The 144,179-nt window shown below is 45.8% G+C and overlaps 1 protein-coding gene across 3 annotated transcripts; it reads right to left on the bottom strand.

Annotated features, from left to right (window-relative positions):
• Nucleotides 1-57,789: 57,789 nt before the first annotated feature.
• Nucleotides 57,790-117,506, bottom strand: GATA6 (GATA binding protein 6). Of its 3 annotated transcripts, none has more exons than XM_086965636.1 (7): nucleotides 117,382-117,506; nucleotides 114,187-115,098; nucleotides 97,204-97,370; nucleotides 88,804-88,929; nucleotides 85,595-85,682; nucleotides 85,398-85,501; nucleotides 57,790-59,638 (listed from the first exon to the last, which is right to left on the bottom strand). In XM_086965636.1, the coding sequence occupies exons 2-7, from the start codon at nucleotides 115,049-115,051 to the stop codon at nucleotides 59,468-59,470; spliced, it is 1,521 nt and encodes a 506-aa protein (XP_086821762.1). In that variant the 5' UTR covers nucleotides 115,052-115,098; nucleotides 117,382-117,506; the 3' UTR covers nucleotides 57,790-59,467. The 3 variants fall into 3 exon arrangements, with proteins under 3 accessions (XP_086821762.1, XP_086821761.1, XP_086821763.1); XM_086965635.1 differs by having other exon boundaries at nucleotides 117,288-117,505; XM_086965637.1 differs by having other exon boundaries at nucleotides 116,217-117,475.
• Nucleotides 117,507-144,179: the final 26,673 nt, after the last annotated feature.

The following is a 144,179-nucleotide window of genomic DNA, read 5'->3' as shown; positions in this document are numbered from 1 at the left end:
CGTTGGCGTGATCCTGGCCAGGGCGGTGCTCCACAGTGAAGTCCATCCCCTGCAGGGAGATGGACCATCGCAAGAGCTTGGGATTTTCCCCCCGCATCTGCATTAGCCATTGCAGGGGGCGATGATCTGTTTGCACCCGAAAGTGGGTACCGAAGAGGTAGGGCCGGAGCTTCTTAAGGGCCCATACGACTGCAAAGGCCTCCCGCTCGATGGTGCTCCAGCGCTGTTCTCGGGCCAGTAGGCGTCTGCTGATGAAGGCTACTGGTTGGTCGACTCCCTCGGGTTCAGCTGGGAGAGGACGGCCCCAATGCTGTGGTCGGAGGCATCAGTCTGGACAATGAATTCCCGGCTGTAGTCGGGAGCCTGGAGCACGGGGGCGGTGCACATGGCAGCCTTCAGCTTCTCGAAGGCCGCTTGACAGTCGGGAGTCCAGTCGATTCTTTTCGGCTGGTTCTTAGATGTAAGTGCCGTGAATGGCCCCACAATGCTGCCATAGTCCTTCACAAACCGTCGGTAGTACCCGGTGAGCCCCAGGAAGGCCCGGACCTCGGTTTGCGTTACGGGGGGCTGCCAGGACTGGATAGCAGCGATCTTGAGTTGGAGGGGGGCCACCAGACCGCTCCCCACTTGGTGTCCGAGGTAGGTCACGGACCCCTGGCCAATTTGGCATTTGCTGGCCTTGATTGTGAGGCCGGCCTGTTGGAGGGCCTGCAGGACCTCTCGGAGGTGGCGGAGGTGGTCTGACCAGTGGCGGCTGTATACCGCGATATCGTCCAGGTAGGCGGCGCTGAATTCTTCGAGGCCCGCCAATACCTGGTTCACCAGGCGTTGAAAGGTTGCTGGAGCGTTTTTCATGCCGAATGGCATCACTTTGAAATGGTAGTGGCCATCCGGGGTGGAGAAAGCGGATCGTTCTTGGGCCCTGGGGGTGAGGCCGATCTGCCAGTAGCCCGCTGTCAGGTCGAAGATGCTGAGGTAGCGGGCAGCCCCCATGCGGTCGATCAGTTCATCGGCTCGGGGAATGGGGTGAGCGTCAGTTCGGGTGACAGCGTTCAGACCCCTATAGTCAACGCAGAATCGGAGCTCAGGGGTGGTGCCGGGGGCAGCAGCTTTGGGGACCAGCACGACTGGGCTGGCCCAGGGGCTGTCCGAGGGTTCGATGACTCCGAGTGTGAGCATTTTTGATACTTCTTCTTGGATGCAGGCACGTACCCGATCTGGCACGCGGTACGCCCGATGTCTGATGGGGGGACTGTCCCCAGTGTCCACATCGTGCAAGCACCAGGGGGTGACCCCTGGGGTGAGGGAAAATAGGGCTGCGAATTGCAGCAGGAGGGCCCGACAGTCTTGGCGCTGCTCCGAGGTTAGTGCATCTGACAGCCGGACCCCGTCTACTGAACCATCTTTTTCCCCGGTCCTCAGTAGGTCAGGGAGGGGCTCGGAGTCTTCTTCCGCCCCACTGTCTGTAGCCATCAGTAGGCTGAGCTCTGAGCGCACAAAGTGGGGTTTGAGTCTGTTGGCGTGGAGGACCCGGAGGGGGTTCCGGGGAGATTCCATGTGGATGAGATAGGTGACGGGGCTCTTGCGCTCGATCACCTTGAAGGGCCCCGTCCACTTATCCTGCAAGGCACAAGGTTCGGTGGGGGACATCACCCATACTTGCTGGCCAGGTACGAACTCTATGGAGGAGGCGTTCTGATCGTACCATTTCTTCATGTCCTCCTGACTGGCTTCAAGATTGGCTTTGGCGATTTCTCGGAATCGTCTGGTCTGATTGCGGAGGGTCAGGAGGTACTTGTAGATGTCTGGAGGGGTTTTCAGGGGGGCCATCTCCCAACCTTCCTTCACTAGGCTGAGGGGCCCTCGAACCGGGTGTCCGTACAAGAGTTCGAAGGGGCTGAAGCCGAGGGACTTCTGAGGGACTTCTCGGTAGGCGAAGAGGAGGCACGGGAGTAGCACATCCCACTGGCGGCGGAGGGGCTCTTCCAACCCCATAATCATTCCCTTGAGTGTGCGGTTGAACCGCTCAACCAGTCCGTTTCCTTGCGGGTGATAGGGGGTTGTGAATCGGTAGGTGACCCCGCACTGCTGCCAGAGGGATTTCATGTATTTTGAAATAAAGTTCGTGCCTCGGTCGCTGACGACTTCCCGGGGGAAGCCCACCCGGGAGAAGATCCCCATTAAGGCTTGGCCGACCACCGGGGCGGTCACAGTTCGAAGGGGGATGGCCTCGGGATAGCGGGTGGCATGGTCCACCAGTACCAGGATGAATCGATGCCCTTGCGCTGTCCGGGGGTCCAGGGGCCCCACAATGTCTATTCCCACCTTTTCGAACGGGGTGGTAACCACCGGGAAGGGTTGCAGGGGTGCCTTGAGTTTGCGGCCGCTCTTCCCACTGGCTTGACAAGTGGGGCAGGACCGGCAGTGATTGAGGACATCATTTCTCATTTTGGGCCAGTAAAAGTGGGTCACTAGGCGTTGATAGGTTTTGTCCTGACCCAAGTGTCCGGCCAGGGGGACGTCGTGGGCCAAGTTCAACAGGAAGTCTCTAAAACGGAGGGGCACCACCATAACTCGGCTGGCCCCCAGCTCGGCGATTCTTTGTTCGCTATACAATAGACCATTGTCCCAATAGATCCAGTGGACCCCGGAGGTATATCCCGTGCTCTGGGCGAGTGCTTGCTGTCGTAGTCCCTCGAGGGAGGGACATGTCTCTTGCTCCTGACGGAATTGTTCTGGAGTGGGTCCCCCTTCTTGTCGCCACTGAGCCAGGTCTGGGAGGTCCTGGGGCTGAGCGAGTTTCTCTTGTGTTGGTTCCGGGGGGTCGGCGTCCCCCCCTGGAGCGATCGGGGGAGGAGGTGCTGGCCATTCTGGTTCTTCTGGTCGGGGGATGGCGCGGGCCGCCATGGACCGGGTGGTTACGCACGCCCAGTCCGGGAGGCCCAACATCCCCAGGTGCTCTTTTCTTTCCACGGCGGCCCACGGGGAACTCTCGAGATCGTTCCCCAGGAGACAGTCCACGGGGGCATCATCGCGGACCGTCACTTTCAGCATGCCGGATACTCCTCCCCACTCGAAGGGGACGCAGGCCATCCGACACATGCTTTCCGAATTGTCGGCTGAACGGACGGGGCAGAGAATGTTCGGTATTATTTGATCTGGGGTCACCAGGTGACAGCGGACGGCCGTCACACTGGCCCCCGTGTCACGTAGGGCTTCAGCCTTGCGCCCATTTATGTTCACCCACTGACTGTATTTTCTGGTGTTGGCGGGTAGGGGAGCCCGCGGGATCATGTCTCTTCCCCCTAGGCACGCCAGGACCATGGCGGCCGGTTCCCACTCTTGTTGCTCTTGTTCGTATTCCTCCTGTTCTTCGGAGACTTGCTCTTCTCCTAGGGCGGCGGCAGCTACTTGGCGGGGCCTTGGAGTCTGGTTCTGTGGGCAGTTCGGGTCATTGGCGTAGTGACCGACTCGCTGGCACCGATGACACGTGACGTTGGCTCTGAACCCCGGGCACATCGGGGGGTTGCCCCGACCGGCCGGGGGCGGGGTGCTGGTAGCGGGAGCGGCCGGGACGGTGTCTTTCCCCCGGCCCTGGCCTCCTCCTCCTCCTCGGGGACGGTGATGGCCTTGGTTGTTCCTGTTCTGCTCGTTCGGGCCACCCCGGCCCACTCGGGTGCTTTCCCATCGGTCAGCCTCGGCGGCGAGCTGTCGTGGATCAGTCAATTTACTGTCGAGGAGGTGCTGCCTGAGCTCGACGAAGCAGTTGTTGGAGAGGTGCTCCCACACAACGAGGTTAAAAAGCTGCTCGTAGGTTGTTACGTTGCTCCCCTTGATCCATCCCTCAAGGGCTCGGCTGAAATAGTTCACATATTCCACCCAAGTTGTACCCGGGATTCGGGTGCAGTCGCGGAACCTCTGGCGGTACATCTCGGGTGTCAGCCCATATCGAGTGAGGAGGGCGGCCTTCATGTGATCATAGGACGTCATTTGATGATCCGGGAGCTGTAACAAGGCATCACGGCCCTCATTGACGAACCTCCCCCATAGGCCGGCTACCCAGTCACTTCGATCGATCTGGTGAGAGGACATGGCGATCTCATAGGCCTTGAACCACTGCTGTATGTCGTCGTTCCGGTAGTATTCTCGGACGACATCTTTGGGGATGTGGATCTTTGGTTCTGTAGCTCCTGGGGTGCGTGGTTGCTCGGGCACCCCCAGGTCTTTGCCTTGCTTACGTAGTTCTATTTCTGCTAGTTTGCGCTCGTGTTCGTATGCCAGTCTTTTTTCTTCGAGCTCTCTTTGTCTTTGTTTTTCTTCCCGCTCTTCTCGGAGCCGTAAGTGTTCTAGGTTCAATTTTTGTTCCGCTAGTTTTAGTTCTCCATCCATTTTGAGCCGTGCCAACTCTAATTCATGCAGTCTGTTTTTTTCTCGCTCTTGGATCTCTTCCCGGGAGAGACCCGTTCTCCTTTCTTCGGAAGGAGTGGTGCTAGTCTCTGGTGTTTCGATGCGTTGGTCCCGGGGACCAGCAGTATTTGCTTCTGCCCACGATTCCAGGGCGTGTTTAAAGTCATCTTTTGTGCTCAGACCGGTGGTAGCAATGCCCAGTTCCATACAAAATTGTTTTAATTCTCGATGGTTGTACTCCTCCAGCTTGTCCATTTGGAATTTCTCCGTAGACCCGCTCTCTTGGGTCGACATTGTGGTTTAGTCGTGGGGTGAGTTGCTTTCTGTACGATTACGCGTTGGTTCGGATCGCGCCGCTGGCCACCAATGTTAGACGGGACCTGGAGGGTCAGCCGAGGACAAGGGGAGAGGTCTCCGGGGAGAGCCGTCTCCAGCGATCGTACAGACAAGTAACTTCCCCCCCACAGATGGACACCACACAAGGATAAGATTTAACGTTCTTTATAAGCAATCGTAAGGTACGGTAGAATGGTACAAGGAGGTCTGGACTCAGGGGTCCCCTCGATATTAGTCTCTTGGATGGGAAAGGGGGTAGCGGGACAGTCTTATTACCAATGTGGTAGATGCGATGAGATGATGGATAGCTCACAATCCTCGAGCTCGGCGTTCTTAGGAGGACGGGCCGCGGCAGCGCCAGCAGGTCCCGGGTAGATCGAGGTGGTAACGGTCCGCGGCAGCGCCAGCAGGTCCCGACGAAGATGGTAGTTACAACGGGCCGCGGCAGCGCCAGCAGGTCCCGACGAGGATGAAGGTTGCAGAGGGCCGCGGCAGCGCCAGCGGCAGGACGATAGTTCACAAGGCAGGGCTGCGGCAGCACCAGCAGTCCGTCAAGGATGAGTTCTTCACGGTGTCTCTCGACTCCAAGATACAACTGCCTTCCTGCTCTGGAGCTGCCTCAGTTATAGGTCTGGCGCCCTTTGATGTCCGGACCCTCGCACTTGGAGGTCGGGAGGTCCGGGATGAGGGAGTCCAGACACCCAGCAGGGGGGTGGAGCCAGCGCCCGGGGAGGCTGGGGGCGATCGGCACCTGGCGGGGGAGAGCCATCGACACTTCTTCTCTCCCATTGACCTGCCGAGTGGGCCGTTCACCTCCTGGGTGGATGGTGGTGCCGGGATGTCGGGGCCTGGCCAGGCCCAGGGTTGGGGTCGAGCTGAGGCCATGCGGCCTCGTGGTGCAGTATCCAAGATGGCGGCCGGGCTGGGCAATGGTGCTGATGGTGGCCCGGGCCCGGGACACCGAGATGTCCGGGGGTAGGCGTCCCATAGGGGACGGAGTGTGGGTTGCTTCTGGGGGTAGCATCTGAGGCGCCGGGTCCTGGCTCTGTCATGCGGGGGGGAGCGAGCCCTTCATGTGGCCTGTCCAACACTTACACACACATTTGTGAAGGAGTAAGACATAATGCCAATCTGTCACGTTTAACATGTATGAAAAAGTATTTTTGATGCTGAATACAATTTGGACATGCTTTGATTCTGAAATGTAGCCATAAATTCTGAGGTCACTAGTCATTTTGGATCACATGCTCACTCTGGTTTGTGTACAATCCCAACTTACCAATGTGACATTTGGTACATCCACTGTATCATAAGTGCCTAGTATGCTATGTCACATACAATACGGCTACCATTACATAATCCACAACACTGAAGGAACATCAAACCTGACACAATAAAGTGATTTTTATTGATTGATTTAGACCTTGTCTGAGATCAACAATATTGTATATGTACAAAATCAGTACGGTATTTAAATAGATTGGTTCATGTTCATAACTTCTGTAAAACAATGTTAAAAAAAGATTTTAAAAAATGTATACAAGTTATCACAAACAAATTCATTTGGAAAAGTGATTTAATCAAATCTGTTAAATCATTGGTACTGAATAAATTATATCTAAAACATATTGGCTTTATAACCAACTTTATACCAAGACTTGATTTGGCCAAACGTATAATACGTGCACAATATCTTGTCAGCCTCCTCAACAGATTTGCAAGCTTCCAACTTATCACTTGTGTTATTTCGGTGTTTATTATAGGCTTTTAATCGTAGGATCCTTAAACAAAGCATTATTACCCATCTTCTAACACTATGGTCTAGTGTGAATCTCAAGTATTTTTGGTCGATCTTATATTCGAGATCAGCTGTAAAGGACCTGGAGAGCTAATTGGGAACAAAGTGCAATATTGAGGTCGAAACTCGGTCTCTGAGTCAATTTTTTCAAGAAAAACATCAGAAGTACAGATGACCAAGACTGCAAGAGGGCAATAGAGCATTGAAAGTGTTCTAAAGCTATCATAAGGTTTTGGTTAAAAATGTAGTGTGTTGCACTGACCTGAAAATGATCATGCTTTAGTAAAGGTCTCAAGGAATCTTCTGCCACAGGCAGTAGACTGTATGCCCATCTCATTACATTTGCCGGAACCCTTGTATAGGCACTTACTACCGTAAGCTCAAGATGTAAGGTTTGTACCGGTATAGCTAAGCTAGTTGTGGATATCTTGTGCAAAAGCTTCACTTCATTTGAATTTAAGATGGACCACTTTCTTTACAGAAATGTACTCTAGTGCATAAGACAAAGTAGGGGGGATCTTAATGTGGAAACTTTCAAAGAGAAGATAAAAATGTCCAGAAGAAGAATAGAATCTCTTTAAAGTGCTTATATGGGAGACAGCCTTTAGCTCCATGTGCTGGTAGTGAGAAGTGGTTTGTAATAACTGTGAAAAAACTCTCCCCAGATAAATACATGTCTTCACTATCACAACTGGTTTCCAGCCTAATTTCTATTCAAAGTGCCTGTATTGTTTTCTACCCCTAAACGGTAGCACTTCTGTTTTAGAGATGTGAACTTAAAAAAAAATTATCTCAGTATAGCTATGAAGAGCATCCATATCGCGCTGTTGACCGATAAGTGTCATGTCAAAAATGACCACGTTGTCTGCATATATAAGAATGTTGATATTACAGGATTCTATTTTTGGAGGATAGTTGTTTAATTTTTGAAAAACAGACAGGTAGATCGATAAGAAATAAGGAGAACAAAAGAGGAGCAGAAAGACATCCATGCTTAAGGCCGTTCAGGAAGGGAATCTTCTGAGTCAGACCCTTATTCCCTCCCATCTTGACTCTATACCAATTTGATCAGTGGAGAGCTACTATTGGCCTTAAGAGAGCTACCGGAACTCCCATTTTCATTAGTTTCCTATGATACGTTAGGCCTATTGTCCCTATTGAAAGCTGTTGAAAAGTTAACAAACACACTATATAGCACTTGTGATTTACTAGACACATATTTAGTAATTAATGTTTGCAGAAGTGCGACTTTGTCTGTCTCTGAATGCTTTGACCGGAAACCTGCTTGAACCATGGGAATCAGACTCATGGAGAATTCCCAGTCTTTTAAGTGGTCTAGGACGCTGGTGGTAAAGATCTTCCCTGTTGCGTCAAGGAGAGCAATTAGAAGATAATTGGTCGGAGAGTATCAGGAGCCTTTTTTGAGGAGTAGAACAACAATGATTCCAGACCATGAATGTGGAATGTGGCCGGTTTCACAGCAGTAAGAACAAGCATTTACAATGCAACGGTTTCGCCTTTGGAAAAGTTAGAGCTATTGGCATTGTAAATGACAAAATTTGTATTTATGTGTTGGTTTTGAAAACAGATAAATACATGGCATTGTCATTTACATTGCCAATAGCTTAATCTCTCGCAAATGTGAGACCGATTGTACCCTACGGACGAGCTCAGCAGACAGCAATTAATACCACACACACACACACCCAGTGCCAAACACACACACCCAGAGCCACACACACACACACACCCAGAGCCAGCCACACACCCAGAGCCAGCCACACACACACACCCAGAGCCACACACACACACACACCCAGAGCCACACACACACACACACACCCAGAGCCACACACACACACACACCCAGAGCCACACACACACATACACCCAGAGCCACACACACACACACACACCTAGACCCACACACACACACACACACACACACCTAGAGCCACACACACACCCACTCTCCCCGTGCCTAACAAAACAAGCCCCCACCGCTTCGGGGCACTCTACACTCTCTCTCTTGTATCAACCAGTGGTGCACTTTGGCCATAGAGCCTACTGTTCAGTGAACCAAATAACTACCTTCTGTGGGCACAGGCCCAGTAACACATTGTCCACTGAGGCAAACACGTCTCTAACCCCTGTATGGTGGTGGTGGTGGCACGTTCGTCACTGTCCTGTACCGATGACCATTCCTCACCCCATGAGACAGTGCCCACTGTCCTGGTTCGTCAGTGCCCGCTGCCCCTGTGTTGGAAGGCGGTGACCCCAGGGGTCAAGAGGTCTCTCCTAACCGCCTGGAACCTCCTCTCCCACAACTACTGCCGAGTCTTATCGAGGGGGAGTCCTCGCCGGGGAGGACTGATCGTACACACTGTCGACACACCACACTTATGAACGGACACCACACCGTGATTCTTTATCAGAAAAGACTTTATCAAGATATAAAGTAGGGAGCATTACACAGCGATCGAGAAATCGTGAAAGTCTCGTAACGAGGGCTCGGGGAAGCGGGACAGTCTTAGGAGGCCAGCTGGTACACCACGCACCCAGCGCACAGTTCTCAATCCTCGAACTGGGGAGTACTGGGGCTGGCGATGGGACTTGCCGTCCTACTCACTTCTGTTCAAGTTGATCGTGCGGGTAGCGTCGATGGTCCAGCCGGACCAGAGAGTTTGTCAAGCCGCTACGAGGTCAGCAGGGCTTGGTCAGGAGTACTCCGTCGAACTTGTAAGCAGGTGGAGTCGCGCAGCGTCAGCGGGGCTCCGGTAGTTCAGGTCTTGTGCTTCAAGAGGGGGCCGCGACAGCGTCAGCAGGGCTCCGGTGGTTCAGGTCTTGTAGATTCGAGAATGAGCCGCGACGACGTCAGCAGGGCTCAGTGGGTCAGAGTCTGTTCTCCTCAAGGTCAGCCGCGATCAGATCAGCAGGGATTTCTTGTCCAAGATACAACTGCCGACTGGAGGGAAGGCAGCCTGTCTTATAGTCCTGGAGCTCTTTGATGTCCGGACCCTCATAGGCAGGAGGCCGGAGGTCCGAGGGCTAGGCGCCTGATTGTCTGGGCGGTTGGTTCTTTGATGCTTTGGACCAGGCGTCCAGGGAATCCCAGACGCCCATCAGGACCTGGAGCCAGCTCACTAGGAGGCCCAAGGTGCGATCGAAACCAGCCCTCAGGGATAGTTCCGAGGTGTGAGGGGAACCAGTTCCTCGGGAGGGGGCCGGAGGTGTGATGGAAGTCTTGGTTTCGGGTACTTGGTGAGTCGTTCACCCCCCGGGTGGAGCTGGGCGCGCCGGACGCCCAGGCTTAGCTGTAGCCAGGAGAGGCCAGGAGCTGCCGAAAGGAAAGATGGCGCTCCCTAGCACTCCCTAGTCACTCTGCACTCCCTAGTCACTCTGCACTCCTTAGCACTCCCTAGCACTCCCTAGTCACTCTGCACTCCCTGGCACTCCCTAGCACTCCCTAGTCACTCTGCACTCCCTAGCACACTGCACTCCCTAACACTCCCTAGTCACTCTGCATTCCCTAGCACTCCCTAGCTCTCCCTAGCACTCTGCAGTCACTCTGCACTCCCTAGCACTCCCTAGTCACTCAGCACTCCCTAGTCACTCTGCACTCCCTAGCACTCCCTAGTCACTCTGCACTCCCTAGCAGTCACTTTGCACTCCCTAGCACTCCCTAGTCACTCTGCACTCCCTAGCACTCTGCACTCCCTAATCACTCTGCACTACCTAGCACTCCCTAGCACTCTGCAGTCACTCTGCACTCCCTAGCACTCTGCAGTCACTCTGCACTCCCTAGTACTCTGCAGTCACTCTGCACTCCCTAGCACTCTGCACTCCCTAGCACTCCCTAGTCACTCCTTAGTCACTCTGCACTCCCTAGCACTCCCTAGTCACTCCCTAGTCACTCTGCACTCCCTAGCCCTCCCTAGCACTCTGCAGTCACTCGGCACTCCCTAGCACTACCTAGCACTCCCTATCACTCTGCAGTCACTCTGCACTCCCTAGCACTCCCTAGTCACTCTGCAGTCACTCTGCAGTCACTCTGCACTCCCTAGCACTCCCTTGTCACTCTGCACTCCCTAGCACTCCCTAGCACTCTGCAGTCACTCTGCACTCCCTAACACTACCTAGCACACCCTAGCACTCTGCAGTCACTCTGCACTTCCTAGCACTCTGCAGTCACTCTGCACTCCCTAGCACTCCCTAGCACTCTGCAGTCACTCTGCAGTCCCTAGCACTCCCTAGTCACTCTGCAGTCCCTAGCACTCCCTAGTCACTCTGCAGTCACTTTGCACTCCCTAGCACTCCCTAGTCACTCTGCACTCCCTATTCACTCTGCACTCCCTAGCACTCTGCACTCCCTAGCACTCTGCACTCCCTAGCACTCTGCACTCCCTAGCACTCTGCACTCCCGAGCACTCTGCACTCCATACCACTCCATAGCACTCCCTAGTCACTCTGCACTCACTAGCACTCCCTAGTCACTCTGCACTACCTAGTCACTCTGCACTCCCTAGCACTCCCTAGCACTCTGCACTCCCTTGCACTCTGCACTCTGCAATCCCTAGCACTCCCTAGCACTCTGCACTCCCTAGCACTCGCTAGTCACTCTGCACTCCCTCACACCTCTAGTCACTCTGCACTCCCTAGCACTCCCTAGTCACTCTGCACTCCCTAGCACTCCCTAGTCACTCTGCACTCCCTAGCACTCCCTAGCACTCTGCAGTCACTCTGCACTCCCTAGCACTCCCTAGTACTCCCTAGCAGTCACTCTGCAGTCACTCTGCAGTCCCTAGCACTCCCTAGCACTCTGCACTCCCTAGCACTCCCTAGCACTCCCTAGCACTCTGCACTCCCTAGCACTCCCTAGCACTCTGCAGTCACTCTCCACTCCTAGCACTCCCCAGTCACTCTGCACTCCCTAGCACTCCCTGCACCCCCTCCCTCTGCACTCTCTACTCTGCACACTCACTCTGCACACTCACTCTGCACTCCCTATCACTCCCTAGTCACTCTGCACTCCCTAGCACTCCCTAGTCACTTTGCACTCCCTAGCACTCCCTAGTCACTCTGCACTCCCTAGCACTCTGCACTCCCTAGCACTCCCTAGTCACGCTGCACTCCCTAACACTCCCTAGCTCTCCCTAGCACTCTGCAGTCACTCTGTACTCCCTAGCACTCCCTAGTCACTCTGCACTCCCTAGTCACTCTGCACTCCTTAGCACTCCCTAGTCACTCTGCACTCCCTGGCACTCCCTAGTCACTCTGCACTCCCTAGCACACTGCACTCCCTAACACTCCCTAGTCACTCTGCATTCCCTAGCACTCCCTAGCTCTCCCTAGCACTCTGCAGTCACTCTGCACTCCCTAGCACTCCCTAGTCACTCTGCACTCCCTAGTCACTCTGCACTCCCTAGCACTCCCTAGTCACTCTGCACTCCCTATCAGTCACTCTGCACTCCCTAGCACTCCCTAGTCACTCTGCAGTCCCTAGCACTCTGCACTCCCTAATCACTCCCTAGTCACTCTGCACTCCCTAGTCACTCTGCACTCCCTAGCACTCCCTAGCACTCTGCACTCCCTTGCACTCTGCACTCTGCAATCCCTAGCACTCCCTAGTACTCTGCACTCCCTAGCACTCGCTAGTAACTCTGCACTCCCTCACACCTCTAGTCACTCTGCACTCCCTAGCACTCCCTAGTCACTCTGCACTCCCTAGCACTCCCTAGTCACTCTGCACTCCCTAGCACTCCCTAGCACTCTGCAGTCACTCTGCACTCCCTAGCACTCCCTAGTACTCCCTAGCAGTCACTCTGCTTTCACTCTGCAGTCCCTAGCACTCCCTAGCACTCTGCACTCCCTAGCACTCCCTAGCACTCCCTAGCACTCTGCACTCCCTAGCACTCCCTAGCACTCTGCAGTCACTCTCCACTCCTAGCACTCCCCAGTCACTCTGCACTCCCTAGCACTCCCTGCACCCCCTCCCTCTGCACTCTCTACTCTGCAAACTCACTCTGCACACTCACTCTGCACTCCCTATCACTCCCTAGTCACTCTGCACTCCCTAGCACTCCCTAGTCACTTTGCACTCCCTAGCACTCCCTAGTCACTCTGCACTCCCTAGCACTCTGCACTCCCTGGCACTCCCTAGTCACTCTGCACTCCCTAACACTCCCTAGCTCTCCCTAGCACTCTGCAGTCACTCTGCACTCCCTAGCACTCCCTAGTCACTCTGCACTCCCTAGTCACTCTGCACTCCTTAGCACTCCCTAGCACTCCCTAGTCACTCTGCACTCCCTGGCACTCCCTAGCACTCCCTAGTCACTCTGCACTCCCTAGCACACTGCACTCCCTAACACACCCTAGTCACTCTGCATTCCCTAGCACTCCCTAGCTCTCCCTAGCACTCTGCAGTCACTCTGCACTCCCTAGCACTCCCTAGTCACTCTGCACTCCCTAGTCACTCTGCACTCCCTAGCACTCCTTAGTCACTCTGCACTCCCTATCAGTCACTCTGCACTCCCTAGCACTCCCTAGTCACTCTGCAGTCCCTAGCACTCTGCACTCCCTAATCACTCTGCACTACCTAGCACTCCCTAGCACTCTGCAGTCACTCTGCACTCGCTAGCACTCTGCAGTCACTCTGCACTCCCTAGCACTCTGCAGTCACTCTGCACTCCCTAGCACTCCCTAGTCACTCCCTAGTCACTCTGCACTCCCTAGCACTCCCTAGTCACTCCCTAGTCACTCTGCACTCCCTAGCCCTCCCTAGCACTCTGCAGTCACTCGGCACTCCCTAGCACTACCTAGCACTCCCTAGCACTCTGCAGTCACTCTGCACTCCCTAGAACTCCCTGGCACTCCCTAGCACTCCCTAGTCACTCTGCAGTCACTCTACAGTCACTCTGCACTCCCTAGCACTCCCTAGTCACTCTGCACTCCCTAGCACTCTGAACTCCCTAGCACTCTGCACTCCCTAGCATTCCCTAGCACTCTGCAGTCACTCTGCACTCCCTAACACTACCTAGCACTCCCTAGCACTCTGCAGTCACTCTGCACTCCCTAGCACTCTGCAGTCACTCTGCACTCCCTAGCACTCTGCAGTCACTCTGCAGTCCCTAGCACTCCCTAGTCACTCTGCAGTCCCTAGCACTCCCTAGTCACTCTGCAGTCACTTTGCACTCCCTAGCACTCCCTAGTCACTCTGCACTCCCTATTCACTCTGCACTCCCTAGCAATCTGCACTCCCTAGCAATCTGTACTCCCTAGCACTCTGCACTCCCTAGCACTACACACTCCCGAGCACTCTGCACTCCATACCACTCCATACCACTCCCTAGTCACTCTGCACTCCCTAGCACTCCCTAGTCACTCTGCACTCCCGAGTCACTCTGCACTCCCTAGCACTCCCTAGCACTCTGCACTCCCTTGCACTCTGCAATCCCTAGCACTCCCTAGCACTCGCTAGTCACTCTGCACTCCCTAGCACCCCCTAGTCACTCTGCACTCCCTAGTCACTCTGCACTCCCTAGCACTCCCTAGTCACTCTGCACTCCCTAGCACTCTCTAGCACTCTGCAGTCACTCTGCACTCCCTAGCACTCCCTAGTACTCCCTAGAAGTCACTCTGCAGTCACTCTGCAGTCCCTAGCACTCCCTAGCACTCTGCACTCCCTAGCACTCCCTAGCACTCTGCAGTCACTCTGCACTCCCTAGCACTCTGCAGTCACTCTGCACTCCCTAGCACTCTGCAGTCACTCTGCACTCCCTAGCACTCTGCAGTCACTCTGCACTCCCTAGCACTCCCTAGCACTCTGCAGTCATTCTGCACTCCCTAGCACTCCCTAGCACTCTGCAGTCACTCTGCACTCCCTAGCACTTCCTAGCAGACACTCTGCAGTCACTCTGCAGTCCCTAGCCCTCCCTAGCACTCTGCACTCCCTAGCACTCTGCAGTCCCTAGCACTCCCTAGCACTCCCTAGTCACTCTCCACTCCCTAGCACTCCCTAGTCACTCTGCACTCCCTAGCACTCCCTAGTCACTCTGCACTCCCTATCACCCCCTAGTCACTCTGCACTCCCTAGCACTCTGCAGTCACTCTGCACTCCCTAGTCACTCTGCACTCCCTAGCACTCTGCAGTCACTCTGCACTACCTGGCACTCCCTAGCACTCTGCAGTCACTCAGCACTCCCTATCACTCCCTGTCACTCTGCAGTCACTCTGCAGTCCCTATCACTCCCTAGTCACTCTGCACTCCCTAGCATTCCCTAGTCACTCTGCACTCCCTAGCACTCCCTAGTCACTCTGCACTCCCTAGCACTCTGCACTCCCTAGCACTCCATAGTCACTCTGCACTGCCTAGTCACTCTGCACTCCCTAGCACTCCCTAACACTCTGCAGTCACTCTGCACTCCCTAGCACTCTGCAGTCACTCTGCAGTCCCTAGCACTCCCTAGCACTCTGCAGTCACTCTGCACTCCCTAGCACTCCCTAGCACTCTACAGTCACTCTGCACTCCCTATCACTCCCTAGTCACTCTGCACTCCCTAGCAGTCCCTAGTCACTTTGCACTCCCTAGCACTCCCTAGTCACTCTGCACTCCATAGCACTCTGCACTCCCTAGCACTCCCTAGTCACTCTGCACTCCCTAACACTCCCTAGCTCTCCCTAGAACTCTGCAGTCACTCTGCACTCCCTAGCACTCTGAACTCCCTAGCACTCTGCACTCCCTAGCATTCCCTAGCACTCTGCAGTCACTCTGCACTCCCTAACACTACCTAGCACTCCCTAGCACTCTGCAGTCACTCTGCACTCCCTAGCACTCTGCAGTCACTCTGCACTCCCTAGCACTCTGCAGTCACTCTGCAGTCCCTAGCACTCCCTAGTCACTCTGCAGTCCCTAGCACTCCCTAGTCACTCTGCAGTCACTTTGCACTCCCTAGCACTCCCTAGTCACTCTGCACTCCCTATTCACTCTGCACTCCCTAGCAATCTGCACTCCCTAGCAATCTGTACTCCCTAGCACTCTGCACTCCCTAGCACTACACACTCCCGAGCACTCTGCACTCCATACCACTCCATACCACTCCCTAGTCACTCTGCACTCCCTAGCACTCCCTAGTCACTCTGCACTCCCGAGTCACTCTGCACTCCCTAGCACTCCGTAGCACTCTGCACTCCCTTGCACTCTGCAATCCCTAGCACTCCCTAGCACTCGCTAGTCACTCTGCACTCCCTAGCACCCCCTAGTCACTCTGCACTCCCTAGTCACTCTGCACTCCCTAGCACTCCCTAGTCACTCTGCACTCCCTAGCACTCTCTAGCACTCCGCAGTCACTCTGCACTCCCTAGCACTCCCTAGTACTCCCTAGAAGTCACTCTGCAGTCACTCTGCAGTCCCTAGCACTCCCTAGCACTCTGCACTCCCTAGCACTCCCTAGCACTCTGCAGTCACTCTGCACTCCCTAGCACTCTGCAGTCACTCTGCACTCCCTAGCACTCTGCAGTCACTCTGCACTCCCTAGCACTCTGCAGTCACTCTGCACTCCCTAGCACTCCCTAGCACTCTGCAGTCATTCTGCACTCCCTAGCACTCCCTAGCACTCTGCAGTCACTCTGCACTCCCTAGCACTTCCTAGCAGACACTCTGCAGTCACTCTGCAGTCCCTAGCCCTCCCTAGCACTCTGCACTCCCTAGCACTCTGCAGTCCCTAGCACTCCCTAGCACTCCCTAGTCACTCTCCACTCCCTAGCACTCCCTAGTCACTCTGCACTCCCTAGCACTCCCTAGTCACTCTGCACTCCCTATCACCCCTAGTCACTCTGCACTCCCTAGCACTCTGCAGTCACTCTGCACTCCCTAGTCACTCTGCACTCCCTAGCACTCTGCAGTCACTCTGCACTACCTGGCACTCCCTAGCACTCTGCAGTCACTCAGCACTCCCTATCACTCCCTGTCACTCTGCAGTCACTCTGCAGTCCCTATCACTCCCTAGTCACTCTGCACTCCCTAGCATTCCCTAGTCACTCTGCACTCCCTAGCACTCCCTAGTCACTCTGCACTCCCTAGCACTCTGCACTCCCTAGCACTCCATAGTCACTCTGCACTGCCTAGTCACTCTGCACTCCCTAGCACTCCCTAACACTCTGCAGTCACTCTGCACTCCCTAGCACTCTGCAGTCACTCTGCAGTCCCTAGCACTCCCTAGCACTCTGCAGTCACTCTGCACTCCCTAGCACTCCCTAGCACTCTACAGTCACTCTGCAGTCACTCTGCACTCCCTATCACTCCCTAGTCACTCTGCACTCCCTAGCACTCCCTAGTCACTTTGCACTCCCTAGCACTCCCTGGTCACTCTGCACTCCATAGCACTCTGCACTCCCTAGCACTCCCTAGTCACTCTGCACTCCCTAACACTCCCTAGCTCTCCCTAGAACTCTGCAGTCACTCTGCACTCCCTAGCACTCCCCAGTCACTCTGCACTCTGCACTCCCTAGTCACTCTGCACTCCTTAGCACTCCCTAGCACTCCCATGTCACTCTGCACTCCCTGGCACTCCCTAGCACTCCCTATTAACTCTGCACTCCCTAGCACACTGCACTCCCTAACACTCCCTAGTCACTCTGCATTCCCTAGCACTCCCTAGCTCTCCCTAGCACTCTGCAGTCACTCTGCACTCCCTAGCACTCCCTAGTCACTCAGCACTCCCTAGTCACTCTGCACTCCCTAGCACTCCCTAGTCACTCTGCACTCCCTAGCAGTCACTCTGCACTCCCTAGCACTCCCTAGTCACTCTGCACTCCCTAGCACTCTGCACTCCCTAATCACTCTGCACTACCTAGCACTCCCTAGCACTCTGCAGTCACTCTGCACTCCCTAGCACTCTGCAGTCACTCTGCACTCCCTAGTACTCTGCAGTCACTCTGTACTCCCTAGCACTCTGCACTCCCTAGCACTCCCTAGTCACTCCCTAGTCACTCTGCACTCCCTAGCACTCCCTAGTCACTCCCTAGTCACTCTGCACTCCCTAGCCCTCCCTAGCACTCTGCAGTCTCTCGGCACTCCCTAGCACTACCTAGCACTCCCTATCACTCTGCAGTCACTCTGCACTCCCTAGCACTCCCTAGTCACTCTGCAGTCACTCTGCACTCCCTAGCACTCCCTTGTCACTCTGCACTCCCTAGCACTCTGCAGTCACTCTGCACTCCCTAACACTACCTAGCACACCCTAGCACTCTGCAGTCACTCTGCACTTCCTAGCACTCTGCAGTCACTCTGCACTCCCTAGCACTCCCTAGCACTCTGCAGTCACTCTGCAGTCCCTAGCACTCCCTAGTCACTCTGCAGTCACTTTGCACTCCCTAGCACTCCCTAGTCACTCTGCACTCCCTATTCACTCTGCACTCCCTAGCACTCTGCACTCCCTAGCACTCTGCACTCCCTGGCACTCTGCACTCCCTAGCACTCTGCACTCCATACCACTCCATAGCACTCCCTAGTCACTCTGCACTCCATAGCACTCCCTAGTCACTCTGCACTCCCTAGTCACTCTGCACTCCCTAGCACTCCCTAGCACTCTGCACTCCCTTGCACTCTGAACTCTGCAATCCCTAGCACTCCCTAGTACTCTGCACTCCCTAGCACTCGCTAGTCACTCTGCACTCCCTCACACCTCTAGTCACTCTGCACTCCCTAGCACTCCCTAGTCACTCTGCACTCCCTAGCACTCCCTAGTCACTCTGCACTCCCTAGCACTCCCTAGCACTCTGCAGTCACTCTGCACTCCCTAGCACTCCCTAGTACTCCCTAGCAGTCACTCTGCAGTCACTCTGCAGTCCCTAGCACTCCCTAGCACTCTGCACTCCCTAGCACTCCCTAGCACTCCCTAGCACTCTGCACTCCCTAGCACTCCCTAGCACTCTGCAGTCACTCTCCACTCCTAGCACTCCCCAGTCACTCTGCACTCCCTAGCACCCCCAAGTCACTGACATGGAAGTATGCAGAGTTTGAGGGGTTGTGCAAATAAATCAAAGGGAGCTGCTTTGTTTAATTTCTCCTGGTAAATCATTCGAAGGCTGCACACCCCGGAGCCAATGTTCCTACCTGTCTGACAAGGAATGCATGTCACACTCGCATTCCTCGTAACCAACACAGTTAAACTTGGAGAGGCCCCTGACCCAGCCCCCGTAGCCGCCAGCCTCCGTTTCCACAGGAAGAAGCCAGGTTCTACACCTGCCTAGATTTTTGTTGCTCTTTCTGTCCTCCCTGACTTCTTTCTTTACATGTCCAAATCATTTCAGCCTTATAGTCCAAAAATCTCCGTATCATCCTCACATACTCCTTGAAATTGTTTTTGGAACGCGTGAGACAGGGAGAGCCCATCGATGAGGAGGGAGTTGTGAGAAAGTTGATTCTGGGGAACTCCGATTGTTCAAAATCTGATGTGCTAGGCTTTCTGGTCCTGGACAGCGGGAGGGGGGGCGGGAACGGGCTCACGGACAGTGGGAGGGGGGGCGGGAACGGGATTCTAGACACACAAAGACGTAAAAATATACCGTAGAACAGCAACAAAACACGCAAAAACGTAAAACAAACAGGGAGACGACATGAAACGGGCTACACGTACAAAGGCAAAACAAAATTATAAACAAAATGCTGCTTACCTGATCGGAAATAAAAACAACTTCCTGGCAACTTAAATCTTGCAGACCACTCTGGATAAAGGCACTTCGAAAATGACCAAAACAACAGGGGGGGGGAAAAAACACCCACCCACCGCCGCAATGACGTGCTAAAAGGGGCAGGATGATAAAAAATCGGTGGAACGCCCACGAACCGCCTCAGTAAATGACAGACAGATCTCTCTTTCAATGGCTAGCCTCCATTTATGGAGCTAGCCAATGGAAGAGAGAGGCGGAACTAAGGCCACACTGTTCTAACATAAGATTTCGCCTGCGCGAAACGCTGCTTGCGCAGCTGTTTGCCAGGAGAAACCTAAAAAGAGGGGTTAAAAACTTTCTCCAGGCCTCGGTATTACCCTGACTCGAAATTACCCTGAAGAATATTAACCGGTATCTTGTCTGAGCCCATTGCTGCCAAAGCTCTTGCCTTCCTTATGTATGGTTCGATTTCCTTTTCAGATGGAGCCATTATTTGTTGGTCAGATTCTTTCAACGGCCCGGAGAGAAGAGATTCCTTATCACTGATATTGACCGGGTTTATTCAATAAAGTTCAGAAAAGTAAGTTCTCCATTCATTCTACAAAATTGGTGAGGCATTGGGATATTTTACCCCAAGGGAGCTTACTATTTTTTAGTAAGACTACCTCCTGCAGGGCAACCCAATTTGTATCCATTATTTCTCTGGGTTTTCTGTAGAGCCGAAATGTCTTTCCTCCTGGTGGAAGAGAAGTCGATGTATTGTAGTTGGATTCGGTTATTCAGCTTACTTGAGAGGCTGCCCACTAGATTTTCCTTCTTTCTTAAAGTAGAGGGTATGCGCTTAACTGCCTTCTACTGTAGAGTTTGGATTACTGAAGTAAGGGTACATTTGAAAATTAATACTGAGTTACTTCCAATATTAATTTGATTTAACTGCCAAGACGTTAATGCTATATTCATATTACTTATGCTATCAGTATTCCACATGATTCGGCCCTGCTTTTGTGCTATTAGTACGTCTCCTCTCCCATAGAGACCATGAAGATATGGCTTGTAGGTTTAGTTTTTTTTTTTTGTTTGTTTTTTTTAAGTTCAAAGGCCTTTATTTAGCACTTCAACAATAACACAGCAATGAGCCTACAACCCTGGGGCCGGCTGCATTGAACATGGTTTCAATTTATCACTTCAGGATTAACACAGCCCTTCAGCCGACAACCCTGGGGTCCGGCGGCGTGGCAAAAGGATATGTCTGTAGGTCGGTCAACACATGCATAGGAGAATCAGTTATCATATAATAGCAATTATGTGGTAAACCTACATACAATCCCCAATACCCTCCGTCTCGCCCTGGTGAGACGATATAACTTCAGGCTAGTATCTTCTAGGGCCTTAGAAACCAGTCAATTATATGAACAAGAACCCCCCCTTCCCAGTACACACACATAGTGCAAGTAGTTGTCGACACAATATCTAAGACTCATTCGGAAATTCGCTTGTATACAGTCATCTGTGCCCCCTCCAGCTGACAGGTATTAATCATCACATTGCAGTCATTGCACATGTACTGGCAGCCCCCCCAGGAACCACTAAGCCCTGCGGGGTATGTACTCATGAAGCGCGTACTCCGCTCACCCTTCGCATCAAGCATACTCCCAGTCCCTCGACAGCCCATGGGGCCACATTGGTCGTGTGCTTTGTCAGTTCCTCTCCGGCGTCATGTTACTCCGTTTTGTCGGAAGCGTCCACTTGAGGCCCATCAGCTCTATCCGCTGTGTCAGAGTCCCCCTCCTGCGCTGCCCCATTTAAATATGAGTGATATAGTCCCCAGAAGTTTTTGGGGTGACTTGTAGGGGGTAGGAGTTCGCTATAGTGTTCAGTTTGAGTGCTGCAGTAAAGCATGTCTTGCGACCACCGAGCTATGGTGGGAAGGGGCCCTCTCATCCAGCAGAGCGCCACCACCCTTCTCGCAATCAGCATCCCCATGTCTGCAAGCCTCAAGATAGCAACCGGGAGTGCCCTAATGTGTCCAATGAGTGCGAGCCCAGGGTCAGGAGTCAGCTCAACTTCCAAAATTTTGCTCATTTCAGTGAAAATCTTGTCCCAATAGGCCTGTATCCCGGGGCAACTCCACACCAGATGGAGAAAGTAAGCCATTGGTTCACGACACCTCTCGCATGCCGCTGTCTGTCGAAGGCCATATCTATGAAGCCTCTCTGGGGTATAATATACCCTTTGAAGAAATTTAAAATGTATCAGTCTATGCTTCCCGTTTAAGGAGATCCTCCTCGTGTTGACGCAGCAATAGCGCCACATGTCATCGTCTATTGTGGTCTGCAAGTCTCTTTGCCATGCCACTCTGGCCTTCATAAGCTGGTGCTCCCCATGGGACATTGCAAGTCTGTACAGATTGGTCAACAGTTTGCGGGGTGTCTCCGTTTTTATTACATAAGTGAGTTCCGGAACTTCCGGTGGTTCTGCTAGGTCCGTTCCCAGTAATTCTAAAAACGCACTGCGGACTCTATGAAACTGGAAGCGGAGCAGCAAGGAGAGGTCGCTCCTATCGCCAGCAACCTGATTCCAGGTTTTAACCACGCCTTCCTTGAAAAATCTCCCCTCTGTAGGATGCCGAGCTGCTGCAGCGCTCGGATCACTCCCTTCTCCTCAATGGGGGGAAGCCACAATGTCCAGTCCACCGGCATGGCCGGCGAATATAGCAATGCTCCACCCTGCCTATGCAGCAGTGAGTGCCACGCATGGTTAGTGGCCGTGAAAGAGTCCAGGATACCAGTCCTGCGATCCATTGGCAGGAACACCGTGGCTGGAAGCAAGAGTGGCTCCACGAACAGCTGTTCCATACGCACGTATGGGATGTGTCTGTCCCCGTGCACCCATGTGTGTAGGTGTGATGCCTGCGCCACTCTATAGTAAAGTTCTAGGTCCGGGGCTCCTAGGCCCCCCATATTGTATGGCAGCGTAAGCAGTGTCCACCTAACTCTGGGCTGCTTGCCAGCCCAAGCCAGACTGACTATAAGCTGGGTGAGCCGTTGAAAGAAGGCCTTAGACAGCACAATCGGGATGGCATTAAATAAGAATAAGAGTCATGGCAATACCACCATTTTCATTATGGCAATGCGTCCCATGAGGGAAAGCGGGATCCTGCTCCAGATTGCAACGTCATCCTCCAACTTACTGATCGCAACTCCGTAGTTTTCACTAAGCAGGAGTTCTGGGTCAGTGTGGAGACGAACTCCTAGATATCTAATTGGGTCCTCGGTCCATTGGAGCGGATACTCCATGTCAAACTTCTGAGTGACTGGAGTAAGGGGGAAGTCAAGCAATTTCGTCCAGTGGACTCTCAGGCCCGAGAGGGCACAGAAATGTACGATCTCCCTGAGCATCGGTGACAGATTATTTTCAGGGTCATGAACATATAACAAAGTGTCATCTGCGTACATTGATACAACTATCTTATATGTTGGGAAACGTATGCCCTCATTACCATGGTATTCCCTCAGTGCGCAGGCTAATGGCTCCGCTACTAAGGCGTACAGCAGCGGGCAGAGTGGGCAACCCTGCCGAGTGCCTCTGCCAATAGAAAAAGGGTTCCGTAACCAGATTGCTGATTCGCACCCTGGCAGAAGGCTTGTTATTAAGAGCTCCTACCATTTGAAGAAAAGGAGCGCCCAGTCCTATCCTCTGCAGCACCTGACGTAGGAACTGCCACTCCACCGAGTCAAAAGCCTTTTCCATGTCTAGGAGCACTGCAATGGCTCTCGTGTCCTCTTTGACATGTTGCATGGTGCCCAGTACAGTACGAATATTATAGGTTAAGTTCCTACTGGGTATAAAACCTGCTTGCTCGGGCACCACCAGTTTGGGAGCCAAGAGTGCCAGACGTGTCGCTAGTACCTTTGCGTGAAGCTTAGTGTCAACGTTTAACAGAGAGAGCGGCCTGTATGAGCTGCACTCATCATGTGCCTTTCCAGGCTTAAGTATAGTGACTATCAGTGCTTCCCTCATGGACTGTGGCATGCTCCCCTTCAGGCAGATGCCATCAAACAATGCGGATAAATGAGGGATCAATTGCTCTTGGAAGGCTTTGTAAAATTCCACCGTGAGGCCATCTACTCCCGGAGCACTTCCCGCCCGCATAGATGCTAGTGCCTATATTATTTCTTCCTTTGATTGGGAGCATGAGGAATTCCCTGTGTGTGTTGGTAAGCATGGGCAGCTCTATGAGCTCCAAGTATTCCGAAATCTCATCGGAGAGGTCTCCGCTCTTAGAGGAGTACAAGTCTGAGTAAAAACATCTGAACGTGTTCGCAATGTCCGTTTTGTCCGTGGTAGTCTTGCCACCCGTAGTCTTTAACTCCGTAACTAGCGGTTTCCATATCTTGCCCTTCAATATTCTCGCGAGGACCGAGCTAGGCCTCTCTCCCTCACCATAGGTTCGAGCTATAGCGTATTTACCCATATGTTTTACCTCCCTGTCTGCCTCCTCATGAAAGTCTGCAAGAAGGGACTTTATCTCCTCCGTGACTGCGGTGTCTGGTTGCCTCAACTGTCGTTCCTCAAGACTCGAAAGTTGGCGCTCTAATGCAGACAGTCTCTGTCTGATGGACTTAAGAACACTAGAGTGTTTGGACATGGCTATGCCTCGTATGTAGACCTTAAAGGCCTACCACACCGTTTGAAAGTCTTCCACCGAACCCACATTGATCTCAAAGAAGACATCTATCGCTTCAGCCAGCTCTCCCCTGAATACAGGATCAAGGAGCAAATATGGGGGAAAGCGCCATGTGAACGGGGGAATCGCCTTTGTAGGGGCTTCCAAAACCAACAAGAGAGGTGAGTGGTCTGATAGAGTGTGCGGTAAAATCTTACAGTCTCTGGTGCGACTCATCATGGAGAAGGTTGCCAGCCAGTAATCGATTCTGGTGTGTATATCATAATAGGCGGAATAGTGGGTGTATCCCAACGGGGCCTTATGCATGCACTTCCACACGTCCTCTAAGTCTAAACTGGTGAGAAAGGTGTTCAGCGTCTGGACCGCGGCCGAAGGCTTGCGCGGGGGGGCCAGCAGATCTGTCTAATTCCGGATTGAGTATTAAATTGAAGTCGTCCCCCCCCCCCAGCACCTGCGTAGTGTTATAGTTGCTCACTATGTTCGCCAGTGTCTGGTAAAAGTCAGGGAAATCGTAATTTGGACCATACACATTGACTACTACAAAGTCCATCCCTAGACCCTTACAATTTGCAATCACGAATCGTCCCTCGGGTCTGCTCTCAGGGGAGTCAGAGTAAGCCTCGATTTGGGGTTCACCCAAGTTAGCACTCCTCTGTCATGGGTCGTGAAGCCAGCAGCTGTGATATTACCATCTAACCCCTTACTGTGTAGCATTCTGCTAGTGAGTCTCCTGGAGGAGCGCTATATCCACTTGCTGCTGCTGGAGGTAGCTAAGTACTTTCCTCAGCTTACGGAAGTCGTTTAGTCCTCTTACTTTCCATGTGAGTGCGTGAATCATGACAGGAGAGCCATGGTTCCCAGATCTAGGTGCACTCGCCATTGTACGTAAGGTTGTGTTGTATAGGAGCCTTGAGTCTGCATGAGCCTAGCATGACCTGTGTATGAAATTGACATGGGAACATTTTCCCCCCAACTAGTGACTCAAATCAACAAACATATCCACCCACCGTAGACCCCCCCAAACTGGGCCCTGCAGAATGCATTGCCACCCCTCCCTCCCTTGTCCCGGACCCCAAACTGGAAGGCCTCCGCGGAGACCGACAGCTGTACGTCCCCGCAGCAACAACAAAACTGTTCCCTCCCCCACCCACAGCAGACCTCCCCCAACCTGGCCTTGCAATACCCTTTCCCAACCCGCCACCCTCTCTGTCCCTCCCCAAACTCAGTGTACTCTAGAGAGTCAAACGGGAACATTACGTCCGGGGGCCGGGATAGCCATGCCACCATCAAACAATGCCAGAGCGCAATTTACTGGAGCCTCACCGCTCACTGCCCGTTGTGGTTTATAGCATGCATCATCAAAGCTGTTGGTGTTAGACAACTATAAAGCCTTTATATCACTACTATTGACAGTGTGTAAATCAAGACATTCCTATTGCATAAGAATTAACATAAACACTCTGCAGCGTCGCACTATTACCTAGTTCCCCTGAGTTTAGCTTTGGGCCGGCGGAAGCAGAATTCGCCTTGGTCAGACATACACGCACAACCCTTAAGAACATGGCCAAGATTGTCAATACTGTCTCTCCTGTGCACATGTGGTATCACGCCCCACCAGGATACCTATATCTTAACTGTCCATCTAAGTGAGACTTTCTGCACAACGCAGCACTAGCACCTTACCGGCTCGCGAAGAATGCATCAGGAATGCAGTCATTCCTGCTCGTCCAGTTGGCTGCTCCCCCCTGCTTCATCCGTTGGTCCATTTGTATTTCTGAGGGGATCCCTCGATCAGCTCTTCAGTGCTTGTTGTAAGGTTCGAGGGTCTGTGAACAGGTGAGATTGTCCCTGCCGATTAACCCTCAATTTTGCCGGGTATAGCATCGCATAGTCCAGGCCCAGATCCTTGAGTTGCCTTTTGAAAGGGGCGAAGTGCTTGCGAGCCTCCTGCACCCTAGCAGTAAAATCGGGGTACAGGGAGATTTCGATCCCTCATACTGCAATGACTTTTTGTCTCTTGCTTGGCGAAGTGCTGCGTCTCTGTCCCTGTAGTTGAGGAGTTTGGCTATGATCGGGCGCGGGGGGTTGCCTGGACGCAGGCGCGGCCCCAGAGAATGATGGGCCCTGTCTACCACGAAAAGAAAGTCTCTTCACCCAGCAGGGTGGTCAGTAATTTCTCTATGAATCTCTCCATGTTGCCCGTCTGGGTCGTCTCCGGAAGGCCTGTGATCCTCAGGTTGCAGCGACGGGACCGCGCCTCCAAGTCTTCGGTCTTGTCTTGTAGGAGTTGCATTAGTTTTTCGATTTTTTGTGGTCTGTGTCGAGTTCAGTTTGAGCCTCCTCCACCTCCGTCAACCTCCTCTCTGACATGTCGAGTCTTTTTGCGTGTTTATCGATCCGTTCCCCATTCTATCCTTCCTATTCATAAGAGCATCTATTTTTGAGCCTAGGGTCGTCATGCTGTTCTGAAGCCCTTTTCCATAGCCAGCAGCATGTTTTTTATGTCTGCGCCTTCCGCTGCATCATCTTCTTCTTGTATTGTGCGCTTATCTGGGTTCGCGACCTCCTGTGACTTCGAGCGTCGTTGCTCGTAGGAGAGTTTGGTCTGGGTCTTATCTCCCTACCATACTGTGGTGAGTTGGTGGAAGTTCTAGACACTACAACGCGCAGCGCGCCATGTACTCTTGTCAGCCGCGCAACGTGCGATTGACCTGGTAGCTCCAAGCGACGGCCTGGTAGAATCCAAACGCCAGCACAGACTTGTTTGATGTATCCAATAGACACTGGGATGGCTCGATCCACCGCAGCACTCTTAGTGGCGATATTGAGCTTGTCAGCCAGACGCCCTGTGGTGCCCAATGTCGATTGCTCCCCCTTAATGTAGCTTGGGGTTCACCCTTGGTGGGGGGGGATTAGCGCTACAACAGCGCACGCGATTGCGTGTGTCTTGCGGCGGAACCCACCTCCAGGGGTGCAGCCGGGGATATAGTGGTTCTGTCAGGCTGTAGCCTGACTATTCGCTGTCTGCTTTGTTGTCGTGGGTCACTGTAATGGCGCCTATCCCCGGTCACTCCCAATCTAGTGAGCGCTGCTGAACTCTAGCGCGGGCTCCTCCGTGGATTTTGATGTGCTGTCCTGCTGGGAGCGTTACCTCCCTACCTCCCAGTGGCCAGTGGCAGTTAAGTGACCCTCCAAAGCCGAAAGTCAATTTATTGCACTGGCGATTCACACCCGGGTCTGGCTCTCAACACACGGCACCACCTCCTTTGTTCCATGCTCCTCGTAGTTGCACCACTCCACAGTGCCTGCTCTCGCTCCCAGTCGACCGGACCTTCCCGGCACCCCCCCCACCGCTGGGCTGTCTCGCAACGTCTATAATGGTCGCCGCCTCGATGGAAGAGCGGTCCCCCGCAGCAGTAGTGGCGCAAGGGCAAAGCAGTATCCCGGTCTGACGAGGGCAGTGGCGGGTGGGGAAGCAGTGCGTATCAGTCGCGTAGGCTGTCTCAAGCTGCAAGTTCGTACCTGCTCCGAACTGTGAGTTCCGAGCCGCTCCTACCCAGGTCGGACGCCGCGCTGTGGCCGCACGTACAATGACGTCGCATGGGCCGGGTCTTCACGCAAGGGCGCTGCTTTCAGGCCTACCGCTTCTCTGCTGTGCAACACCGCGTTCGCCAGGAAATCAGTGCCGGTATGCCACCCGGATAAGTCCGTTGCACTCCGCAGCTCCTCTTCTAAGCAGGTAACTTGGTTGTCAGCTTTATGGGGTATGCTGATGCAGGATTTTGAAGGATAATCTGAACCACCGGACGGAGCTCCGGGCTTAGTCAGCCATCTTTGTTGCCAGCAAGCTCCGCCCCCCTTGTAGGTTTAGTTCTAGTTTGAGGTAAACTATTGTATGATCGTTTCTTTGTACAAATTGAGTTTTGAGATACCGGTATTTCTGGAATAGATCTTGACTTCTGATCACATAGTCTAATATTGAGGAACCAGAAGCTCCTTTTCTTGTGAATGTTGCCGGAACATCTCCTTCTGTTTTCCCATTGAAGATCACTCCGTTCACTACGTTTTGTAGTTCTTATAACATCTTCCCGTTTTTGTCGGCCTTAATGGAGCCGGGGAAGACCAGAGCCAGTATGAATCAGGTTTCCTCAAGTTCTTTGTTCCGGAAGCCTTTTGTTAGGGCGTTGGAAATGTTTGCATTGAAATCACCCAATAGTATTGCTTGCGAATTGACGTTTGCCTCTAGGGCAGATTCTGTCTGTTAGAATATTAATACCAGCAATGGATTAAATTCATGCCCTTGTGGAACTTAAATGTTAAAGAGAATCAATGATTCGACTGAATAAGATCTTTCTTTCAGGAACTTTATCTTGATGCACTGTAAATTCTTGCTAGGTAAGTGGATTATTTCGAAGTCTCGCCTAATCTGTTCCAATAATAAAATATTGATCAAAAAGGTAGGGAGAGAGAGGCTAAGGCTAGGTTCGGCCTCTTGAATCGTAAAGTATAGCACTATAACCCATAATCAATGGATTGTGAGAACCTAGCCTGTGGAAAAGTAATAGCAGATTTTCCCAAATTGGGTATGCCTTCTTTGGAAAAGTAAATTCATTTCTTTAGTCCCCTCACTCACCAGAGATTGCCCTTAGGTGACATGCTTCATCATTGGGGCCATCCCAAGCATCTACTGGGGCCATTGATTATGGGTTATAGTGCTATACCAATATTAAAATAGACATTCAACCATTTGCATTGTTTCATCTTCCCTCATGGCAGGGATGTTGAAAACAAAAGAGTTTTTGGTTGTTTTTGTCTAAAGGCCAGGTCTCTTGGACACAGACAATTGCGGGAGAATTGCGGGAGAATTTTATCGCAGACATGATAGCTTTGATGGATCCAATCCAGTGATGTCTCAAGAGCTAATTGCATACCTTTTACTTAAAAGGGAATTTTAATCCTCTTTCTTGTTTGTTGCTATTTCATTTGCTTGAGAGCCAAGATCCGGTGTTATCCATTTGTGATTTGTCAGTTTTTGATAAACCTTGGTTCCATACCTGACTAGCTCCATCTTCTATGCAGATTGTTAATTTATCCTTTGAAACATATTTGAATACACTGCTAGAGCCCTCCGTTGGATGAAGTTTTTGTGTTGCCCTGTCTTTTCCCGTGTATAGTCTGGGTGGAACTGCAGAGCTATTATATCCAAGGCCTACTACGTCAAATCCGTTTTTGTGCAGTGTTTCACTTTCCTGCAACATGATTGATGGTATCACGCTTGACCAGAATTCCACTTGAGCCGTAGTTACATTTAACTTATTGGGAAATGATACAAGCTTTAGTTCCGAAGTGACTTGAGAGAGTGGAAATTATGCAAGAGATTTATAATCCTTTGATGGTTTAAAGGTTGGTTTCCTGTAGGAAAGAGATCGGTTATCTTGAAGATGCAAAATTATTTTTTTAGCAGAACTGTTTCTGTGGTTGGAGTACAGAAGTTAGTTTCTGCATGTGGTTCTGTTGGGAAACTATGGTCTAGAGAAGGCATTAGTCTTTCAAAGTTTGTTGCTAGAAGATTTAATTGCGCTAGCACTCCTTTCTTGCCAATGATGGTCTTATGCCTGGAACTTGTAGAATCTGTGGATTAAAAGAATTTTAGTCTACTGTCCACATAGCTTCCTCCAATACTTCTGTTTGCGTAAGTTCATGGTGTGTGAGGTTTAGGTGTTTAAGTCTGTGTCTGAGTCTTTTCCACTTATAGGATCCTTAAATAGCTTACAAAGCGAATAGATTATATTGTCTTTCTCATTTTTCTTTTTAATTTCCTCCATAGATATTCCAATGGGTTTTGTTGCCCTTGTTATGTTCTGGTTCTGGGCTTGTGTCTTTCCCTCAGTTTGTGTTATTTCTTGATCGAGGTTCTATCTTTTTTGTACCTCAGTTCTAAATTTAATCTATCTAGTGGTTAGCTTATTATATTATATTGATCTACCAAATACTGTAATGCAGTGGTTTGTGTTTCCAGTAGAAGGACAGAGTTGTTTGTGTTTTTTCTAGCAAGGATTGATTATAAAACCCTCTGCACAGATATTAATTATTCTGAGACAATTGCTTACTTATTGATAGAATTAGAGCATAAAAGTAACGGAAAGTCCAAAGAATGCCACAGATTTTCTTCCAGATCAGATGGATTGCTGGGTGTACTGTTAAACCGTTCAAGTGTCTCTTTTGGTAAATTGGCCTCCGCTGGGTGAGGGAACTAGCTCAAGTTTATGTCAGGCAATGAATGTATAGTCCATAATAGGAGCAGTTTGAGAAGATTGTTGTTACTGGTATATTTTTAAGGAGGGATCTGACAAGTTGTTTCCTATTCTTGCATCAAATTGTGGTGTATTTGAAGCTTGTGAAGCAGCATCTGTTTCTCCTATGTAATTCTTTTTAGTTACAAGTTGTTTAGATTTTTCTTTTGTCATTTTGTCATTTTTCCCTGACGACGAGTAAGGGGAAGAATTCGGATATAGTTTGCATGCCTTGAAGAGTACCTATATGCGCAGATCTCTATTTGCTCTACCGCAGAGATTAACCATGCCCAGTCTCTTCATGAAGAGAGTGTGATTTACTTGACTTTTGATTAGCCATGGAGCCCATTCAGGCTTCAGGTCCTATGATATTCCCTTATGGGAAGTGTCTGAAAACTGTGAGTAAGGCGATCAGACGAGTGCTACCCTTTCCTAAAGTTCTTGTATCTGTCCTCTTTGAACGTCCCTCCTAGCGTAGAATGAACAGAGAGGATAATAACTGCCGTAGGGGTATTTTGACTTGTTGATGCACATAAATTTATTTTCCCTCAAGAGGTGGTCTCTATCGAAGGGGACTCAAAAACGAACACAAGCCGCATCGATCTAATGCCGGCCGCCTCCCTGTAGCATTCAGTGCCGCAGCCTAGAGATCGATTTCAGGCTCTCTTACCCTGCTCCTTCTCTCTGAGCCCCAATAGACCAGTTTGGACGCCTTCCCGGGTCCTGATGCTTTCCCCGGTCCCGGCTCCTCCCTCCACTGCACTGAGACTCAACCCAATATCTCTGGCTCTGCCCCAGTTTTTTCTCACGAGGCTGCAGAGTCCTGCTTCCTTCTGTTTTATTACCATGACTGCCCCCGATGGCCTGCAAAGCTGCCCTTCCTCCACAGTAACACCTTGGACCGAAGAGGGCCTAGCTTGTTGGTCTGTACAATTTTTCATAATATTGTTTGGATTATTGTTAGCTTAATAATATGAACTTGAGTTACTTTTTTTGGCACCTTTTCAAATCTTCCATCTAGGAGGCTCAGCGTAACCCAACTGAGCATGGTTGTGGGCACCACTGAGGAATTCAACATCAGGGGAAGTCTGCTTCAATAAGGCCCATGCAAGAACATGGCAGCCATTCAAGCAGGTTTTTGGACTCCTAAAGGCAAGATGTAATTGTCTGGACAAAACTGGTGGAGCCCTCCTCTACTCACCCTGTGACAAAACATCCCTTACATCGCAGAGGATGGAGATCATGAAGAGCCACCGGGTGAGGATCCTGAAATGCTAGATGACGATAAAAGTGGTGCAGAGGAAAGAGTTGACATGTCAAGATGTCATTGACAACTTCTTCTCATGAGTGAAAGTATATCTTTACATGTCAAACTTTCACCTTTACACAAACGTTTGATGTGAGGATCAGAGAATTATATGGTGACAATTTGTTAGGAAAGGAAAGTTTACGGAAAATCAGGCCAAAGGTGTTAGTTGATCAAAGTATAAACACAATGACTACTGTGTTCAGTTAAATTGTTTATCTCTGATTGTTTTATGAAACTGTGTCCTCCTAAAGTTGACTTTGTAATGTGTCTATTATGTTATATTTGATTGGGAACTTTTTGAATTGATTTGTTTTCGGTTCTTTCACCATGTCTTCTTCATATGGACATTTCAGAGTTGTGACATTTGCAGGCATATGGTGCTGTTTTAAAGTACAAAGGGAGCATGGGTTGATCCTGGGTAAGACAGACATAGACTTAGGGTGTACAAATCTTGTACAAAGGCACCTTGCACTGTGATTGAATAGAAGATTTGAAGATTACATTGAACTTGTCCTCCGTGGTGTGTTGGCACTATGTATGCCATCATTAGCATAAACCACATGTGGTAGTGGAATCTAATCATGCTAGTCTCCAATCACAGTGTCAAAATCCTCATTGTTTGTAAAGTGTATGTAAATGTTGATGCGTCTCACCACTGTAGGACATACTTCATGTGGCACACAACTGAAACTTGGCTGTGACATCCCAACAGAACCTGGAACAGTGGATTGGAATGATCCTGTGTCTAGAACATGTAGTACTGCCATATTTTTGTCTATTGGTGGTATTGATGTGGGATTCGTTATGTGAGCCAGAAAATCTGGCTCCAGCTGATGACATGAGTCAATGATAATTTGCCTATTCAACTTGATTGTTTTGAATATCTCCTCTTCTTCCATAACTGCAAGACCTTGAACTGGAAATTTGAAAACTGGCTTTGAGAATTCGTGACATGTATGGATAGTTAAGGTAATGAAAAAATGTTGACAAACAATTATTGGTCAAATGGCATATGGCATAAACATTATAGTAGATGATTTACAGAGATATCTTTTTGGGGAGTCATGGTTGGAAACGTGAGAAAAACATTACCTACTTGCAAATAATCTATGCTTGCACATTCAGTTGATTTTTGTCATTGAAAAGTTATGATGGAAGAAAACAAATTCATTGATAGAATTGAGATATACAACACCAGTCTATGAATTTTTGAGTTGAGAATTATTGAACTGAACATGAAGAAATTAGACAGGGTGCAAATGAAAAAGCAAACCAAAAAGGGAAGAAGTCAGTCAGACCAATACATGTTTAATCTCTTGGAGAAGGTGGTTTGAATTTATAAATTTACCACCGAAATGTGTCGACGCATCTGTAGCTTCACACAGGGTTGTATCCAAGGAACTTGTTCTTGTCCAATAGAGGATGTGATTTATGGACATTTATGAAATAATTGAACAAATTCCATGTGGAGCAACCATTCCAGGATGTCATTAATAATGTGCACTGTATTTTGATGTCTCTCCCTTTTGTTTTCATTTTTTATTGTGCAATATATTGTGGTTTTATTCATTGTGTAGTGGTTATGTCCACGTTTTTTAAATCACTGCTTTGACCAAATAATCTTTTTAATAAAACGTATTCATCTTTTTTATATACATGTTTTCTTTGGAGTATTGTATGTCACAATTGACTAGCAGGGTCCTGGATTGGTGTACAAATTGGTGATTGGTGATCAGCTTGGAGATTGTATGAGTCCGGACCGGAAGTTCTGTTGAATGTTAAGGATTAGAGACCCCTTTAGGTATTTTTGAAAATATAATTGTCCCCAGTAGAACCTTGATTTTTTGGCTTACCTGTGGTACCCCTTCTCTTGGGTGTGGGGTCGCTCCCTTTTTCTTTTAAACAACTTGAGAAAAACATTACCTACTTGCAAATAATCTTTGCTTGCACATTCAGTTGATTTTAGTTATTGAAAAGTTATGATGGAAGAAAACAAATGCATTGATAGAATTGAGATATACAACACCAGTCTACGAATTTTTGAGTTGAGAATTATTGAACTGAACAGGAAGAAATTACACAGGGCGCAAATGAAAAAGAAAACCAAAAAGTGAAGAAGTCAGTCATGGTGAATAAAACCATAGTCGGGGAGCCAAATTTGTTTGAAGTCCAATGTACAAAATGACTTGCATCAGAAAGGCAAATTTTTCCAGAAATAGTCCACAGAGTGAATGATAGGCACACATTGGAGGAAATTCTTGCTGGTGGTGGCAGAGATCTTACAATCCTTGCCTCCTGATAATATGTGTGAATGTCTCCTCCTGGTGAGGAGGGAGAAATCCACAGTTGCAGGGTCTGGGGTGGCTACGGGTGGTTCTTCCTGTGGCAGGGACCCCTTCCTGTGACTGTGGCTGTATAGATGTAGATTGGCCAGATGTTGTAGGACCACAGAAATGTTTTGATGGTGCTGAGAAATCCCTGCTCATATGGATATAAATGTCCTGCAGCACCCCAGTCACGGAGTCTATTTAAGAGCTGTGAGCGTCCATCTGATAATTGATCTTACTCTGCAACTGCTTCATCTCCCAGAGCGTGGTGAATACCTGACCCATCATGCCTTGGGACTGATGATAGGCTCCCAAGACTATGTTGATGGTGGCCTGGGTGGGAGTGATCCCTCCTCTGACCCCTACCCGCACTACCCTGTGTCATTGGCCCAGTGTACCCCATCCAACTGTGTCCTGGGTGAGCTGGTGGTACTGTGGTCTCAACAATGCTCAGTACTGGGGGGCACATCATCAGTATTACAGTAAAAGGAACACAGGAAGTGCAGGCTTCAGTTAGTGGAGGTATTACAGCTGAGGTGGTAGGTATCGGTGTGGGCCCAGTGAGACTCACTAGAGTTTTTGTACGAAAAAGCAGCAGCGGACCTTAAAATGCCGCACCTAAACTCCAGTGCCAATAGATTTATGTTCAAATCAGTTCGATATTGTGCTGCCAACCCCGACACCAGCTGCTGTTTGGCGTCGCTGTGCTCTCCAGATCAGTTAAACAGTTTAGATACTCAAGGGGGCGCACCAAAGTAAGAGTCCAAATAAAGTAAGTAGAGAAATGTTCTTTATTTATCTTTGTTCAGCAACAAAAGGCATATCAATAAAATAAGTAGTGAGATCAGCCAACGCGTTTCACTCCCTACCAAGGAGTTTCTTCAGGGCGCTGCGAGTATATCCGGTAAGTTGTCTTTTGTACGGTCCCTCTGTAGTCACACTGGTATTCTTCGGGTCATTTCTTTATGTCAGCCTATTTCTTTAAAAGTCTTTGGAGTATCTCTCTTCCCTTATCTTTTCTTTGTATCGTGGACTTTGTAGGTCTTGTCCGAAATCGTTCTTGTATTTCAAGAACTACCCGTCCCTGGTTGTATTTGTTACAGGTGGGTACAATGCTGTGGTTATCGTTGTCAGTTTCGGCGTCTCGGCATGGCTGGAACAAATACAACCAGGGACGGGTAGTTCTTGAAATACAAGAACGATTTCGGACAAGACCTACAAAGTCCACGATACAAAGAAAAGATAAGGGAAGAGAGATACTCCAAAGACTTTTAAAGAAATAGGCTGACATAAAGAAATGACCCGAAGAATACCAGTGTGACTACAGAGGGACCGTACAAAAGACAACTTACCGGATATACTCGCAGCGCCCTGAAGAAACTCCTTGGTAGGGAGTGAAACGCGTTGGCTGATCTCACTACTTATTTTATTGATATGCCTTTTGTTGCTGAACAAAGATAAATAAAGAACATTTCTCTACTTACTTTATTTGGACTCTTACTTTGGTGCGCCCCCTTGAGTATCTAAACAGACTCACTAGAGTTGTTAGCCCAGGATACTCATCGTCATCCCGATTACCAAGAGTGCTGTCCTCACTGAAGGCTTGAACCTGGGCTGCAGAGGAGGTCTCTTCAGTGGCAGATTCCTGGTCACATGTTCTGGCAGTTGGACCTATTGAGAAAATTTTAATTAATAAAAGTGTGTAGTTTACATCCAGATCTTTTGAGACAAACAATGTAGATACCTAGAAGAAAAATGGTAGAGGTTATTATTATTATAGCTTTCAGTGGTATTGAACATATTACCCTAACTTATTGCAATTCCAAACAGTACAACTTCAAATGAGCAGGTAATTTGATGTCCTGAATTGTTTATGAAGTGATAAGGAAGCATAGCTCACATCTCACAACCATTCAACCTAAGATAGTGGAGAGGTGAAATGTGTAATTGACAATTCCAAGGCCTAACTGACTTTAAAACAGACATTTACATATTTTGAATGGATGTTTGACATTAGTCATCATGTGAACAGTGCAGAGTCAATTATTGCAAGTATCACTTATATTCGACATAATCATTTTCATACCTTACAATTTTTGGGTCTACACAATTTGGTTTGTGAAACTTGTAACATCAATTCAATTGGTTAGGAAGAGCAGGACAACATTCAAAAAACAATACCAACCATTTTGAGAAAGCATTGAATAGGGATTGATCTCTACAGGACACTTTTTCATATGTAGAAATATGTTAGACGAGAGAGAATGAGCAATATAGCATAGCAATATTCTAGTGACAAAACATAAACAGGGCATCTTGGTAGTTGTAGTCATTTCAAAGACAACTTTCCAACACTTGTGAAATGGTTAGTGGAGCATACCTGCGAAAATGATGCAGTTGAAATGGGACAGACACAATATGACTAAGCATGGGCGAATTTTGCGAATCTCGCGTTCGCTAATTTTGCGGATTTGCGAACTCGCAATCCGCAAAATCCACGAATTCTCGCGAATTTGCGTATTTTTTTTTTTGTGTTCGCGCGGGTTTCTGCCAGGTCGCGAGGGTTTTTGTACAATTTGGCAAACGCGAACTTACCTGTCGGGTCGCAAGTTTTGCGAACTTGTTGTTTCTACGTGTCCAGTCTGTTTGGGACACTCTTCTTCATCACTGCCACCCTCTGTCACCACATGCCACCCTCTGGCTCACCCATGCCACCCTCTGTTTCATCACAGCACCCTCTGGTTGTCCAGTGTACATTATTGTGGCAAAGCAAAGCACACCTTCCCTGCCTCAAGTGACCTGAATTAATTTGGGGCTGATTAATGTGTCACAGAATATTTTTTTAGCTGGCACCTGCTTCCTTAGTGCTTCCTGATTAGTGATCTTTTGCACCTGCTAAGTGCTTTCATTGTTGCAAAATTAGTTACAACACCTGCCCTGCCCCAACTGACAATAATGAATTAGGGGCTGATTAATGTGTCACTGGATTTGAACTTCCAGCCTGGCTCCTGCTTGTCTCCCTTAGCTGTAATTCAGGACCTTTGTGGCATATGTGTAACTATTCTGAGGGTCAGAGCAGGGTCACATAATAGTTGCAAGTAGGCAACTGAATTCTGGAGGGGCCCCTCAGGAAGCACTACAGGAAATGGCTACTAATGATGAGCTTGAACTTTTGAACCTGGTAAGTAGTTTCAGTTTTGCTAAGATCGTATTTCTGCAATTTAGCGCTTATTCGCGGGGCGCGAAGTTGAACTGGGAAGCCGCGAACTCACGCGAACAGTGCGAGCAAGCCATAAAATCCGCTGCTCGCGGATTTTGCGGGAAATTCGCGAATCTCGCGGATTGCGAATTTACCGAAAATCCGCGAGCGGAACGGATTTTCCGCCCATACTTAAATATGACACACATATGGGAAATGGGTTATTTGGTGTTGTAACATTACAGGCACCATAACATCATGTGACATGTAATGGAGATTGACACCTATAATTGTAGATAAGTTCACACAAACAATCCAAATTATCAGATCTCTTTTAAACCTATTGTATATTGATGTGCTTTTAAGATTTGTATGCTAAAATTGAATAAAGATACTTATCTATCTACTGCTAGTATGAGTATGAGGTTTCTATGTTATTAAAATATGTGCAGAACACATTGGCTGAGTTGAGAACAAACAGGACATTAATGTTTGGTGAGACTTTGTAAAGTGAAAAAATCACAGTTGATGGAAAGAATGCAGAACAATGTCTTACATTCACCCCAGTACAAAGATCTGGGCCTAAATCCATCGTTTTTTTGCACTCCACACCACCCTAGGTCAGACACTGGCTATATGCAAATCAGCCTTGACCCTGTGCCTCATGGGAACAGTCCAGCCCGAACTACCAAGCCTTGTCTTTGCTAGACCGGAATCAAGCATCCAAGGACTGGTTTCTGGCTATCAGCCTTCTTCAGCCTGGATAGCTTGACTCCAGTGATGTGGAGAGCCTGGGACTCACGTCTGTGCATACCCAGCCCACTCGGGTTGAAAATTGCAAAAAACACAGTTGATGGACATAATGCAGAACAATGTCTTACATTCACCCCAGTACAAAGATATGGGCCTAAGCCCATCGTTTTTTTGCACTCCACCCCACTCTAGGTCAGACACTGGATATATGCAAATCATGGGAACAGTCCAGCCCGAACTACCAAGCCAGGTCCTCCCTGGACCTTTGCTTGCTGTCTGGCCGTATATCCACAAAGTAGTGCTTGGTAAGGTTATGAGGGGTGGACCAAGTAGCTGCTTTACAGATGTTAGCTAGTGGTATATTACCCAAGAAAGCCATAGATACCCCTTTTTAGGTCAAACCTGGGCAGCGCATGCGCTGCTGCGAGGCATGCAGTAGTGGAGAATAGTTTTAAAGCCCCGCCCACTCTCCACCCATATTTTTAATTGGCTTGTGTCATTGTCCTTTGTAAATGCTGGCTTCCAAGTCGTTATATGGCTTGTTAGTCCCTCCTTGGTACCGCCTTGTCTGCTTTTGTTAACTCCCATAACAACTGGACCTTTTACTGGTGTTGTTACATGGTCTGCTATATAAGTTGGTGAGCAATATTTTCTTTAATGCTCTTCCCCTATTCCAACCACGACATCGCAGCACCCGCCCGCTTTTATTTTAATAGTAATATTTTTATTCATATTACAGCACGGTCCGCTTTTACTTTAGCGGCTGCGCTTAGTTAATAATTTAATATACGCTGTGGTCCGCTTTCACTTAAGCAGTGGCTCTTATTTAATTATCAGCGCAGCCACTTTCACTTTAGCGGCGGCACTACACTACAGAAGTTTTTGAAATTCATTATTTTGTCTATCACTTTGGGTGAAAGCACCATACCTGCTTTCATTTTAATTATGGCTGCACCCCTTTGTTTAGATGCTGCTCACTGTAACCTGAATATGCGAGCAGTATCTACAAAAAGGGGTGTGGCCAACATTAAAGTGCTCTTGCATTTGCAAGAGTTTGAGCTCTTGTTTTAATTTTGCTCTGAGTGTCTCCTTGCAGTAATCTTTCCTTTTACACTACTGCACAGGGCCTCATAGGCATTTTAAGAAGAATAAATAGTGGGTGGCATTTTTTTTTTACTGGATGCGGTCTCTTCGCCTTCTAATCCATTCTAGATTCTGCTTTAAGATGTTACAACGTTGGGAAGTCATGCTTTGGTTATCCAAACCTGCTGAGTCCTCACTCTGTGTCATCAGGATAGCCTTTCCAGTCTGGGTATTTAGTAATTTAACAATATTATGTTTGTATATAGAGCTGGCGGCCCTCTTCTTGTCTCGCAGCACAGTAAATAATGACTGGTTAAAAAAAAAATGTAAATCACAGGACTCGACCTGCGGCCCGGCAGGGCGTGATACGATCACGAAGAGTGTGCCTTAGAAATTTGTGAAAGGCCATTTATAGCTCTTCATTTTAATCCACACCAGGGTGCTTGTGCAATCATTGTTATTTTCGAGGTGGGTGAAGGGGGATATTGGATAGAAAAAGGCTTGTTCCTGTGCCTCTCTGCATGAGGAAGGAGAGCACCATGTGCGATTCTTGGCGGATTCCTTTGTCTGCCTAAGGCGTTGCGGAAAAAAACCAACAGATGTAGTGTTTAGAACTCCCCGAGGATACATGTCACAACACTCGATCACCCTCTAAATCACACCCATCTTCTGTAATTTTTCTTTTTTAATGCATTTTTATAAAGCGCAGACTTTACCCAAAGGTGTCAGAACACTGTACAATAGAACCAGTTACGTTACATGAGAGAAATGTTACAAAAATGGAAACAAACAAAGATAGCAGGTCACAGAATCAAAACAACGCAGGCAAAAGGAACACAATATTAAGCACAGAATGTACAAACATAAATATATATGAGAGATTTACAATGACTAAAGAACTTCCTGCCGGGGTCTGAGAAGGAAGGAATTAGTTCTGAAAGTGTCTTTGGAATAGAAGAGATTTGAGGTCCGCTTTGTACATCTCGATGGAGGTGATGGCACGGAGCAAAGGAGGTAGCGAGTTCCAGATTCTCACCGCATTACTTGAGAACGATTGAGCCACCAATTGTTCCCTTTTGAAGGAGGGGGCTCAACGAGGAACTTTTCCGCATTCTGAGAAGGTCTTGAGCCTCCAGACAATTTCAGTTTATTCGCCAGATAGCGAGGGGAGGAAGACTGCAAAGCTTTGTGGGGGATGCACGCCATTTTTTTTTTAAATAGCTCTAGCCTCGATGGGAAGCCATCGGAGAGAAGACAAGATAGGAATGATGTGGTCACTTTGTTTGGATCCTGAAATGAAGCGAGCTGCTGAATGGAGGATGGATTTGAGGGGGGAGAGGTGAGATTTGGAAAGGCCAGTCAGAAGAGAATTACAATAATCTAGTCTAGAGAGAACTAGCGATTGGACCAAGGTTTTTAGGTCATTCTCCGGGAAAAACCGACAAATCTCTCATAAAAGGCACAGCTGATAACATGCCCTCTTGGCAATTCAGTGGATGTGTGAGATTAGGTTGAGTCTTTTGTCAAGTGTGAGAACCTAGGGATTTAGCGCAGTCAACAATGACGGGTTTACTGTTGAGTAAATTCAACTGATCCATCTAGGATTGAACAGGAGGCGGGGGGAGAGAGCTAGATATGAGGAGGAATTCCATTTTGGAGGGATTGAGAATGAGTTGGTGAACTAACATCCAGTTGTGAATAGAGTGGAGAGTAGAGTTAAGTAGTGAGAGATCATGAGAGGAAGACACCTTGAGGTAGATTTGGGTGTCATCCGCATAGAGATGGTAGAGGATTCCAGATTTGCTTATGAGGTTCCCTAGTGGTTCCAGATAGAGATTAAACAGAGTGGGAGCAAGGATAGAACCTTGAGGGACGCCTTAACCAACCACCAGTGGAGACGAGAGACTGTTCGCAATCTTGATCATTTGGGATCTGTCCAAGCGGAATGAGGCAAACCATTTGAGTACTGTGCCTTCCACGCCCATTCTCTGTTGAAGAGTGTTAAGGAGGGTATTGTGATTAACAGTGTCAAAGGCTGCAGAGAGGTCAAGAAGAATCAGAAGACACGATTCCCCCGAATCGAGTATATGCAGCGCGTCATCGATCACTCGCAGCAGGGCTGCTTCAGTGCTGTACTTTTGAATAAAGCCAGAATGGAGCATGTCAAGGAGATTATTGTCCGTAATGTGTTGGGAAAGTTGTTTTGCAACATATTTTTCTGTGATCTTTGAAAGAAAAGGGAGATTGGTGATGGGGCGGAAGTTATTGAGGTCGTTCGCATCTGCAGAGGGTTTTTTTAGAAGGGGGGTAACCTGTCCTGTTTTGAGGACAACTGGGAGGGATCCTTGACTGAGGAAGAGATTAACTAGCCTGGTTCAATAGGAGAGAGTGTTGGTATAGAAATCAATGGCGATGACACTGGGTATGGGGTCAGAAGAATGGTTGGATGGTTTGGTTTTGAGGATGCATTTGAGGAGATCATCTTCCGAGATGGCGGCAAAGTTCTGCCAAGTGACTAAGGATTTTCGCTCCTCAATGGGGGTGGGGTGGGTGACCTATTCCACCAGTGATTTTACCTTTTGATCAAAGAATATAGCGAACTCAGTTGGTTTCTTCGCAGCATCCTCAGGTTTGATGGTTTGGGGAGAACAATTTAGGTTTTTGATGAGGTCGAAAACTTTTTAGGTCGGTTTTATAGCTGAATCGAGGAGGGATCTGAAATGTGATGTTTTTTCATGGAAGATATGCTTGTGGTATTTGGATCTTGCTGGACGTAAAAGAGAGAGGTTGGAGGTGTATGGAGATTGTCTCCAATGTTTCTCCAAGATTCTAAGGTTTTTCCTTTCGTCACAGAGAGCTTTATTGAACCAAGGAGCTGAAGGGGTGGGTCTTTTCCTTTTGCTTTGGAGTGGAGCAACCTTGTCGATTTCGACTGCAAGGATTGAGAGGCAATGGGGAGTGAGATCGTTGACATCCGTATTGGGCTCTAGACTAGGAAGTGAACGGATAGCAGAATCACATAGAGTCCCAAGTTTCATTTTTTTTGTGCTCACCCCACCCCTGACACGCCAGGCACTGTACAGCATCAACGGTCTGATGATAGTCTGAAATTTATATTTCTGAAGCGAATGTGCCTTTTGTCCAAAATTGCACCTCTCAGTTCTCAGTTTGTATGTTTTTTTCCAGCTTTGTATTTGTGTTTATTTTGGGATCGCTACCTCATGAAAAAAAAATTTCAAAAGACGTGCAGTACAAAATGGAATTTGAAATAATTTTCAGAGGTGTATGTTGACTGGAATTGAAATTTTCTCTTTTTTTTCGGCATTCATGTATGTGGATAAAACATTTCAAAGTGGGCAGGCATCAGTTCAGAGGTCGGCATCTTTGTTTGTAGCCAAATCCTTCCGCCCACTCCTCCTTTCAGGCTTTATGAGGTATGGGACATGTCCAGATTCTGCATACTTAATAATTAGTCACCACTGCAGCATGTTCTGTTGTGTGCCAATCAGCCTTCAGCATATCTTGTTGCACTTCATGTATTTATTTCTCAAGAGCCCTTTTTTCATGGCACATTGCACCCTCAGTACTAGGGATATTTTAAAGAAGGATGTGACCAAACGGCCAGAGCTGCTGAGTTTGGAATTGAGGAGCCAGGTTTGAGGCTCTGCGTCAGCTCAACATCCTGTAATTCTGGGCATATCACTTAATCTCCCCATGCCTACCAAAAACAAGCATTTGCAATGCAATAGGTCTCGCATTTTAGAAACTTTGATAGGTATTGAAAATGACAATGCCTTTTTTATTATTCCAGGTTTTTTAAACACATAAATAAAAGGCATTGTCATTTACAATGCCAATAGCTCAAAATCTCGCAATTGCGAGACCTATTGCATTGCAAATGCATGTTTCTGAGTGGAATGAGATCTGAGGGAGACGGGCAGGTTTCTTTGAGCTTTAGCGTAACAAATCTGTATGCACTTGACTACCCAACGTGCAACACCTGCCTTGGAAATGGCACGCCCCTTGTGTAGCTTGGAGTGCGATACAAATAGCTGTTACGTCTTACAAAAGGGTTTAGTCCTGTCCATATAATTCATGCATGCTCTCTTGCCATCTAAAGTGTGCAGAGCGTGGTCCAGCTATAGTTTCTGGGCACGAAAAAAAACTGGGAGCTCTATTGTCTGATTAAGAAGCTGACTGAAGACTACTTTATGGAGGATTTTTGGATTGGGGCTGAGCCTCGCCCTATCATGATGAGCTTGGAAGAAAGACTCTTCCAAGGTAAAGTTTATATCGCCCTGACTCGCCTTAGAGAAGTGAAGTCTACAAGGAAAGCCACCTTCCAAGAAAGAAATTGCAAGAGTGTAGTGGTTCAAAAGGAGGGAACATGAGTCTTGTGAGAACTATATTAAGATTCTACGCAGGACCAAGAGGTGTCCAGGGTGGGATAATTCCATCTGAGGCCTTCCATGAACGCCTTAATGACTGGTTATCTGAACAATGAAGTATGTTCTGTAAGTAGGCAGCAACAGCAGCCAGACGTGACCAAATAGAAGTGTAGATGAGGCCTGCACTTTGCAGGTGAAAGAGGTAACAATGTCCTGCTCAGATGCTGTGAGAGGATTGGCATTTATAGGAAGACATTAGTGTACAAACAGTTTCCATTTGGGTGCGTAGCAGGCTCTGGTAGTGGACCTGCCAGCCTCTTTAAGAATAGACATACATTCTCCAGTAGCTTACCAAACTCTAAGACCTCAGGCACCCAGTTGCAAGGTTGAGCTGCTTAGAGTTGGGGTGCCTGAGAATGTTGCGGTGTTACATGAGATGGTCCGGTCAGTTGGGGAGCTTCTTAGTGGTCACTAGAAAGTTCGAACAAGGTGGTGTGCCATGGTTGACATGCCCCGGTCGGTGTCACTAAGATGACAGTGAGTGATGTCTGTCTTAGCCTCAGGACCGCAAGGGGCAGGAAAGGAAGAGAACTGGAAAAGCGCAGGCAAATATCCCTCACCAGTTCACCCATAGTGCATTTCCCATGGACTGTGGGTGTGGAAGCCTGGTGATGAGCCTGGGTATTTTGTATTTTCGGCGGTAGGGTACAGGTCTATTTGTGGAAGCCCGCAACACTGGAAGTATGGGAGTAAGACTTGTGGGGGGGGGACTTCCCATTCAGGGAATTGTTGCTGTGTCCAGCTGAACAAGTCTGCCAGATCGTTGTCCACCCCTGGAATGTGTTGGATGAGCAGATGTACTCTGTGATGTATCACCTACCTCCAGATGCTCTGGGCTACAGTCAGAAACGGTAGTGTGTGCGTACCTTCTTGTTTTTGTAAACACAGTTGTGTTGTCTGTTCAGACTAAGACTGTTTTGTTTTGTCCTGTATGAGAGGATGGAAAGGCCAAGAGCAAATTGAATAGCCAGAAACTCCAGGCTATTGATGTGGAGGGATTGATAGGCAGATGTGCACTTCCTCTGAATAGAATGGTGACTGAGGTGTTACCCATCACCCCCAGCCAGTAAGTGAAGCAACTGTGGTGATGGTCTCTTGCGGGATCAGGTCTAGGAAGTGCCAGCCTTGCAATAGGTTGTTTGTGTTGCACCACTGTACAAAGCAATGTGTGTGGCCCCAAACCAACACTAGATTCTATAGATGACCCTTAGCTTGAGACCATTGTGCCTCTTTACATGCTCGTAACAGCAGCATGTGCAGTCTGGCATGAGGAACTATGGCTAAGCAAGATGGCGTCATTCCTAGCAATCGCATAACAGTTCTGTTACATGATGATCTGGTGGAAAAACAGGTATCAGTTTTTGAAAAGCTTGCACTTTTTTTGGACTGGGGTAAGATTTTTCCATCTGTGAGTCTAGGATGGCCCAGAGAAAAGGTTGTATTGAAGGGGCTTGCAATGGGGTTGATTAAGATTGATTGTAACGCCTAGACTATGCAAGGTCTGAATGGTGGTCTGGGTGCAGGCTAGGCACATTTGCTGCATGGCGCTCTGTATCAGCCAGTCGCCCAGGTAAGGGAACGCTTGGATGCAGCTCCCCCTAACATGAGCTACCACCGCAGCCAGACATTTGGAAAATACATTTTGGCCTGTGGATAGCTCAAATGGAAGTACCTTGAACTGGTGATGTGGCACACCATAAACTGTAGGTATCTTTGATGCACTGGGAGGAAGGGTATTTGAAAGTAGGCATCCTTCAGATCTAGGGTGGTCATGAAGTCGCCTTGCTGCAGGAGTTGCATGACATTTTGTATAGTCACCCCTTGGAAGTGTTTCGACATAATGTATTTGTTGAGAGGTCTGATATTGAGGATGGGTCTGAGGGAGCCGTCCTTATTAGGGATAAAGAAATACAGGCAATACACCTTCTTTCTCGGTACTGTGGCAGAATCAATTCTATGGCTCCCTTGACAAGGAGGGTCTGTATTTCCTCCTGGAGTACTGGGGACAGTTTGTGTTGGCCGTGGGAGGGTGGAGGGTGAATGGTGGTGTAGTGGTGTACGCATAAATTCCAGACAGTGGACCTCCTTTATGATGTCTAGGACCCACCCGTCGGAGGTGAGTTCTGTCCAAAGGTAGTCATCCCTTCAGCCTTCATCTGACAGGTGCTGTGTGATCGGGGAAAGGAGAAGAGAGTCAGTGTTTTGGAGGGGTAGACCCTTTGGGGGCTGTATCCTTTCCTCCGCCTTTGATCCCCCTGTAGCCACCCCTATAGTAGTCTCATGAAGCTGACTGCTGTGCTAACCCAGTAACGGTGGAAGATATTTCCGAGGGGGAGGGTCAGCATCATGGTATTGGGAGCGGTGAAAGGAGCCACAAGGAACAGATGTCTGTAGGGCACCCATAGGTTTTGAAGTGTTAATATCTTGCTTTCTACCATGTTGTCGACCTGAGGGACAAAGAGCTGACCACCAAAGGGTACATGTAAAAGGAGTTGTTGTACCTCTGGAGCAAAGCCAGATGAGCAGCCAGCAAAAGGATGCTGGTGCTTAACGCACAAGTAGCTGTGGCATCCAGTGCACATCAGATGTTGGTGTTAGAGAGAATCTTTCCCTTCACCACTAACTCCTGTCCCTTTTTGTGATACTGTTCTGGGAGATGCTGGACAAGTTCTGCCATCTGATCTCAATGGGCATGGTCATACTGGGAGAGTAGACCTAGAGAGTTAGCGATACGCCAATGAGACGCAGACTGCGCTATAATCCTTTTACCCTAGGCATCGATTTTCTTACTCTTCCAGTCTGGAGGGGGGTGTCCCTTGTGGGTTAGCTTGCTTTTGAGAGTTATGAACCACCAGGGATGGGAGAAGCCTTGAACTTGTTGTCGATCCTTGGTGTAACAACCCTCACTTTAACTGTCTCTTTAAAGATTTGAGTGGGGAGTCTAGGGACTCCCTTCAACATAGGGAGGTACTGTAGAGAGCACTGGCTGGAAGAGAGGGTTTCCATTTGAAAATCCTCCTACTTGTGTTGCATATTAATTTTACCCTAAGAAAGGTAGCTGCCCTGTGCAGGACCTCATGGTATCAGATGCCGTCGTCTGAAAGTGAAGGCTTTGAGGGATACAGGTCAGGGTTTGGGTTTGTGTCCGCTGGAGGCTCTGTCATTGTTGTCCCGAAGGTCTGGACCCTGTGGGTGATATGTAAGCTCATAAGGGTGTTGGAATGAAAATGTTTTCGTTATTCCTGCCATTGCATTATTCCTTGTAAGTTAGCATACGCAGCACAAGTTTATGTTTGTCCGCCATTTTGCACCATGATCAAAACTAATCCCTGCTTTCTCATTAAACGGCCTGTGCTGAATTTCATTTTTTCCAAGGTTGGATTAGGCTTTGCTAATGAATACACTGTTCTTATTAGCGCATACCTTTCCCACTAAATAGAGGCCTACTCCCACCAGTCTAGTGGCGGGCACGGACAGAGTGACCCTGGGTAGGAGATAGTGTGCCCAGCCTCAGAATTGAAACCTATCCTTCTGTACTTCTTTGTTTAGCTGCATCTGCTTGAAAGATTCAATTATGGGCGTGCCTTAATTGGTTTTGAATTACACATAATGTAGCTCCATGTTTGCTGACGGCAGTCTCTCTCTGCAGCACTCCTAGAGACTGGGTAGCCAGGGCTCCACTTAGGTGTATCTAAATAAACATATATTGGTTTGTATTCTCTACTGTCTGACCGACTCTTCATTTGGTATGGAAGGCTGAGAGGTGGTCGCGAGTGACCCTAAACGGGCCTTTTCCTTCAAGGGTCATGGGGTAGCTGTGGAAAATTCCCACCAACCGACTGTAAGGATCCCTGTGGTGAGTGTTGAAGAGAACCCGCAGTCAGCAAAAGGGGAGAAGAGGATGTGAGGAAGGGGGACGAGGTAGTGGCGGAGGACAAGCAGGAGGCAATGTATAAGCAGCCCTGTCATGTCTCTTAGCCTTCTTGGAAGTGAGCTCAACAGGAGGATTGAAGGCTTCCTCAAAAGTCCCCTTTCTCTTGTGAGAAACTGTGTCTTTTGGTTCATGTGGAAAAGGTTTCACCAAGATCAGACCAGCGCAGGGCTGGAGATGGATCCATTGCTGCTTGTTGTTGAGGTGTTCTTGCAGCTGCTGAAGGATTGGTTGTTCAAAATTCGCGGATGTGGCAGTGGACACAGCTGCAATTAGCAGTCTGGATGAAACCGAGAAGTTCAAATGTCCTGATGTCAAAGTCGATTTCGACTCTGATGGCTTTGGGTTGGGGTGTCTCGACTCGCTTTTGGGGGGTTGTGTTGACTCTGAATGCTTCGGGTCCACCTGTTTCGATTCCAATGTTGGCCAACCCAGCATCTTCGGATCTGGTGCCGCACCGGCAGTCAACATCAATACTCAAGGTTTCAAGGAGGATTTTAGCGCTAAATGTGCTAAAAGCATCTAGTCCCGCTGGGTATAGCGGTGTCAACTATGGCTGGAAGGCAGTGGCGCACTAGAGACCTCAGAGGTAGCCTAGGAGTTCGAGCCTGGTGGCTCTCTTTGGTGAGTAGGGGTGGTAACAGTACTCACTGTGGTCTTCGGGGGATGCTGGAGCAGCACAGGCTCTTCTGCTTCGACGTCTACAGTCTCCAGCTTGAAAGCCCACTTAATATCAGGGCCGTTTCTACCATTAGGCAGGACTAGGCGGCAAAAAGGGAAGGGCGGCAAAAACACGAGTTTGGGAATCCCCAGAACATTCAGAGAGTGGGTTTAATCTACAGTTCAAGAAGAAAACGCGCAATCTTTTCACTATTACTTTGTTAATTAACCGAGCTACCCTGGCAACAGAATACTGTCACAGATTAAACATGACCCCGTCACCTATGTGTTCCAGCAGGCATTAACGTTTCCCTCTTTCAGCATTCGCTAATTGCTCTCCAGCCGGCAGATTGCACATCTTTTTTACTTGATACAGTCAGCGTGGGTTTGCTTATAAATGTAGAGTCAGGACTGCATGTTGAAATAAGAAGGACCAGATCGAAAATAAACAACAGCGAGTATATTAAATGCACACGCCTGTGAAAGCATTTCGGAGTTGGGCATAATTCTGCGTACAAATTTGCTTTTAAAAGTTATTGCATTTGATAAATTCGTAAGTGTATGATAAAAGTGAACACAAATCGCTTAAATACCAAACTGGGTCAATTATTCTCTTTCGTCAAGTAAAAGAGAAAAAACATGTCTTTGAAACCTTTCCCTTATAATCTCATTATGGTAGACTGGAAGGCGTGCGTGGAAGTAACAATAGGTATTCCGAATCGTTGTACCTTGGTGGACGTTTAGGCCTCGAGGTGCAAGACTAAAAGTAACGTGTTTTCTGTACTATCTTCATAAAGACAATTTCCTCGGGTAACAATTTTTCCGTCTCCTCAGGTACTAATAATGCCTTTAAAAATATAGACATCCAACAAAGCAAATCTGCTTACAGCAGAAACGTTACCCAGTTTTCAGGGCTATATTTATTTCATCATAGCCAAGACATCATTAAAGAAAAAGTTTATGAACGAAATGTTTGAATTATTCTCACCAGTTGATCAAATAGCCCACAATGCTTATACAGATTGAGGCCGGACATATTCAAAACATACAAAGTCCTGTTCTAATAGGAGCAGTCCAGTCTGAACCAATAGGTCAGATCCCACCTATATGACAACACAAGTAACCCTGAACTGGTGTCGTCCTTCAAGGGCCTCCTTCCTCAGTGAGAAGCAGCTTAAGTCATACTGCAACCAGAGCACGAGTTCTAGTTCTGGGAATAACCATAATATTCAGAACATCTCACATGGAAAAACAAAAAAGGCCCTGTGGGATCTTTCTATTAAATTCATCCACTGGTAACTACATCGTGCATCATCCAAATTCATACCTTTTTTCACCCACTAAGCCACTCCAGCCATTTACAATTCAGTATTGGGTGAGAGGGGTCAGAAAATTAATGAGGATAGGCAATGCAAAGTCTGGTTGAGAGTCAGAGCAGAAGCTGAGCCATCCATCAGCCTGTCCAATTTTCAGTGTTTATTTTGTTGTGAATTTCAGTGGTATTTAATGTTTGATGTGTCTTTCTTCTAGTCTGGATGACGGGGAAGAGAGTGATGGTAGTAAATGAAAAGGGCGGCATTCTTCAATTCTCGCCTAGGGCGGCAAAAGACCTAGAAACGGCCCTGCTTAATATCAACAGCTGGAGCATTGCAACTGTTCAACATCAGACTCCTCTCTCTCTCTCAACAAGTTCAGAGCATCGTCCACCTCTCTTCTGTGCGCGCAGAAGGCCAAAGCAATGCGGCAAGCTCTTCGATTTTGAAGGGTGTTTTTTATTAAGGAATGCAAGACACGCAAAACAGGAGTCCTCACTGTGTTTGGGAGACAAACACAAATCGCAGATTTCTTGGAGGTCTGTCCTCCGGTACTTGGCATGGCAAGTAGGGCAGAAATGAAATGGAGTCCTTTCTATCAGAGACATTTTTAACCTCTGTGATGGTATTCCAGAAGGTCACCTAATGGAATGGCGTTGAAGATTACGAGACGGTGGAGACCAATGAGAAAGCGTGATTCTTTTCGCAACTGGCGAGGAATGTATCTGAAGGTCCGGCAGGAGGACCAAACGGCATCGAACCGCAGCTCACATTAACATGTCTGATCCTGACAGCGGAGAAAAAACAATCTAACAATGGAGTCAATGCCCATGAGCATTACCACTAATGAAATAGGTGGAGATACTATGTCCTCTGACTCAAAAAGACTTTCTTTGAAGAAAAACAAGCTGTGCACATCCAAGTCCAACACTAGTTGGCAGAATTATGCACAGCATGTGTATCTACAGCCACACATGCCACAAACATGAAATTCTGGAAATGCTAGAGCAGATATCTTCTGGTGTTTACCCTTAAAGTTTGCCTCACAGTGGTTGATTACCAAAGCAAAGTAGGATCTTTATCAATGTCCCTGGTTTAGCATGGATCTGAATGGTGGTAGAGATAGCTTCCCAGGCAATGACAATCCTGCTGCCGGAGGAAGGAGACCAGACAGAGACGTGAGGAGGGAGACACTGGATTAAATAAGGAGATACAGATTAGTCTTCCTGAACACTCCTATACGGTGGATGGCAGTGTAAAAATACAACTGGACTGTCCAACGACATGTTCTCAACACCCCATGGCCACATCTTAGGTTTCTGTCATCTGATCCAGCCACCCTACACAAACCATATTGCCTCATGAAGCTCATGCTCAGGATGCTGCTTAGAGTGAGTTATCCGCAATCTGGAAATACCTTAAATGTATTTCAAAAATTTTCCCCAGGATGTAATTGTAGGTTTGTCCACAGCAGACAAAAACCCAAATGCCAGCAACCAAACCCGCCAGAAAACAATTATTGCTACAATTTCTATCAGGGATTGAGTTACGGTCTTTAATTTATTTGTTTCATTTGTATTGTTCTTTTATTAGTGCTGGACGGCTTGCATTTGTCAGAATACATGCCTGACTGCAATAGAGTGTTCAAAAGACAAAAATCATAAAATGAAGAGCACTTTCCTGTTCACTAATACGTGCAACTGAGGATGGAACATGATGGTATTTTTTCACCGAATTTGAGGTCTATTGACTAATTCTCTCATTAAGCCCTGGTTACAAGTTGTAGTGGGGGATACATTCCAATTGCCACATAAGGATAATGTTATTTACCCAGCAAGCATCTGTTCTTGGCATGTAGAGCTGTAGATTCACATGCTTTGCATACGCCTGCCATCTATGTTTGCAAGTTGTTTTTCTTCGAAGAAGTCTTTCCAGTCACGAAGTAAGGTCAATTCTCCCTTTCGGAGATAGTGCGCATGGGCATTCACTTCACTGTTAGATTTTTATCCCACAGAGGGTGAGAATGGAGTTAGTAAAGATAGAATAGAGATGTCCATGTGTATGTATGTAAAGTAAGAACACTGCAACAGGTATAGGTGGCCGGGGATGTATGACATTACAACGCATACTTTTACCACGCATACCATTACAACGCGGTATTTACAACGCATACCATTACAATGCATAGCGCTTTGGGGTGCTGGATATTGAATAGTTTAATTTACTATTCCAACTCCAGTCCCCGTGGACACTAGGGAAGGTGTTGGATAGTAAATTAAACGTATTCCCTATCCTAGAGCGCCCCCCAGCGCAATGCGTTGTAATGGTTTGCGTTGTAATGACTGCGCTGTAATGGTAGTGCGTGGTAAAAGATTCGTTGTAAAGGTTGTATACCACCCAGGGAGGCAGGTGGGCTCATGTGAATCTATCGCTCTACATGTCAAGAACAGATGCTTACTGGGTAAGTAACATTATCTATTCGAGGCATGTGAGCTATAGATCACATGCTTTGCATACACTATATAGCAGTTTCCTTCCAAAGCGGTGGTTAACCTGTAGCTGTTGCAGTTGTTAGAAAAAGTGTTTGAAGTACTGCCTGGCCTACATGAGCTTTTTGCCTCGCTAACCCATCTACAAAATAGTGTTTGGTGAATGTGTACGATGTAGACCATGTTGCTGCCTTACAGATGTCAGCTAGGGGAATATTCCCTAAGAAGGCCATAGTATCCCCTATTTTGCAGGTGGAATGCACACTAGGGGGTATTGTCAAGGTTCTTTTTGCTTTCACATAACATGGTTGGATACATTTCAATATCCATCTTGCAATGCCTGATTTAGAAATCGGATTGCCTTTGTGTGGTGGTGAAAAAGCAACAAGTTGTTTTGTCTTACGGAAATCTTTTGTTCTTTCCACATAATATAGTGGAGCTCTTCTAACATCTAGTGTGTGTAGGGATCATTCTGCTACAGAATCAGGTTGAAGAAAGAACACAGGTAACTCAACTGATTGATGTGAAAAGCAGAAACCACTTTAGGAAGAAATTTAGGATTGGTTCGAAGAACCACTTTGTCTTTGTGAAACTGAAAGAAAGGCTCTTGTATAGTTAGTGCCTGGAGCTCACAACTCTCCTTAAGGAATTGTTTGCAATAAGAAAAGCAACCTTCCATGAGAGAAATTGTAGTTGACACTTGTGCATTGGTTCAAAAGGTGGACCCAATAGCCTTGTAAGGACTATGTTCAAGTTCTATTCTGGTACAGGTGGAACTCTTGGTGGTATTACTCTTTTTAGTCTTTACATGAAGGCTTTAATCGCTAGTACTCTGAATAGAGATAAGTGTTGTCTGTTTTGTAAGTATGCAGCTACTGCTGCTAAATGCAATCAAATGAATGTGTAAACTAATCTAGATTGCTGTAAGTGTTAAAGATAACAGATGTTTTGCACTGAAGCATCAAGGAGGTTGATATTGTTATTATTAGAGTATATGACAAATCGTCTCCACTTTGCTGCATAACATGCCCTAGTAGTAGGTTTCCTAGCGTCCTTTAGGATATTCATGCAGTCTGGTAATATTTGTAAATAGCCAAACTCTATGACTTCAGGAACTTTCTCAGTTTAGGAGCAGTAAAGTTAGGAGTCCTAACTTTACTACTCCTAAACTGAAAAAAATCCTAACTTTAAGACTTTCGGTATTCACAGAAGGCATTTAGGAGTCCTAAAGTTAGGAGTCCTAACTTCACTACTCCTAAACTGAGAAAAATCCTAACTTTAAGACTTTCGGTATTCACAGAAGGCATTTAGGAGTCCTAAAGTTAGGAGTCCTAACTTTACTACTCCTAAATAGAGAAAAATCCTAACTTTAAGACTTTCGGTATTCACAGATGGCATTTAGGAGTCCTAAAGTAGGAGTCCTAACTTTACTACTCCTAAACAGAGAAAAACCCTAACTTTAAGACTTTCGGTATTCACAGAAGGCATTTAGGAGTCCTAAAGTTAGGACTCCTAACTTCTGTGAATACCAAAATGAGTAAGTGCCTTCTGTGAATACCAAAATGGTAGTAAGTTTAGGATTTTGTCTTAAGTTAGTTCTGTGAATCGGGCCCCTGAGTGAGGGGACTGGAGTTGAGATGCAGCTTTTGGTGTGGATCTTCTGAAAGTTCTAGCAGGGTGGTGAATCAAGGTTGAGGTGTCCATGTGGGAGCTGGGAGAATGAGATTGAGGGATGATTGTCTGAGCTTCCGAACTACCAGCGGAATGATTGGAGGAGGCGGAAAAGCGCAGGCAAATATCCCTGACCAGTTCATCCATAGGGCATTGGCTTTGGAGAGCAGGTGTGGGAACCTGAAGGTGAAGCTTGAGCTTTTTGCGTTTTGAGCTGTGGCGAACAGGTCTATTAGAGGAAATCCCCAGTCCTGAAAGTAGGGAAGAAGAATCTGGGGACGAAGTTCCCACTCGTGGATTTGCGGTCTCTGTCTGCTGAGAAGGTCTGAAATTGATTGTTTACTCCTGGAAGATGTTCTGCTAGGAGATACATTTTGTGATGAATGGCCCAATTCCAAATGGCTTGTGCTAGGCGTGACAGTTGGAGAGAGTGTGTTGCCCCTGTTTTGTATATAGTACATTGCTGTCATGTTGTCTGTGTAGACTAGGACAGTTTTGCCTATTAGGTGAGTCTGAAAGGCTTTGAGCTCTAGAAACACTGCTAATAGCTCTAGGTAATTTATATAGAGGATTTTGTATTTTAGATTCCATAATCCTTGAATTGTGTGACTTTGTAGGTGAGCGCCCCAACCAGTGAGCGATGCATCTGCTGTTAGCACTGTCGGTGGAACAAGGTCAAGAAAAGGCCGCCCATTGGACACATTTTGTGGGTTCCACCACTGCAGAGCGATGGGTGTGGCCATCTGCCAACACTAGATCGGTCAACTGACCCTGCAACTGGTTCCGCTGACTTGCTAAGCATTCTTGAAAGGTGTGCCTGTGAAGTCTTGCGTGGGAAACAATTGTAATGCAAGACGCCATCATCCCTAGCAGTTGCATAAATACTTTTGATGGTAATGATTGGTCAGGCTGAAATTGAGTGAGAAGAGACTGAATACTGTGAATCCTGTCTGTATTGGGAGAGGCTAGAGCTTTCTGAGCGTCTATCGTGGTTCCCAGATAAGTTTGTGTGTTGGAAGGCTGTAGATGAGACTTCAACACATTTACTTTAAACCCTAGTTGGTGAAGTAAGTGAATAGTGGTTTGAGTGTGTTGACACATTTGGTAAGTGCTGGCTTTGATGAGCCAGTCGTCCAGGTATGGGAAGACATGGATGTGTTGTCTTCTCAGATGTGTTGCGACTACTGCCAGGCATTTGGTAAATACCCTGGGAGCAGTGGTGACTCCAAATGGTAATACTTTGAATTGGTAATGATGACCAGTTATCATGAATCTTAAGTATATGCGATGAGCGGGATGAATTGGAATATGTAAATATGTGTCTTTTAAGTCTAGAGTAGACATAAAATCGCCCTGCTAAAAAAGTAGGAACACTTGTTGAAGTGTCACCATTAGGAAATGCTCTGAAAGTATGTAGAGGTTTAGTTGTCGTAGGCCTAGAAAAGGTCTCAAGGATCTGTCCTTTTTGGGGATGAGAAAGTACAGGGAGTATACGTCTGTTTCTTGCTGTTGTAATGGCACAGGTTCTATGGCTCCTTTGGACAGAGAGATTGAACCTCTTGCTGAAATAGATGTAAATATTTTGGTGACATTTTGTGAAAAAGTGGTGGAATGTTTGGAGGATTGTTGGTAAGCTCCAGGGAATAACCATGTTGGATAACACCTAACACTCATTTGTCAGTGGTGACAGATTGCCAAATGGAGAGGAATTGTAGAAGACGTCCCCCGACAGGTGTTAAATGATTGGGGGGGAAGTGTAGGCAAGTCACTGCTTGTTGGGGGGAGGGGGATTATGTGGTGTAGAACCCCTGCCTCGACCTTTGTTGTTGCCTCTGTATCCTCCTCTAAAGAGGAAGATTGATTGTTACCTTTGTAGGAGGTGGCAGTATTGTCTAAGGATATGGTTAACTACCCTCCACGGTAGAAGGGGTGACAAAATGAGCCCCAATTAGAGGCAAACTGTAGAGTTCCCATAGACTTGGCTACTTCTGTGTCTTTTTTCATTTTTTCTAATGACTTATCTACTTCGGGCCCGAAGAGATGTTCCATGTCAAAAGGAGTATTTAAAATAGACTGTTGTACTTAGGGTTTGAAACCAGAATTCCTCAACCATGCATGTCTTCTTAATAACACACTAGTGTTGATCTCTCTGGCTGCGGTGTCTGCGGCATCTAAAGCACATCTAATTGAGGAATTGGATATGAGTTTCCCTTCCTGGACTAAATCCTGGACTTTAGCTTTTTGCTCATCCGGGAGGTGTTGTAGCAATTGCTCCATCTCGTCCCAGTGGGCCTAATCATATCTGGCTAGCAGGGCATGGGTGTTGGCAATGCGCCAATGATTTGCTGCCTGGGCGGCTACTCGTTTACGGAGGAGTCTAGTGGTAACTGTCATATAATCAAGACTGGATCTGAGGAAGCAGGCTTGTATTTTTTATCAATTCTGGGGGTGAGAATGCGAACACACACTGGCTCTTTAACGATATCATTGCCATGTCTCATTATACCTTTAAGCATAGGTAGAGTGTGGCTAGCCCTTTGTATGCTACTAAGCGTTTCAAATAGGAAATCTTCCTCTAGAGATTCCTTGTATAACTGTACCCCATAATATTCTGCAGCTCTAGATAGTAATTCTAGATATCCTTCATTGTCGTCAGGAGGGGAAGGCTTTGCAGGGTAAAGATCTGGGTAGTTGTCTGTAGGTGAATCCGTATTATAATCCTTCCAGGGGTCTATTGGTAAAATATTGCCCCCCATCTCCATAATCACCATCATCATAAGATGGTGGTGGTTGAGAGTTAGTTGGTGTAATCAGTAAGTGGTGCAAAGGTGGAGACGTTGGTGTAGGGGGACATGGTGGTGGAGTTCGAAGGGAGGGGCTATTACCTACATTCTTCCTCTTCAAAGGAATATGGTAACGGGTGTCCTCTGACTCAGGTTTGCGTTTCTGGGGTGATTTAGTAAGAACATGTCCTGTATGTGGATTTATATAAAGTTCCTTTTGTTTTGGGTCCGATTTGGCTGTTGTGGCGTCGAAAATCGGATCCTGCAGCTTCGGAGGAATAGTTTTAGGTTTAGGCACTGAGGATTTGGGTGCCGGAATAGAATGACTTTTCGGTGTGGAAGGTTTCAACGCCGAAGAAGGTGTGATTTTTGGTGTCAATGATTTCGGCTCCGAAGCGGTTTTCAGCTTCGAGCCTGAAGGTTTGGGCTCGGTGGAAGTGTTTAGCCACCTCAATCCTGAGCCGGAAGGTGGAACGTCAGAAACATCTTGATGGTGCTGACCGTGGTCTAAAGGCAGGGGTGGGACTGAAGCCTTTTGTTTTGGCTGAGTTGGAGTTTGGGTCAAGGGGCGTTTGGTAATCACAGGATTTGACCTTGTGACAAGTATTCTTCCATCTCGGAGTCCAATTCTGGAATGGAGACAAGTTCTTCTTGTTCTTCCTCGGCCAAATTCTTGCTCAGATTGTTCGCTGAAGATGTCCGGTGTGTACTTGACGTTTTGACTCTGCATTTCACAATGTCGAGCCTGACGATTATGGAGCGTTTTCTTTAATTGGAACGATCTGCACGCGTCGCAGTCCTGTTCGTTGTGCTCCAGAGACAAGCACAAGTTGCACGCTTCGTGCGAGTCAGTGCGCAGATACTTGGCGTGGCACAGAGGGCAGAATTTGATTGGAGTCCGTTCCATCGACTGCGAAGTGGACAGACGCGGTTAGGCTGGACAGCCTTTACGAGGATCTTCGATCGAAAGAGGTTTTCCTTGATGGATACGATACGTGGAGAAGTGGGATTTGTGTTCGAACCAATAGTGAGTGGATTGCGCACTCAGGGGAACCCAAATAAATGGTTTCGAAGTGGAGCGCATCAATACACGTCCAAACCTCATGGCGGAAAAAAATATTCTAACAATGGAGTTGATGCCCATGCGCACTATCACCGAAAGGAGGAGTCACCTTACCTCATGACTCGTAAGACTTGTTCGAAGAAAAACAACTTGCAAACATAGATGGAAAGAGTATGCAAAGCATGTAATCGACAGCTAAATTTCGGCAGGTCAAACCTTTCAAAATATACCAGCATAAATCATGCAGTAATTTCTAATTCATGCAGAATTTGGTTCAAAAACATTAAATTCCACATGTAATCCCACATTTTCGATAGGAAAGCTAAAATAAAGGAGGTATTTACAGCTCCTGGTAAATACTGCATCTAGCATTATCAGTATTAACCAGGTACAGCAAATACATCACCCTTTCACAGCCCACTCTGTATGCACCGCTCATATGCTCTATAATTCATCAGCAAAATACGATGCACACAATTTGATTTCTAATTTTGAAATGTATCTTTGCTATATGTGGTATTAATGTATGTTTTTTACTGAATGAAGAAGCAATAAAGAAAAGCCGCAGTGTACAGAAAAAAAACAAAAAATGTTTTATTTTTAAAACTCTGCTGAAATAGGTTTTTGCATGACATCCCATTTAAAAAAATGCATACCAACCTAATGATGGGTCAGTTTATTACATCACACTGTACATATCGCAACCCAAACAACCGGTATTGATGCATCAATATCTTATGGAGTATTTACATACTTATCAGTTAGGTAGTAAAGCTTCAATCCAGCCTTTTTATCTTTCTGGCACAAAGTTATTCAACAACACAAAAGAGGAGATTTGATGTGTATTTCTTTGTACAAAACCTCATGTGAAAAATGGGTATTGACAATTTTCCTGAGAGACAATTTGTTCTTACGATAAAAACTAACAATTGGAAACACCAAAGTGGGATTTTTTTTTTGCCAGACACAATATTGAGGGGGCGCCCCATAGCTTCTTTTTTTAAATTATTATAGTACCATTAAGTTAAACTGTTTACATTCATTACAAAAAAAGTGGTTAAATCTTATGCATATGATCTAACACTGATTGCTGCAACGCAAATTGCACTTGGAACACAAATTTTATGGAAGAAAAGTATTTGTTTGTTACCCTGTTTAAAATATTCTGACCGATGACCACTCAGTCATGAATGAGCGGACGTTGGAAAGCGCAGTTCCCATCCACTTGAGCCGGAAGTTCGTTTTTAGAATAAGAGTCAACCTCAGGGCACACCAGTGAAAAGGGGAGTACCAGATGCGAGAGCTTCGACGCAAGGCTCCATTCTTGAGTACACCACAGCTAGTGCAGCGCTGGCTATGGTTGGAAAGACAAAATGCCCACTTGCTCCTGAGACGTAGTTCATGCCAACCCAAAACCAGATTCATAGTCAGTTCTTTGAAATTCCTCACAAGAGTTGCTTTTGCTTGTCGCACAATGACAACTCCTCTCCACAACCAAAAGGTGGCTCTCAACAGGTGGCCACTGAAAACCCCAAAGAAGTGGGGAGTTCAGCTGCCTATGTCCATCTTTTCTGTTAGAAAGTTCCTAGAGGTCTCGGTGCTCCTGGAAGGACTCTGTTTCAGTTGGCTCTAAAAGGTGGAATTTACTGTTTTCTACTGGAGGCAGGGACAAGGACAGGATCAGAGGAAAGATGTCTGTTGAGCGTGCAAGACAGGCAGCCTGCTGAGGGTGGTGTGATGCGGAAACCAACAGTAGATAGTATATAGGACAGCCACTGTTGATGCACGAGTGTCAAGACAGGGCACACATCAAATGAAAGAATGTTGTGGAAGGGAGTGCAGCCATTGGTAGAACTTGTGAAGTGGGAAGAGGAAAAGCTGCACCATATTCTACCTGTGAAGTCAGGTAGAGCCTTGGAGGAGCCATCTAGTTGTCACTGTGCAGAAGATTTTGACAAAACAAAAACCTCAAAAATAATAGAGGATCAAGAAAGTCAATAGGAGGGCAGACGACATCTTTGAAGTCCTTAAGAGATCCAGGAAAATGAGAAGCTCTTTCAGAGTCAGTTGGTGCTACCTGGCCAAAGCACCCTTGCCTCTATATCTTGCATAGATGAGAAGATATGCACTATATTCTCTCAGAACATCCACTCTGCCTCTTGCTTGCTTGCTAAATTGAGACGAAACACTCAAGTGAGCACCTGAAGGTGACAGCAATGTGCATGAATCCAAGCTTGACTCTTAACCATCAAGCAAGAGCCAGCGCACACCAGGGGTCCTGCCTCACAGATGCTGTAACTTCAGCTGTAGAAGCTAAACTGACTCCTCCGTACAGACCGTCAGGTACTTCATACTTGAGTGCATGGTTTTCAGGAGTTGTCGTGCTCTGAGGGTGTGTGGACATCACAGTTGAAGTCACCTACAAGAAAAAGGGAAATACAGTCATTTACAGTAGTAAAACCATTCTATACAATTTATGATCAGTACAGTTTAATGTATATGTACAAATCAACATGAAATTTTAAATACATCTCTAAGGCAGCGGTTGAAAGGCTGATCTGTGGGTTTCCAAATGGTTTACTGTCATGGGCACTTTACACACAGAGGTTTTAGAGCCTCTAGCCTGAGAATGCAATAATGTTAGCATTGGTGGATGCAAACCCAATAACGACTGAAGGCATGTGGCCACTTGCCAACTGTGTGCCAGTTTGTGGCCATTGCAGCAATGACACCATCACTGAAACACGGTGCCACCGATGAAAAGATTAGACTTGTTTCCAAAAATATTAAGGCTAAAAACAAAGAGGATTCATGATTTTGTTTTTCAATTAATTTGAGAAATTTAGCTTTATGTGACATCTGTTTTTCCCCCTTAGCATAGAGAGGGTGGTTTTCCTCCCTACGCCCAAGAGTAGACAAGGGTGGAGTGACTATCTGACTTTTGTTTCCTTTTGAAGCCTATCGGTCTTGCCCTCCCTCGCCCTCCTTGGGGGCTGGATGAAGAGATGGAACAATCCAGAATAGAAACTGACTGTAGTTAGAGTGGTTAATCACTAATTAGGCACTACCCACTATTTTTGATTGTCAATAAGTATGTTTTTTTAAATTAAATTTGAGATTAAGACATTGAGTCATAATTAAATTAATTGGCGTAATTTGATATTAACTATGCTTTTGTAGGGACCATTGTTCCTATAAATAGCATGTATCATTGGTCCCTTTTGTACTCTTGGCTTTCCCTTGTTTCTTGTAAAATAGAATACAGATCGGCATTTGTGTATGATAAGCTCGGTGGCCTTTCATAATGGGCTTAGCAGAGGTGGTTCTCGAAGGACTAGGGGCCTGAGTACAAGTTTGGATGTCTTGCAGTGGGCTGCCATGTCAGCACTGCGCGACCACTACCTGTGATCAGATCGCCATTCAGATTTCGACTGGAATCCACGTTGAGTGGCCTTGCTGAAGAGGTCCAATAGCAGTGCGTATCTAAGGCACATAGGTTATGCCTTAGACATGCACCGCCATGAGACTGCTGAAGCCCACTCCTACTCTGACAGAAATGCACAATGTTGTGCATTTCTTTCCCTGCAGGATCAGGGGGTGCAAAAATAAAGGGGGACAACAGGTGCCCCCCTCTATGCACAGAGAGGACAGGTGCCCTGTTAGGACCCCCTGAGTTTCCTCACCGCCACCATGTTCATGGCGTGCTCACTGCCTGCTTAGAAAAGGAGGGTAGTTAGGAAACTCGTAATATGCTTGGCGGAGCAGTAGCGGCACCGCCAGCATATTGCAGCCTCAGTCTGCTGTGCAGGAGCTGCAGGATCAAGGCTCCCTATTGGAAACCGTATTAAATTCAAGACACTATGCATAGTCTACAAATCACTGCACCAACAAGCACCTCTGTTTCTGAGAGATCAGTTAACACCATATTGCCCCTCAAGACCACTCCGCTCCTCCACTCTTAACGAACTGGTGGTGCCACGTACAAAGTCTGTCTCTTGAGGAGATCGCCGCTTTCTGGTTGCGGCCCCAAAACTATGGAATACACTCCCCCAGTCCAATAGAACCAGCCCCTCTCTCATGTCATTTCGAAAAAAACTGAAAATGTGGTTGTTTAATCAGTAATTTGCCAGAAGCTCAGTAATTTGCCAGAAGCTCAGTAGTGGAGAAGTTTGCAGAAGTAACAGCGCCGAGACGCCCACGGGCAATTGTTCGCGCTTTATTAAATGTCATTAATAAATAATAAATAAATAAATAAATAAGGATCCCGGCAGTTGCAGCAGTCCACTGGCGGTCCAAGTACCATACTCGTAATACTGCAGGTGGACCGCCACAGCGACTACAGCAGTCCGATGGACCACCACAGTCGTAATTAGGCTCTAGGACAAGACCTGCTCCTAGAACCTAATCCATGGCTGCTTAATTGCTTGATGGTTGAAGGATGAGAAGTTGCATCTCCCTGCTGGTATTCAACCCTGTGATCTAAATGGACCATTCAAACATTTCAACAGCCAGCCCATGAACCTCACAAACATAAAGATCACACATAAAGTACCGACAGTCCGCAGGAAAGTAAAGTGTATTCGCTAGCATTAGGATAAAACACATGCCTTTGCTAAACAGACGTGTGTGCCGTTAATTTTCAGCAGTTCAATACTTCAATAAGCACGAGCAATTACTTTAAAAACAAACATTGGCAAAGCCAATAAGCCTCATCTTTAAAACCTCCACCAACAACTTTAGTTCATGCTGTATAGCTTCAGCAGAAATGACAATGCTGTACAGCATGAACAAAAGAAAAAAAAATGCCAATGATGAGGCTGCCTTATTTTATAAGGGCATGCATGGGTCATGACACATACATGTGATGAATAAATAAATATTTTTTATTTACCGTTTCAAGATACACCTGTAAATAAAATAATATGAAAATGAGCTAGTATCAAAGCCCTTTTATTTATGAAGGGAAAGGTGGCATTTCTTAAAAAATAGACAAGCAACATGTCAGGTGGGGGAAGGTAAAAGAAGGACAAGAGGGAGGGAACATCAAGAAGGTCAGGTAAGATGCACACGAAGGAGGGGGTGAGGGGAGAAGCACACAGACGAGAGCAACAGAGAGTGATAGGGAGGCAAGAAGCACATGGGCAAAAAGAGCATCCTTGAGCATGAGGGAGAAGCAGATGACGAAAGAGCAACACACAACACAGAGTAGAGTAGCTCAAAAGGGAGGCTGCTGCAAAACACACACTCTCATGGAGTACATAAGTAAAAATAATAAAAAAGTAGTACCCTATAAGCAGTGGAAGACCCAAACAACTATGATATGCTCCGGGGGAAGGGCAAACACAAGATCTACAATGTAAGCCAAGAAGCAAGCAATGAGAGTGACAGTAAAACAACAAATGGTTAGCCAAATGTAGGCTTTTAGCCCAATTTAAATTTTTTGTAAGCTGACAACAGGTCTTTTGAAGCCCAAAAGCTTCAGCTGTTTGGTAGGCTCGACCTAAACATAGTGGCAAGGACAAGATGCCATGTCCAACACACAGACCTGCAGTGACAGTGGTCTGTGGCCCTTGGCAAAGCACTTCAATTAGAGTCCAGAAGTGACAGTCTGGGTTTCAGTGATTTAATGTCCTACATACAGCCCCACAGTGACAGAGTGTAACTCCCTAATGTCCAGCGATGGGGTTTGTTGCAATGATCTTGTAAGTGATAATATGGGACAGGGTAGGGGACAGGAATGGATGTGCTGCGTAGAGTGATACCATGATGATAGTGATGGAAAGTGCTGCCAGCGTTCAACAGTGGTAGCTTAGGGTACAATATCACACTGCACAGCAGTGATACTGTATGGCAGCAGTACATGGACTAGTCTTGGGAGATGGCACACCATATCCAGAAGTATTAGAGTGAGGTAGTGTCTGGGCAGTGTGGGGATGTGAGATAGAGTAGTCTGAATACAATCAAGCAGTGATAATGTGGAACTTATGGGTCCATGACGATGGCGGCCGATCGCAACGGAGCCAGGGACCAACCGCCGAAGTTGCGGCGGTCCCGCAATGCATATTATGATATGCTCGCCACACTGACGGGGCCATCCTGGGCCTATTACATTGTGGTTGGTTCTGCTGGCTGCAGACCGGCCCGCAATGCAATAGGAGCGCGCACATCATTGCCATGCACTACATGGCAGGCACCACGTGGTGCCTGCCACGTAGTGCATGGCAATGAGGGGTGGTACCATAGGTACCCCCCCATGAGCACCTTACCCGACACCCTGGGGGCCCGCAACGTGCCCCCAACACCAGACAGTGCATGCCTTTCCCGCCATGGAAATGCGAATCTCCACATGCATCATAATATGGAGTATGGTGTCTTGCAGACACCGCCGCCATAGTATGACCTTTTCCACCCGGTCGACGAGTCGTCCGGCGTAAAAGCGGTGGACGGTCTTTCCGTCCACCGTGGACTCCCCAGCCATACTAATATGGAGGGGGTCAATCAGGCATGGATGGCGGGCGATCGCCCCCGCCGGGCCAGCATGTAGCAACCGCCAGCCCGGCGGGGCGATCCGCCCGCTATCCTAATGGGTCCCTTAGTAATTAATAGGCAGCATAACCTCTAGTGCTGATACAGTGGTGCAGTATGGGGTCAGGGATGCCATGCACCACACACAATCAACAGTGATAGTGTGAAAAAGTATGGGGCCAGTGATGAAGCATGTCACATACTTCAACAATGACACCGAAAGAAACTGTGATTCTACAGTGCTCTGCAATAAGTGTGGATGACAGAGAGTGCCACATAGGGCCCGATTCACAGAATGAACTTACTACTTTTGGCATTCACAGAATGCACTTACTAGTTTTGGTATTCACAGAATGAACTTACTCATTTCGGTATTCACAGAAGTTAGGACTACTAACTTTAGGACTCCTAAATGCCTTCTGTGAATACTGAAAGTCTTAAAATTAGGATTTTTCTCAATTTAGTAGTAGTAAAGTTAGGACTACTAACTTTAGGACGCCTAAATGCCTTCTGTGAATACCGAAAGTCTTAAAATTAGGATTTTTCTCAATTTAGTAGTAGTAAAGTTAGGACTACTAACTTTAGGACGCCTAAATGCCTTCTGTGAATACCGAAAGTCTTAAAATTACGATTTTTCTCAATACTACTAAATTGAGAAAAATCGTAATTTTAAGACTTTCGGTATTCACAGAAGGCATTTAGGCGTCCTAAAGTTAGTAGTCCTAACTTTACTACTACTAAATTGAGAAAAATCCTAATTTTAAGACTTTCGGTATTCACAGAAGGCATTTAGGCGTCCTAAAGTTAGTAGTCCTAACTTTACTACTACTAAATTGAGAAAAATCCTAATTTTAAGACTTTCAGTATTCACAGAAGGCATTTAGGAGTCCTAAAGTTAGTAGTCCTAACTTCTGTGAATACCGAAATGAGTAAGTTCATTCTGTGAATACCAATAGTAAGTTCATTCTGTGAATCGGGCCCATAGAGTTTAGCCCTGGTTTTCTGGCACTGTGTGAGGGCCATTGAATTGATGTTGCACAGAGTCACATGAAGTCTAAAAGTGACAGTAAAGGACAGTGTGGGGCAGGAATAAAGTGTTTGAAGAAAAGTCAAGTACTAACTGTTGGCTAAATGAATTGTATGATTACTGGATTTTTAACAACTGAACATTTCTATCAATAAAGAACAAGTTTTCAACCATAAAGAAAACTCTGGACCTGCTATATCTATTGACTATTATGGACATTTTATGACATAATGAACTAAAATGAGATCGATAATTGATGTGTGCAAACTCCAAATCTTTTCTTGTTTGAGAAAGAGAAGTCATTAGGGAGTGTGCAAATAGACCGCGGTGAAAGAGTATCGTGTGGAGCCAATATTCCCTTTGTTGTAGACCACACTGCAGTAATTTGTGAAGGACAGTATGGTGGCCAGAGCTGGTGTTTGCCGCAGAGTGTCCAGTTGCAGTGTCAAATCTGGAGGCCAGATATTGTCATGTGCCACAAGGGGTTGCCCAGTTTAAATGAGAGACAGTATGGGGTCCATGGTGGAGGATCCTGTATAGACTCCTGCAGTGACCGAGTGGGGCACTGTGTGTCTGCTGATGAACAGTGCTGAAGGAAGTCTATTAGAGAGTGTGTGGGACCGTATACGGACCCAGTAATATAATGTTCAGTATGCATTCTTGTAGTGCAAGTTGGCGTGGAGCCCAGACATCGAGTGCGCTGTACAGAATCCAGCTGAGTCGAGAACTAATGGTGCAGACTAGCGTGGTCCCAGTGATGGAGTGTGCCATGCATAGATGAGTGATGTCATGCTCTGCACAGAGCTTAACAATGGTAGTGTGGGAAATATTGGAACCAGGGATGAGAGCGTAGAACAGAGTCCAAGATACATTATTTGGTATGACCACAGTTTACCGAAGTGCTGTATTTGCTAAGCACTACCTGAGAGGATAAGGCAGGGAAGCAATTAGATTGAAACCACTTCTAAGAAATCTATCCCTCTTTACAAGTTTGATTTCTACCTTTTTATTCACAGTCACTCGGTTGAAGTCCATGAAAAAAACCTTCCAAAATGCCCTTATTTTATGATTGAACAATTCAGACGATGTTGATACCACAACAATGCTTTCCGTTAATCTCACGTTTCTGGGCTATATTTCCTATGACTTCTTGAGCACATTAATGCATTTTACCATCACCAAGTACAAGCATGGAATGTTTTCAGTGGTTGGAAAACATACGGACAGTGATTACAACATGCAGCTGTTACTACTCCCAACCACTGCTAGTGCCTCAAAGTCTCTGAGGAACATGCATAAGATATACTAGTACTAAGAATAATTCACACTGTGTTAGGCGTGGAAATGTATTCCCCAGAAAACTTGCTTTCATGACTCTTGTCACATACGCACCACATAATAATACCATAGCAGTATTCGGACAACATACTAAGTAAAAAATATTGAGATTCAGAAATATTGAATTTTTTATATTGTGATCCACAAATATTGTGATGCAGGAATATCAGTTATTAATATTGTGCACAAAAATATCTATGTTGTTAATATCAATGTTAAAAATATCTATGTTAAGATCTTCCACAAAAATATTGTTCTTAATAATATGGTCTTCTAATTATTTTTATGTATTGTTGCGGGTTGTGGGGTTTATAGGAGTTCATGGGGAAAAGTAAAATAATTATAAGAAGTTAATAATACATTTTTCATTATTAATTACTTGGTAATTAATTATGTAAAGTGTGTAATTATTATATTTTTCAAGTTATGTTTCTAGTGCAGGTTGTGAAATTTGTAGGGGAACAGTGTGGGAAGTAAATAAATTCCAATTAATGAATAACTAATTTTTAAAATACATTAATTATTTAATTAAAAATTAATTGTGTAATTCATGTATTTGTTAGTTATTGTTTAGGTGCTGGATATGGGGCTTTAGGGGTGCATGGTGGGAAGTAACGTAGCCCTAATTAATTGTTTTGTAATTGTAATTAATGTTAATTAATAATAATTATTTAATTGCTAATTAAGTAAATTGTGCAATTAAGATATTTTTTAAGTTGCATTTCAGGTGCAGGTTATGTCTGTGTGGGTAAATGGTGGGAAGTTAATTAAAATGCTGAATTAGTTATAAGTTAATTATTATTGTTTCTTTGATAACCAATTATGTAAAGTGCATAATTATTATAATTTTTAAGATATGTTTTAGGTGTGGGTTGTTGGGTTTTTAGAGGTACAGGGTGGGAATCTAATCAAGAAATCATTTTTGATAACTCATAATGGATTTGTCGCTAATTATTTCATTAATAGTTATGTAAATTGTGAATTAATCATATTTTCAAGTTATATTTTAGGTGTGTGTTGTTTAGTTTGTAGAGGTATAGGGTGGGAAGTCGTTTAAGTAATAAATGTAAAATTATTTATTCATGTATTAACAATTGTATTCATTGGTTTGCAATATATTAATTATGCTATGCTTATTCATTTCAATTACATTCTAATTGTTGGCTGTTGACATTGTGAGAATATAGTGTGGTATTTTAATGCATTAAATATTATTTGTTATAAATGATTCTAAATATTTAAAAATGTAATAATTTTGTAATTTGTTTACTTTTTGTTAAAATGTAGACATGTAATTTTACAGTTTAAATATCTATATTTTTTGTTATTTAATAGACTTGTTAAAATATGTTATTTGATTGAAGTGAACAACTCTCTCTCTCTCTCTACTGTAGCACTGACTGGAGTGGGAATAGTAAATTTTACCCCTGCTGAGTCCAACGCTTTCTATATAGTTGCAGAGACTGGAATGGGAATAGTAAATGTTACCCCTCTGAAGTTTGACGCGTTCCCTACTGTTGCACAGACTGGAGTAGGAATAGTAAATGTTACCCTTCCTGTGTCCAACGTTTTACCTACTGTTGCACAGACTGGATTGGGAAAAGTAAATGTTTCCCCTCCTGAGTTCAATGCTTTCCCTACTGTTTCACATGCTGGAGTGGGAATAGTAAATTTAGCCCTTCTTCAGTTTAATTGTTTCCTTTTTGTTGCACAGACTGGAGTGGAAATAGTAAATTATACCCCTTCTGAGTCCACCGCTCTACCTACTATTGCACTCACTGAAGTGGGAATAGTAAATGGTACCCCTCCTGAGTCCAAAGCTGTCCTTACTGTTTCACCCACTGAAGTGCGAAGAGTAAATGTAACCCTTCCTTTGTTAAACGCTTGCTCTACTTCTGTATAAATTGGAGAGGTAATACTATATTTATTGTTCATACAGTTACATTTTTTATTACTATTGCTTAAATATATATTATGATGTGTTTGTGTATATAAATTGATATTTTTATACATATAAATGTATGTCATTTTTCAGATATTTTAGTGAAATATATTGTCAAATATTGTCTACTTTTTATGTATAATTAAAACAGGAATATTTTAATTTATTATTTATTTATTTATTTTATTTGAAAGTTTTATATAGCGCGAACAAGATCTTTGCAGATATCAGAGCGCTTTACAAGGACAAGGGGGTGATAGAATAATAGTATGTAATAGTTGAGGTAGTTAGGTACAAGGTGCATAGTTACATAGGTAGGTCAAAATACAAGAGGTAGGTCAAAGTTGAGGTAGTGTAGGTACAAGGTGCATAGTCAAACAGGTGCGCCAATAGTATAAAGGTACAAAAAGAAGGAGCATATACTTGTTTAAGCGTGCTTAAAATGCTTTTGGAGATAGCATAAAGGTAGGAATAGTTGAGGTAGGTGAGTACAGGGTGCATAGTTACATAGGTGCATCAGTAGTACAAGAGTAATTTATTTGTTGTACTTTTTTATTGTTTATGTGTATGTAAATGTATATATTGACAAATTTAAAAATAATTATAAAATAAGTTAAAATTAAAAAATGTTTTAATAGTTTTACATTATATATGTATATATGAACATAAACACTTTGATACATATGTGTGTGTTTGTTTAACCTAGTAAATATTTCTATATATATTTTTACATATTATTTAAACATATTTAATTTACATTATAGTAATGTTATATGTTAAAATATTTAAGTTTAACTTATTTAAACTACATATATAGTAAAAAACGATATTTTGCGTGTATGTTTCGATATTAATGTCAAACTATATTTTTCTTCCGATATTGTTGTACTTATCTTTATATGTATAGAAAAGTAATATTTTTGTGAACGATATTTTTGACACGATATTTTGGTATCATGATATTTATGATTTCGATGTTGTGTCAGTGCCCAACCATAGCATTTTAAGGAAAAGGGTAATTTGATGGCATGAAAATTAGATTCTGTCCCCTCAGCAATGGGAGAGAGAGATATATACTGTGTTTTTCTTGGAAGGAATGCCTCTGACTCAAAAATAGCCTTTTCCAAGGAGCTGTCTCTACATGAAATAGCCCTCTTCCCCGCACATGTGTGTGCTGGACTGTGTGAGCTATTGGGAGCACCTTAATCTTTGACGTGCCCACCTGATAAATCTGTCACAGGCCTAATTTAAAATCCTGGACAATGCCAGTCAGTGTGGTGTTGCACCAGACTCTGCTGATTAATCTTCACCGGTGTTTCCTCATACCCACCCTCATCCTATTGCCTTTCATTTCCACAGTGATAGCCGGAAGAGAAGTCACCTGTTTTTTTTATACACCCCACTTTTTTTTCATATCGATGACACATTCAAAGTGACCATTATCCCAAGACACACTGTCAAGTGCAAGCAGGTCGGTGATTGGATGTTTGGAATGTAGAATCCCAAACAGCATAACAGGCAGGTGTATCCTGATTTTCTTTCTGCAAAGTCTAAGAATGTTCAGACTATCCATGGGAGATTGAGAAACCCGACTGATCCACCATGATGTGTCCTCTAATTCTTCGATTTGACAGCTTTCACTTTGAGTGGTAGGATGAGGTAACCTCACAAGAGAGGGATGACCAAAATCCTTAGTCCCAAAGTTGCTTAAAGACAGATTCTAGTCCTTTATATGGTGTGCACCACAATTGCAGTTTGCAATTTCCCTTGTCACTCGTGTGATCACTGAGAGCTGAGAACAGTGGTGCGACCACTGAATATCGGGTCCAGGATATCTGGGACACTAATATCGGGGACAAAAACTATTGAGGGACACAATATCGAAAGGTAAGTATGGCAAGATTTTCTATCTATTACATCTATGTACCTTGAAATTATGTAGAGAAAAGAATAGCAAATCTATATTTCCCTAAGTGCACTTACCTGTAGATATTGTGTCCCTTGATATTTTGTCCACAATATTATTGTGCCACGGTATTCTTGATATTCAGGAGTACATTTGGGGACAGCCTCAAGGGTGCAGCTCTAGTATCACTCGGGTTGGTAAGAACATCTTTTCTTTTGATAATAACAAAGGAGAATTCTTTTGTTGTACAATGAGATGTATTTAACAAGTCCCTAGTTTAAACTGTGGAGCACCCACTTTTCCTAGCAACGGCTGAATACTCAAAATACTTTGATGGTTACTGACGTGATGTCAGTTTTCAATCAATTATTAAGGGACTTTATTTCTTTCGAAATATGGAAGGAAAATGCTACTTACCAGTATGCATCTGTTCTTGGCATGTAGAGCTGCCGATTCGTACACTTAGCATTAGATCGCCACCTGGTGTTGGGCTCGGATGATTGCATGTTGTTGTTGTCTTGGAAGAAGTCTTTGTAGTCACGAGATAGGTGACTCCTCCCTTGGACGATAGTGCGCATGGGCATCGGCTCCATCCTTGGATTGTTTTTCGCCATGATGGGAAATGATGGAGTTAGTAGAGAGAAGAAAGTATGTCCATGCGTGTATATCTAATTAAGATAAGACTGGAACAGACACAGGTCCGGGGGAGGTGTGAGGGCATGTACGAATCTGCAGCTCTACATGCCAAGAACAGATGCATAATGGTAAGTAGCATTTTCCGTTTGAGGCATATAAGCTGCAGATGGTACATTTAGCATCGATTGTGCAGCAGTGTCTCCCCTAGCGGTGGTCACCTGTGTCTGTTGCCGTAGTTTGAAAGAGAGTTTTAAGGATAGCTTGGCCTACTGCAGCTTGCTGCTTGACTTGCACATCAACACAGTAGTGTTTAGTAAAGGTGTGTGTTGTAGACCATGTTGCTGCCTTACAGATGTCTTCTAGGGGAATGTTCCCTAAGAAAGCCATGGAGGCTCCTAGTTTGCGTGTGGAGTGAGCTCTAGGAGGAACTGTTAATGTGTATTTTGCTTTTTGATAGCATATTTTTATACATTTTACAATCCACCTTGCAATTCCAGCTTTAGAGATGGGGTTGCCCTTCTGTGGTGGAGAGAAAGCTACAAACAGCTGTTTTGTTTTGCGAAAGGATTTGGCCCTATCTATATAGTAGAGAAGGGCTCTTTTAACATCTAGGGTGTGTAAAGCTCTTTCTGCTACAGAGTCTGCGTTTTGGGAAAACACCGGTAGCTCTACAGATTGGTTTAAATGAAACAGAGTAATGACTTTTGGAAGGAATTTAGGATTTGTTCTGAAATCCACCTTGTTACGGTGTAACTGTAAGAATGGTTCTTGTACAGTGAAAGCTTGTATCTCACTTACTCTCCTAAGAGAGGTAATAGCAATAAGGAAAGCTGTTTTCCATGTGAGGAATTGCAGTTCACATTTATGTAGAGGTTCATAAGGCGGTCCCATGAGCCTTGTAAGAACAACGTTTAGGTTCCACACTGGAGAGGGTGGTAACCTGGGAGGAATGATTCGTTTTAATCCTTCCATAAATGCTTTAATAGCAGGCACTCTAAATAGAGACAAATGTTGTCTATTTTGTAAATATGCTGCAATTGCTGCTAGATGTAGGCGTATAGATGAATATGCCAGGTTACATCTTTGTAAATGTAGAAGGTAGCAAATGATGTTTTGGATAGAAGCATCCAGGGGATCAATTTGGTTATTGTTGCAATAAATGGTAACTCTTTTCCATTTAGCAGCATAGCAAGCTCTAGTAGTGGGTCTCCTGGCTTCTTTAATGATGTTCATACAGTCTGGTGGGAGGTTAAGATAAACGAACTCTAAGACTTCAGAAGCCAAATTGCCAGATTCAGTTGTTTTGGGTCTGGATGTCTGATGTCTCCAAGGTTCTGTATTAGCAGGGATGGTGTCAGACGTAACTTTTGGTGTGGAACTAGGGATAGTTCTAGCAGAGTTGTATACCACGGTTGGCGTGCCCATGTGGGGGCTAATAAAATGAGTTTGAGCGACTGTTGCCGTAGCTTGGGCACTATTAGTGGTAGTGGCGGAAAAGCGTACGCAAATCTGCCTGACCAGTTCATCCATATTACATTGCCCTTGGACAGCGGGTGTGGAAACCTGGCGGCGAAGGTTGGGTATTTTGCGTTTTCATATGTGGCGAACAGGCGGTCTGGATGACCCCACTTGTGAAAGAATGGTGAAGAACTTGCGGATGTAGTTCCCATTCGTGAATTTGTTGTGTCTGTCGACTCAACAGATCTGCTATCTGATTGTGAACTCCTGGAAGGTGTTCTGCTAACAGATATATGTTTTGTGGAATGGCCCATCTCCAAATGTTCTGTGCAAGCTGGGACAACTGTAGAGATTGTGTTCCCCCCTGTTTTTGTATATAGTACATAGCTGTCATGTTGTCCGTCCGGATCAAGACAGCTTTGTTTTGTACTTGTACTTGGAACGTTTTGAGTGCTAAGAATATTGCTAGCAGCTCTAGGTGATTGATATGGAACGATCTTTGTTGTATGGTCCATTGCCCTCGAGTTGTATGATGTAGGAGATGGGCTCCCTATCCTGTGAGAGATGCGTCTGCTGTAAGTACTATTTGTGGAACAGGTTCGAGGAACGGCTGCCCTTTTGTTAAGTTTTTGGTGTTCCACCACAGCGGGCCGGGCGTGATGGCAGGGCTTACAAAGTGTTTTTTCGGTCGCGACTGGGCCCCGGAGGCGGAGTGTTGACATTTGCCTTCGATTTGGGTGGTGTGTGTGGGGCCGGGGCAGTAGTACTCACGCGCTGACCCAATGGTATGGAGTCATCTGAGTCGTCTGCTTCCGATACGATTTGGAGATCGTCTGAATCTTCTTCGGGAACGAGCGGAACCTCTACGTCGAAGATATCCACCGGTTCCGAGGCCGATCTCTGCATGTCGTGTCGACGGGCCCTCCGATCTCAAATGGTTTTCTTGGATCGAAAAGACGCACAGGATGTGCAGCTCGAATCGTCGTGTTCTGCCGATAAGCACAGTTTACACACCTCGTGATGGTCACTGTGTGGGAACTTTGCTCCACACTCGGAGCATCTTTTAAATGGCGTCCTTTCCATGAGGTGTAGGCCTCTCGGCGTGGATAGGCCCAACGGCCCGCGTCGATGACCGGAATCGAGTTGATGGAGTCGAGACGGTGTTTGTAAGTTTTGAAAGTAGTTTGGTAAAGTTTGAATAAATGTTTACGCGTCGAAGTACTTGAAAAGTAGATTTCGAACCGGAGCGGAAAAGTTTCATCCGAACCCAGTGGCGGAAAAAAACAGTCTGAGGATGGAGCCGATGCCCATGCGCACTATCGTCCAAGGGAAGAGTCACCTATCTTGTGACTACAAAGACTTCTTCCAAGACAACAACAACTATGCAATCATCCGAGCCCAACACCAGGTGGCGATCTAATGCTAAGTGTACAATCTGCAGCTCATATGCCTCGAACATATTTTATCTCAAAGACATACTCTCAGACAATTTAGCCATTCCCGTCCCCTCACTGGTAAGAGGCATTGTAGTGGGAGTTTGAATATTTTTGAAATTGTGTGATTTCAGCTTTGTGGGGTTTAGTCTCATGGGTTTTTAGTCATTGGACTATTACTGTCCACCAGAACCATGGATGGCATTTTACAAGCTAAAAACAAAAATAACCTGCAAACAATGGGCAGCATTAATCAGCACTAACAAGTTACAAAACCCAACCCAACTTCTTCATAGACTTCAAAACATTCAAAACACCACCGCTAGACCCATCCTCAACCTCCCACTCAGAACCCACATCACTCCTCAGAAAGCTCCACCGGCACCCCATCCAGAAGTGCTGCCAGTTCAAATTTCTCACACACGCATTCATGTCACTATACAACACAGGACCCATACCTCAATTACCGGCTTCACTCCCACCAACCTACCAAACAACTTTACTCAGGATCACTCACACACAGTGAAGCAGAACAGTAGGCTGATCACTCACAAGTAGCAAAATCCTGGAATGACCTCCCCAACACATCAGTGCCTCCTCCACAAATTTTAAATTCCACAAGAAGCCGAAGACCTGGCTATTCAATTAGCCTGGTTGCTGTACCTGTATTCCGGCCCAACATCACCACACAACTAAACTCGCCTACTCAGCACCTGGATACCTTCACGGGTGACAAATAGCGCTCTACAAACCCACTTTACATTAGAGTACATTACAAGTGGAATTCAAAGGATTTTCTTTCAATAGCAGAGTAGATATCTAAATGTTCAGAGAAAACTAGAATTTCAAACAGGTTAAAATGTTACAAACGTAATCTTTGGATTACTGAAGGTCCCGCCAATATCAAATACCTTGAAAAATGTTACAAAATAAAAAACAATGTGTGATTTCACAGAAGAAGGACTTCAGGTCTAGTTGTTTTGATGGTGTTAATTACATAATGTGTGTCTTCCAGGAAGCGCTGGGTGAGTGAAAAAAGGATGAAAGAATAATGGGAAAACCAGCTGGGCGAGGCAGGAAGCAGAACTTAGCAAAAAGAACATTAGGATGAAAAGGAGAAAGAGAATTTTCCATAGATGCACAGATTGTCGTTTGTTTGATGATTCTGGTGTGTTTGACGTTTTCTAAATATAAATATCCTGTATTTTTTGCTGTAGAACAAATATTCTATCAACGTCTTTACCCAATCAGGATACACAAAAGGTTGGAATACACACAGATAAATGTACAACAGCACCTCAAAAGCACCTATGTGAAACATAATTCTTGGCAATTTAAAAACAAATATTTCCTATTTTTGTGTCTAATTTTCTGATACATGTTTTTAATGTAAATCCCAGTCTGCACATATTATTTTCATGTGTTTAAAATGCTGTTTTTCAGCAGTATGTGGGTCATACTACCAGTTACCAGGACAAAGAGTGCCTAATCTTAGTAAAACAATGCAGTACCCCACTTGCCCATGTAGCTTTATAACCGACCTGTATGAAGTTTACTTCCACGCCAGCTCAGAAGGTGGCTTGAAAATGGGTGGCACACAGCCGTCTGAGCACCCTTACCCCATGATAGAAGTGCTATAGGTGGCTCAAGTTGTTGCTGGAGTGTGCAGACCAACATTAAAACGGTGTGGCCGGGGGGAGGAGCCAAGATGGCGGACGGACAAGACGTCTGAGCTCCCGGCTCCGCAGCCCGTCTGCTGTTTACATGACATCCTGATCTTTAATCCTGCCTACGGCGCGAGCAAATGTAATCACGAATGCGCTGACACTTTCCGCATTCCTCCGATGTCCCCGCCGGCTTTTTTGGTCGAGGATTTATAGAGTTTGCCGACTTTGGACTTTGCCCACGCACTCTGGCCCGACCACCGCCACCGGACACCGCTGATCACATACGGTGAGACGACCTGGGGCAGGACCGGCGTCTGGGGAAATGCTACCGGCTGTGGAATGGGCGGCTCGGCGGAGCCCTCTTAGCGACGGAGAGGATACCTGTATGGTTGGGTCCGGGCTGGCGATATTTCCTTTGTCATGCTACCAGCGGTCAGAGCGGTATCCATTTTAGAGCGCCTACCACCCGCATTGCTATACAGCCGAGGGCTCTCACATCGTGCGAGCCCCGTATTGCGAGCAGTATCTCTTCTTGCCTTAAATGTTATCCCTCCGCCCTATGGAGTCGCCCTCCCCCCTCCGATGTGGGCTGCCTGCAGAGTTGGTGACGGCGCCGGTCTACCTCGCCGAAAAGACGGAAGCCTCCATATCCCTGACGCAAGCTGCCCTGCCTACTGTCGAGCTGGAGGGTGCCCCGGTGGCGCCTTTGCATACTGCTGCCATGCTGAAGCGGGGAGCTGACCTGACCTGTGGTGATATCCTTCTAGCCCTGGAAGACTTGAGGGCGACATGGTGGCAAAATACTCGAGAACTGGAGCGGAAGATTGATGTCGCTATGCCATCCAGGGAACTACTGCGGCTGTCTGACCCCCCAATGCCTCTCATTCCCTTCGAGGTGGATACAATGTGGCGACAGGGGGATACTGTGGAACGTCCTCTCCCTGGCTACAGTGTCGAGTGTTCTTTTACTGACAAAGCTGCAGATACAAAGTTCCCTTCCACTCTAAAAGCTGAGACTCTGCCTCTGCAAGTGTTGCCACGGCTTCCTCAACATCGCCGGAGTGTGTGCCGTTCTGTGGGGAAAAATGTGTTTGTCACTTTGGACATGGTGATGGTCGATGATTGGGAACTCTCGCTTCCTCTTCCTCTGCTTTTTCTATGCCGGGAGCGGCCATCTTGCTCCTTTGTTCTGCCTGAAGTACATTCCCAGCGGTGGCCATGCTTGGAGGGGTTTCAGCGTTCAGGCCAGGGCTGATGTTGCCTCCCTTGATGATCCTGCCTGACCGCCTGGCATGACCCGGACTAGAATGCTTGTCGATGTCTTTGATGTGCCGCATGCGTGTAATCCGCTATTGTAGATTGCGGGGGTGGATATGTGGGGCCACCTAAGATTGGGCCAGGGCTGGGCGATTTCCTTTAGTGTGCTGTACGTATTGGCGGGCGGGGACTAGGATGGGACTGCTTTTTATCGGATTTATTCGCACATTTGGAACTGAGTCTTCCCACCTGCTGCTTTGCTTGCTACTTCAGTTGTGCTGATGATAATTAGGGTGGGGGATGCGTACGGGGCTGGTGGTGACCGGGAGTATGTTATACTTTCCTCCTCCTGCCTTTTCTGGGAGTCGGAGACTGGGATGTTCTTTCCCACTCTCCAGACTCTCTTTCCCACTTGGGGTTCTTTTGGGGCGACAGGCATGCCTATTGGGGGGGGGGGGGGCCGTGGCCTTCCGCTGGTATGCAGGGTGGGGGGATGGGATGTGTTCTATGTCTTTTCTTTGTCTCTATGGCCCTCTTTCTCTTTCTTTCTCTCCTCTTCTTCGGTTTCTTTCTCTTCTATGTTTCCTTGGGGTCGGGGTTCAGTGTTAGTAGGGAGCTTATTGTGTTCCATCATTCTGTGGTATAGCGTTTGCTCTTAGTTCCTGGATGGTGGCCACTTGTTTCCTTACAAATGCCTTCCTCTATAACGCCTCCTTCTGGGTGCTCCTTGAACGGTGATGTCTATCCTGGTCAGTGATTAGCTTCGACTCTTTTCGTAGTTTACTACATGTACTCGACAAAATCATAAAATTAAACCTTTTCCTATCCTGACATTATTGTTCTATGTTCTACCTGACACTTCTCACTCAGAGATTGCTTTAACGGCGTTCTGCCCTATTGGTTTCTTTCTTTTATCCTTTTCTAATATGTCATAGCGGCCGGCCTCGAGGGGTTGTAGGCAGACGCGGTGTATTGTGCATTTAACAAAATAAAGGTTTTAAAAAAAAAAAAAAAAAAAACGGTGTGGCCTAGACTACACCATGTATGATACTGCAGTCTGGCAGTCTGAGATGTCAAGCCGCAGTGGTAAGAAGTGTGCATTTCCAGGCCTGCCATGGAGAATACGGAGTGGGTGTGAATGAATCCATCTTTCTTGCCACTGTTAAGTACCCGCCTACCAATGGAGCACAAGCATGCTGCAAATTGGCGAATAGGTTCCTAAAGAATGGGCCTCTTTTTGGCAGGTGGGTTCTGCCAGAATCTACAGTTAATAGATGTCATTCTCTGCTAAAATAAGTACACAAAACCAAGAGGAAATACGATTTTGATTGCTGTTAGTATAAATAAGTTCAACTTTCTTGTTATTGCCAGAGTTTGTGGAAGGTTAGCCAATCTTAATCTAAGCAAAAACAAGATGTTCCCTACTATTTAGTCAACACATCAAAATCAGGTCCCTGTGTGCTATAGTTAATAAGTTGTTTATAAAAGCATCAATACATTTACGGTCAGCCAATGGAACTGGAGAGGTACTTGTGCCTTCCAAATAGGCAACATCAACAAACTCTGGGAGTCACTAGCTCGCAGCCATTTTCACTTCTAATGTTTCCTGCAGAATATGCATTGGATGTCCCAGTATGGGAGGACCGGAAAACCCATGTGTTATAAGCTGGTACCTTGGATAGTTAAAATGACCCGCTCCTCAAAATTATAATATATTTTGAACAAGTCTGTTCTAAATGAGTAATTGTTTTCCTTGCTAAGAGCCACTGGCCAGTGCACGTGTAAGATTTTATTCCAATAATGCTTGATCGATTATTGCAGATTGATAGGTCTTACCCCAGAACCAAGCTTTGACTGAGGGGCTTAATACGAGTTCTGTGGTCCATAGTACCACGTAGTGCCCCCCTAGATTTGCACCCTTCGTTCCTGCACAGTGTGGCATGTATGCCACACCGTGATGGAGGGTTCAGCTAGCATTTTGAGAGCCGCGGTCTGCATGTTAGGCTCTTCTATGAGCCTAACAGAACGCCACTGTCAGACCGCCGTACCACCGCCCGTCAGACCAGGATTAAAGTCCTAATCTGGTGGGCAGCACCACCACACCTTTGGCAGTCCTACAGCAGACAGTGTGTTGCACCAATTGCTGGAGGACAGCCAAAGTCGTAATAAGGAAATAAATACCCGAGTTAGGTGGAGTCAAGACGGACATACCTGGGACATTCCCTTGATGTACTCTGGCTTGCAATATTAATCTCTATACTCTTTCTGAAGAGCCACGGTTCTGCAGGATATCAATTCAGGATTGCTTCAAAGAAGCCTGTTGCAGTCAAGGAGTAGCACAAGCTGGTGCATTACAAAAGACAAATCACCATGGGGTGCTTTTCGAACAGGCGGTCGCTCATTTAATAAAGTTGTATTAAAAGAATGCACCTGCAGAAGGAAAAAGGCGGACATTGCAACAGTTTCCACCCACAGAGATTTCTCAGGCCACTTTTAAAGGTTGGTCTGTAACAGACCACCCTGACGCCCTTATTATGAGTTTGGCGGTGGTGGCGGTCAGACCAATGCCACACTGTAGGCCTGCCTGCAGTATTTTGCCTGGGGGGGGGGGGGTTGGGGGTTGGGCCACCACAGGACCGCTGCGACCTCCAGGAATCCAGGATCCTGGGGCGGTCGTTCATCGGTTAGAGGCAGACATATGCTGGTGGTGCCGCAGCGGCGACCCCGAGCATATTTCAAGTTGCCTCTCCACCGTCTTTTTAAAGGTGGTGAGCCCTGGATTTGCACCCCCAGTTCCTGCACGGTGTGGCATGTATGCCACGCCGTGCAGGAAGGTGCAGTTGTCGCTCTCAGGGCTGCTGTCTGCATGTTAGGCTATTCTATGAGCCTAACAGACCATCACTGTCAGACCACCGCACGACCACCCGCCAGACCAAGATGAAAGTCCTAATCTGGTGGGCGGCAGCACCACAGCTTTGGCAGACCTACAGCGGACGGGGCATTGCACAATCCACTGTAGGACTGCCAAAGTCGTAATAAGGCCTATAGTCTCTGTTCTACATTTACGGAGGCGTGGACAAGGACTCCCTCCTTCAATCAGCCAACCACAGACGCATTGGGCTTGAGTGACTTCGTTTTTTTCTGTTAATATGTTGTTTCTTTCTCTTATCATAGGTTTGAATTACACCTGCCTATGCAGGCCTGATATACAAACAGAGCATGTTCTGTGAGCAGGTGTACCTTTTTCCAGGTTTAAGTATAAATTACTCCCATCTTTCCAGGAGTAAGGTGCTTATTCAAAGAGAAAAGCTTTGTAGATCACAAAACTTTTTTTCTGTGAGTAAGCATGTCTCGTGTGTATGTCACACCTATGCCTCGAATACGATCCAATTACTCACAGTAAATTGCTTTGCCATCCACGACTGGATAGTGTAATAAAACAATTCACATTTTAAACAGAGTTAAGACATAGCTACCTACCATTAAAACTTGGTGATCTGTCCCATTATTTACAGAAAATTGTATTTGGGTGCAATAAATACGACTTGAAAATGCATCACTCACCCTCTCAAGCACTAACAAAAACATACTAGAGCTTTTATTACTGATGCACATTCAATGGACATGTGTAAAAAGGGTGCCTCACAATTAGTCTGTGCTCTGTGAGGATTTCAAAGGCATTAGGAAAATGTAGGCCATCGGACCCTGAAGGTTCACCTGCACGGTCTTCTCCAGAATTGGATATGCCAGGTTGAGCCTCTACTCAACACTAGAAACATATGGGAGGCCTCTCTAAGAGCACTGTATATAATAAAAACAAACATGCCCTTGGAAACTAACCATGCTTAAATATAAGCACTCGAATTTCAGTTTAGATTTATCAAAGTAACCCAAGTAAATAATGTCCTTTCAGCAAGTTTTCTTGGCAAAAGATATCTATAACTTTGATATACTAAAAATGAAATTTGCATCTGCAGAAGCTACCTTAAGTGTCAAACCTTCACAAGCTCTTCCTGGTCCATATTTTGCAGACCTTTGGGTCTACACAAACTACCATCCTCTGGTTATCAATTCATTTAACCCCAAGAACAATGACTAACCCTTTTGGCTAGAGGGGGCTGCTATTAGATAGAACACGAGATAAAGCTAAAGCCAATGCTGGACTGGGACACAATATAGACAAGCCAAAATTTGATTTCATATTGCCCTCCTCTGAAGCTTGCCATTAATATTTGTTGTGCTCTGTCACTGGCCTGGTTTGTTCACATCAATATATCTAAGCCTAACTTGTTGGCATACAATTTGTATAATTCAAAAATTCAATATACAAAGCCTCGAAGACGGAAAATAATAAATTATGCAATTACTTGTAACAATAGTAGTGAGCTTGAGGCAATTCTTGAGTTATTCTGCCAGCTGGTAGGTGGTTTCAGATTTTTTTTTTGCAACAAAATTTTACTTCGGGAGTTGATCACAGGCTCAGTCAACGTGACTCATGATGACATTGACTGTTAGCCCCCATTGCCCAATATGGGGCCAACGGCTTTAGATTCTTATTTTTGCTATTGGGTATGGAAGTGAAGAGATTGATACATGAACTGCAAAATGTATGAAGAAGAGGAAAAGGAAGAGTCGTGAACTAATGTTTTGATGAAAACTAACTGCACTAGTACTGTTTCTGTAACCTGCCTAGAATGCAAACTCAGTTAAGCACAGAAAAAAATACTGGGTTTTTCCCAACCGTTTGACCCAAAAGAATTTAAGTGTGAAATTTAGATTGGGCAATTGGCTTCTGACATCTCTAACAGCATGACGCAGCCTAAACATGATCCCGAAATGGAGCGGAGCATAAGGCTCTGTGATACTTGATATAAATTCATGTGATAGAAAATATTTTGTTATTACTGAACGGAGGTACAAGAGGAGACATCAACATGGAAGCCAATTTGCGGTAAAAAAAAAAAACTCCGTTGGGTACAGTGTAATCAGCAATATGAGGCAAGTAAATAAGAGGGGGGGGAAAGTAGCAATTCTAATGACCCGAGACAGAACAGCGTGCCTATGGTTACAAATCACCTGGATAACCTAAACAATAGTAGCAAAGCAAGCCTCTGTCACTCGGTGAAACAGGAAACGATCTGTTGCTCATTGTCTGGCATAGCTAACAAATATGACATCCCTTGAGACAAAGCCTCACTGGTATTACAGAAACATGAATCCATTCAGTGACATTTATTCCAGTGTATTGCTATATATTTCCTGTTCCTTGCTCTTTCATACTCTTTCACACTTCCCTTAAGATTTCAAACGGGCCTTTTATCTTCTTTCGAATTAGAGATAATAGCTTGGGTCAACAAATACAGAAAATACAACATCATATTTGGTAAGAAAATGCAACAAAATTGCAGAATCAATTTAAAATCTAGCTGTTATGTATTTTGACATGAAACACAGAGATACAAATCAGCATTTCAAAAAGGAATGTCTTAAATAGTGTCAATGGCCACCTATGCTCCAAAGTTATGGAGCCTTTTCAAGTGTTATAATGCAGTTATTACAGAATACAGGTGATGTGGTGAGCGCAAGGTAAGTGGGTTTATTGTTTTTTACTTTAATGTTATCCCTTTGTCTGTCACTTCCCCTCCCCTCCCCACCACTCCTACCTGCACCGGACGCCACTACGTGATGTATCACAATACACAGAACAGTTTACTGAGCGAGAAGTAAAAACAACACTTGATGGCACACAAGACACAGTAAAATCCATAATAAAACTGCTCTCTCCTCCACAGGTTCAATGTCAAGCAGAAAATAAAATACACACAAAAGAATAGGAACAGCGAGCCCCGCGATGCAAGGTGTTAGGCAGGACTAGATGTTCCACATAGGTCAAGATGGGTAGGATCTACGCCTGCATTAGACGCACCTGAGCTAGAGAAATGCCAGGGGTGGAATCACCTTGAACGTGCAGCAGAAAAATGTTAGTTTCAAGTTGCCCACACAGGTAATGCAACACAGAGCAGGATAGAGGTTGTCACACAAAGTACAACTGGTGCAACTGCACACATGCAATAGGCACACACTAGATGCTGCACGCACAGTCTTTACCAAGGGGGTAATCACCCGCTGTATAACGAGTTTGGCAGTCAGACCGCCATAGGACCACTGCTACCGCCAGGGATCCACGATCTCTGGCGGTCTTGCAGCAGCATGAGACCTGCCAAGCATATCACGAGTTTCCTCCCTGCTACAGTTTTTGAAGGCAGTCAGACCGCCATGAAAATTCTGGTGGTGAGGAAACTCAGGGGACCCTACAGGGCCCTATGTTGCCTCTGGGCCAGTGGATGCATGCACAGGGGCACGTGGTGTGCCCCCCTGTCTGTATGCACCCCCTGTGCCAGCACAAAGCATGGACTTCACCGTCCCTGCCATGCTGGAATGTGATATGGTGGTCCCACAACACTGCCTTTCTAAGGCTCACATACCAGCCTTTGAAAGGCACCACCGTGGGCCAGCCGCTGCAGGACCACCTGACCTGTATTCCAATCGAACTGTGATGGGCTGCCTGATTACGTGGCCACCCGCTTCAAGACCGCCAATCTCATAATCAGACCCTAAGTCTTTATGATATGACAGGGAATGGTTCATTCTGGGCAAACACCGTATTTGGCATCACCGAGTATATTGAGTTAAATTATGAGCAACTGATGCTTTAACTCACTCCACTAATACATACGCCTCTGGCTAGCATATTTTACTGACTTGTGCAAATATATAAAAATGCAAATTCAGGGTAAGGTCAGTATGGTTGTAGCAGCACATCTCTGTTCAGCAAAGGACGCACTCCCATGTCTTCAAAATGTATATACTATGACTTGTGCATTGCAAACCCATCACCGTAACCGTACAAGCACAGACCGCACAGATTTCATTCATGTCTTTCCCACATGCCATATATGCATGCATAAGACCACCACAAGTCCAGCAAACTTGTTAATAAACATGTTTGAATCTAGTGAGGGTTTCAAGGACAACAGCGGGTGGTTATCGCTTGCACTGCAGCAAACAGCGACTGTGATTAAATTCTGCTTCAAGCACTACAGTATGTCTACAATACACACAAAATACTGTGTGGCCTTAGTAACCAGGGCCACTTTATCGGGAATTGGGCAATAACAAAAGCAGGGAAAATCAATTTGCAGCATTTTGCTACTGGTGTAGCAAACATATTTTACTCTAGTCCATATTAAAGAGCGATTTTTGTGCTAAAACAAAAACAGAGTGAACGGAATGCTAAATCTTTGCTAATGGAAATATTTTTTTTGTATGCTAAAGATTTAACAAAGACAACCTAACCTAGGAAAAAGCTTCAAAAAGAACATAGAGCAAATTCATTTTACAATATTTTGTTACCCATCCAATGAAAAAAACAATAGCAGTGCAGACTGAAAAAACCAAAGGTAACAGAGCCGTTATAGTTAGGCTCAGATTTCACTCATACAACGCTGCTGAAATTCACCAGATATAGTTACCTGAGCTAACTATAACTTACGCACCCGCAATGCACTGCTTAATAATCCAAATCCAGTACTGGTATAGCGCACGAATCACCCCCAAAGGGTAATCACCCCCAAAGGGGTATCAAGCTATTGCCCAGAGTCGCAAGGTGCTGGGCAGACCCCTGCTGCCGGGATCGAACTGTGATCCCCAGCGTCAGTCGCCTGGGCCGCGGCGCCACACCTCTTCCCTTATGACCTCACATATTACATAACTCATGACAAGGTTAGTGACTTCACTGATAACATCTCGAATTACGTCACTGATGACCTCATCCAGTGATTGTGAGTGTTATCTAAAAGTTTTCGAGTGTTAAACATATATACTATTGTACCACAAAAGTAAAATTAGTATAAATTACATTGCATTGAAGGACACAGACTTTTGATTGTGTCGCAGTGAGGCATTATGGACAATGTGGTCCTTTATACCTGTACCCATGTGGAAACTGCATTTCAGAATGAATACAGAGATGCAAAAACATCAGACTTCAACTGAATATTAAGAATATCAAAGAAAATCCTTTGAGTGTTCACTGTCTTCCATGATTCAGTTTTATCTTTGAACAGCCATCTGTGACCCATTCCAATTGGAAGTACTTTTTTACTGTTGATTGTATTAAACCACAATGGGTCCTTCTTGAATGTCGATGGATTTGAATATAAAAGAACGAATGCTTGACCATATTCTGTTTGCATATGATTAAGACTAATGAGAGTCAATACGTCATGTATTGACTGTCAACATCAAATTATTGTCACGGATAATTGCACCCCAAGTCATGGCATTATATATATATATATATATATATATATATATATATATATATATATATATATATATATATATATATATATATATATATATATATATATATATATATATATATAAGCGAGAGAGAGAGAGAGAGCGAGCGAGAGAGATTTTTTTCCTTCGACTTGCAACTTTCAGGACGGGTAGCCTGTCAGTGAACGTCAGTCGCTCCATATTTCAAACGGAACACGCACTCCACACTCCAGGAGTACGAATACAAGCCCACCAGTCAATTTTGCAATATTAAAGAGGTCAGGGAGCAAACCCGTTTACACTACATTCAAACACGTGGAACTGCAGATGCAGCTCTAGGAAGGGTAGCATTGAGTGCATGAAGGAAGCATGTACAGGAAACACTGAGTCTGTGACACTGTGATAGCGCACATTACGAGACAGTAACACTTCTTGCCTTTCAAGTAAGGGCCTTTCTTGAGGTGTGCGCCGCAGCTCTTACGTAAGTGCGACACTTTGTTTGCTTTCACGTGTCACTTCCTCCGAGAACTTACTATCAGATCACTAAACGGAAACGTTTGTTTAGATAAAATCTGAGCAGATAAGATTGTGACGGCGATAACGCGCTGTCTCGAGATCCGTCCAGAGATTTCACTTTAACACCTACCCCTGAAGCAGCACTTTGCGTGGTCGGCGACGTGTTCTTGCCACAGTCATCGGAGTTCGTGGACGACGTGGAAGTTGGAGTCATGGGGACGGAACTGTTGCTGCCTGTAAGAGCAGTGGAAACAGGTTTCAAACATGGCGCTGTGGTGTTTTGAAAAGCCGCCCCCTGCGCGCGCCTGTCGCTGAGATGACACTTACCCGAGGAGCCCTTCGATTTATTAAGGTTCTTCGGTTTCCGCTTTCTCGTTTGGATACCTTCTTTTTTCATAGCGAGCGGCCTGGGCACCTGCACATCAAACGACGACAAATGTATTAAATAAAAAACTACATCACAGCAACGTCATGTTCAGCAAAGGTTGTTTACTGCTTTAAAAAGGGTGCCATCAAGCAGAACATGTCACTTAATTCGGGATTAATTATGATGAGAGGCAGCCGACTTGCAAGCCTAAAAATCGCTGGGATCTGTACACCTGTCAAGTGCAGATGCAAACAAGTTCCTTCTCCCTTCCACACTTGACCTCCCAGTGTAGAGAATCTCTGCTCACCCTTATTGCGTTCCTCTCCCTCCCTTGTACAGTGGGGGCTCTAGCGGCCAAAAACACATACATGTAGAACTGTTTATCACCATAACTATCTTTTGTTAGTCCTAGAAGGAAAAACGTACTAGCTAGGAAAATGTGGACAATTTATGGAAGTTCTGCCTATTCAACATCAGCATTACAGTTATTTGGTGCACAAAATGAGCTTAGAAGTGTGCATGTATCAATGCTGCCTATTGTAAAAACGTAACGAAACAATTCATTTTAAAAATCATGGTTTTTCTTTTGAGTCACTTTCTTGCCTAGTGGTTTGGCAAATTGTAGTTCTTCGTAGGGACTTCAACATCAACCACCACAACAACCATCTACTGAGGCTTTCCAGAGACCCAGGCTGAAGATGCATATTTTTATATTATTTGTAGCCATCTGTACACACGGCTAGTCACAATGTGCCGTAACAAGACTAAACAAGCTATGTCTGATTCAGATGAAAGCACGCGAAATACCATGCAATAAATGTGTTACATTTTGGAAGGAGAATGCCTTGCAGAAGGATTTCTCATTTCTTCAAAGTCTCTTTTTAGTTCTGAGTTTGACCAATGTAGCCTAGTGGGAATTAATATTGTTAGGTTTCTCTTTTGACCAAGATAGTCTATTAAGAAGTATCATGAATCCGTTAATTTTTTTAACCGCTATTCTCCTGCGAAATATCCACGCTCACGTTTATTTCTCAGCAGGTAATACTGATGTTTTATTTGTTAGCATTAATCTGTAAAATGCATTATGTATGCAAGGCACTGAAAGAGAAATTCAGTGCTTATTGCTGAATAATCCTATCAGGGTAAGTGTTTGATATAATAAAGTTTTAAAATAGTCACCAGACTTGGCGCCTACATTCCACAATCCTAGAAAAAAATCTGGTGGAAAGGCTGTTGCAACGCTATCTGTAGTTAGGCTTATTGGGAAACAAGTGGCTTCCGAGAATGATGCGGTCACAATGACATTCATCAGCAAAGCTCAAGGACACAGGCCAGACTGCAGTCGGTTCAGACTTTGCACATAGTCCGGGTCCCTCACACTCTCCTTCCCGAGAGGTGTCCAGATGAGCATTTTATCTCACTTTTTATCTCTAAAAGGGTTACCAGTGATCTATGCCATGCAGTGTGTGACGGAGTGCCGTACAACGGGGACAGAGCTCTGGTCTGATTCATCCAAAGCTGGCTATCTGGTGGTATGTTCTCACCAATCAAACTCCACTTTGGCAGATAACAGAAAGCACATTACAGTATTTTCTGGCATATAAGACGACTGGGCGTATAAGACGACCCCCTACTTTTCCTTTTAAAATATAGGGTTTAGGCTATATTCGCTTGCTTATAAAATAACCCTTGCGTATAAGACGACCCCCAACTTTTGAAAAGATTGTCAAGGGTTAAAAAGTAGTCTTATACACCAGAAAATATGGTACTTGTGTGCAGGAGTACTGTATCCTGTGGACCAGCTCCACCATAAAAATTGAGCCATGGGTCTCTCTGGGTACCTTCCTGACACATGAATTCACTGGGTCTCCTTCTACTACCCGCTCTCCCTCTTCAATAATTCTCAACCTACCTAATTTATCTGTAATGTAAGTGTGTATTTGGAAAGCGTTTGTTTACCCCGTGGAGTATCTTGGTGCTGAAGAACAGAAGTTTTTCATTCAAAGCTAACCCTATAAAGATTAAAGTAGATTTCAAACTTCTGAAGAGCAGACATGGCTGTTTTAGAAATACCAATGATTTTAACGGGCACTTTGGCAGCTCCACTTTCTTGCGGATTGTTTACAGGCTTTTTTCTTCATCAGGAAAACACATTTTCCTGGAGAAGTCTGTCACTCTGTGCCCCTGTAAAAAATTGCCATGCTTATGGTACCTTTGAACTAAAATTACATATCTATTACTACATTTTTGGAATAAGGTTTACATTGGTAAATAGGGTGTAAAAAAATGTGTACTGTGTGCAAATAACCAGAAAGTTATTACTTGACTTTGTACGTGTTTTCTACCTTGACGGGGCTAACTCTATTTCCCTCCCCTGGGGACACCTAAATTCCCAACTGTAACTTTACCTCAACAGATAGATTCTGAGTCTATGCAGCCCCTCGACGGGTTTGGCTGTGTCCTATATGCAAATTACTAGGTACCAGAAGGAGTGTGGAAGCTGAAAGGATCATACGCACTAGTACCCTATCAACAATTTCAACAGCAGTTGCAAAGTACCTAGGGTGGATATGGGTAATAAGGCTAAAATCGGTGCCTGTGTGAAATGTTTTGTGAACTATGATTAGCTAGTACACCGAACTAGGATTGTAAATATTTCCCTGTTACTTAAATTCATCTAGTTTACTCAGATCAGGTCTTAATTTGGAGAGATGAAGTGGGCCATATTGAGTTCTTATGATAAAGAATTTTATATACATTTTAACATTGGTAGATGTGAAATTTTTATACCAATTTTCCATCAACAGGACAGCTTCGCAATTTATGTACGACATTTTTATGTACATATATTTTAAACTTTTTTTTGTAATGTGCTTTTATGACTACATGTCAAATAAAGCTTGTTTGGATTGGATTGGATTGGATTCTGAGTAAGGTTCAGTCCTTTTAGGCTGTAACATGCTTGTGGGTCTCCGAAATTGAACTTAGATGTGTATAAAAAATTTCTGAATTGGGCTCCTATTAGATCCCACCTTTTGGCTCTAGTCTTGAGCTAACATTAAGGCTTCTGTCAGCCAGTTTAGATATTCTTCTAAGGTTTCCCGTTTAGAATGATCAACTAAAATGTTTACAATTTAAGACCACCTGGTAATTTTAGTATTGTTCATACCCCATGTAGCTTCATATAGAGTCCACAGGCGTTGCAGACCGGCTCTCCCTCCGCATTCCGACGCCATAGGGTAGTCGTTGATGTGTGACAATTTGAGCATAACAAGCCGATTCGCCTCGAGGAAGGCTGCAAGGAAAGGAAAGAAAGGCTTTAGTGCATGTATTTTGATCAAATGGATCACTAAACCCCTTATAGTTTACAGTTGCATGTGGAAGATAATAAGTCTGATAACAAAATAAATAAATCGAGTGCTTGCCCAAAGGAAAATCATTCCCACCCAGTGGCTACTCCAAAACCATTGTCGCTTTCAGATGTTTGAATCAGAGATCACTGAAACAATTCCAATGTTTTCATCATCCGGTGCAAAAAAATAAGAAAAGGGGAGTTCATAAAGACTTTCTTCTGCCCTCTGTCTTAGTTAGGGTGGTGAGGAGGGAATAAAGTAAATTTTGCAGATGCACAGATTTAAATTCTACTTACACATTTAGTCTGAAGTTCTATGGAAGAAAAGGCATGCAGAACTTTTCTCTATACGTTTATGCAGGGCTGTCTTAACAGCATTATAGGCCATAGGGCAAAGCAGTGCACTGGGGCCTGCATACACAACCACTAACAGAAGTAAAAAAAATGTAACGGAAAATGAGGGTTAAATGCTGGTCTACATGGGCCCCTATGCTCGTGGGGCCCACGGGAAACTGTCCAGCATGCTCATGCGTTAAGACAGCACAGGATTTATGTTTTGCTGACCTTTCCTATGGACAATGGCATTATAGAATTGATGAATACTGTGTTCTGTAAATGATATCTTTCACAGGACATTTGTTTGTGTTCAACAATGATATGTGCAAAACAAATCATAGCAAACGTTATAATTTTTATGCAGAAGTGAAAAACTCAGAAAACAATGCTGAGGTAGGAAGTTAGTCATACATTTTCACTGAGGCTGCAAAAGAACAAAAAAAAACTACTTGTGATTAAATCTGACCCATGTAAGATCTCTTACTGCTAGCTGATTCAATCTTAAGTAAGTGAGTGTTCAAAATTATTGCTGACATTTAACATATTTTAGGGTTAGGGGATAATCATTTCTAAACATTGGTCATTATGTGGCATGTCAAATCACTGTCAGAGCTCAATTTATATATAAAAAAAGATAAATGCAGGGATCCAGAGTTTCTCTTAGGGTCCAGTCACTTTTTCTGCTGAATGCCAGGAATGGCGAATACCAAGCCCAACTAGTCTTGATTCCACCTCAAGCCTCTTTCCGACGCCACCCTCTTCTTCCTGTCAGTTTATCTCACTCTAGTAAGTTATTTATATTCCTATTTACTCACTTTGTCATTCTTTTCCTTGCTTTCACTCTCAGGAGTAAAGTCCAGTGATGAAAAATAAGTCCCAGACCCCACAAATAAGTTCCAGTGCATCCCACATGCAATAACCAACACAAATTAAGCACTGGGACTGTACAATGTTTACACCATCTGGGGATGCTGGAATAGTGGGTACAGATTTTATCTGCACTTCAGTACAAAAATAAAGTGGTGAACTACCTGCTAGACCCTTTCTATTGTTCTAAAGAAGAAAGATTTATAATTATATATTTTAAAATCGTTTCATAGTACCACTATCTGGCAATTTTAGTGAACCAGATAAGTATATGGCCAGCATGATAAGATCTTCAAATGAACAATAGTAACCCTATTGCGTGAGTAGGCGCCGGAATGTGTTGACCTGCGCGCCGATTAATCATAGCAAGCTATAATAATTTAGTGATTGTGTCAGCATGTCTGAACGAATGCCACAGTCAAAAGTCATTTACGTGGCAACGATGACAAGTCATTCTAGGAACCAAATGCACCTCTAACCTATTCATTAGAAAAGGCTGCTGGGTGTTGTCCAGTTGAATTGCACCCAGTATCACACGCTACCAATGGGGAGCGTGGGGGGGTGGGAATTCAAAGCCCTTTCACATCCACCCTCTGTGATTGCAATCTAGCTTGTTTTTCTAAAAGTAAGAAATCACTTGTTTATTTACTGCCATAGTTTTTTTAGTTTCATGGTGCTGTAAATAACTGGCTTCAGTATTACCCAACTCAATGTATTGATCTCGGACAGATAAAAGGCATTGCTGGCCCTACTGGAAGTTGAACCTGTGATGTGTAGGTTACAGCTCCCGGTAACAAATGCTTAAATGAATGCACTGTCTTATCAGGTTTACCTTGAACTTTGCTTCACTTCACAAAGAGCAGGCACACGTGGGGTTTGCTGCGTGACAGACGGACTTAGAGGTCTGGGGTTTACACCACAAATTATACAGTACTTCAAAATGTAAATGTTCTTACAGAATATCTTTCATTTACTTGAAGAGTTTTCAGGAAAACCAAAGGAATATATGATAAGTTTATCTGACCCACATACACATTTCTGATACACAATTCTAAATAAAGGTGATGCCAGTATTGTAATATGTAATATTCAAAGTGTCAGGTGGGTCATCAAGAGGAAGTTGTGTCTTAACGTGTTAATTGCACTAAATGCGCTCTATTAGCACTCCGGCGTCTGTTAGGGTTGTTCCGTGGAGGATGCACTTAATGCAGTTTTGGAAATGTTGAGTCCTATACTAGAGTAACCTGGCACATAATCTAGTGGAAAACAAAGTCACCCAGGCATGTTTTAAGACATGCACAAAGTGGAAAATGACCGTGGGCCCCCACCTTTATAGGAGCTCCCCGAGAAGGTGGGCCGCTCCCTCTATCTAACCTCTATTTATTTACCTTAACCATAAACTCTCCCTCTCTCCACAGCCATTTTGAGAATTTTTCCGGCAAGGCATATTTTAACTGTTTATGTATTCTCATTTCTGAAGGTTTGATGTATGCATTAATACTTGTATGCGTTTTGTGTAATTCTCCATTAACACAAAATGGGTAATAACATTCAAATGTATTCCAAACATAGGGGCCCAAAAGTATGTCATATCAGGGGCCCAAGAACTCCTTAAAACGATACTTGTACCTTTGCTAGCTTCAGGCTCAAACCAAGCAATAGAAAGCCAATTTAACACAATAATTACGAAACACTCGATGAAAAAAATCTCGTCCATCTACCAGGGTCACTCACTGTCAATGCATAAATGCTTAGCTTACTAGAGACTTGCACTTTCCAACCCCAGCCGCTAGATGGCGCAAAGACCGAAGGATGGGGTTTTGTAAATTGTATTTGTAATCTGACCATTCTCTCGAACGTGAAAGCGTTAAACGCGTTCATCAGTTGGAACTCACTCACTTGGAGTGGGTGCTAGTTTTCTGCAATGACTCGTGGCTTACAAGGAAACAGCACAATATAATGCACGGTCCTAATAAATCGTCAGCGCGGATCAATCCCACGCAACAGACCTGGGACGTGAACGCTCCCCCCGTCCCCGCGCGCACAATGGCGATGACGTCACGCGCTGCGCCCTCTCGCACGCTGACCCCGAGCCGCCGCCGCCGCCGCCGTGAACTCCAACGTGCGGCAGCAAAGGTTCGTGTCATAAATGAGCCATTTATGATGCTCTCCCCGTGGAGTTTGGAGCCAAGATACAGGCAGGGTCATATCAGGAACTGTCATGTAACAAAGAGCTTTATGAGTTTGCGAGCCACATATCACGAGGGAAGCCAAACCTCATAAACAAACGAGAGGAAGGTGAGCGGGTTATAAAAGCCCGGGCAGCAACAAGTGATCTCTGTTCCATTCATCAGGGCCGCGGCGCTCGGCGCGCGCTGTAAATCAGATGTTGAGCAATAGGCTGAGCCCTGCTCGAAGTGGAGGCCTATGGGTGCATGTCAACGTGTCTGTAGAGCGAGATGGCTGTGCATGTGTGTGCGTTATAGATTCCTGACAGTGACACCCCAGCCAACCCATTAGCTCCTCGACCGGGTATATCAAGTGTGTTGTTGAATGTCATTTTGTGAAAGTATTACTCCAATCATTCTTTTTATTTTACCCATGTTAACACTATTTTAGTAAAGATTTCACCTCAATTGTACTGCTTTAAAACTCAAATACAGCAATAGGCTGCTAAAATGTGATACATTTTTGGGAAAGGTTTTCCATTGCTCCACAATGCATGTTTCTGTATTTTTAGTAACTTGTCATTTGTTTGACCTAAAAAGATTTTTTTTATCTGCTAAACATCTACCAGATGATGGATTATGTGGCAAATCCATAATTTTGAGAAAACCGTAGCGGGCAAAGAATCGCATAATTCCAGGTGACCTTCATTATGACACAGTATTCAAAGTATCTATAGGATATTATGGCTTATTCCACATGCCTTTATAGTGCCCAAATGATATACTTTTGTTTATTGGGATTTGGGATCATTGTTAGCCTTTGGCTTCGCAACTGGCTCAAGTCTCGCCAAATTTGAAAGGAAATTAGAGGGAAATGTGAAGTGGGTTTTTTTGCACTCTAAATTGGATAAGCCACGTTTGGGAACTAGAATAAAACAGGTTCTTTCTGAGGCATGAGCTCAGTGCAATTTTTCATTTAACTTCAAAAGGACAAAATGCTTTCTTCAGTTAAAGCTCCAGCCAAGGTTCTAGCCCACAGTCAATTTCCTTTTTTTTGTTGCTAATTCGTTACAAAGATCGATCAGGTGGTTGTGTTAGGGGCTTATAAGGGATGTAATAAAAATATACATTTATTTTTCCACGCGTAACACTATATTGTAGGGAACATTATCAAATTTAGCTGGGGGTCTGAACTTACGCTCCAGAGTGTCTTTTTATGAAACAGTGAACCTCCATTTAGGGGTTTTTAGAGAGGTCTTTATAATGCCACCTAGCCAGTTTAGAGATATAGTATTAAACATTGAGGCTGAAATCTGGGTGTTATGAAATGTTCCCTGAATTTCTGTTGGCAATTTTTGACCATAATATGCAATATTTTTAATATTGTTTTTAAATATTACATGTTGCTGTTTGGCATGAAAAAATAGTGTTAAAAAAAATAATCAAAAGCTTTTTGTGGATCTAGAATACTATAAGGTAGCCTGGAGTTGTCGCAAAAGAAAATTCATGAATCCGTTACTTGGTGCTGGTTTATAGTGAAGTAATTGCTGTTTATTTTAATTACTGTTTTAAAAGAATGCTTTTTTTACAGAATGGGGTTTGAAATGCTGCTCTGGGCAGTGTTCAGATGTCACTTGGCAGCCAAGTACACACGATCTTTGGATTTCATTTTTACTTTATGTGTAGGCTGCTGCTGGTTAAAAAACATAATTGCGTTTTTATTACATTACAAGGGCTGGGTTCTCATGGTTATTAGACAATCAGTACTGGTGAGCAGAAATACAAATTGCTTAACACATTTTTTATTTTGTCTAGGTTTAAAGCACAACACTTCATGCTAGACGGTAACAATGCATCATAGGCCATAAGATTATTTCGTGAACAGCCATGCAGACAGATCAGTGTGATTTTCTCGAGGATAAAGGGCAATAATCTGGATATTCCAAAAGGAGGAAGGCAGAACAAGAAAGCTTCTGCCCATCATTTTGCACTTAAAAGTTGATAGCAGTGGTGCTATACTTCAACCATAGTAAAGTCAATGAGGACCTCATTCAAAGTGCCTTGCTAATCCTGGTTCGCGTGTTAACCAGGAGCTTTTGCCAGAGTCGCGATTACAAGTTGTTTGCAAATTTAGCACAGAATTGGCGTTTTTATTCCCACACAAATTTTGCCAACAAAAATCTTGCTAAATTTGTTTGGGGAAAGAAATGCAAGATGGGTTTTACAGCTTAGAATGATGGCAACCCTGGTTTTATCATTTACAAAAACTGCATCCTCATGTTATCCCACTTTCAGATTTGTGGGACTCAGTATAGGAGGGTAATTTCGCCCCATGAGATGCCTAAGCCTGTTGGTAATTTTCTGGAGTGAAATTGCCAACTGGTAAATCTGGAACACTCACAATGAACCTTCAGTATTTTCTGGAGTGCTGAAATGTTCCTTGACGATACACAAACATGACCAGAGTTGATCTGCTAAGTTAAAACGGAGGGTCTTAACTTTAATTTTGGTGCACCAAGAGTCAACACAAATCACAAAGTATGTCTGAGAAGAAACCTTGCCTGACAGCCCTTGAAGCGTGGAGGCTGCTGCATTTTGGACATTGTGAAGTTGTGAAGCAGATAACCTGGTGTGCTCACAGACTGCTTTTCCAAACTCCAGCATGGATGGGATTCAAGCAGTAATCATACAAAAACCGATCGTCTAACAACTGAAAAGAAATGGTGCTCTCGTTACTCCGATCCAAACAAATACTTTTGTTTTAAACTGCAGACCACTAGCTTGATCTGAGGGGCACACAGCCATAAACTGAAGTACTTGTTATATCAATTAAAAATAAGCATATGTAGCTGATATTCAATTTATCTCAGCACAAGATTTGTTGTTGTGCTCTTGCAATTACATGCTCTTTCAGTGGGAGTACAAGAGGTCTGTTTGAACCATTAGACAACCTCTGGTACTAGGCCCCTTTAATCTACACATAACCAGCTGGATGTTGTAGTTTGTCTTTTTTGTAGGATAAAATGAAAATGTCCTTTTTATAAGGATTTTTCCAAAAGTCAAATAACATTCAAACACATGGAGCCATCTTTTAAACATTAAGGTCTGGTACTTTTTTGCTGCATAAAAGAGCAGTTGTGTTTAGACCGAAACACTACACATCTCCATTAATATTATTAAAAAAGGACAGAGATAAGTACCAGACAAAGACAGCTCAAGTCTTTACTTCCATAAAATACTTAAGCGCCCAGTCTGCTTGACATGGGGCGAATCAATAGTTAGTATGAGGATCAGCTGTGCTCAGAGAAAACAGCAGCACATCATCTCTAAGCCTACCTCGCTTTCAATCAAAACCCGCCTCAGTCCCTTCCTACTTAGATGTAAATATTTACAACAGGCCGAAAACCAAAGGCTCAAGTCTTCCAGACAGCCAAACTGCTGAGACAATAAAAGATGAATTTTACAAGGCCCAGACTGCATGCCAAATCCCATAGCCCAACTGAAGAGCATTAAGTGCGCATCCACTCAAATTCCTTAATTTGGGTGATATAATATTAAAAACATATCCCTTTGGGAAGATTGAAAAGAAATTCAGTTTGTCAACGAAGAGGCAGGGTTATCCGACTCACTTCGGCTTCTTTACACGTCTCAGATAGACTTGAGGTGAGTGTGATGTTACAAGTGTGAATAGAGCAAGTGTTTAAATTCTAAATCTAATTGTGCTATCTTTGCATGGCACATGTAACGAGTAGACCGATTAGAAAAGCAACTAATACAAATATCTGGCAAACACACTTATTTTTTATTGCAATCCCTGAAAGTGGTACGTACCCTTTTGAGCTCTATATAGAAACTTGATTTTAAAAAATCATAGATTAAGTGTGTTTTGGAAACTTTTCTGAACTGTTGTAGGAAATATGAGACCTGCAAGCATTTGCTTCAATTGCCAAGATTTTTGTGATAAGTACTAATCTGCTACTCACCAGTCAGAATGAAAATGGTAATACATTTTCCACTGGTGCATATGTCACTCCTGTCAAAGGCATCGCGCATCCTTATCTGGCAATATATTGAGTTATCTATGTAACTATCAAGATATATTTCTATCTATCTCTGGAATGTGTGTGTGTGTTTGTGGATGTGTGTCTGTGTGTCTTTAGAGCTGCTTACCTGTCCGAGTTTTCTGGGAGAGTGCCCACTATCTGTTAATCTGTCTAACAATGAGTCTGTCAGCCAGCCCGCCCCTTCATCCCTCCAACTTTCTTTGGATCTGTCAATCTGTCTATCAGTTATTTGTCCACCGGACTGCCCTGTGCCCCACTTTCTATTTTTGACTGATGCTCCCTTTCAGATACGGGCACTACATGATTTGCATTGATCCGTGGGTACTAGGTAGGGGCTGGAGAGAGGCCTGTTAGGTTGAAATCGTCCCTCTCATTTGTTCATGAGAACACGAGTGATATTACAATGCCTTCTGGTCTATGTACAAGGTGGGCTAGTGAAACCTTCTCCACTAGCCATGTATCGACCTGTTTTAAGTGGGAAGCCTGTCATGTACAACTCAAATCACACCATGCAATAAAATGTACAAATCAACACTTTCATATTATGTTTTAAAATGTAGGACTTCTAGGTCTTATTGTGACTGTAGGATCATTTTGCGTCGCACCTTTCCTTCCTGTTTTATACACGGTTCGAATATTTTTCCCAGTCCTTCGTAGTGCCAGGTTTCTGTAGCCTGGCCCCGGTGCTGTAAACGTGCCTCCAGGGGTGGGCAGCAAGCACCAACGCCCTTACCCTCCCACGAGGGGGCGCCCTTGCCCTCCCGCGCCCGACCGGTACTCACCACTCGCTTTTGGGGCTTGATGAGCGGCCGGCTGAGCCCGTTCATCTTGCTGTAGAGGCCGCAGGCGTTGCACAGGTAGTGCCCGGTGCCGTCCCGTCTCCAGAGAGGCGTCTGGATGGAGCCGCAGTTCACGCACTCTCGGCTCTCGGACAGGTCATCCAGGAGCTCTGGGGAAGCGGGAAAGGACAGGGTCACTGCGGGGGTCACCGTGGCCTGCTTGCGTGTGGTGAGTGCGAGCCTGTGTGTGGTGTTTATGTGCGAGTGTTGTGGGTATGTGTGTGGCTGGGGGCTGTTGAGCGTGCTGTGGAAAGTGTGTGCGTGTGTGAGGGTGAAACGGTGGAAATTCCGTGCAGAAAACGAATAAAAAACACAGTGCATTAAGAAAACAGACACTTCTTATACAGCAACACCTACGCAAGAAAATAACTAAAAAACACAAACCTACCACATACAATTAAAAGGCACTGTCAACTGTTTGCTAATTTTGATGTATGCAGAATAGATAATGCAAATAAAACAACATAATTGTATTATTGGTCCACGTAATCTACACACAGATGCAATACGTAGCCCGCATACACATTTGATGAATAAAACAAGAAATGCAATTGCAAGCCACACAAATACACTCACACACACAACCTACAACAGTAGGTACAAAAATACAAAATAACATACGTGGCCGACAGACCACACGTTCAATAAACTGCTTAAAGTCGTGCACACCTAGAGTAGGCAGGGCAAATACACAACATATCTGAGCTAGGACTTTGCTGTTGTTATTCTGTTAAAAAGGCAACAGGTAGAGTCTGGTAAAAATGTGCTTTTAGATCAACATGCCACTGATCCTCGTTAAGACCAATCGATACATTAACCAACTTGTAATAACTAATACATTTGTTTCAAAAGATTCAATTTGCGACAAAGCTAATCCCATTTGTACAAAAGAAATTCGTTTCACGATGAAAAAAATAATAATCTAGTGATCAGAGAAGATATAAATATATATTTTTTTATTCGCTTGGGTCTCATTAAAAACTCAGTAGCTCAGTCAAAGGCGATTCACATTTTTCAAGTCAATCTGTAATATACTCCGTCATATTCAAGGCAAAACACAGACATCCCAGCCTACACAAAAAAACGTGCATCCCCAACACGCACAGCAGTGAAACAATCCAAATGAGACCAGACCTGCCAGAGCGCGTGAAAGAAACAACACAGAAGTACAACTGGCACACAACGAACAACACGGAGAAACAAATACCCGACTGCAAAGTAAAGCCACGCTCATCGGCACGCCGAACACAAACAAACACAGTATCCGTCTCTGTCTGTGCAGAGTGACAGGCTGCTGATGGAGAAGGCGAGACATCAAAGAGGGGGCGCGCTGTGCGACAGCGCACCAACTCTATGCATAATTATCAGACAGAGACACATCACGCACAGCGTGCTGCAAGAAACACAGAAATCAATGTCACGAGTACCACACGGCGACTCGGGGCACCCGAAAAGACACTATCCACGTTAAACACACTGGCTGAACAATGTCCGCCATTCATTCTCCTTACAACCCCACGATACACATACCTGAATCAACACAACTTGAAACCAACATAAAATAAACGAAAGACACTAATCAATTAAAGCGGGATCTCTGTGGCATTACTTAGTATTCTATTATATTCTCATTTCAAAACCATCTAAAAAAACAGATTATGTTAAGTATTTGTTTTGATATCGATTTTTGTCTGGAAATACCAAAAAGTGTTCGACCAGTCACTTAAATGCTTTATTCGGCGAGCGCATAGAATGAGTAAAGCGTCGGAAACCGAACATTGCAAATAAAGTGCTAAAAAGTAGGCGAGAGACCGCCACCACCTTTCCTGCTGTGTGACGCGCCAGTGTTTATCTGGCTGCTCCTGTCAGGCGCCCGAATGATGCAGTGACGTCACACGCAACCTTCCGGTTGCAATATTTACACCTTTCCCTCCATGTAATCGAAGACACAGTAGGGTTATTTCGGCGCGTCACTTTGAGCACGCTGCAAAGGCGTTTAAGTATAATTCTCCATTATATGTATCATTTCTGCATTCTAAGTATATGCTTTTCCTGTTTTCTCGCACCCATTCCTTCAAACGCGAAATAATAAATAAATGTACAAACAATATATATAACTATATATATGTTTTAAGTTTTTTATCTCTCATTCTACACAGAAATATTTCCCAAATGCCTTCGCATGTCCCCACAGCAGTACCCGAAAATTAAAGCTTGAATTTAAAAGAAATCCCACGTGGGAATCTAAATAAAATTCCTGATATGAAGAGAAAAAATACAGCATTGAATTCGATTACTGGAACCCGTAAAAACGCCTGGAGGGAGCCGTAGAACGACCTGTTCCCTTGGGCGCGGTTTTATTGCCTTTAGCAATGGGACGACATGAAAGATACCGGGGGAAAAAATCGGCAGCTTTCGAATGACTGAAGATTGTGCATTTGTCTGGAATGGACGCACCCAGACAGATGTATCGAGGTTTCTGTTTCGTTTTAAAACGCCTACGGTAACACCTGGATTGTGTTGGTGGGGGTTGGTGGCTCACTAAAATTGTGTGGAAACGACAGTAAAATGTGTATCAGACATGTGGATTCATAGTAAGGTGTGGCTGGGTCTTAATGGGGATGGCGGTCCATCAAGTTTTAATAGTTTCAATATTCTTATTTTATCCCATTAAATATCTCATTTCATAGGGCTCTCGGCCCCAGGAGATACTAGCATCCTGCAATAAGCACGGATTCGGCGCGAATCTAACAATATTTGTTATTCCGGCCGCAGCCTGCATTCCCGAAATATCAGCCTATTAGACAGATCCGGAGCCGCCACTCCGACAAGGGAGAGCCCAGAGTGGGGTCTCCTCAGAGCTCTGAGCGAGGGCAGCGTGAGGGCTGAGGAGAGACAGTCTGAGAGGAGAGAGCGGGGAGGAGGAGGGGGGATCTGAAGAGAGGGGAGTCGGAGAGGAGAGAGCGGGGAGGGGGGCTGAGTGGGGTCTGAGGAGAGGGGAGTCTGAGAGAGGAGAGCGAGAGAGGAGGACCCCTGCCCCGGGATGAGTGGGGGCTGAGGAGAGGGAATCTGAGAACAGAGAGGGGGAGAGGAGGACCCTGCACTGGGGCTGTGGAGAGGGAGTCTGAGAGGGGAGAGCTGGAGAGGAGGACCCCTGCACCGTGGATGAGAGAGGGTAGAGGAGAGGGAGTCTGCGAGGAGAGAGGAGGGGAGGAGGGCCCCTGCACTGGGGATGAGAGAGGGCAGAGGAGAGGGAGTCTGAGAAGAGAGAGGGGGAGAGGAGGACCCTGCACTGGGGCTGTGGAGAGGGAGTCTGAGAGGGGAGAGCTGGAGAGCTGGAGAGGAGGACCCCTGCACTGGGGCTGAGGAGAGGGAGTCTGAGAGGGGAGAGCGAGAGAGGAGGACCCCTGCACAGGGGCTGAGGAGAGGGAGTCTGAGAAGAGAGAGGGGGGAGAGGAGGACCCTGCAATGGGGCTGAGGAGAGGGAGTCTGAGAGGGGAGAGCTGGAGAGGAGGACCCCTGCACAGGGGCTGAGGAGAGGGAGTCTGAGAGGGGAGAGCGAGAGAGGAGGACCCCTGCACAGGGGCTGAGGAGAGGGAGTCTGAGAAGAGAGAGGGGGAGAGGAGGACACTGCACTGGGGCTGAGGAGAGGGAGTCTGAGAGGGGAGAGCTGGAGAGGAGGACCCCTGCACAGGGGCTGAGGAGAGGGAGTCTGAGAGGGGAGAGCGAGAGAGGAGGACCCCTGCACAGGGGCTGAGGAGAGGGAGTCTGAGAAGAGAGGGGGGGAGAGGAGGACCCTGCACTGGGGCTGTGGAGAGGGAGTCTGAGAGGGGAGAGCTGGAGAGGAGGACCCCTGCACAGGGGCTGAGGAGAGGGAGTCTGAGAGGGGAGAGCGAGAGAGGAGGACCCCTGCACAGGGGCTGAGGAGAGGGAGTCTGAGAAGAGAGAGGGGGAGAGGAGGACCCTGCACTGGGGCTGTGGAGAGGGAGTCTGAGAGGGGAGAGCTGGAGAGGAGGACCCCTGCACTGGGGCTGAGGAGAGGGAGTCTGAGAGAGGGGAGAGCCGGAGAGGAGGACCCCTGCACCGGGGATGAGAGAGGGTAGAGGAGAGGGAGTCTGAGAGGAGAGAGGGGGAGAGGAGGACCCCTGCCCCGGGATGAGTGGGGGCTGTGAAGAGGGAGTCTGAGAAGAGAGAGGAGGACCCTGCACTGGGGCTGTCGAGAGGGAGTCTGAGACTGGAGAGGTGGACCCCTGCACTGGGGATGGGTGGGGGCTGAGGAGAGGGAGTATGAGAGGAGAGAGTGGGAGAGGAGGACCCTGCACCGAGGCTGAGGAGAGGGAGTCTGAGAGGGGAGAGCGAGAGAGGAGGACCCTGCACCGGGGAGGAGTGGAGACTGAGGAGAGGGAGTCTGAGAAGAGAGAGGGGGAGAGGAGGACCCTGCACTGGGGATGAGTGGGGGCTGAGGAGAGGGAGTCTGAGAAGAGAGAGGGGGAGAGGAGGACCCTGCACTGGGGCTGTGGAGAGGGAGTCTGAGGGGAGAGCGAGAGAGGAGGACCCCTGCACCGAGGATGGGTGGGGTCTGAGGAGAGGGGAGTCTGAGAGGAGGACCCCTGCACCGGGGATGAGAGAGGGCTGAGGAGAGGGAGTATGAGAGGAGAGAGCTGGAGAGGAGGACCCCTGCACTGTGGATGAGTGGGGGCTGAGGAGAGGGAGTCTAATGGAGGAGAGAGCGTGGATGGTAAGTGGGGGCTGAGGTGGAGAGGGGGGGAGGAGGGCCCCTGCACTGGGGATGAGTGGGGGCTGAGGAGAGGGAGTCTGAGAGGAGAGAACTGGAGAGGAGGACCCCTGCACTGGGGCTGAGGAGAGGGAGTCTGAGAGGAGAGAGCTGGAGAGGAGGACCCCTCCACTTGTGGATGAGTGGGGGCTGAGGAGATGGAGTCTGAGAAGAGAGGGGGGAGAGGAGGACCCTGCACTGGGGCTGTGGAGAGGGAGTCTGAGAGGAGAGAACTGGAGAGGAGGACCCCTGCACTGGGGCTGAGGAGAGGGAGTCTGAGAGGAGAGAGCTGGAGAGGAGGACCCCTCCACTTGTGGATGAGTGGGGGCTGAGGAGATGGAGTCTGAGAAGAGAGGGGGGAGAGGAGGACCCTGCACTGGGGCTGTGGAGAGGGAGTCTGAGAGGAGAGAGCTGGAGAGCTGGAGAGGAGGACCCCTCCACTGTGGATGAGTGGGGGCTGTGGAGAGGGAGTCTGAGAGGAGGACCCCTGCACCGGGGCTGAGGAGAGGGAGTCTGAGAGGAGAGAGCTGGAGAGGAGGACCCCTGCACTGGGGCTGAGGAGAGGAAGTCTGAGAGGAGAGAGCTGGAGAGGAGGACCCCTGCACTGGGGCTGAGGAGAGGGAGTCTGAGAGGAGAGAGCTGGAGAGGAGGACCCCTGCACTGGGGCTGAGGAGAGGAAGTCTGAGAGGAGAGAGCTGGAGAGGAGGACCCCTGCACTGGGGCTGAGGAGAGGGAGTCTGAGAGGAGAGAGCTGGAGAGGAGGACCCCTGCACTGGGGCTGAGGAGAGGGAGTCTGAGAGGGGAGAGCGAGAGAGGAGGACCCTGCACCGGGGCTGAGGAGAGGGAGTCTGAGAGGAGGACTTCTGCACCGGGGCTGAGGAGAGGGAGTCTGAGAGAAGAGAGCTGGAGAGGAGGACCCCTGCACTGGGGCTGAGGAGAGGGAGTCTGAGAGGAGAGAGCTGGAGAGGAGGACCCTGCACCGGGGCTGATGAGAGGGAGTCTGAGAGAAGAGAGCTGGAGAGGAGGACCCCTGCACCGGGGCTGAGGAGAGGGAGTATGAGAGGAGAGAGGGGGAGAGGAGGACCCTGCACTGGGGCTGAGGAGAGGGAGTCTGAGAGGAGAGAGCTGGAGAGGAGGACCCTGCACCGGGGCTGAGGAGAGGGAGTATGAGAGGAGAGAGGGGGAGAGGAGGGCCCCTGCACTGGGGATGAGAGGGGGCTGGGGAGAGGGAGTCTGAGAGGGGAGAGCGAGAGAGGAGGACCCCTGCACTGTGGATGAGTGGGGGCTGAGGAGAGGGAGTGTAATGGAGGAGAGAACGTGGATGGTAAGTGGGGGTGAGGAAAGAGAGGAGAGGTTGGGGGGGAGGGCCCCTGCACTGGATGAGTGGGGTTTGAACGAGAGAGCTGGAGAGGATAGAATGCCTGCGCGGGCGCTGAGGTGGCAGGGGCTGAGTGAGAATGGAGAAGGGGGTGCGCTTAGAGAGGGGGATGAGGAGCCAGTGGCCGAGTGAGGAACAGGGAGAGGCGAGAGAGTGCGTGCGTGCTCGCGTGTGTGCGTGCATGTTGTCATACCCTTTCATTTTGTATTGAAACGTGCATGGCCCACCAGGCCCAGTGATGCCATCCCGGCGTTCTGCTGAGAATTACAAATGTCTCCTGAGATACCCAGCCCCTCCCCTTCCAAGCAGAGCCTGGTACCCAGTCCCTCTGCCGCTCCCGGCGGCACCCTGGCAGGACCTCTAAGAATGGCACACTGGGCACAATTCAGGGCATTCACAGACCATAAACTCTTTAAAGCCCCTGCCTGCCGCTGACTCTTAACAATTGTGTCATAAAATGAACGGGCTTGTTGTAAACATTAACCGGTGAGCCAAACATGCAGTGTTTACCTCTGCTGTCCGAGAGGGCATGCCCGTGAGGTCTGTGTGCAGAATCACACAGAGACGCGCACACATCGCCGGGCCTCAGAGGCCCTGCGCGTGCGCGGACTGGGCCCAGCGCACTTGGGCTTATAGACCAAAATATAAACTACAATTTTTACTGATAATAATTTCCAGACATTAACGTACTCACAACCCGTTTAGATGCGGGAAGTGACGTACACATCTCAACTACCATGCTTGGCATTATAGCAGCTTATCGACGGTAATTAACGCTTGTTTATGGGTTCCAAATCTAGGATGTATTGCCTTGAGGAGCTGCATCAGGCTGCGCTTCTGTATTCCTTCGTGTAGCCAGGCAGAGGTTTTACAAGTGCTTTCCTTGGCGGGCATGTAAGGGGGCGAGATCTAACGCCGGCTTCGCCACACGTCCCCAGTGTGTGTGTGTGTGTGTGTGTGTATGGGCACGTGGGTGTGCGTGTGCGCATTATATCCTGAAAAAACGAGCTGACCCTTTGCTTCCTGTCGGCCAGAAATAAAGTTCTTACCATTGGACCAACTGAAAGTTATTAGGGCCCTGTTAAAGTGCACACGCACCGTGCACATGACAAGCTGTGGAAGATGGGCAGCCCCCACCCCCGCTGTCTCTGCGAAAAGAGGCCCAAATGTAACAAAAATACTGACGGAACTGTGACTGGAGATGCAGGCGGGGAGGGAAGGGTTGGTAGGGTTAGAAACCCTACCTCTGTTTTATTTAGATAGACTATTTTAATGCGTCCCACGTCAGCAGGTACACACGTGTGATAAAAGGCTTCAATCAAAATAGAACTGTAGGCGTACAAAAAGAGTACAGAATTAAGCAAATAAAAAGAACACCCGAGTGTTACTTTGCAAGAGGGAGGGACCCCTTTACAACATAAAACATTTAATAAGTGTAACTTGACTGTTTCCATCAGTTCCAGCTGACTTCAACCTCTATGTATGTGATGGGCAGAGGGGCGTGCATGTTGGTGCACATTCACAATAACTGAAGGCTTGGCTCTCACTCCAGACCCCACCCCACACCATTGGACCCAGGCCACCGATCTCTATGGGTATTCAATGCCCAGAGTGTGCCCTTCTAGGACTCGGCCCAGGTGGAACTGTACAACCAAACCCCTGTGAGGCTCGGGCTCTGTCTGATGACGACGGGAGGTGGGCGTGGCTTGGCACAAAGTCCCATGAAGGAAAGGAAACCAGTGGTTAAATGTGGCTTGCTGCAGCCACAAGGCGCTGGCCACGTTTGTAGTGGGCATTCTGCTCTGCGTTGGTGCTGTTGCTCAGGGGAGCTCCCCCAGAAGGCCTTTCTCCTTCATTCAAAGACCACCCAACTGTGATAATCGCAGGGGTCTTTCTGTGCGAGGGGATCTCCCACCACTAGACCCCACGCCCTCCACCCTCGCCTCCACTATCTACCCCCTGACTCCTGTCATTCATTAAGCGATTTCCAATCGGCCCGGAGAGGAGCCGGTGTGTCTGGGCTGAGCCCGCTCCAGAGTCCGGCTAATCTCACCTCTCAATAAAACTCCGGCTCAGGGGCGGGGGAGGGGTGTTTACATTCAGGTAGTCGTTCAGGGCCTTTATTAATGACGTCTGTGGCAGTTGGAAAATGGCGACATGGTACTGGTTTGTGGAAAGATATTGGGAAGCACCGTATACTTTACATGTATGTTACCACATGTCCTGCCACTGGGTAGTCTCTGTATGTGCCCTTAAGCTTTTTTGTTTCTATACTAATACGCTTACATATAGGTATGTTCGCATGTGGGGATGTACACATACACACACACATACATATTCATTTCAAGATGTTCCACCAATGCTGCCGAATACTTTGGAGAGGGGTGCTCCATGCGTGAGGGCGAACTCACGTACACATCAAATAAATCCTTCACAAAGAAGATGAGCAATCAGGGGAGTCAATTCCAAAAGATTTATTGTGCAAACACACCAGTTTCGGCAATGCTGCCCTTCCGAAACACGTCAGTTTATTTGCCAAAATAAACTTTGCAAATAGCAACGGTTGGAGGGGCTTGAGCAACACTGAGAGGAAACTTGGTAAATATATATTCTTATTATAAACCCACAGACATTTTTTATATATATATATATATATATATATATATATATATAATATATATATATATATATATATATATATATATATAGAGAGAGAGAGAGAGAGAGAGAGAGAGAGAGCGAGAGAGAGAGAGAATGAACGAATGAATGAATGAATGGATGAATGAATGAATGAATGAATGAATGAATGAATGAATGAATGAATGGATGAGAAACTACATAACAATTACGTTAGTAAGGTCCAATTAACCATAATGCCATTGAGGGGGGTTCTAGTGACATCATAAACCACAAGGCCGACAATCCGCTGTATGGTAAATGTCACCAGTTAGCAATTTAGGACCATTTTACACTTACCCCTTATGTAGTTTATATATTGCATGTTTATTTTGGGATAACTAGTTCGCAAAGGTTTTTTTTCTGCATAGTGCAGTTAACAATGAGCACTGATTGGTATTAGAATGTTTAGGTCTTATTTAGCTTTCATGTATACGTTTTTTGATAAAACAATGGACAATGCTGAGGACAACTTGATTCATGCAATTCAGTGTGCAGCGTTTACCTCTTCATTTGCATTTTTTGCAGATTCCACAAAAACGTTGTAGCTGAAATGAATGAAAATGATAGAGAACAAGTGCTGCATAAATTACAAGTTTTTGCCACATCATTTGGTCTTCAATGTCACATACCAGTTGCCCTGAATTTGGCAAAGCTCTGCAGACTGGTTTGCAGCCCGTCATTTTAATGATGAAATCCATATTTCAGAGGGAACCCTGACATATTTTTCCATATTTCACAATTTCTTGTGAAATATTTTTATAACGCTGCCTTTTGTGTTTTAACAGCACATAAACTACTGATGTTTGTGAAATAATCTAGCACAGGAGGGATGCATTCCACACTTCTGGCAATAAAGAGCATAGTACACTTGGTGCAAATCTGCATCTAAGGTGCACTGCATGCTGCAAATGTTTTAAACACAAGTATTTAACACCAGGACCACAGCACAGTCTGCAGAGGGATACAATCTCATTCAATAGACTTGTTAGGATGGGATCACTCAAATCTGAGAAACAAGAAGGTTAGTGCTGTGCAATAACATGGAATGTAATAATCTGGCCTCTACTCTGAAGCAATAAATGTGTATTTTATGTGCGTTTCCCCATAGCATATTTATTGGGTCACATTAACACACACACACACACACATGTATATGTGTGTGTGCGTGTGCCTACGCGCATGTAGCACGTGAGTTATGATCCCATTATGCTATTTAAGCACAACATATAAATAAACAAGGCATGGTATTACCACAAGGCCTTAACTCACACATTAATTACCCTGTATGTTTTTATTACACTCCATGTAAAACAAAATCTAGGCTTTTTATCTGTTGAAATACTCCATCTGTGAGAAGTATGTCCTTGCAGTACAGTTCATGGATGTGACATCAGTTCTTTAAATGGGCAGGGTCTGTCCGGTACTGAGTATCAGCACTTCCTAAATTTGAAAGGGGCCTACACTTCACAGCGCTGCTGCAATACATCAGGTACTCCAAAGTTTGGGTAGCTGCACTTCTACATTTCAATTTGAAGCACTGATGACATCCTTTTCGGAAATATCAGGTATTGTTGGTGCATTAGCGATACCCAGACATGAAATGTAAGTATGTATAAAAATGGGCCCCTGACTGTCGGTAGCAAAATAAAGAAAAGATCGGGATTCACTTGCGTCTGGGCCCCAGGGCCACCGCACATCTAGTACCTTTGACAGCTACACCTCGCTGCGGTCTTATTATACTGTTTAGCTGGCACAGAGCAGAGCACCTGTTTGTTTTTTGTGTTCGCAGTGTTTAAAATGCATGCATTTAACTAGGAATGTCTCTAGTTGTTCATGAACCCAGAAAGCACAGTTCACAAACAGTAGGTCGTGATCGCTTCTGTTTCAGAACTTTTGCTGTCTGCAGCTAATGGACTGGCTTGCAGATATTCTGAGTTAAATGTATGTGCACGGCAAAGGCAAAAAAACCACAGGTTATCGGCGTGCACCTGTTTATGATATAGGCCCGATTGGTCAAACTGCGCAGTGGCATCGATGTAAACGGGTTTCACTTATGTTAGGGTGGCAGGGCATCCTGGGTTTGCTGGTGCAATGGCGGGTTTCAGCAGCTGTCCCGGCAGATTTGGGCAAATTGTCCTCTTGTTTTAAGAGAGGGTCGATTAAAACAGAGGGTGGCGAGTTTTTATGTTTTCCGAAGCAGGACTAGTGCAACTGTTATCAAAAAGCAATTTAATTAACAGATAACAGTGGGTTTAAAAATTGCACTTTATTTCCTTAGAGCCACGTCTGTTTTTTTGTGTTGATGAGCGCTCACGTTCTGTGCTCCCTGTCTGCAGGTGGCATTGCAGTCTGTGGAGAGGGCGGCTTTCCCTCAGCTGCCCTCGGGCCCAGAAGTGACTGTGAAGAGGGCACTCATGGGGCACCCCGTGCTAACATGGAGAAGACCGAGAGTGCAGAAGGGGCCGGAGCAACAGGGTCTGAGGGCCGTCTGCACCCCAATTATGGCGGTATTTCAGTACTCAACCAGGGCATCGGGAATCGCATTTTAATGCTTGAATTCGTGCCCTTGCCTTCCATCCTTACGTCACTCACTGGTGACACACACATGCGTCACCAAAACGGCATCACGGCTAACATGAAAGTGGCCTATAGTTCCTGTAGGTGGCAGACTTACAGGGTGTTAGACTCTAAGGGCGCACTAACACGAAGAAGCCCTCAGTTCAGGGTGGTCCCAAACTCACCTTTGAACTCATAGTTGACACCACGTGCTAAGACTGAAGGGAGGACTGAAGGGAACCTGTAGTTCTGGGCCGTGGCCGGCTCACAGGTGGCCCCACATGGTATGAACTCAACACGCCGTTTAGTCTTAACCGATTTCAGAGCTGTTCCAAGCGCCGCTTTACATTCTTTAATGTATGCCTCGTCCTTTTCCGACGAGCCAGGAAAGGGTGAGTGGAAAGCGAGCCAGAGTTAAAAGTGGCAGCGATAATTCGAACATTCCCCCCATCACCTGCGTGTTGTTTGTATTCGTCAGCAGCCGCCAGAAACAGCCTTTCTTTGACAGTATTTTTAAACGTTATAAAATACTTGACAGTTTACACTACTATTGTATTGGCTGTGCTGTGGGTGGCCTAGGTTGCTGCACACTTGCCCAGGGAGAAGTATTAAAGGGCCGGTATCCATTGAGGGAATGTCGGCTGCTTTGGGCGTCCTCTACAGGATTGGAGAGGGGGAAGGTTAAATGCTTTTAAATATGCCACACAAGGCTTATATTCGAACACAAGAGCAACAAATTACCTTTTTTCAACTAAGTCAATTTCTGATATTTTTATGGGCCTTTGTGGGATCATTTTCAATAAAGAAGTTGCATTTTCCACAATTTTCCCTATTACTGTATTTCACCAATGAGGTCAAAGTGACTAGTGAGTCGCGGACAACGGAGAGTTCAAAGTGACTATCTGAGGCAATATTAGAATCATTTTTGAGGTCTCAGTGTAACTTGTGAATTAAGTCACAGTCATGAGACCGCAGCCACCAATGAGGTCAAATCCACTAGTGATGTGAGTTACTGGTGAGGGCACAGTCGTTTCTGAGAACACAGCAATTGATGAGTTCACTAGTGAGATCACAGTGATAAGTGAGTTCACTGTTGAGGTTAACCTCGCAGTAATTAATAAGGAAAATATCTAGTAAGGTCAAGGTCATTGGTGAATTCTTAGTCACTAATGAGGTCACAAGCAATGGTGAAGTCTTAGTCAGTGGTGAGTTTACTGTCTAGGAGTTGCGGCTAGATTCCTGCCCCATTTTGGGCAGCAGCTTAATGCCAGCCTGCACAGACTGCGCGTCCTGTCTTAATTTAAGACACTTCTATTTGAAAAGAACGCAATGAATCACAAAACGAAAATACCACACTTTTAAAGAGAATACACCGATAGGAGCGCTTTAATGAACAAGTCGCTTCTACCACGTCCCTTCTACCACGCTGTATATTTGAGGTGAGCTCCTGGAAGTAGCCACTAGCGCGCCTTGATTGTCAGTGCGTACAACGAGGCGCAGATCGCGCTGCCAGGGGCTGCTTCTTGAATAAACTAAATTATTCCAAGAAGATCCCCTTTTATCCTAGCACTAGCTCGGCCGTCATTCCACACGGACATGAATTTTAGGGAGCATGAGCCGCCAGCCTGTGCTGGAGTGGGAGGCCTTCATGTGGGGCTAGGTGATATAAAACCACCAATCCCTCAAACCTTTATCTCAGCCCCACGCCGAGAGGCGCCCTCCGCTAACCCCCAGGGGGTAGAGGGGACGGCCTCCTGCCCAATCCATCAAACGCGTCTGGGCTGACAGACAGACACAGATAGGGAGACGCGGGGTCTCTCGGGTCCTTGTTTTCATACTCCTGCCCCCACTGCACACACAGTCACGTTCGGGCAGGAGCTTTACACCACGGTATATACCACAATACCCCGTCCAGCCTTAATAACGCATATGACGCAGACGGGACCTGTCATGGCGCCCACGCCTCAGCTTTGAGAGCACCGGGTCACCGCCATCTTTCTATGGTAGTCCAAGCGCAAGTACACTGAGCGACGGTGCAGGGGCGGAAATAATAGAAGGGTGAGCATGTAGAGAGCAGTGACGCAGCTACCATTGGTGCAGCAGGCGCAGTGCACCGAGGCCCAATGAACCATGCTGATTGCTGTATTTTACTATCCCAGTAGCATCTCAAGGGGCCATTTTACTTACTGGCAGGAGGGTTCGTAGCATCCAAGCTTCTCCACTTGTAGAGAGTGTAACTCTTAGAGGTGCAAATGCAGAGAAGGTGTGGCTGGAGAGGAAGAGTAGAGGTACAGAGAGTGCAACTGGACAGAGAGAGAGAGAGAGAGAGAGAGAGAGAGAGAGAGAGAGAAAGCAGCTATATATTGCTTTAAATATAGAGCGATTCGGATAGGCTTGGGTGTGCCGACTTAAGACACGTTTCTAAATGGGCTACAGTTTTGTGCACCTGTACAAGACGTGCACATTTATAGAGAATTAAATTGAATATAGAGGGCCGAATTGAACAGATGGATGAAATACGAGTGGGCAGTATAATTATATACGGGGTACCTTTATATACTGGAGCCAGTTGCACAGGGAGTGCAGTGATAGGGTAGCGCAGGTATATAAGGAGTGTAGTTAGAAAGGGGATGGGATTCTGGGTTTAACTGTATAGATGTAAACCTGAGTATACAGTTGTCTAGGGAATGCAGTTATATACACAATTCATGCATAGTTTGGACGAGATAAATAATTATAGCGTATTTTATATAGCTATTTAACCTGTTTTTAAAGAGCCACGCACGTTGCCTGTCACCCACTTTAGGGAACTTTGCAATACAGACCAGTTTGCGTATTCAAGCTGGTGAAATCAAGACATTTGTCCGCGTTCTCCGTGCACGTTATACGCTAAATAGAAGTAAGATTGTCCCGTTGTTCTTTGGACACAACTGGGGTAAAGGGTTTTCACGCACACCATGCCCTTGTGACACTAACACTAAAGAGGGCAGGCAGGATCGAGTGTTACTGTGAAATAAAACTACATTTACGAACCCAGCCGAGTAGAGACCGTAGAAGAACAACAGCGAAGGGAGCGATGAAGAAAAACTGAAGAGGGACCCAGGTGAGAGGGAACCGTAAAGTGTCGGTGGCATTCGGAGTGCCATTTCAACTTCAGTTGCACACGGGTGTGTGTGCAGATCTTGGCGCCATGCTGCTGGTGGTAATTGAATAATGCACTTTAGGCCCAGACGTTTTTGTCACTTTTCACCACGGAGGCAGCGTATACTTCTGAAGAATATCTGCAGTGGGACTGCACGGGGGTTTCGACGACCTGCACGGCTGCACCCCGGATTACTACTATTACTATCGGCCGGGCATGCAGTGTGAGCTACGAGGCATGTCAGCAGACACCTCAGAGGCATTTTTGCAGACACCTCAGCACAAGAATGCCTCAGGAGAGCAACACGAGCGAGAGGAACACAACGAGACTTGGGAAAGTCACAGGCGCCACTGAAACGGGAGCTATCCACCAAATATCCGGTGTCTTCTAATAATACCAAAATGTAGGGGGTAAATTATAAGTCAAACATTTTCCAGGAAATAAACCCATATAGGGTTGTGATCAAATGTTGTCTCCAAGAGAGAGCCACTGTTTGAAACCTTATAAAATCCAGTGAATAGTTAATATATCTAATGATCTGCAACATACCACACGAATTATTTATTCTCCGTGCGTAGCAGGCAAAGAAAGCCCAGATTGTACTGTGAAGCAAGTTACTACTCACATTTGGGAAATAATTAATGGTTCCATGTGGAATGCAAGATTCATCATCATCATGCCAGCCCCTAAATCACTCTGCAGTTCTTTATCATTGTCAAGGCCACTAGGGTTATGTGGCCAGGTTATCCAAATTATGTGTCATGGTTATTCAAATTATGGAATGAAATGCCAAATTATGCAGCAAATTAGCTGGCATCATATTCATCCATTTGAGTTCGGAATTTTTTTGTGTGAAATCTGCAAATGATGTGGCAAAGTATGCAGCAGCTGTGACTCCATAAGTATGTGGTAACGGCTGATGCTACAGAAACACATAACTCCACTGGTCCTCACTGTTGTCCATTGTTTATGAATAGTTCTTTCAAAATGGTAAACCTAAACATTTGAATTCCAATCATTGCTCATTGTTAGGAGCACTTTGAAGAAAACAAGCAGCCTTTTCAAGCTGAGTGCTCTAAAATAAACATGCAACATGAAAATGCATAACGGGTAGCATGCATAATATGGTTATTGGGGTTTGGATCACATTTATAAACCATGTCTTGTGACATTTATGTCGCAAGGATCGCTCGATGGCAATATATTGGACCATATTTTACTCGTTGTTTCACTCACGCACATATAAACACACACATATGTGTGTGTATGTGTATATATGTATATATATATATATATATATATATATATATATATATATATATATATATATATATACAAACACAAGTATGTCTATATATACACATGTGTGTGTGTGTATATATATATATACAAACACATATGTATGTCATATGAGTATATACATATATATTCAATATATATATATATATATTCAATATATATATATATATATATATATTGCGATTTATTATAGATACATACTATAATAAACAGATATACTGTTATGCTTCACACTTTTATTGTATGACAGTCTAACAGTAAGACGAGTAAAGTCATAGCTGGTCAGTCTATAGAAGGAAGGAGTAAAAAGTCCCATGCCATTGCTAAGAGCCGCTTGTTTTACAAGTGACTATAGGATACAGACTGCACTCATCTTTTCATACATGTCAGCCCGACGGAGGAGCCGCCATATGCACCTTTCTACTACAGAGTATTACAAAAGGGTTTCATTCGAGCTCTAGCTATAAAGTGGTTGAATGCAAGGGCCGATATTTTAGTACATAACACACAAACAACATCTACGGTTGCCACTTAATGGTAGAACAGCAATGACTGTCGTATTAGGTGTAACATATGGAAAAGTCTCCCCCACTCAACATTCCAAAGGAAGAAAACCTCACCTAGTTCTACAAAAGATCTATAAGCCAGAGACATAAAACAGCAGCCTGCATGATTGCATCCCCAATTCTTAAATAACTCTTAATAAATAGGATTGACGATTTGAGCATCTCACAAATGCAAAACCCTAAACCAGTCGACCCAAGATCACACATTGAGGTACTGCACAAGTCAAGCTATCCCTTTCAACACCCCAGTACCCCAGCTCCAATGTTATCGTGATTTGTCAAGATTTATATTGGCATTCAGCCTCCTGCCACTTCGGCGACAAAAGACAATGACACCAGCCCAGCCCTCTGTGACTAGGGCAATGAGACATTCCAGAAGAATCCGAAAAGGCTGCCAAGCACAAGTGTGCAGCACAAAGGCCGGCAACATTACAACATAACACAATTCTTGACAGGTACATGTGTAAAACGGAAGCCTCTAGAGAGGTTTAGGTTGCACAGAGGGTCACACATAAAACAGCATGGCGCTTACCTCCACTGGGCCCCCGCACGGGCATGGGTGCCCGGTTCTGCAGGCTGTGCAGCATGGAGTTCTCGAAGTGGCCCGTGGGCCAGGCGGCGCCGAGCTGCGGGCCCATGTAGGAGCCGTAGGGGCTGGCGTAGGAGCCGTTGAGCGGCCGTGCCAGCGAGCTGTACTGGTCCCTGGGGTTGACGCCCAGGCTGCCCCCGTACACCCCGTCCCTGGCGGTGCCGTTGGCCATGGGCGGGCTGGGGGAGTAGGGGAAGCGGCCGGGGCCGTGCGGGCTGGCGCCGCTGCTGTAGGCCGGGCTGTCGACGGTCTGGGCCCAGCCGGAGGCCGGGTGGCCGGCCTGCGAGCCCCCGCCGCCCTGGAGGTAGTTGAGGCCGGAGATCATGGAGCCCACGCGGGTGGTGGGCACGTAGACGGGGGAGCCGGCCGAGGAGTGCATGAAGCCGGCCCCGGAGCCGTCGTAGGCGGCCGGGCCCTGGCCGGCGGCGGAGAGGGCCAGCGTCTGGTACATGTCCTCGGCCTGCTCGGGGTAGGGGCCCGGCCGCGGTCCCCGGCTCGACACGATCAGCTTGTTGGTCTGGTCCAAGTCCGTGAAGAAGAGGATGTCCTCGGAGTTGAGGAAGCCGGAGGGGTGGTGGGGGGCGCCAGGCCCGAAGTGGAGGGTCCGGGCCTCGGCCGCCGGAGGGCGGGAGCCCTCGGTGTCCAAGTGCGGGGTCCGGGAGGAGCCGGGGTCGCCCTGGGAGCAGCAGGAGGACGAGGAGGGCGACGAGGACGAGCGCTCCGGCTCCCGGCCGGGGGGCAGGTGGTGGTAGTAGGGGATGGCGGGGATCCTCTTCACCACGGACCAGCTGGCTTCATTGAGGTCCATCCAGCTCGAGGGTGCAAGAAGCGTGACAGCGGGCTGCCCCCTCAGTCCTAGAAATAAAGACACACAGGAGAGAAGTGTTAGCAGTGCAGCCAAGAAACTCTTGACACCCTTTGGGCCACTCTGGGAGTCCGGTTTCCCCAGATCAAGCCCTTCCTGCCCAGCCTGGAAATCCAACCCTCCGGGCAGTGACACCTCTCGCACTGAAAACAATATCCCAGGTCAGTACAAACTCCAGAGACAGGTCCCCAAAAATGCGGGGCAGCACCCCAGGCTTAGACAAACGCCACCTCTAATGAGCTTCATCTACGCTGGTGTAAACAAAAGGCCGCTTTAATCAGGGCTGTCTCCCCTTCTGGGCCAGGGTTAATGAGATCAGGCGGGCAGGGGTCATTAACAGCCCTGCGCAAGCAGGCCCTGACAATGGGCGCCTCGCCCGGGCCACCCCTATCTTCTTCAAACACGAAGAGGTGTGTGCTCTCAGATCAGACCTGCCCCGTACTCCCTGTGCCTCTACATGTTTAGGGAGGGGACCCCTTGAATCAGTCAAAAATGTTAACAATTCCAACATTGTGTGCTCTCTCCCAGAAGCCCCTCTCTTTGCGCTGCAGAACCTCCTTTCCCAAATGTGTGTCTCATAAGAGTCGTAATTATCAGAGGTGCAGCAGGTGCAGCTGCACCGGGCCCCAAGATTGTGACTGATAGACCCATTGCTCCCCAGTTATGGACGTGGTTGTCTACTCTACATGGCGCAGGGGCTTTTAACATTAATACATTATGGCCCGAGGTCCCCTGGCAACCCTACTGGCGCCCAAGCGTTGCACTTAACTTCAGAAACGAAGCGTGCATTCGGTTCTACAGTTGTTCTCCAGTTTATTTAACTGGAAACAATTTGTTTTCATATTGTCTACAAAATTAGCCAAATGTAATACATGGGATTTTTAGGGAAAAGCAGTCGCCCTCGCCTCGCCGACAGAGCACAGAAACCTCACAGGCAGCAGCGTGGATGTATGTGTTCCCATTTCCTTCGGCCCCAGGAGGAAGCTCGGAGTCAGCTGAACAGCCAGCGGCGGCTTCCTTCCTCGCGGCCGGAGGGGGCCGAGGGGGTGCGCCGGCGCCGAGAGAGAGAAAGAGAAAGGCAGCGAGAGCTGGGAGGAAGTGTGTGTACCTTGGGTGGAAGCCGCCGTGCCAGCCCGCGCCGTGCACCCGGGGCCTCCCGGAAGGGCAGCGCCGAGCCTGCTGCAGGCTCAGACCTCTGACTAACACACCTTGGAGAGGGCACCGCCAGGGCGGGGGCAGGCTGCAGGCAGGGTGCGGGGCAGGGACGTGACAGCGGGCAGGCAGGGTCGGAGCTGCAGGGGGCGATGGGTTACAGCAGGCAGGATGGTAGGTGACAGTATAAGGGTGAAGGAGCTGCCAGGCCAGGAGGGTGGGAGTGGGCAGAGGTGAACTGAAATGTGAAAGAAGTAAAAGAGGTAAAGCTGGGATTGTATGGTCGAATAGGGCAGTGGGACTGAACGTGGTTTGGGTAGATTCAGAGGGAGAAAGGTGGGAGCAAGGGAGGCAGTGGGATTGAAACAGGGCAGTATGTAGAGGAAGGGAGAGAGAAAACTGGTAAAAGACAGGAGTGAAAGTACGAGTAAGGGTACAGTGGGGAGTTCGACAACAGGTTGAGAGAATGACAGCTGGCAGGACAGAGGTTAAGAACAGGCAGGGCAGAGGAGAAGGCTTACAGGAGTAACAGCAAGCAGAGCACAAGGTAAAGCAGGCAGGTTTGGGAGTTTGGGCCAACAAGGGAAGGGGCAGAACAGCGGGTAGTTAAGGGAGAAGAGGGGACTGGGGGCAGATTAGACTCGAGGTTGGAGCAGTCAGTGGAAGTGAGACGAGACAATGGCTAGGGGGAGAAAGAGCGGTAAACAGGGTAACAGCAGGCAGGGGCAAGGAGCAGGCAGGTGTGGGTAAGTGAAGGTAAAGCAGTACTGAGGGTAGAGCAGTCGTGCAAAGGGTGAAAGGCAGGCCTGAAGATGCCATTCACTTCTCGTAAACGTGACACTATCCACCCCAGAAGCCAGAGGCGCACAGAGCCGGGATGAGCCCCGGAGACAGATACTGGGCTGCAAGTCGCAGGCCGTGCCAAGTTTAAAGAAAGAGCCGATCTAGTGATCCTGGTCCAACCCCCCCTCACCGCAGCCCCCACCGCCCCCATCCCTCGCGCAGATAACCGCACGAACACCGTTACCAGATAAAGCCCGAGGCGTGTAATCCGTCCCTCGGGGTAGAGTCCTGAGAGATAAGGGCAGTTGCGGCCAGATAAACGCCCCCTAGGCACAGACCTGGAGCGGTGCGGGCGGCGGGGCCATGGGCGCGGGGGTGCAGCTGCGGGGGTCGTCCGGAGCGGAGTGAGAGCGGGCACTGCTGGCTGCGACTGACCGCCGAGGGGACGAGGGCGCTGAGCCTGGGAGCCGCGGGAGGCGGAGGGAGGGAGGGGAGAGGTGCGGAGAGGAGAGGGGGCGGGCCAGGGCGGCGCCTCCCCTGCTCCAGCAGCCCCGCCGCCGCCGCAATGATTGGATTCCCTCACTCGGGGGTCCCCGGGGGTGCCAGCCCCCTCACACCTCTCACACACACCCCGCCGGCCGGCGGCCCGAGGCCTCGGGGGCGCTGCAGCCTGCAGGCGAGTAGACACCCGCCCTGGAGAGAGCTGAAGGGAGGGTTCATCGGGGGGGTAACCAGGGTCACAGGAGGGCAGCGGGGCGCGCCGGGCTCACGCAGCCGCTGAAACTGACACCTGCACTCTCCTCGAGGTCTCCAGTCCTACTGTAAGAACCGCCGCAATGCACCCATCCCAAGCACCCTTTTATGAGGATTGCGGCAGATTAACATTTTGTCTTCAATAAAATGTTAATGACATGTTTAAACACGCTCTTAATAGATTATATTCACTAACAATTAAAAAAACACCTTCATTAGCCAAACAGCACATACAATTTGACTAATTGCTAATGGTTTCTAGTGTACCCAGTTGTAGAAAATGGGGATTTGGCCAATAAAATGTCTTTTGGTAACAAAAAAAAAAAAAAGCGTGGATAATTTTATCAGGCAAATAAAATCCCAAATGAAGCCAATGGTCAATTATTTATTTTATTTTATTGCAGTTTAAGACCGCGTGAACTGGGCCCAGGGGAATAGGCGCGCTTTATAAGAAGAATGCAGATAACAATCAACATAAACATAACAGAGGCGCACCAGAGGAACCCAATCAGGGGAGGAAGGCCAGGCAGACTATATGTGGGTAGACTGGACAGGGCAAAAGGGGATGCGGGGAAGTGATCAGAATTCCATCCAAAGTCTCTCGAAGAGGAGGAGGGGTTGTGAGATCATTTTTAAACGCGGCCAGACTCGAGGGTGTACAAAGAGCTGATGGGAGGGAGTTTCAGGTCCTTGTTGCGCTGCCAGAGAATGTTTGTTTCATAAAATGTTCTTGCATGAATGGCTTATTTGTATTTATTTATTTTGTTTAATGCAATTTTATATAGCGCGCGCTTTACCAAAAGGTGTCAGAGCGCTTTACATAAGAACCAGTTGAAAAACATAAGCATTTAGGATTACATGCGTTACATAAAAGATACACAGAAAAAATTGCAAATGTACAAGATGTAAAGTCACACAAGGAGGCGATACAAACAGAAAGAAAATTTTCAAATGTACAAGTAATAAAGTCACTCAAGGAAGAGATACGAATGGATATACTCTAAGAGTCACATAGGAATGGTAGATAGTAAAAGGTCTAGTGCATATACTAGTGATTAGAGTTATCTCTATATACATAGGGAAGGGATATGACTGGATATACTCTAAGAGTCACATAGGAATGGTAGATAGTACAAAGGTCTACTGCATATACTAGTGATTAGAGTTATCTCTATATACATAGGGAAAGGATATGACTGGATATACTCTAAGAGTCACATAGGAATGGTAGAGTACAAAGGTCTACTGCATACACTAGTGATTAGAGTTATCTCTATATACATAAGGAAGGGATACAAATGGATAGACTCTAAGAGTCACATAGGAATGGTAGAGAGCACGAAGGTCTACTGCATATACTAGTGATTAGAGTTATCTCTATATACATATATGCACATAGTAGATTTTCTCAGGTCAAGACCCCAAAAAAAAAAAGCAGGAGAGCAGAGTTCCATTAAGTGGGGTCGGAGGATCATTCAAGGGGGAAACGAGGGAAAGGGGTAAAGGACGAGGAAATGGACAAGATGGCAGGTCAGAGTCCAGAGAAAAGCGGCCAATAGCATTTGCAAAATGGCTGCCAGGACAAAAGAAAAAGTAAAGAGGTCCATGAGAGTCCTTGCTGGTTTGTTGACTGTTGGCTGGCAGTCACTGACGCTTTTCGTTGGGCCGCTTTATAAATCAAGAATTGCATGTCCTGCGGTTCCCCTGCCTCGAGCTGCAGCTTGAAGGAGGCTTTCCCGCTGTTGCCACGCTGCGCTCTCTACCGTGGCTGGAGAGCTCACTGGTCCGTCCAGCCATTCACCGCACACACTCCCTGCTTGCCCGGGAGCCCCGGTAACTTGCAGCACGTTGGGGTGCCTCAGCCGCTGCAGCAGCACCATCTCCTTGAGGATCTAGTAGGAGGCCAGCCGGTAGTAGTCCCGGGCCGCCCCGTACTGCCGCACGCAGCTCTCCATGTCGTGCCCGCCCAGGTCCACAGTCTTGAGCGCCGCTGTCATTTCGCCCTCGGATCCGGGGACGTTTGCGGGCAGCGTGTCCGGCAGGTCCACGAGCAGCAGCTCCGAGTCGCTGAAGTCGGAGAAGCCTCCTTTGCTCTCCTCAGTGTCGGCCAGCTCCTTCGTGTCCGCCATTGCACGAGAGGACATCTCCGGCATGTGTGGGGGGGGCTTTAGTGCAGTTGTCGGAGCTAGAGCACTGATCCTGTTTCCAGCACACAGCGCGGGGAGGGCAGCTCCCGGCGATTCCTGCAGGAGATGCCATTAGGCCCTGGGAAGCAGGCCCAGTGCACAACTACAGGGGACTGGGATCTTTACTATAATAGCTCATAAGTTTTCCAACGATCTGTATGCGTATAATTAAACCAAAAGCTCCATTTGTTATTGGTGAACTGGAATCCCCAAAGGGAACTACAAACGTAAAGGTGTTGCTATGTTTTTGAGCTCTCTTCCTATAGTGATGGCCTCAGGTTCAAGGCTTGTTAGCTGAATAAGATGTAGATAACAGTCCTGCACCCAGTTTTGAAAGGGCCATGAATGCAGAGTTTATATGAGGGTAATGGAGGGAATAAGCATAGTATATTCATGATTTTTCCTTAATTCCTGAAAAACTTGTTACCTTCGTTCTAACAAGCAGTTCAGACTTGCCCTTCATAATACCCATAATATTGTTCTTTTCACTCCCTTTTTGTAGCTTTTCACACTCGCCACTAAAACATGTGGTGTTCCTAAAGTCATAGTTCTGAACCCCTCAGAGGCCTTATTCAGCTTTCTGTCTTTCTGGGATGAATACATTGAGTACAAGAGATGGAAATATTTACAATAGTAGTGCAACATTAACCCCTTCGCTGCTGATGACGAGCTCAGCTCGTCATCAGCCACGGTGGTCGTGTGCGGATGACGAGCTGAGCTCGTCATGTAAAGCTGCTTTTCATAATTTGCCGCACACAGCGGGAAAAGCCGCCGCAGCGATGCGGTTAAAATACATTCTCAGACTGAGCAAAATGTGGTAAGTGTCACACCTAAGATTTTACTCTGATGAAGTGTTGGTGGTATTGGCGCTGTGATTAACACGAATTCCACTTTCTCTATCATCTTAGGTCAGGTTCCTATTAGCATCTTTGAATCAGTTCAGTTTTTTAATTCTTTTATATATTGTAAATATTTTGTATCTGAGTGATGCATTTTTACCATTGATAGATGGAGGGATGGGTGGATGGATGGATGGATGGGTGGATGGATGGATGGATCAAGGAACTCCTCTAACAACTGTGATAAGAAGCATATTGCCATTTGCAACTTGGCATATATGGTTTATGTCATGCTCTTTTTTATGTGCAGAAGTTATACATGGAGGCATTCAATCAGAAAAAAATGAGTTACCTCCATCCGACAAGAGAAAATCTCATTAGGTCCACCACTTGATGCTTGGATAGTTTACAACACCAGGGGATTCTTCCTATTTTCAAAATATGTTATTCAACAGACAGATGTGGATCACAGGAGTTCACATGTACTGGCACTGACACAGACATACACACACATACAAAAACCACATACACACAAACACACACACACCACATACGTACACACATACATACACACACACACCACATACACACACAAACAGACACTCCACATACACACACAAGCACACACACCACATACACGCACGCACAGCACATACACACACATAAACACACACACTCCACATACACAAACAAGCACACACTACATACACACCCACACCACATACAGGCATGCACATATTTCTGTTGGTCCTACACATGTCTTCAACAGAAAGTCACTGCGCTTCTCCTGTTTGAGATCACAAAAGTGCTCAATGTAATTACATTCCAGCAGTTTAAAAGGCACCGACTTAAAAACTATAATACCCAAAAATGAATGTGTTCAAAAAAGTTCACTTCAAAGACCCAAATTCATCTGCAAACTCATGAATGCTGATATAATGGCCAAAATGTATGCTAGATATGTATACTGATAGGGATACATAACTGCTGACCGTGCAATATGGTGCCTCGTTGCCATGAAGGGGCTCTGTTGATATCATAAATCCTGAGCTTGGATGCTGAGCAGCACTTTGAGAGGACAGTGCAAGGCCACATTAAAGATGTTTCCGGTTATTTATTTCTTGTCATAGATTTATTTTTGGGAAATGACCTTGAAACAGCAGTTTTTGCAAACGGGTGAGTGCTCCTCGAAAATAATAAGTGATGTGCTGGACTGTACTGATTGGTTCGTCCGTAGTAATGGAAGCAACACATATTTAATTAATTCACAAATGTAGAATTTTAGAAAAATCCATTTTCTTTGTTAAAAACCACATCTTTCGAAGAGAGAGCTGGTTGAATGTATTCTCTTCAAGGTGCATCTAACAATAGGCACTGATTGCAATTAAAGTGTCCAGCTTCTGTTTACCTTTCATGAGTAGTAAAAGTGATTAGGCAATGGACGAACAGCTCTGCTGAGTGGTTTGGGGCTCTCACTATAATGATGAATTTATATTTCACATATATGTATACACACACGCAGACTAGTGTGTACGTCTATGAGATGAGAAAGCATGTGTTTGCTTACTTGCCTGTGGAAGCATACATGTAATAATGAAAAGTGGTTTCCTTCCTGCGACCCGCATGTTTTGCAGTTATTTTGGCAAAACCTGCTGGATAGCTTGTGGTGCCAATGGAGTTCATATGAATGTATCTTCTTTCACCCCCCCCCCCCCCCCATCCCAGTAGACTGGCCAGGGCCACACCCGCATGGGCGCAACTGGGGCTCATGTAAAGCGATCTGATACCTTCAGGTCGAATTCGCGCTATATAACCCCCCCCCCCCCCCCCCAAAAAAAGCGAACCAATGCGCACTCTTTGACAACTTCTATTCACTAGTTGTTTTCTATTGTTGAATCATCATTCTAAAGCCCAGGACATGTCTTCTGTGGCACGGAATAGAGCACATCTACTTCCGGGGAGGGCAGCGTGTGACGTCACTAGTGCCCAACAATGAGCATGTTTACCATCCTATAGAACGCCGAGCCACGCCACAGTGCCGACTCCCATAAAAGCAACCTGTGTTTAATGAAAGGTCGCTTTTATTATACTTAAGAAAAACATATCGACATAACATACAGGTAAAATAAAGTGCGTCACGTCTGCAAAAAGTTATAAGAGCACATTGAAAATAACTGTGCGAGAGTGTTCGATCTCCGAGACCCTCTTTTAACCAAGAGCCCTCTGCACCTACTGAGGAGCAGACTTGAGCCCACAAACATGCACCTTGCAGGCCAGGCGCGCGCTCTTTACCCCATTAATCCGTGTCTGGTGTCCAAAAACCAGGGAAACATTTGGTCCGCAATTTTTGGCATGATTATAAATAATGTTCAGTGGCGGGAAAAAAGAGTCCCTTTATTGAACATTAATTTTTACCCAAACTTCCGCAACATGGTAGCCTAGAAACATATCAAAATGAGGCTTTTAATTGTGTACATGATTACCAAATAAATTGCCTGACATTAATCGCTCAATTAACTCTGAAGTAAATAACGCACCCTCACGTAAAATCAAACCAGAAATAAGCAACCTCAAGTGAAACCCTAGTAAAATTGACATGCAGGGTGTGACAACGTTAACAGGGCATCAGGCCAGAGGTAAGCCCGTCAAAGAGAGCATCCCTTTGTTTCGACGGGCCCTTATTGTCTTATCCTTCCACTCCCAAAACTTCAGTACAATAGCCAGTGGGCCTCCGGAAATGACGCAAATGCCTGTCCAGCAACATCTGGGACCCTCGCCGAGCTGGTGGCGATGGTTATGGTGAATGGGGACTAGTTGGCCCATCTGAACAACCAGCCACCCAAACCAGCGACTCCCCATTCAGGGAGCAGGCTTTTCGGAAGCACAAGCATACAGGCCCTCTGATTTCACGCGTAATAATAAAGCACCAAGACCCCCGTGAAAAGACTGCTCCCTGCTGAGGCCTAGCAATGGCGACTGTGCCCCAAGCCTGTGACGTAACATCTCCATCCGGTGGCAGCGCTCACGGTAACCAGACCCAGGGTAACCAGAGGGAACGACAGTTCACGTTTTATTGGAAACACCATGTGGTCATCTCTTAAATAAACCGCGGGTGGAAGGTAACCCAACGACACGCCCCCTGCCAGTGCTGCTTCCACTGTAGATAACGTCAACGGGAACGACGACATATACATGCATTTATATTATCAGTCAAGAATCCCACCTTGCCCGTTTAATCACTTGGTGTGACCCTGGGTAAGTTTATCTTTCCTAGCCAGCCGAGGCCATGCGTTAGTTCGCAGTGAGTTCGACCGGTCCATTCATTTCAAATGGGGGATGTGTTTATGGTTGTGGCCCCTCCAGGGTGTGCCAGGGGTGAGGTGTGTGTGACCTGGTCACGCACTCTGCAGTAGAATAAAGGCCTCGGTGCGGAGCGCCCACCGTTATCTGTCGTGTGTACACATTGATATGACCCATCGTGGGGAAGGGAAGGAGAGAGGCTCCCGCGGGACGGCGCAGTGCGGGGCTGGGAGCTGCCCAGGGCGGCAGGGCTGGTCGCGGGATGCGCCTGGCACGGGATAGAGCGCCTGGCGGAGGGTGATCAGACCTCAAGGCGCATCCATAGAGCTGGGTGTGAGTCCACTGCCTCGCCTGACACAGACCCCTCCAGGGATGGGCGGAGGGTCACCGGCACCCCGTGCCCGGTCTCCGGCCCCTGAGGTGTGCGTGGGCTGGCAAGGGGACCCCGTGGGTCCGGGGACTCGGGCGCAGTCTTCTGCCCACTCCTGGGATTCAAAAGACTCTCACACGGTCTGCCCAGAGCTGCCCCGACTTCGGAAGACCCCATCACACACAACAGCGACGAAAAATTGACTTACAACCTGTTCCTTCGGCATCTCTATCGGTGACAGTCGCGATTTCGTTTTCGTCAGTGGCGCCCGGTCATAAATCACCCCCAGAGCGGGCGGCCCCTCTGCCAGCAGCGAGGGAAGGAGCCGGAGAAACTACGATTGTGACGGGCACTAAGCGTCCGCCCGCGCGAGGCAAAGGATTGTGTTTAATGTGTACGTATATAATGTTTTCGGATTGAATGTGATGTGTCTGCACAGCCGTAGCAAATATACAGTAGGAGAATTATTGAACGCAGTGTTGATATGTTTCTATGCACGTGTCTGGTATTTTACTGTTCCTTTCATAGTGTAATATACGCATGTGATGCTATTCCAGCATGTCACATTATATTGTATTATGTAACAAATTGTGTGTTATATTTTTAAAATTAACTGTATCTCATAACACACACACACATATTATTATATTATATTATATTATATTATATTATATTATATTATATTATATTATATTATATTATATCATGTCATGTCATATATTATATTATATTATATTATATTATATTATATTATATTATATTATATTATGTCATGTCATATATTATATTATATTATATTATATTATATTATATTATATTATATTATATTATATTATATTATATTATATTATATTACGTTATGTTATATTATATTATATTATACTATGTTTAAATTATATTATAGGATATTATATTGTATTATATTATATATTGCCAACATGAAAGCCTGCTTCTAATTCCTCCATTACGGTTGAGTTTTGACTTCTCTAGTCACCTTTATTAACGAAAAGACGCACTGACTCAACGGTAATAAATTATTACACATGAGTCGTGACATCATTGTTGCCAGATGCTGCAGCCAGGGTAAAAGAGGAGAGCCGGGGAGCCAAATTACAGTTGCATTTACGGAACATTGCTCTTTGTTTTAACTGCTTATCCAAAGGGAAGTGACCAGTAGAAGGGAGATATTGTGTCCATATATTTATCTTTTGCATGCTATAGGTCATTACAGGAAAGACAACCTCTCTGTGTGTTTCTAGACATTCTTTTTTAATAAGCTTTACATTTAACTGATTTTGGTATATTTTTGCAAAAATTGCTTTTTTTGGTGGGTTTAATTTCATATTTGAGATTCTGCTTTTATGTATCATCTCTGCAACCGCACTGTCACTTTCATATGAACGAGCGAGATTCCCATGAGGTTTGTGAGAAGAGTGATGTGTTACTGTGCATTGCGAGGAACAAAATACCCTCTACTGTATATTTAAAAAAAATTGAAAGTCACCTTGGCGTTTCAAAACCTAATAATGCAACTTGGCCTTTGGTATTGTACCTTTATATGATCCCGGTACTCCCTGGTGACTTGGAATATCCTTGTAATGTACTGAGATCCACTGAAATTATGCGATTTTACGACAGCATTTCCCCATAATTGTGGATTTGCCTCATACATTGCACAGTCCATCATCATCTGCATAATCTGCAGGATTTACAAAAAATGCTGCTTTAAACTCAAACGGATGAAAAGTGACTAAAACTGCAGTAATACATGCTGCACACAGCAGAAGCCACGTCACAAATGGCGACTGGGTCCTTTCTGTTGCTTATCGCTGTGTTTGGGTGTTGAATTGGTATCAATGGGGTGAAACCTTTATCCCACATAATGCGCTGCATTTTGCGCACAATTTGCATTTTTTTGTCACATGATTTAGCCCACTTTGCCACATCATTTAGTCCTCTCCTGCTGAACAAGTGGCCCTGAATGTACTATTGTATTATAATTTTTTATATTATAGTATATTATAGTGTGTTATAGTATGATATATTAAATTATAGTATATTTTATATTATAATATATTCTAGTATAGTATATTAAATTATATTATTACATACATAGTGTCAGATTATACATTTGCATATTGCATTACAGTTATTATATTGTATGCTATTGTCATATACATTTGTTATGTTACATTTCATTATTATGCCCCATAACATATTAGGCAGTATTCTACGACTCTTTTGAGTTACAATATTTTATTTACATTCATGTATTATTTTATCACATTGTGTATTGATTCATGTTGTTTTTCGCAACGCAACGAAAAGTTATATGGTATGAAATTATATAATCTCATGTTATTTTGTATATTGCCGTGTAAATGTATCACGAACCTTCCTGAAAGCATTGCTGTATGGTGTCTGCTTTAATACCTGCTCAGAATGAAACACGGACGTACTGCATTGAAAGGGAGAGACCCAAGATGGGAGAAGTAAACGCGAGGAATGGACGGATGACTCTGAGGGACGCGCATTCCTCTGACGCGGGGGCGCCCTCCTGGTGCGGTGAGGGGACGTCGAGCTGTGCCCCCTGCCGCCCTCCATCTGAGGATTGACTCTGGCCTGCCGCCCGTTCCTGTCTGTCCACAGCCCCTAGTGACTGATGCCGGGAGACCCTGGTTTTACCCCACATCCAGCTCTGCCCTGCCCCAAATCCACTGCCGGGGCCTCGGATATGATCACCGCGCCCCTTCGGAATAGAAGGGGATTTGTGGACTCAGGCATAGTGCCGAGAAACCCCTTTTTTTTACCCCACATTGGGCAGCACGCAGCTCTCCCCTGCCCCCCAGCTCCACTGACTGCCCTGGCCTCCCTGATATCATTACCACGACCCCTAACCGCAGCCCCAGTGAGAGGTTCCGTAATCCACTCACTGCGCCCTTTGTCGCTATGTCTCTGGCCTCATTTGGGAAAAAATAGCGCCTTGTCTTCAATCAAAGGGACTCGAGGCGGAGACGGCAGCCCTGCGGGGGTTACCTCAACTCCTAGCGGGAGCTGGCGTATGAGGAGACTGGAGGCAGCACTGGGTACAGATGGGAGGGACGAGAGAGTGGCACGGTTATTTTTATTTCTTTTAAATAAAGAGTGCACCGCGAATGTCCTGTGCGCTATGTGAAAACAGTGCACACGGGCGCGTCACTGCGAGGTCTGTGCATTATTCTAACAAGATTCTCCACAGCTTTTCTTTTAAACTATTACCGGTTGCAGTAACTATGTGAAATACGGTAACCACTGAAGACAGATTTTACCTATATCAGAGCCACGTGTGTGTGTGTCTGAGGTACTCCAATTTCACTTAATCCGAAAAGAATGGAGGGCACTTGTACAGACTCCTTTTTGTATTTATTAAATAATACTCCCTTTATCTAGGCAGCGCGAGGTTTTCCTTTAAATGACTGAAAAAAACATCCCTATGTGTAGACTAAATTATGCTGCAACCGTATATAATTTATGCAGCAAAATATGCATCTTACTCTCTGGCAATATGGTGTCATCCATTGGGCGCACAAATATTTTTGTGAAATTTGGAAATTATGGGCCAGATGTAGGTAGCTTAATACCGGTCGGTAATGTCCGAAAATCGGTAATTTTCCAGTTACTGACCGGTATTTAGCCCTTTCCAATGTAGGAAGCTCTAAATAAGGATTCAGCAATTTACCGATTCGGTATTTTAAGGAATCGGTAAAATACTGATTCCTTATTTTAAGGAATCGGTAAATTACCGAATCCTTATACCCTATGTAGGAAGCACTCAAGTGAATGCATTTCTGCTTTAAGGATTAGTTATTTACCACCAACTACAAGTTGGTGGTAAATACAGAATACATAATACCTTTAAAAAATAAATTATTTCCTTTTTTATACATGCCCTTAGGGCATGTTTGTGCGCCACATTTGTACACATGCACGATTCAGGGGTGCAACAGGGTGTCAATGTGACACCCTGCCACCCTTGAATATGCTCCCACTATTACCGATTCGGTATTTACTGAATCGGTAATAGTGAATGGCTGCCCATTCATTCCTATGGGCCTCCAGGCCCATAGGAATGAATGGGAAGGTATTCCTTATTACTGAATCGGTATTACTGATTCGGTAATAAGGAATATTACCGAATCAGTAAATTTTACCAATTTATTACCTACATCACATTTACCGATTCTTAAATACCGAATCGGTAAAATTCGGTATTTAAGAATCAGTAAATTGTGATTACCTACATCTAGCCCCGAGTGGCCAATTACATGACAAATGCTATAAGTACTTAACTCCTCCCCTGCTGGTGACGGAACCACTCCGTCATCAGCCGCGGTCGCGCTGTGCTGATGACGGAGCGGTTCAGTCACGGCCCGCTCGGAACGCCTGCGCGGCACGGATTCCGCCCCTGCGCTGAACGTTCTATTGAGCGGGCGGGGCCGTGACGGAACCGCTCCGTCATGAGCACAGCGCAACCGCGGCTGGTGACGGAGCGGTTCCATCACCAGCATGCGCCCGCCGCGCATCCAACCCGGCCCCCTGAGCACTGCGGGCGGAATAGCCGCCGCAGTGAAGGGGTTAATGCAGATAAATCCTGCAGTCAAAGACATGCATATATTTCTTGTCCTCACCAGTGTTCATTGCCTTATCAAAAATTAATTCATGAATGGCAAAGTAAACCAAACTTTCTAAATCCAATCTGTGCTCACTGTTAGTCGCATTTCAGGAAATAACTTTTTCAAGTTAACTACCCAATGATATTCTTGTATTATAGCAGTAAAACATAAGTGTGACCTAATAAAATGTTACTTATCAGCTGGGTCAAGAGCAGTTGGGCACAGAGATTCATGTATTTGCTATTGCTGAAGATATACCTGGGTACTAAATAGCAGAATCCAATCACTGCCGGGTGTAACAAAGCTGGACTGATAGTCACAAGAAAGAAAATAAATACATAACATAGTCAAGCATGCAGACACCCTGAGTGCAGGCTGGTCCACATCGTTAATTCTCCCTCTCTCTCTCTTGCTCTCTCTCTCTCTCTCTCTCTCTCAGTGAATATACATATATATATGTATATATATATATATATATATATATATATATATATATATATATATATATATATATATATATATATATATATGCAGCAAGCAAAGAGGCCCAATACCGGGGAAAGAGGATTTATTCAAAGTCATGCGGCATTCGAAAGCTTCCATATTCCAACATGTTTCGGTGGATAAGCCTTGGTCACGGAAGAAAGCCAACCACCAAGTGCGTCAATGCACGCAATTTAAATGTTTAAGTCACGTAGCTCTATAAGCATCAATGTACCACAATGCATCTGGAATATAAAATGTTAAGCTGGTTTCAAAGTTAGTTTTTATTCTCATGGCTCAGTCAGTGCCGAGCTCACTGCTCATTACCAGTGCCTTCAATCTTGAAATATTTTTTGCAGTCACGTGAGTGTCCATCACAGCAAATGCTCGATGTTGTTGGACTTCGTCCAAAACCTTCAGTCCCCAGCAAGATCTGTGAGGAAGTTCTCCACACACAATCCCTTCCAGCGCCGAACTCCGATTTGCCAATAGCATCCCTTAGTGGATTCACAGTCCGGTGAGTGGGTCATGCTCCATTATTTAACATCCACACAAAAACCTCCAGTATGGAGCCCACGACCCTTCAGGGCGGCCTCTTACAACGGGCACGGAGAAGCCCGTCAAAACGTCACAAAATGCAGCAAGCAAAGAGGCCCAATTGCTGCATATATATATATTGCAACAGCAATTTTTTTAAACAAAAGACACTAGACTCTTCTTGAAGTTGTTGAGTTGTTGTTTCAGTTTATTTTGACCGGTTTCCTTCTTCCACCTACGCATTTCGAACCAACAGGTTAATGATCACGGTAGCAAACATAAGTCAATGGTTTATTTTACTTTTTTATACAGAGTCACCATTTTGCCTTTAATGATGCATTATGGGCTTTGTAGTTCCTTCAACATAGATGCCGGCTATTTTATAGCCTATCCATGTGTCAAACCAATTTTAGGAGTCAGGGATTACTTTACCTCCAGTGAGGTTGTCAATTGGCTGCCAGTATGGTTCATTGGCGCAAGAAATAGAGAGGATATATGTGGGATAATCATTGGTATGGTTACCCTTAGTACATGATATTAGTTTTGGTAATATATGTTGCCGACTGTATAGTATTGGACTAAGTGTCCATTACGTGATAATGATTGTTGCTCACTATATGATATTGGACTGGGTGTCCATTATCTAAGTTTTCGGCTAAGTGCTCAAAAATGCAATCCCTATCACATAAAGGTGTTTCATTACTGACTCCTTCAACGGTAAGGCACAATGGATACCAGTAGTTAAAAAATGTATTGATGTATAATTTAAGTATTATACTTCTCAAATTTTAATCCATTTGCCTATACGTGTGATATATACTTATATACAGTGGTATATAATGCAGTAGAACAGGCGATAATTTATTTTATTTATTTATTTTTTGCATTTGTAATGCGCACAGATACCCACAAAGGGTTTCCCGGCGCCAGGACTGAGAGACCAGCAGCACAGAAAGCAAAAAACAGCCAGAGGCCACAATTATTTATTTGTTAAATAGCCACGTTTTAACGCTTTTCTTAAAGCTGGCGAAGTTTTCCTCCTTACGTAAAACTGAAGGAAGGGAATTCCAGAGGACTGGTCCCAGATAGGAAAAGGATCTCCCTCCCATTCTGGCCAGTTTAAATCTGGGTACCACAAAGTTTGCTGCATTAGAGGAACGAAGGTTACGTGCAGGTGAGTAGGGCCTAACTAATTTTTGCAAGTACCTTGGTGCGATTCCTGCCTTTATTTTGAACATGTAGCTCAGGGCATTGAACCAAACCCGGTTCTCCACCCTGAGCCAATGCAGGTCTTTATGGTACTTAGAAATCCTTGCTGTTCTGGGGATTTTACACAGCAACCTGGCTGCGGAATGTGTTAAAGAGACAAAGAAAGAGAGAAAGAAAGTGAATAAACAAGTAGGAAAGGAAGGGAGTCTGGAGAAGGAGCTATTTATAAACGGGGCAAAATAAGATTTATCTTATTTGTCACAATTGATGCAATTGCAGATTGTAGTTTTAAATATTTTGATGGTTCATTTCTGATTTATGTATCATGTTTACAAGTGGACATGCATTTCTTCATCCCCGTTTAGTCCCCACGGTGTTCTAGCCTTGAAGCATATTATTAATTTGGACTCCAGACGTCTCAATTGTTGAATGCGGTTACCTCCTCTTTCACATTCATTGATGATTGCAAGTCCAGAATATTTGATATCTTGCCAGGTTTTGTTGGTATGATTTTGTAAATGTTTGGCTATGGCATAACTGTTATTGTTGTTTTGGATCGCTTGTATATGTTCTAATATCCTCTTTTATAGGGGACATATGGTAGAATTGATATATCGTTTGCCACAGTGACATTCAATCAAATAGACCGCAAACTGAGATTCGCATGTAATTTTGTCTTGAACTTCAAACGTTTTTCCTTTTTGGTCTTTAATGGTTTTAAGATTTTTGCTTATCTTGCAGGCTTTGCAGACCATACATTTAGTGAAGCCCTTCTGTCTTTTTTCCAGCCAAGTTTCAGGTTTTTCATTCTTAACCCATTCAGCGCGGCGCGAATTTTCACGCTGTGCTGAAGGTTCTAATGAGCCTATCGGCTCATGACGGAATGGTTCCGTCATGAGCACAGCTCAACCGACGCTCATGACGGAACCGTTCCGTCATGAGCATGGAAGGGGTTAAAATGACCATTGACCAGTGTATCTTGGAGGAATGGCGCCTTTCTATAGAAGATTAGCGGTCTCTCTCCAATCAGACATCCGATGTCAGGATCTTTCTTTAGCACACTCCAGTACTTCATCAGGGTTTTTTGAATTTTGAAGCTTTCTTTGGAGTATGTTAAGATTAGTCGGGGTTTATCATCATCATCCTCTATTTTACTTTCATCTTTATTTCTCACAATTAGGGTGTCAGTTCTGATCCTCGATCTAGCTCTTAATTCACCCCGTATGATGTCGCTGTTCTTGTATCCACATTTAGTGAAACGAGTTTTTGTTTCTGCAAATTTTTTCTCCATTTCACTTTGCTCAGAGCAAATTCTTTTTATATGCAGAAATTCACCATATGGAATGCTCCGCTTGAGTGACTGAGGATGAAAGCTTGTGCCATGAAGAACGCTATTCGTTGAGGTTTTCTTCTGAGAAACTGTTGTTTCTAGTTTGTTGTTCCTGATGTATACTATGGTTTCAAAAAAGTCAATTTCTTTCTTTTGTTTGTTGTAGGTGAATTGAAGACCAACTTCATTCAGATTCAAAATTGCTATGTACTGTATGAGCTTTTGCTTCGGACCCTTCCATAGCAAGAAGAGGTCGTCGATAAATCGTAACCATAATACGACATTGTTTGTGTATTGTTCATTTTCCTCTCTCCAAGCTATGTATTTCACCCACCAACCCATGGTGAGATTAGCATAGCTTGGAGAGAAGGAAACCCAATAGCACATCCACATTTTTGAGAGTTCAAATGATTGTTGAAAAGAAAATTTTTATTTGTCAAACAAAGTTTCATCATGTCCAATAACATATTGGTATGCTGTAGTTCACCTATGGGGCGTTGTTTCCAAAAGTATGTTATGGCTTTTAATCCTATGTCATGATTGATGGACGTGTATAAGGATACAACGTCGATTGTAGCTAGTAGGTATTCAGGTTGCCACTCAGTTTCCATTATAATTCTCAGGAAATCTCCAGTGTCTTTGATAAACGAACTCAGAGTTGGAACTATAGATGCCAGAAAGTAGTCAACGTAGGAGGCCATGTTTTCATAGAGTGAACCACAGCTGGAAATTATCGGACGGGCAGGTGGTTTGTGCAGAGTCTTATGGATTTTTGGCAAGAAGTATATCGTCGGTGTTATTGGATGGGATATGGTTAAGAAGTTTTTCTCATCTTGACTCAATAATCCTTTGTCATGCCATTCAGATATTCGCTTGTGTGCATCTCTTGTCATTTCAGCAATAGGGTTGGTTCTTAGCAAAGTATAGTTGGTTTCATCACTTAGCTGTCGGTTTGCCTCTTCTACATAGTCATTTTTTATTTTGAATGACAATGTTACCGTCTTTATCAGCTGACTTCATTTCTATTGCGTTGTTGTTCTTGAGAGCTAACAATGCTTAGCGTTCTTTGATTGACAAGCTTTCTTCTTTATTTGCTTTTGTGTTTTGCAAAGCTAATGAACAAAAATTGCGCCTAACGATCCATGTGAGACCCCCTGAGCAGGTCTAGAGGGTCAACATGTTTCTACCCTACCCCCTTTCCTTATTTTTCAACTTTGTTTTACTGTTTTCTTGTGACTCGGTGCTACCGAGGCACAAGATGGCTGCCAACACTTCCTGGTTTGGAGTGTTGCCAGACAGTTGACATCCAATCAGCATGCAGCTCGTGCTCGTAATTGTACGGATTTCCGTACATGTGCTGTACTTCGTCTCTAGATATCAGTATGATTTTACTTTTGATTTTCTCAGGAACTAATGAGCGGATTTACACCATTTAACAAAAAGCATAATCTGCAAACCAAACTCTACCTCTCTGTCAAATTTGGTGTAATTCCGTTCAGCCGTTTGGGCTGTAGCCCTGGCTAAAGGTCCCTATAGAAAATTGCATGGGGAAAACATGTTTTGGGCCCCCCTTTTTTCCCAGCCCCCACTTGACGAATCACCCCCAAACTTACAGGGAAAGAGCGGAGCGGAGCAGGCCATTTTCTTGGAGAAATTTGCAAAGATTCATCCACCGGCGCCAAAGTTATTCCAAATAGAAAGTTGTGGATTTCCTATGGAAAGCAGGTCCTAACTATAACTACCTACTGGTGACCGCCAGAAGGTAATATATATATATATATATATATATATATATATATATATATATATATATTCCAAGTACACTGGGTCTTTCCGGGTACCTCCTCCCGTCGTCAGGTGGCGCGAAAATTCGGCAAACCCATAGCCGAATGATTTAATGAAAATCCACAATTCTGCCCATAAGCAAGGTCGCGCACTCAAGGAGATTCAGTCATGAAGGTTTTATTCACCGGATATCGCTACGCGTTTCGACACACCAAGGTGTCTTGATCACACGATAACCTTTCCCCCGTGTTCAACAAGTTAAATACACAGTGAATGTACATAATAGTAAACATAGATGAGGTTTGCATCCCTCAATGCAATCAAGTCAAATCATTGTCGGCCATATTGGAATGGAGTATTTACAAGTCATACATTCTAGGAATCGACATAAATTAAAGTGATTCATCATTACATCCCGTGATGTAATACCGCATTTGAAACTTAGATGACTTCCTAAGTGAGAAATTATTTAACCCTGTGTATTAAATAAAATTAACCCAACTGATAGTTTTTGCCAATACTGTCTCGGCAATAGGTTACGAAACATTAACGTCCAAAATTAGTACCGGACCGGTAATAATGCTTACACAAGTCTAACAGGGAAGGTAATATATAAGCGGTCTAGTGCCCTGTTGGTACTCAGTTCATAGATCCCCGGTAAGAAGCGGAATTCAATAAACAGTGCATTCGGTCTAGTGCCTCGGGGTCAAAAAGGAGGGATGCATTAAATATGTCCCATAGTCATCTATGTAGACCAGGAATTGTATTCAAATCACAAAGAAAAGGAGGAAAAAAGTGCCCATAGTGAAAGTCTTATCTTTAACAAGGTGACGTGATTTCTTCCATTCAGACTGGAGAAAGGTGGGGCCTTGGTGAGGTGATCAAAGAGAGTGCTGTTCCCCATCCTAATCTCCTGAAAGAGACATAACATTTACATCATTAAAACGATTTAAAACATATACAAAAGTATATCTGTTACACAAAATTACTTTGCAAGATTCTCAAAAGAACAACTATACACAGTGGAGGAACATTATGGTATGATATATATGTATGTATATATATATATATATATATATATATATATATATATATATATATATATATATATATATATATATATGTGTGTGTTTGTGTATATATATGTGTTACGTTTTGATACCCTTAAGGCACTATGTCGGAATGTTATCTCTTATAGTTGAGATTGTATATACACTCAGGTGTTTATCTGTATGGGGTATCCAATTTGCCAATACTTTTGTCACGTTTCATTTAAGGTTGGGAAGCAGGTTGAGTAGGTGTATTTACTCTTGCACATGCAAACCTCCTAATTGGCGCAACATGGTTAAGCATGAGTATCTCCCAATTTTCATACTTTTGACCAGTGTGTTAAAACTTTAATACTAATCACAAATGAATTCACTTATTTTGATCCCTTTTTTGAATTTTGGGTTATGGGTTTGTCCTTTTCCCCCCCCGTTTTTTGCACACTAGGTGGTCACGTTAGGGGTTCAAATACCAATCAACTCGGGAGTGAGAGAGGGGATTTATATATATATATATTGAATAAGAAATATAACTGCACACCATCCTTTTGATTTTGCAAATATATGTAATGGAATAGGGCATTAAGTTTGTAAATATATGAAAACAGCAATCTCGATGGATTCACATGTACATAATGTATAGTAACAATGATACAATGAATTGATGTTTTTTTCTATAGTGTGTGCGTGTGAATAGTGTAATTAGTATATGGATTGTAAATAGGTAATTTCAAATCCATTTCTTTGTCTGTTTTCCATGACAGGAAGTTGTGCATGTAGAGATTCTTTCAGTTTCCATTAACTCTCCCGCCCCTTTTCTTGATTGGTAAGCCCTATATATACATTTTCATTGGTTTTGTTCGTCATGTGATCAAGGTCACCGTGGAGTGACCGAAACGCGTCATGCTGGCGAAATCGTGTGAATAAACTTGAGAAAATTTCATCTTTGCGCTGTGGAGTGGTTTGTACCTGTGTCATCCGGTGTGGCAGATAGGATCTTGGTCCTGATTTGAGGCAGCGGAACAGGACGTTGAATTGCATATATATATATATATATATATATATATATATATATATATATATATATATATATATATATATATATATATATATATATATATATATATATATATATATATATATATATATGCACCAAAGCCGTCTCACACTCGAAGCCGGACAGCAATCACGGACACAGAATCTGCTGCTAAAAACATAGGGTCTGCATGCTCAGCATGCAGACCCTATGTTATTAAGAAACACACATCATGTAACACGGAGTACGCTGTGTATGCGCTGTTCTGTCCATGCCGATTAGCCTACATTGGGAGTACCATCCACAAGGCCAAAATTCGTGTTTTAGAACACTTACGTGCTATAAAAAATATGGATAAAGCGTACCCAATGGCACGCCACTTCCAAAGCCACCACGAACAAAACACGAACTTGCTGAGTTTTGCGGTACTTGACTTTGTTAAAATGGATGTGAGAGGTGGTGACAGACTTAAAGAACTACGGAGACTTGACTCCTAGCTCATTATCCAGTATTAAACAATGACCCCATTAGGCCATAACCTCGATGAGGAATTAGCCGTACACCTGGGATGATTCTAGCAAAAACTGTGGTTGATAATTTAATTCTCAAGACTGCATTTCCTAGTTTCACAAACAATAATCTTTGTGCCGTGAGCCTATTGTGTTTTTATGTAAATGTTTTATTATTGTTCGAAGTTGTTTTTCTTTGAGGTGACACACATTTTATTTTATTGTTTAGATATTATTTGACTGAGCTGAAGACTGAAACATTTCTAAACTTGTGAGCAAGGGCGGATGTCCGAAACGCGTCAGACTTTGTTAGGCTCAGCTTTTAAATAAACCTTTGTGCCTTCATTTACGCTGGATTTGTGTGGTTTTCCTTGGTCGTTTCAGTACGGAGCCCTGGGAGGCTGCAGCTGTTGCATATATATATATATATATATATATATATATATATATATATATATATATATATATATATATATATATATATATATATATATATATATATATCTATATATATATCTATATATCTATATATCTATATATATATCTATATATCTATATATATATATATATATATATATATATATCTATATATATATCTATATATATATATATATATATATATATATATATATATATATATATATATATATATATATATATATATATATATATATATATATATATATATATATATATTACCTACTGGCGGTCGCCAGTAGGTAGTTATAGTTAGGATTTTTTTCAATGTTAAATCTCAAAATTCTATTTGGAATAACTTTGGCGCCGGTTGACGAATCTGCCTGAAAATTTCCTCAAAATGGCCTCTTCGAGCTCCGGTCCTTCCCTGAAATTTTGGGGGTGAATCGTCAAGCGGGGGCCGAGATAAAAGGGGGGTCCCAAAACGCGTTTTCCCCATGTTAATTTCCATAGGGCGGTCGACCTCACTTTTAGCCCGAACGGCTGAATGGATTTACACCAAACTTGGCAAAATTGTAGGGACTGGATGCCCGATGTGCCTTTGCTATGTCTCATGATATGTGCTCCAGTGGATTTTTAGTAATTTAGGTTCAAACAAATATATATATCTATAGGCGCGCCCCGTTACGGGCACCGGGGAGCGCACCGGGCGCGCCACGCGACTTGCGCACGGAAAGCTGATTGGCTCACGGGTGTCTGTAAACATTCAAAACAGTCCGGAGCGGCCGCCATCTTGTGTCTCAGTAGGATCGAGACACAAGAGGTGACATAAAAAAAGGGAGAAATGACTATAAGGGGGCAGGGTAGACCCCCTAGGTTTGATGTGGGGGCTAAAATAGGGTCCCGCGGGGCATTTAAAAAAAAAAAGAATTCGATTTGCGCGGGGGGAGCGCCCGGTACGCGCACCGGGGAGCGAAGCATGGGGAAAATCCAGGGCCTTATTTATGAAGGCCTTGCGACAGTTTTGCACCGCCTGTGCGTCACTTTTTGTGACGCACCAGCGGTGTAAAAAATGTGCCTCGTTGCGCCATATTTAAAAAGTGACGCATCTAGGTAGATGGGTCACTTTTTAAAACCCTGCCCCACATTATACCTGCGTCAGGTATAATGTATGCAGAGGGGGCGTTCCCCCGCAAAAAGCCTCGTAATAGTGATGCAGGGAAATCTATGAGATTTCACTGCGTCACTTTTAGGATGCTGTTGCGTCAAAATCTTGCGCCTGCCTCACAGCAGGTGTAAGACTGACGCAAGACCTTTCACATGGGGCTTTCCCCATGTGAAAGGATGCATTACTGGAGTTGCGTCACTTTTGTGACACACTCCAGCAATGCGTCACTTTTGTGCTTACAGATACGTCAGAAATACTCACGTATCTGTAAGTCCTTGCGACATGATTCGTCATACATTAAATATGACACATCTGGAATGTCGTAAGGAGTGCGCACAAAAAAGTGACGCATCGCTGGTTTCACGCAGCGATGCGTCACTTTTCAGAACTGAGGCCCCCAGTTTATTCACTGTGTCACCTCTACGACCCTTTCTTGCGTCAATACGTCCCTTTTGCATACATTACACCTGAGGTAGGAATAATGCAGCGCAGGGGCTTACAAAGTGACATAACTACCTAGATGCGTCTGTGAGAAGTTGGCCCGATATGCAACGTTCGCTATTCTAGCGACCGCTATGTATCGTTCCAACGACCCTTATGGTGTTTGGTTGTAAGTCAACCTATAGACCAGCTATCCTAGTAGCGTGGATACGAGCAGTCTAAGGCTAAAGACTCGAGAGGGCGCGTTAAGCCAGCTGTTTACCACACATGTACCCCTTGAACACCCAGTGAAAGGACACCACACAAGTGTTATGAAAATAAACAGTATATTTATTAAGAATCACAACAGCCCTGTACTCTTTATGAGGACAGGGTACTTAGCACAAACCAAATCTCTTTAGCAAATACTTTAAGTGCACAATTAAAACAAGTGTCCGAGGACACGGAAAGGTTAAGGCAAGTCGGAAGCGAGGGACTCGGGACCCTAGAGTAAGGAGGCTATGCAGGCACTGAAATGCCGAGTTACCTAGCCACGAGGGCTGCGGCTGCACAAGTCTTACAGGCGTCGGGGTCTTCGCTGACGAGCCAGGAGCCGGAAGAAAAGGAGTTGCTGGCCGGCGACCAGTGATGAATAGTTCGTAGAGATCCAAGCCTGGATCGGAGATTGATGAAACCTGAAAGCAGAGGGGACCAAGTTCGTACTACTAGCCAGTAGTCAGAGGGTACCAGGAAGGCACCAGTTGGCCGTCACCTCGACCAGGTGAGTGGGCGACGCTAGGCTCTGCAGTCTCACGGACCAGGAGGCGTTGTCGGCGACCACGGTGGAGGTGCGAGCTGTCCCACGACGGATGACGCTGTCGGCGTCTTGAGTGGACCAGGAGGGTCCGGGGTGCTTCTCGAAAAGATGGAAGCAAGGGCCAGTCTGGAGCAACCAGACCGGCAGTGATGATTCTCGGATGTCGTCACAGAAGGACACAAGCCAGCGGCTAGTGACCAGACAACGTGCTGAGCAGCGAGCAGAAGGGCCCCACGCAGATCGTGGAGATGCTGGGGGACTGCACTTCGGAGCTGGAGCGGCTCAGGGTCGGGGCTTCTCGGACCCCAGAGCACTCACCAGAGAGTTACCTCGATGGTCGTGCTGGTTTTTAAGAGCGTGCAGGTTCTGATGATGGCCGGTCCCTCGAGGTCTCGTCGCACCCACAGATCACAGCTAATGCTGATGACGGGGGTAGAGGTCAGAGGTGCCAGGGAAGCCGGTTCTCGTCGAGCTGGGCCGTCGGATTCCTTGAGGAAGGACTTACAGCAAACCGCAGAGTTCTTAGATGGTGCCCGCTGATGCAGGGTGACTACTCCTTAGCCACAAGGGAGAAATCTTGAGAAGAGTCTTGAAGTCCTTTCGTAGAAAGTATTCTTGATTCAAAGATGATCTAATTTGGAAGGGTCCCCGCTCCGGCCTTTATCCTAAAGAAAGGGGTGGGTACATGACTAGGTCCTGCCCTAAGGGTGGGACCAGGAAGGGAGGTAGTTACACCCCTCTCCCCCGCCGGACTTTCCCCAGGCCAGGGCTGTCGCCCCTGGAACTGGTTCTAACCGGCAGATGCGTAGTGAGCACCGGGGTGCCACTCCGCAGTCACCTTCTCGCAAAAGCCCTACCTACCCAGAATACACAAACCCTGTCTGGGACGGTGCGAACACCGCCCTCGACAGGAAACCCTTTGTCCAAGCGCTCCTCGCTGGAAGGACTCCCAGCAGCAGGAGGTCAGACTCGTGTCTGTGGTGGCAGCATCCATTTTGTGGAGCTGAGGCTTTCGTTAACTTTAACCGGGGTTCACAGTTACGTACATGTCGTGTCCCTCTAGAAGGGCGGAATGCTAACCTCGTCGCCAGGGTTGGTGAGAGGGCAGCACCCCGATTCGTATGACACCTTACTCGACATGTCTTGATAACGCGACACCGAAGTTACCGATGTGGTACGCGTTATCATGGAACAGCCATTGGGTCTTTTCTCCGCAAGCTGCAACCGGCTCGGCTCGGGCCAGAACACAGTTCACACGAGCCCATGCACTCTGCCTTCTGGATTGTCAAGGCCTGCCATAGGAGTGACTGATAGGAACTCGGGTGTCCATGGTATGGTTAGATATAGACTACTATATCCAAAGCAAAGGGTGATTACACGACTTCGCCCCAGCTGTCATGCAGCCAGTTGTGTCAAATTTAGGAGGCCAGCCAGGGGTGGCATAATACATGCTGCAGCCCCTGGCGGCCCTGGGTACACCTATGCCCTGAGTTACAGGGTCTGATAAGGTGGCCCAGTACCAATTGGAAATGTACCTAGGGTACATGGAATCCATTTTAAAGAGAGAGCAGTAGGCCTGGGGTCCTGATTGGCAGGGTCCCAGGTCGACTATGTCCAAAACCAGCTAAAACACAGGGCAAAAAGTTGGGGGCAACCATAGTCAGGATGTACCTTCCTACAGCGTCACTTTGTAAATATGACTGAATAAGGTGCATTTTTTACAGCACTGGTGCGTCACAAAAAGTGACGCATCAGTGGCGTTAAAGTGACGCATGGCCTCATAAATGAGTCCTTCAGTCTTCTACTCATGCGTCATACTAATTTTATGACGTATTATGTTGGAAGTTCTTACTGATACGTCAGTATTTTAGACGTATCTGTTAGCGCAAAAGTGATTCATTGCTGGAGTGTGTCTCAAAAATTATCAATGCACTCCATTTCACTTACTCTTTTTCATTTTTTTAAGAATATAGCTCTTTGATGAGAATTGGAGGTAGTTCTGAAAAGAACTTTTTGTTTTCTTCTTTTTTCAAAACACGAACAAAAACAGGGAATGGAAACTGCTCAACAGGAGCAAAAAAAACAAAAAAAAATAGGGGTGGGAAGGGCAGTGATGGTTCTCCAATGCTCGAACCATGAGCTGGACACTTTGCTCCCCATAGGTAAGGAGTTGATTGCAGTATCTGCATCTCAGGATACCATGGTTAAAAGCAGGTTGAATATTTGGCACGAGCTCCTGCGATTGCCCCCTCCCAGAAGTAGTTGCTCCTCCGGTGGATGTAGAGGCCCCATCACTGGGAACCTCTTGTGCCAGAGCCCTGACACTTTCGCGGGCAAAATTCTGGGGGTGCTTCCTCTCCACATGCCAGATCATCGTGAAGTTCCCAAATGAGTATTTTTTTCTTGGGGTCACCCCGTGACAGGACTTGTTTGCAGATCCTGCACTCCACTTTTGGAGCATTCACCTTTTTTTGGTGAGATGGTATTTTAAAAAATTTCCAAATAAAATGTTCCTTCACCTTTGGTTGAGGAGGCTCTTCATTGATGAATTCAGGTTCTTCATCACTGCTGGATTCTCTGGCAGCCATGGTAAACCAAGAAAGATCCAGGAGCAAAAAAGAGGTCTTTCAGTCACAAAAGTGAAAGAAGAAGTGAAGGAAATGGGTGGGGATTTCATTCTTTGTAAAAAAAAATGTAAGCAACCAATGAAAAGTGTTATTTTAAGGTCACATGACTTGACGCGCTGACGCTGCGCGCACCGGAGCGCTTCCGGGTGCGCACACACGGCGCGAACTTAGGCGCTTCTGGGTGCGCACACGCGGCGCGAACGTAGGCGCTTCCGGGGCGCATACGCGGCGCGAACGTAGGTGCTTCCGGGGCGGATACGCGGCGCGAACGTAGGCACTTCCGGGGGCGCTTACGTTGCGCGCCGAAGTGACGTCTTCATAGTTTTGAGGAAATGCAAAATCATTTTCATTTCCTTATAAAAAAAACTGCTTTTATTTGTATGGTACGAAATGTTTTGTGTTATTATTAACTTTTCCTTCATATTTTTTTCACGAACGAAAGTAGCGCTCTGGGTGCGCTTTCCGGAGAGCTTACCGGAGCGCGCACCCAGAGCTCCCCAGGAAAAAATGATTAAAAAAAATAAAAAAAATTAAAATTAATACTTACACAAAACAGCAAATTGTAAAAAAAAACATAGGTTAGAAACTCGATATAGAAAGGAATTAGCATTTAAAAAACCTATGAAATTCACTGAAAAAACCATAGGTTTCACACCAGTTATAGTTAGGAATTAGCATTTAAAAAACCTATTAAATTCACTGAAAAAACCATAGGTTTCACACCAGTTATAGTTAGCTGGACATTTTACTGACATAAAACCATTGAAATTCCCACCTTATAGTTAGTTGGACTCACTATAACTTGCACGCCTGCAATGCACTGCTGATGACGTCACATATTACATCACTGATGACATGGTCAGTGACATCACTCATGACATCACTGATGACACCATCCTTGTAACAGACTGACAGACCTCCTTTCAGTGTAATGTAAGCCTTGAAACACATATTCAAAAATAGAACTAACATTTTCAAAAAAATGGAGATACCCATACCAGTTACAACAACCAATTCAGTAATTCCAACATCTATATACACATCCACTCATTCAGAAACAGTTCTATATAGTCACTCATAGATATACTCTCTCATCATATGTAGTGATACACATATACATCCTGTTACACACGGACAGTCATCCAAAAGTTACTCACACACATACTCACACATGCAAATAAACTATTGAACATCCATTTACTCGCATATACAGCTACACACACACTAGCACATTACTTCTAAGGAAACGTACACATAAATACTCTAACGGCCCCACCAGACCGCCGGGGATGCCTGGCCCCACCCTGGAGATACCCATTAAGGGACCATCTCTCAGGGAAGCCAGGAAGGGTTTCGCAGCGGTCGAAGCGCCTTGGGACCCTCCGGGTAAGTAGTGCGCTATATAAATGCCTATACATACATACATATACATACATACATACATCTTAAACAATCACTTATAGAAACACATACTTATTTAAACAGGAAGTCTTTCAATCTCTCACTCTCACATATACTCACTTATATACATCTATACTCACATATACTAGATTAAAACATATGTAGTTACTCATAAAGACACTAGTGAGGCAGGCATTCACTCACTAACACACATATATACACACGCATCCACCCATACAGTCCTGCACAAG

Source organism: Lissotriton vulgaris, chromosome 4_1, assembly GCF_964263255.1.
Source record: "Lissotriton vulgaris chromosome 4_1, aLisVul1.2, whole genome shotgun sequence".
NCBI lineage: Eukaryota > Metazoa > Chordata > Amphibia > Caudata > Salamandridae > Lissotriton > Lissotriton vulgaris.
Note: the sequence above shows the minus strand (reverse complement) of the source record. Positions and strands in the feature narration are given on the sequence as shown.

Coding starts and splice junctions, on each gene's coding strand:
- GATA6 (XM_086965636.1), bottom strand. CDS start 115,051: ATGGACCTCAATGAAGCCAGCTGGTCCGTGGTGAAGAGGATCCCCGCC. Junction 88,930..97,203: donor TCAAGCCCCAAAAGCGAGTG/GTGAGTACCGGT, acceptor CTTTCCTTGCAG/CCTTCCTCGAGGCGAATCGG. Junction 85,683..88,803: donor TCTATATGAAGCTACATGGG/GTATGAACAATA, acceptor TTTGATGTGCAG/GTGCCCAGGCCGCTCGCTAT.